General features: G+C 40.5%; 1 protein-coding gene, 1 non-coding gene and 2 pseudogenes across 2 annotated transcripts; 2 read left to right on the forward strand and 2 right to left on the reverse strand.

Moving 5' to 3' along the window:
- Positions 1–9,608: 9,608 nt before the first annotated feature.
- IL23R (interleukin 23 receptor) lies at positions 9,609–100,869 on the forward strand. The gene is made up of 11 exons (XM_010347887.3): positions 9,609–9,736; positions 11,281–11,379; positions 12,849–13,145; positions 21,950–22,073; positions 43,759–43,919; positions 50,353–50,498; positions 61,618–61,774; positions 79,382–79,471; positions 83,185–83,287; positions 93,860–93,950; positions 96,717–100,869. The coding sequence occupies exons 2-11, from the start codon at positions 11,310–11,312 to the stop codon at positions 97,368–97,370; spliced, it is 1,893 nt and encodes a 630-aa protein (XP_010346189.1). The 5' UTR covers positions 9,609–9,736; positions 11,281–11,309; the 3' UTR covers positions 97,371–100,869.
- A 5,219-nt stretch (positions 100,870–106,088) lies between these two features.
- LOC101053676 (dnaJ homolog subfamily B member 6-like) lies at positions 106,089–118,104 on the forward strand (annotated as a pseudogene).
- LOC120366244 (U4atac minor spliceosomal RNA) lies at positions 106,279–106,403 on the reverse strand. Its single transcript, XR_005580978.1, has one exon. It is a non-coding gene; the product is annotated as a U4atac minor spliceosomal RNA (small nuclear RNA).
- A 3,000-nt stretch (positions 118,105–121,104) lies between the features above and the next one.
- Positions 121,105–121,490, reverse strand: LOC120366042 (small ribosomal subunit protein uS10-like; annotated as a pseudogene).
- Positions 121,491–122,239: the final 749 nt, after the last annotated feature.

Here is a 122,239-nt window from a genome sequence, read left to right on the forward strand (position 1 = left end):
TTTACCTATCTCAGTTAATGGCCACTTTACTCAACCTTTCTAGTTACTTTTGCCAGAATCTGTAGAATTAAATTGTTGTCACTTCTTGGCTTAAAACCCTCCAACAGCTTCCCATCTCAGCCATCAAAAGAGCTGCCCTACATAGCTGTCCGTATTCTTCACTGCAGTTGTGTCTCTGACCCTCATTTCCTTCTTTTTTCATCTGCTGCTGTTCTCCTCTTGCTGAAGCTGCTCTTCCCACACTGGCCTCCTTACTGATCCTCAGATGTGCCCCCAGAACTCTTCTTACTCTTTCCACCCCCTACTGTCTGTCTGAAATGCTTTTGTCCAAATTAACTCCGTGGCCTGCTTCCTTGCTTCTATTAAATCTTTGCTCAAATATTATATTTCAGAGTGACCTCTGACCATATTAAACTTGCTGTCTGCCTTTCCCACTTGATTTTTCTCCAAATGCTTATCACCCCCTAATACTATATTTTACTTTCTGTCTGTCTCCTCAAACTAGGATGAAAACTCCATGGGGACCACACTTTGGTCTGTTTCATTTACCCCTTTATCCTCAGTGCTAGAATAATTATTGGAGCATAGCACACACTCAAGAAATATTTTTTGAGGCTGAGTGCAGGGGCTCATGAGTAATCCCAGCACTTTGGGAGACTAAGGTGGGTGGGTCACTTGATTGAGGTCAGGAGTTCGAGACCAGCCTGGCCAACATGATGAAACCCCAACTCTATTAAAAATACAAAAATTGGCCAGGCACGGTGGCTCAAGCCTGTAATCCCAGCACTTTGGGAGGCCGAGGCGGGTGGATCACGAAGTCAAGAGATCAAGACCATCCTGGTCAACATGGTGAAACCCCATCTCTACTAAAAATACAAAAAAACATTAGCTGGGCATGGTGGCACGTGCCTGTCATTCCAGCTACTCAGGAGGTTGAGGCAGGAGAATTGCCTGAACCCAGGAGACGGAGGTTGCAGTGAGCCGAGATCGTGCCATTGCACTCCAGCCTGGGTAACAAGAGCAAAACTCTGTCTCAAAAAAAAAAAATACAAAAAATACAAAAAAAAAAAAAAAAAACGAAAATTAGCTGGGCATGATGGCAGGTACCTGTAATCTCAAATACCTGGGAGGATGAGACAAGAGAAATGCTTTAACCCAGGAGGCAGAGATTGCAGTGAGCCGAGATCGTGCCGCTGCCCTCCATCCTGGGTGACAGAGCAAGACTCTGTCTCAAAAAAATTAACAAAAAGAAATATTTTGTGAATTAATGAATGTTGTAACAGTGAGGTAAGACAGATGAGCCCCAAAACTGGAACTTAACTCAGGAGACTTCTTGGCTTCACCCAGGAAAGAATTCGAGGGTAAGCTGGTGGTGTTCGCTAGACACTTGTATTGAAGCAGCAGTGTACAGCAGCAGCAGAGATACTGCTCCTTGTGCAGCAGGGCTACTATCTCTTAAAAAAAAAAAAGAGGGGGGAAAAGAATAGATTTCACAGGATCAAGGTGCACACCGTCATTCAGTTTTGCTGATCTTCTCATTCACTTGGTCTTCACATATAATGTAAGTGTGATTGTAAGTGATTTTAAGTTGTCCAAATTAACAAAGATATCAATGATAGTCTAGTTTACAAATCTTTTCATAGGAATAATTCTAAAAATTGAGGATTTTCTCCAGAAAGATTTAGTATGCCATCTATTCAAATGAAAGAATGAGGTCCTATCTGCATGGAAGCCAATGATCTTCAGTGATTTTTACAATTCAATTGGCAAATTGAGAAGTACCACCTAAACACTTCTCTCCAAACTTCAAGTGCATTCTCAGGCCTTTTTTTTTTTTTTTTTTTTTTTGCTGGTGCATACAGCAGTGACTAGATTGTGATTTCAGGGCAACCATTTTAATACTTTAGTACTTAATTGTCAGCTTCTTAAAGTCATATTTCAATTTGGTGCTGAAAATAATGTAGGAATGAGCTTGAAAATTGAGGACATAAAAACGTATCAGGCTGGGTGCGGTGGCTCACACCTGTAATCCCAACACTTTTGGAAGTCAAGGAGGGTGGATTGCTTGAGTCCAGGAATTTGAGATCAGCCTGGGCAACATGTTAAAACTTCATTTGTATTTTTAAAAAATAAATAAATATTAAAAATTAAGAAACATAGTCGTGAATAGCATCATCCAAGTTATATATTCTTATGAACAGTTACAGGAGAAAATTCAGTCCCTGAAGGTTTACAACAAACATAGGCAGGCCTGAGTCCTCCCCTGTAATTAATGTGTTGTGCAGATTACTGAAGCTCTACCTGCTTTAGCCTCATCCTAAGGAGTCACATCCAGCAAGGAGTCTTGCTGTGTCACCTAGGCTGGAGTGCAGTGCCATGATCATAGCTCACTGCAGCCTCTATCTCCTGGATTCAAGCAATCCTCCTGCCTCAGCCCCCTGAGTAGCTAAGACTGCATGGTGTGCCACCATGACCAGCTAGCGAAGATCTAGTTTTTATCTGAAAAATTCTCTAAAAGTATTTAGGACATTATGAAAGACTTCACAAGATATTTTTCCTTATCGATTGGCAACAGTGAGTGAACCAATAAAATCTCATTTACCTTATCATCAGCTATTGTTTATAGCAACTAATACAAACTTTTTATCCCAACGAACAATAATAATAATAAATAATAATAATGTGTTATTGTCAACAATAATTATTGTTATTGCATTTCTGATATGGGCTTTTTATTCTTAGAGTCACTGAGGATCTAGGTCTATTTTGAAGCAGACAGAAAAGGGAAGGGGGAAGTTAATGAGATAAAATTTTTCTCTTCCCTTTCACTTCTACTTGAATTTGCCTAAGTAAAATCTATACGTAAGTAGGCCAGTCAATAATTCCCTGCAGCTGTCTCATATTCTAGATGTGACTACGAAGAATCCTCCATTTATGTTCCTTTCCTTAAAGTTTTTCTTTTCTTTAATGTGTTTAGTATTTTTTAAAAATTTACAAATTATTACATATAATACACTCATCCTAAAAAATAGGAAGTTATAGGAAAGCAAAAGGAAGAAAAAAAAATCATAATTCCATAATCCAAAGAAAGCCACTATTGATAGTTTGGTGTATTTTTTTCCACATATAGTATTTGTTTTGGTTTGGTTTATAAAGTTGAGCTTCAGTGCATTAGTCTTTCAAATATTTTTCTTGAGTCTTCTTAAAAGAAGATTTTAAAATTATGTGCTTCCTTGCATGTTTTACAATTAAAATGCAAAATATATATACATATATTTTTAAATTATTATTATTATTTTTTTGACATGGAGTTTCGCTCTTGTTACTCAGGCTGGAGTGCAATGGCGCAATCTCGGTTCACCGCAACCTCCGCCTCCTGGATTCAGGCAATTCTCCTGCCTCAGCCTCCTGAGTAGCTGGGATTACAGGCACGCGCCACCATGCCCAGCTAATTTTTTTTGTATTTTTAGTAGAGACGGGGTTTCACCATATTGACCAGGATGGTCTCGATCTCTTGACCTTGTGATCCACCGGCCTCGGCCTCCCAAAGTGCTGGGATTACAGGCTTGAGCCACCGCACCCGGCCGCAAAATATTTTTAAATCTCTAAATAAACTTACTTTCTTTTAAATATAATAAAGTGATTGAACATTTAAAAGATGAAAAAACTGAGATGAGGCTGTACAGAAACAGATATGCCATGATAATGTTTGATAAAATAGCCTTTTACTATCTTATTGAATAAAGTAAACCAAGGCTGGACGCTGTGGCTCATGCCTGCAATCCCAGCTCTTAGGGAGGCAGAGACAGGAGGATAGCTTGAGCCCAGGAGTTTGAGACCTGCCTGGGCAATAAAGTGAGACCTCATCCTTCACAAAAAGGAAAAAAACAAAAACAAAAAGACAAAAATAAATAAATAAATAAAGCAAACCAAATCTGAAAGAAATCAAGTAAAATTTTACATGTAAATTTTATCTAAGGTCTGAAAAACATAATGGTTCATCAAACATCTCATTTATGTTTAATAGGATAACCATAAGTCTCCCATATTGCTTCTGATATCCTAGATTCAGACTTTCAAAAGGGGCCCAAATATCCCTGAATTGGCTAAAATTCAGAGTATCCCAGCATGGGCTGAGATAGAAGTATTTTAGTAAGCTTCATATGTATACATATATATATATATATATATATATATATATATATACACACACACACACACACATATATATGCTTCATATATATATGCTTCATATATATATATATATATATATATATGACAGGAAAAAGCTTAAAGTCTTGTATGTTTAAAATGCCTTGATTAATTATCCAAGGAGGCCTCCCTAAGACCAGTATTTCCATTTATCCATTTGCTTGATATTCTGGAGCTATTTACACCCAAGGCAATGCACTATATGAAATTTGAGGTGGAGGGATACTATTCACTCTAATCTAGAGAATGACTACTGTGAACCCAGGTTCATTTTCAGAGAAATCAAATTTAGGAAAGAGCACATATAGAAGTTGAGACTCTGGAAACTAACCTCCTTAAAGGTGTGCATGCAGTCTCCAAGAGCTAGAGCTGTATGTTGAAGGTTTTGAATTGATCTTCACTTACTGGTTTTGTAAAGTCTCTAATAAGCTCTTAGCAAATAAGTCAACATTGGCTTTTAACGCACACCTCACGGGAAGTGGCGATGGTTCAATCCATAGCACTCTTTTCTCCCACAAAGTTGAATAAGCCACGAGGTGCTTGACACTGCAAAGAACAGAGAAGCTGCTGCAGGTATCATCCTTTGGATGAGTCAAAAGATGTATGTGGCCAGTGACTCACACTTGTAATCTCAGCACTTTGGGAGGTCAAAGTGAGTAGATCACTTGAGGTCAGGAGTTTGAGACAAGGCTGGCCAATATGGTGAAACCCCGTCTGTACTAAATATACAAAAATTAGCCGGACCTGGTGGCGGGTGCCTATAGTCCCAGCTACTCAGGAGGCAGAGGCAGGAAGACCACTTGAACCCAGGAGGCGGAGGTTGCATTGAGCCAAGATCATGCCTCTGCACTCTAGCCTGGGCCACAGAGCAAGACCCTGTCTCAAAAAAAAGCAGAAGCAGAAGCAGAAGGAGAAGGAGAAAGGTAATCCCCAGGGCTGGAGGTTGGGCCTAGTGGGAGGTGTTTGGATCATGGAGGTGGGTCCTGCATGAATGGCTTAGTGCATCCTCTTGGTGATGAGTGAGTTCTCATTCAGACTCCAGGTGAGATCTGGTTGTTTAAAAGTGTGTGGCACCTCTCCTTGGTCCGCTTGCTTCTGCTCTCTCCATGTGATGCGCCTGCTCCTGCTTTACCTTCTGCCATAATTGTAACCTTCCAGAGGCCTGCAGACACCAAGCAGATGTTGGTGCCATGCTTGGACAGCCTGCAGAACTTTGAGCCAATTCAGCCTCTTTTCTTTATAAATTACCAAGTCCCAGTTACTCCTGTAAGGTAACACAAGAGTGGTCTAATACACTCCTAGAATAAAACATAGGGAAAAACCTCTTTGACATTGGTCTAGGTAAAAAATTTTTTTAGACATGACACCAAAAACACAAGCAAACAAAAGCAACAATAAATAAGCAAAACAAAAACACAAGCAACAAAAGCAAAAATAAATAAGTGAGACTATATCAAACTAAAAAGCTCAGCAAAGGAAACAACCAAGAAAATAAAAAGCCTACAGAAGGGAAAAAATATTTGCAAATCATTTATCTGATAAAGGGTTAAGAGTTTTGAAACTCAGGCCGGGCGCGGTGGCTCAAGCCTGTAATCCCAGCACTTTGGGAGGCCGAGGTGGGTGGATCACGAGGTCAAGAGATCGAGACCATCCTGGTCAACATGGTGAAACCCCGTCTCTACTAAAAATACTAAAAATTAGCTGGGCATGGTGGCGTGTGCCTGTAATCCCAGCTACTCAGGAGGCTGAGGCAGGAGAATTGCCTGAACCCAGGAGGCGGAGGTTGCGGTGAGCCGAGATCATGCCATTGCACTCCAGCCTGGGCAACAAGAGCAAAACTCCGTCTCAAAAAAAAAAAAAAAAAAAAAAAAAAAGAGTTTTGAAACTCCATCTCAAAAAAAAACCCACCAGACCAGCGCGGTGTCTCACACCTGTAATCCTAGCACTTTGGGAGGCCGACACAGGTGAATCACCTGAGGTCAGGAGTTCGAGACCAGCCTGACCATCCAAAATACCTAAGGAACTCAAATGACTCAATAACAAAAATGCCCAGATAATCTGATTTAAAAATCAGCTCTTGGGCCAAGCACAGTGGCTCATACCTGTAATCCTAGCACTTTGGGAGGCCAAGGTGAGCAGATCACTTGAGGTCAGGAGTTTGAGACCAGCCTGGCCAACATGGTGAAACCCCATCTTCACTAAAAATACAAACAACAACAACAACAACAAAAAACAAACCCTTGGCCGGCGCGGTGGCTCAAGCCTGTAATCCCAGCACTTTGGGAGGCCGAGGTGGGTGGATCACAAGGTCAAGAGATCGAGACCATCCTGATCAACATGGTGAAACCCCGTCTCTACTAAAAATACAAAAAAAAAAAAAAATTAGCTGGGCATGGCGGCACGTGCCTGTAATCCCAGCTACTCAGGAGGCTGAGGCAGGAGAATTGCTTGAACCCAGGAGGCAGAGGTTGCGGTGAGCCGAGATCGCGCCATTGCACTCCAGCCTGGGTAACAAGAGCGAAACTCCGTCTCAAAAAAACAAACAAACAAACAAACAAACCCACCAGACCAGCGCGGTGTCTCACACCTGTAATCTTAGCACTTTGGGAGGCCGACGCAGGTGGATCACCTGAGGTCAGGAGTTCGAGACCAGCCTGACCATGTTGGTGAAACCCTGTCTTTACTAAATACAAAAAGAATTAGCTGGGGTGGTGGCACATGCCTTTAGTCTCAGCTACTCAGGAGACCAAGGTTGGAGAATTGCTTGAACCCAGGAGGCAGAGGTTGCAGTGAGCAGAGATTGAGTCACTGAACTCCAGCCTGGGCAACAGAGCAAAACTCCGTCTGAAAACAAAATAAAATATGTAAAATAAAATAAAAATTGGCTCTTGATTTTCAATAGCCTCCTAACTGGGCTCTTCATCTTCAATCAGTTCTCCACAGTGTTGGAGTCATGTGTTGCTTAATGACTGGGATATATTATATGTATCAGGCAATAAAATGTGTCATCAGGCAATTCAGGACCTGAGTAGATTTTTTTTTTTTCAAGGAAGACAGACGAATGGCCAATAAGTATGAAAAAGTACTCAACATTACTAATCATCCAAGAAATACAAATCAAAACTACAATGAGTTGGGCATGGTGGCTCATGCCTGTAATTCCAGCACTTTGAGATGCCAAGATGGACAGATTGCTTGAGTTTAAGAGTTCGAGACTTGCTTGGGCAACATGGCAAGAACCCATCTCTACCAAAAATACAAAAAATCAGCCAGGTGTGATGGCACATGCCTGTGGTGCCAGCTACTTAGGAAGCTGAGGTGGGAGGATCAACTGAGCCCAGAAGGCGAAAGGTACAGTGAGCTGTAATCATGCCATTGCACTCTAGCCTGGGTAACAGAGCAAGACGCTGTCTCAAATATTTATGCAGCCAACAAGCATATGAAAAAAAGCTCATCATCACTGGTTATTAGAGAAATGCAAATCAAAACTACACTGAGATACCATCTCACACCAGTTAGAATGGAGATCACCAAAAAGTCAGGCAACTACAGATGCTGGAGAGGATGTTGAGAAATAGGAATGCTTTTACACTGTTGGTGGGAGTGTAAATTAGTTCAACCATTGTGGAAGACAATGTGGTGATTTCTCAAGGATATTCAACTAGAAATACCATTTGACCTAGCAATCCCATTACTGGGTATATACCCAAAGGATTATAAATCATTCTGCTATAAAGATATATGCACATGTATGTTTATTGCAGCACTGTTCACAATAGCAAAGGCTTGGAATCAACCCAAATGCCCAACAGTGATAGACTGGATAAAGAAAATGTGGCACATATACACCATGGAATACTATGCAGCCATAAAAAGGATGAGTTCATGTCCTTTGCAGGGACATGGATGAAGCTGAAAACCCTCATGCTCAGCAAACTAACACAGGAACAGAAAACCAAACACCGCATGTTCTCACTCATAAGTGGGAGTTGAACAATGATAACACTAGGGCACATGGAGGGGAACATCATACATCAGAGCCTGTCGAGGTATGGGGGACTAGGGGAGGGACAGCATTAGGAGAAATACCTAATTTAGATAACAGGTTGACAGGTGCAGCAAACCACCATGGCACATGTATATCTATGTAACAAACCTGCACTTTCTGCACCTGTACCCCAGAACTTAAAGTATAATAAAAACCAAAACAAAATAAACAAAACCAGAAAACAAAACTACAGTGAGATATCACTTCCCACCTTTTGGGGTGGTTATTATCAAAAAGAAAATATGTAAGTATTGGTGAGGGTATAGAGAAAGGGCAGCTTTGTACACTGCTGCTGGGAATGTAAATTGATACAGTTATCATGGAAAATAGTGTGAAATAAAAACAATTTTATTTAAAAAATTAAAATAGACCTATCCTAGGATCGAGCAACCCCTCTTCTGGATCTGTATCCTCAAATGAAATCAGCACCATGAGAGATCTCTGCATTCCTATGTTCACAAAGCATTGGTCAAAATAGCCAAAACATGGAAATAATCAAAGTGCCTGTCAACGGATTAATAGCTAAAGAAATTGTGGGACATGCAGGAATATTATGCAGCCGCAAAAAAGAAGGAAATTCTTAAGTAAGTTCAGTCAGACTTATTTTAGTGTGAGTGAATAAGTCAGACAGAGAAAGACAAATGCTGTGTGATCTCATTTACATGTGGAATCTAAAATAGTTGAACCCCTAGAAACAGATGATAGAATGGTTGTTATCGGGGGTAGAGAGTTGGGGAGAAAAGGAAGCTATTGGTCAAAGGTATAAACTTGCAGTTATAAGATGAATAAGTTCAGGAGATCTAATATACAGCATGGTGACCATAGTTAATAATACTGAATTATACAATATACTTGAAATTTGCTTAAATGTTCTCTCTGAAAAATCAAGAGTAACTAAATAAGGTGAGAGATGTGTTAACTAACTTGATTGCATAACAATTTCACAAAATACGTGTGTATCAAATAATCACATTGTATACCATCAAATTGTAGAATTTTATTCATCAGTTATACTTGAACAAACTGGAAAACTAAAAAACAAACAAACAAACAAAAAAAAACCAGGTGTGTAAGTATTAACAATGCTGGTTGTAAATTAAAACTAAGCATCATATTTTTGGTGTCAAAATGTTAGACATTTATCAGAAAACATGTATAAGTGTTCTGCCTCTTGGATGAGACCATTTTAAATTAAGCTGTAAAAAAAAAAGTACTGACAGTACAGTTCACTTTCAGTAATCTGGGTTTTCCCAAATAGTGACATGAAAGCCAGTCATTTTGAATCAGACAGTTTGAGTTTCTCTTCAAGAATCTGAAATGTAGGTCAGGGCTCTGCTGACATTTCCATTGATCTCAGAGCTGAAAACCTGAAGCGATCGCTGACAGGCAGGCACTGGGGTAAGAAGACATGACACAGCCAGCAAGAGTAGCACCCTGGCTCTGAAGTGGAATCATGTGCTTCACACAGGTTGAAAGGTAAATAGGCAGTGATCATCCAGATATTTAAAGACAGCTTGTATTTTCTTTTGGAAAAACATGGGCCAAGTCGTTTTCTCTTGCAGGTTCTCATGATACTCCCTGCAGTGGTTACTGATGAAAAGGGAATATATACTATTGTTCGGCACCATATCACTTTAAATAATAATTATTGCATATTTCTATCAGTTAACTTCTAGCTAGGAACATTTTTAGGGCTTATGTTGCTTCTTATGAAGAGAAGATTTACTATTGCTAACAAATTATGAAAGGGATCCCTATCTTTCTGAGCCGGGGGGACCCCAGTTTTTTTAAATGTTACTAGATATTTTATGCAATTTGATGAGCCATGCATTGCGTTCTCTTGTTGTTTTATAGAAAAAGCTGAAGTTTTATTAAACAGATGAAATAACTGAATAATGTTGATTGTTGGGTAAATGCGTTAATTAATGTAACTGATTAATTGAATTGTGTAACTCTAGTTGTAAACTAAAAACAGTATTATTAGGAATTTCTATAATGTGTTTACTTTGAGTTCTTTACAGATGAAAGGCTTTTTCCTCTTTTTTGGGGGTGGGGGGAAGGGGGACAAGGTCTCACTCTGTCGCCCAGGCTGAAGTGCAATGGCGTGATCATGGTTCACTGCAACTTTCACCTTCTGAGTAGCTGGGATGACAGACACATGCCACCACACTGGGCTGATTTTTATATTTTTAGTAGAGACAGGGTTTTACCATGTTGCCCAGCCTGGTCTTGAACTCTTAGGCTCAGGTGATCTGCCCGTCTCTGCCTCCCAAAGCGCTGATATTACAGACACAAGCCACCATGCCCAGCCCAGACAGAAGGCTTTTTACAATCTAACTGGTGATAGCACATATTGCTTAATCTCACTTCACTTTTCTTCATTTTGAATCCATTTTCTCTGGGAGTTCCGAAATTTTTGGCTCTTCCCAAATTTCGCTCATCAAAGACTAATATTTCTGGAGTGTGAGAGGTACATAACTTTGGCAGGGAGAATAATTCATCATCAGAAGTTAGCTCAGCCCAGGAACCGTGGTTCACGCCTGTAATAGCACTTTGGGAGGCTGAGTTGGAAGGACCACTTGAGCCCAGGAGTTTGAAATTATAGTGAATTATGATGATGCCATTGCACTCCAGCCTGGGCTACAGAGCAAGTCCTTGTCTCTAAAAAAATTTAAAAGAATAAAAAAGAAGTTAGCTCAGAGGAGGAGGTATCTGATGAGAAAGGCTAAATTAGAAGGAATTGTATTTTAATGGGTCAAATGCCCCACTGAGATAATTCATAGTGACTTTTGAAGAGTATAAAGTTCTATTTGTTTGCTTTACTTCTCCATCTCTTATTATATCTCCTAAAAATACCAGTAACGTTTATTTGTTCCCCTCCCTGCCTCCTTCCGTCCCTCTCTTCCTTCCTTCCTTCTCAAAGGTTTCCATCAAATATAATAACTCTTAGGGGAAAAAGTAATGCTTTTAATTATTTTACTAAAGTATTACAATTTAAACATTTTCGTATTTTTTTCCAGAAGGAAACAATCTTTTCCTGCTTCCAGACATGAATCAGGTCACCATTCAATGGGATGTGGTAATAGCTCTTTACATACTCTTCAGTTGGTGTCATGGAGGTATGGTGTTTTATGTAGCGATTACTATCTTTCATTCAACAAACAGAATATTGAGTGATTATTATTTTCACAGTGTTATGTTAGAATTTCTGAAGAATACAAATATTATTAGACTGGAAAAATGTGTGCATAAAAATTATACAGAAAGAAATCAAAAAGGGTCCAATCTCCTTCCAAATGAAGGATTTCTGTCTCAAATTTCCCTTATGGACAGCCCTCTCACTCACATGCGAATGTTTCCACAAAGGAGCTTATTAGTTTGAATTTGCATGTTCTATCTTTAAACTGCTCTAACTGTTATATAATAACCTGTCAAACATTTGAATGTAATTCTATCTTGCAAACCACTTACTGCTTGGCACGTAGTAACTATGTGAGCCATTGGCAAGAGTATGGTTTTATGCATTATATTCATACTTTGCTTAAAAAAAAAGGTAGCCTTTATCTAAAAAAAAAAAAAAAAAAATCGAAAGATTGGTTGAGTAGCTAGAGAATGCAGTTCAGATTCTGCAGTGCCCAGTGTTATTTCTAATCTTACCTTGGAAAAATATGGTAGTTTCATAATCTCTCAGTTCTCTAAAGTAGAAGAGCTAATTATATTTGTTCTTCAGACACTCAGAGAAGCTTCCAGGCTGACTCCAGTCTTATGTCATGCTGCTGAACATCAATAAAAGCATAACAGAAGCTGGGCACGGTGGCTCATGCCTGTGATCTCAGCACTTTGGGAGGCCAAGACTGGTGAATCACCTGAGGTCAGGAGTTGGAGACCAGCCTGGCCAACATGGTGAAACCCCGTCTTTACTAAAAATACAAAAATTAGGGGCTGGGCACGGTGGCTGTAATCCCAGCACTTTGGGAGGCCGAGGCGGGTGGATCACGAGGTTGAGAGATCGAGACCATCCTGGTCAACGTGGTGAAACCCCGTCTCTACTAAAAATGCAAAAAATTATCTGGGCATGGTGGCACGTGCCTGTAATCCCAGCTACTTAGGAGGCTGAGGCAGGAGAATTGCCTGAGCCCAGGAGGTGGAGGTTGCGGTGAGCTGAGATCGTGCCATTGCACTCCAGCCTGGGTAACAAGAGCGAAACTCCGTCTCAAAAAAAAAAAAAAAAAAAAAAAATTAGCTGGGCATGGTGGCACACACCTGCAATCCCAGCTATTTGGGAGGCTGAGGTGGGAGAATACCTTGAATCAGGGAAGTGGAGGTTGCGGTGAGCCAAGATTGCGCCACTGTACTCCAGCCTGGGCGTCAGAGTGAGACTCCGTCTCAAAAAAAAAAAAAAAAGGGGCCTAACAGAAACACGGTGTAATAGGTTAGTTTATGAAAAGATACATTTAGTCCTAAAACCATTTTCAAAAGAATCATTTAATTAATAGAAATAATAAATTTAAAATGCAATAGCATACTCTTCTGAATCTCTTGTTGTAATGTTTTACATGTAATTTATTATTTTTCTATTTATTTCTAGGAATTACAAATATAAACTGCTCTGGCCACATCTGGGTAGAACCAGCCACAGTTTTTAAGATGGGTATGAATATCTCTATATATTGCAAAGCAGCGATTAAGAACTGCCAACCAAGGAAACTTCATTTTTATAAAAACGGCATCAGAGAAAGATCTCAAATCACAAGGATGAACAAAACAACAGCTCGGCTTTGGTATAAAAACTTTCTGGAACCACGTGCTTCCATGTACTGCACTGCTGAATGTACCCAACATTTTCAAGAGACACTGATATGTGGAAAAGACATTTCTTCTGGATGTAAGTGTTGGGGCACATTGGAAATGCAAACAAAAGCTAGTCTAACAATTAACTGGTCGTTACCACACTAGTCTAAAAACAGGGGCAAAATGATATAGCTCAGTTTTTAGATGAGTTCAGTACAGGAGCTGCAAACTCACATGTCTCCAGGGCCAGGTTGGTGAACTGTATGAATTGTAGCAGCTAATGGGAACTATGCAGAGAAGAAAGTGCATAGGTGGTCTCCTGGGGGGAGCCACCACCCAGACCCAGCATTCACAGGGGCCCAGTGTTCCTACATCTTTTGGCTCTTCAAAGGAAGACAGAAATATAAAATTTTAATGTGTACTCTTAAATTTTAAAATGTTGCCAATACATTCAAACTATGATTTTTCACCTCTACCCTGAACAAACACTGCATATGTGAAGGCCAGAACCCTTAGATTTAAAATGTTGCTCTTTTAATCTTCTTTGTTTTGTTTTGTTCCATTTTTCTTTTCTTTTTTTTTTTTTTTTGAGATGGAGTTTCGCTCTTGTTACCCAGGCTGGAGTGCAATGGCGCAATCTCGGCTCACCGCAACCTCTGCCTCCTGGGTTCAGGCAATTCTCCTGCCTCAGCCTCCTGAGTAGCTGGGATTACAGGCACGCGCCACCATGCCCAGCTAATTTTTTGTAGTTTTAGTAGAGACGGAGTTTCACCATGTTGACCAGGATGATCTCGATCTCTTGACCTCGTGATCCACCCGCCTCGGCCTCCCAAAGTGCTGGGATTACAGGCTTGAGCCACCGCGCCCGGCCGTTGTGTTCCATTTTTCTAAATTAATATTATTTACCTTGAAGCAGATCCCATTGAGAAATTTTGAGGCCAAAATTTAGGGAGAGTTGTAAAACTCGTTTTGTGTTCCCACTGCACTCCCAGGTTTGTGATCTTGGGTAAGTTGCTTAAGCCTTGATTCTTTGCCGGTAAAAGGAGGCTAATTATACAGGCTGTGTTAAGCACTTAATTTCAATAATTTATTTGGGAACATATGATAAAGTTTAGAGTAAATCAGTACCCAAATCCTTAAAAATGCATCCTTTTGATAAAACATAGGGAGATTCTTCTACAATCCTCTGTTCCCAATCTCACTTTTCCGGTTGAGAATCACTCAGTTTGTTATTGTAATTACAATTTTTTTTTCTTTTTCTTGTTTTTCTTTGTCTTAAAATCCACCTTGAAGGGACTAATTATTAATTTATTTAAAAGCTTAGTCATGTTAATCTTAAAAATATATGCTAAATTCAATTTGTGTCCTGAGTGTCCTGGAGATACTGAAGTTACTATACTGATACGGGCTGGCTTGTATAATTACATACTTAGCTTTGGTTCTACTATTATGAAGGGTAGATCGATAAGTTTAGCACTGTTTTAACTCAGATATTCATTCTCTATGGCACTTGAACCCATTTTCAGTAAAAAATAAAGAGATTTGTGTCTTTGCCATGTTCCCTTCCTCCATACTTTTGAGAATCAAACCTCATTTCTTGCTTCTTCACCTTTAGAACTTAGCTGGGGGCAGAACCATGTCACCACTACCACCTGACCCTGTTGTGACTGCTTGGGAAGTAAGAGGTTTCTTTGCTCTGTAATGAAGCCATTGTCCTACTTAACTCTGAGCAACTGATCTTGCATGCTTTTCAGGAGAGGGAACTACAGAAAGTCGTAGAGTTGAGTTGAGGAAGGAAAGTCATAGGTTTTGGAGTCAAAGAATAAACCTACCTTAAACTAATGCCTTAAAACTGCTAAACTTTGACCTAAATTGTGGAAATTAAACCACCGGCAGACATCTTATCTGATGTATGAAATCTCCTTAGCTTGTCCACATCCTCAGGAAACATGACCAAACCTCAATGCTTAAATACTTTACTATTTATCCTTTGCGGGTGGGAGTTGGGTAGAGAGACTATACAATTTCTTTAGAGGGCAAATAAGCAACTTTCACAGTTACAGGAAAAGGTTAGTCGTTAATTTAAGCCAAAGGAAAAAAGGAAGCAAAATAAACATTGTCTCTGTTAAAAAACAAAATTTCAGCAAATTTAGTTTTTAGATCTGATACGTTTTTATTTGTGATTCATGAATCTGCAGCATCTTGTTCTGTAAAACAGATATGTTCTCTAAGTGTCCTGGAGGTGTTTAAGTTACTATAGTGATATGCGCTGGCTTGTATCATTATATGTTTAGTTTTGGTTTTGCTATTATAACAGAACAGTTGGTTTTATAAGGTGGGAACAAGAAATGAAATTTAAAAAAAAAAAAAAAACCAGATTGATTAACATTGTTACTTCAGGTTATTTTCCCTGTAGTTGTTAAAGCAGAGGGAGTTTCCTTACCATTCCTGGTCAGGTTGACTGGGCTCTTTCTACATGATTGCTGTGAATTTCCTGTTTTCAGGAAAAACTAGTCTGTGTGGGGTTTTACCTGCTTCCTTAAAGTTTCAGCTTCATTATATGTCACTTAACAGGAGTGACTTCATTTTGGTTTGGCATGTGGGGGCCTAGTGCAGGAGCTCAGTTCGAAACAACGGCCTCCTATGCCTATTTAACACAGCCTTCCCTGTATTGCAGTTTGTATAACTGATTACTCCCAAGACCCCTCGAAGTGTTAGCTGAGGGGCCTCTGTCCCCAAACCCAACACCAGGCAATGTATAAGGTCAGAGAACAGCCTTTGTTCCCCTTCCAGAACGGCCTAATAGAAATACATTCACTGCTGATGGCTGCTTAGAAAGAACATCACTTTTTCCACTTACTTAACTTGTGAGTTATAACTCCTTACATAGGCCTCTGGTTATGAGTGTAAAAATGTAACTGCCAGGTGAGAATTTACTCAAACCCCTGGATTCAAGCTGAATGGCTTCTTGGGCTCTACATTCTTAGCAAACAAAACTTCCTATTTAAGTAGGTCAAAAAAAGGTTTTTGAGGGTTTTGTGGCATTCTAGAAATCACATTGCTTTCACTGGACCACTTTGATCGCAGGATATTTGTCATGTGAGCTTTACTATGTCAACTTATCATCACTGCTCTGAACAAAATGATTATATGTATTTTTTTGGACTGGAGACAAATTGTAAAAGCCAAGATAAATGAGTCATTGCTTTCCTTGAAAAGCTATCCAAATATATTTAAAAGTGCTGTGCTTTAATGTATAATTTGTGAAATATAAATCGTATTATCACAATTTCCATTTTTACCCATGATTTTAAACATTTCTTAGACTCTTGTCTAAGATTAAATGCACACATATTATGGGAAATTTGTTCTAATTGGACCACACCAATCATGGGATAAAATACGAAATGTCTTTATTCATTAAAAAATGCCAAATTAAAGCCAGGCGCGGTGGCTCAAGCCTGTAATCCCAGCACTTTGGGAGGCTGAGGCAGGTGGATCACAAGGTCAAGAGATCGAGACCAACCTGGTCAACATGGTGAAACCCCGTCTCTACCAAAAATACAAAAAATTAGCTGGGCATGGTGGCGCGTGCCTATAATCCCAGCTACTCAGGAGGCTGAGGCAGGAGAATTGCCTGAACCCAGGAGGTGGAGGTTGCGGTGAGCCGAGATCGCGCCATTGCACTCCAGCCTGGGTAACAAGGGCGAAACTCCGTCTCAAAAAAAAAAAAAAAAAAAAAAAAAAAAAAAAAAAAAAAAAGCCAAATTAAACCATACACAAACAGTCATGTTTCTACTTACTCATTTGCTTAAAATTTTAAGCATCTTTGACTTTTTTAATTTTAAACTTCTTTGGCCTTTATTTACAATGATGAAAGCACATTTGTTGTTCAATAAAAACCCCTGAATATTTGTTTCTAACATTTCTATTAAATATGATTATGGAACAATTAGGTTGGCCTGTGCCCTGCTTGGGTAAGAAACTGTAGAGTCATCTGGCCAGGTGCAGTGGCTGTAATCTCAGCACTTTGGAAGGCCAAAGTGTATGGATCAAGAGATCGAGACCATCCTGGACAACATGGCGAAACCCCATCGCTACTAAAAATGCAAAAAAACTAGCTGGGTGTGGTGGCACCTGCCTGTAGTCTCAGCTACTTGAGAGGGTAAGGCAGGAGAATCTCTTGAACCTGGGAGGTGGAGGTTGCAGTAAGCCTAGATGGTGCCACTGCACTCCAACCTGGCAACAGAGTGAGACTCTGTCTCAAGAAAAAAAGAAAAAAGTAAAAAGATAAAAAGAAATCGTAGAGTGATCTTCTTTGCCAGAATTATTGTGCCTCTCTTCCTTTTAACTCTTGTTATTATCTTAATCAAGCCAATCAATTCATGGAATAAACTTTATTGAGTGGTTACTACGCACCAAAAATGTGTTAAATGCTAGAAATACAAAGAAGTCTGCTTTCTTTTTTCTTTTTTTTTTTTTTTTTGAGATGGAGTTTCGCTCTTGTTGCCCAGGCTGGAGTGCAATGGCGCGATCTCGGCTCACCGCAACCTCTGCCTCCTGGGTTCAGGCAATTCTCCTGCCTCAGCCTCCTGTGTAGCTGGGATTACAGGCACGCACCACCATGCCCAGCTAATTTTTTTGTATTTTTAGTAGAGACGGGGTTTCACCATGTTGACCAGGATGGTCTCGATCTCTTGACCTCGTGATCCACCCACCTCAGCCTCCCAAAGTGCTGGGATTACAGGCTTGAGCCACCGCGCCCGGCTAGAAGTCTGCTTTCAACAATCTCTCAGTAGAAAAGGATCCTTGGCTAGACTTTGAATTAACCAGAAACCTGGCCTGTGATTAGGGAGTGTCCCAATAATAGGGGAGGGGTGGAATTGGCAGGGAAGAGCAAAATCGTAAGCCTCCTTTTGTATATTTCAGGTATTCTCTAGTATCCAGTTGTATAGCCAGGTTTTGTTCTCGGATATTGAATAACCTGGCAATGAAACCTAACAACAATTTGATGTTATTATCATAATCATACTCACATGCTCATCTTTACATTGCTTCATATTAACAAATACTTATTTGCATGAGTGTGTATAGTCATCTTTTTGATCTTTTGCAAAGTTAATTAACCACCAGACTTCTATAACCCTGAGAATTCACTTCACATAGGATGCTGTGGAGTAACACAGCTCAAACCATCGGCAGTTATCTTTTCTGATGGCCAGATCAATGACACACTCTATCTGAAACCAGAGGAAAAAATAACTTCAGCACAAATCATTGTAATCAATGAGGGACAACAATTCAGTCTCCAAAATGATTTAAATTTATGTTTCCACACCTACTTCATTTAAGGCTCAATTAAAACAAAGATATATTTTACCCTACTTGGAGCCCCATTTCTCTCCATTGTAACTCAATGCTACAAGTCACCAAAATGTACTTTTTAATGTGTTCTTATGGTTTGAAAACAGGTTTTTTGAAAAGGATATTAGACCTTTGATATATAAAAATAGTATTTTAGGGTGGGCGCGGTGGTTCATGTCTGTAATCCCAATACTTTGGGTGGCTGAGGTGGGCAGGTTACCTGAGGCTGGGAGTTCGAGATCAGCCTGGTCAATATGGAGAAACTCCGTCTCTACTAAAAATACAAAATCAGCCAAGTGTGGTGGTGCATGCCTGTAATTCCAGCTACTCAGGAGGCTGAGGCAGGAGAATCACTTGAACCTGGGAGGCAGAGATTGCAGTGAGCTGAGATCACACCATTGCACTCCAACCTGGGCAACAAGAGTGAAACTCTGTCTCAAAAAAAAAAAAAAATAGTTTTTTAATTGTAAAATCAAATTGCATTCAATATAGAAAGTTTTTAAAATGTAGACCAGCAAAAAAGAAATATCTATCATTCCCATAATCCCATAACTTTACTAGTAACCATAATCCCTCTTTTTTTTTTTTTTTTTTTTTTTTTGAGGCGGAGTTTCGCTCTTGTTACCCAGGCTGGAGTGCAATGGTGCGATCTCGGCTCACCGCAACCTCCACCTCCTGGGTTCAGGCAATTCTCCTGCCTCAGCCTCCTGAGTAGCTGGGACTACAGGCACGCACCACCACGCCCAGCTAATTTTTTGTATTTTTAGTAGAGATGGGATTTCACCATGTTGACCAGGTTGGTCTTGATCTCTCGACCTCATGATCCACCCGCCTCGGCCTCCCAAAGTGCTGGGATTACAGGCTTGAGCCACCGCGCCCGGCCCATAATCCCTCTTTAATAATTCAGAATATGTCTTTGAAGTTTTGGACCCTCTCTTTCTCAATCTCTTACTTAAATGAAACCACTAATTGAACCATTTTACAGCCTGTTTTTTTCACTTTGCCATATGATCATTACTTCATTAAATTTAATTCCTTCCAAAGGCCAAGTACTTAAATTGTCTTCTATATCATTGCTTTTGGATGTGTTTAGGACTGTATTAGAGTTTATTTAACCTTGTTTTGGAAAATTGAGACTGTTTACAATTTTTTTCATTATTATGAACAATAAGGGCACATCCTTTAAGCCAAATACTTTTACGTATCTATGAACAATTCATTAAGGATGCATTCTTAGTATAATTGTGGGTCACAAATATTACACCTGCTTTTACAGATTGTGATATGTAAAGTGCTCTCCACAAAGGCTGTGTCAATTTGTTTTTCCACCAGAAGCATGTTACAGGATTTCCATGAGTTCACTCTAACACTGTGTACTACTATTTTTCAAAATCCTAGCTAATTTGATAGGTTTAAATGACATCTAGTACTGCTTTGATTTGCAGTGACGATACAATTTTAATATATTTGTTTACTATTTTACAAGTAATATTTTTGGTAGGCAACTTGCAGGTGAAGTGAAAGCATATATGTACTTAAAATAAATCTTTAGATGTAACTTCAGATGCATACATGTCTGTATTTTCATTCTGTATGAGCCCCTATCCTTCCATTTGTCTCGTCCTTCTCTGAGTAGTCAAGTGTCCTGGCAGTATTTCACATGTAGAGATGAACTAAGAGAGCCACACCTGAAAAGTGAATATTTAATAAACAGTCAGTATTTTTATACTTTAAAAAATCTTCATCTTATTCACAATTGAACGATATAACTGAAAATTCTAGGTGTCGTTCTATAGTTCTTGGGGTTTCATAGGCTTTAAAGGCCCCCAAAACTCAATGTCATCAGAATTCTCTCATCTTTTCCTGTCTATTAGGTATTGTTCTCCCCTGGCTTGGCTTCATTCTTAAATAGACTAAAGACTTCGAAGAAGCTTGTTTTACAATGACAGCAAGATGGTTACCAGCAACTTACAGCTCACATGCTATTCGAGACAGCAGTTTCGGGGGGAAAGAGTGTGATTCTTTTACAATGGTTTCAGAAAAAGTCCCTTGGAGAATTCTGACTGGTTCATCTTGAATCGTGTGCTCATTCCCAAGGGAAATTCTCCAATTAGTCAGCCTACATCAAAGGCACACTTCTGTGGAGAGCCTCTTGATTGACAGGCCTTGGGGTTGGGGTGGGGATAAGATTGGGGTGAGGGACCGGGGTAGGGGGAATGTCAGTTCTCAAGAGGAAAAGATGCTAGCCAACAAAAAATAAAAACGTTCCCCATGACATGGGCACCTGGAGAAAGGGCGGGGCAGGAATGGGGGTGGGAGGAGTTGAGTTGGGTGAGGGGAAGAGAGTCTTGAAACAGAATTGCGTGAATACCAAACTTTTAAAAAATCTTGCTGTGGTGGTAAAATACATAACATAAAATGTACTGTTTTTACTATGGTTAAGTGTACAGTTCAGTGGCACTAAGTACATTTACACTGTTGTACAACCATCACCACCATTTATCTCCAGAACCCTCTTATTGCAAACTGAAACTCTGTATCTGTTAAACAAGTATCCATTTCCTTCTCCTCCAAGCCCCAGCAACTGCCATTCTATTTTCTACCAGTTTGACTATTCCAGATACCTTGTGTAAGGGGAATCATGCAGTATTCGTCCTTTCAGGTCTGGTTTCGCTTAATAAAATGTCTTTAAGTTTCATCCACATTCTAGCATGTATTAAAGTTACCTTCCTTTTTAAGGCTGAATAATATTTTATTGCATATATGACCAAACTTTTAAAATGAGTAGTGAAAAACATCCTAGAGAGGAAGATAGTCTGCCAGAGAAGTAGAAGAAAACTACAAAGAACCCATTTGCCAGAGCCAAAAGCAGAGAGATTTCTTTTCTTTTCTTCTTTTTGAGACAAGGTCTCACTGTGTCTCCCAGGCTGGAGTGCAGTGTCTTGATCATAGCTCATTGCAGCCTCAAACTCCTAGGCTCCAGGGATCCTCCAACCTCAGCTTCCCAAATAGCTGGGACTCCAGATGTGAGCCACCATGCCCAGCTTTAAAACAGAGAGCTTGCAAGGAGGGAGTGAGCAAAATATTGAATGCTATAGAGATGAAACTCAATGACAAATGACAAAAGACGGGGTCTGTTGAAGAGAAAGTCATTAATGATCTTACCAACAATGGTTTTGGTGAAATTATGGAGGCTGAATCCTGATTGTTTTGGGTTCAAAAGTATATGGGAAATGAAGAATAATAAAGACTCTTTAGAAGTGTCTAGCTGTTAAGACGAAGACAAAGATGCAGTGGTAGCTAGGGGGAGACTAAATTTAGGATAATATAGTCAAGTATAAGAAGAAGAGAAGTGGATATTTGATGGTAAAGCGGGTTGCAAGGTAAAGTAGTAGGGATGGAAGGAGGAGCAGGGAGGTGCTGAGTGCTGACTGGCCTGATTTCTCAAATAAAATGGTCTGTTTCTCAGCTGACTACTTTACAGAGAACTTCATATTTCTTATGGCAGCTCCTAAGTGATATGTTTTGTTGCAGATCCGCCAGATGTTCCTGATGAGGTAACCTGTGTCATTTATGAATATTCAGGCAACATGACTTGCACCTGGAATGCTGGGAAGCTCACCTACATAGACACAAAATACGTGGTACATGTGAAGAGGTAGGTCCCTTCTTCACGGCTTCATATAAGCAGTTCCACCCCAGTTCAGCCAGTGCTCTGCCTCCAGCAGAGATCTAAGAAATCAGCCTCAAACGTTAAATATATACCCTGATTTATCCCTAATTTCCTACTTATGATCAGTGAAACTACCAATGCCCTTTTCGGGCCAGTAATATTTTCACTCTGGAAGGCAAAGTGTTCTACAATCTTTCTGTCCTTTTTATTCATTAAAAGGTAACTGGTAGCAGGGGCCTAGTTTTAAACCATTGCCTAGGCCGGGCACAGTGACTCACACCTGTAATCCCAGCACTTTGGGAGATAAAGGTGGGCTGATCACCTGAGGTCAGGAGTTTGAGACCAGGCTTGCCTATGTGGTAAAACCCTGTCTCTACTAAAAACACAAAAAATAGTTGGGCATGGTGGCAGGCACCTGTAATCCCAGCTACTTGGGAGGCTGAGGCAGGAGAATCTCTTGAATCTGAGAGGTGGAAGTTGCAGTGAGCCGAGATTGCACCATTGCACTCCAGCCTGGGTTATAGAACAAGACTCTATCTCAATAAAATAAAATAACATACAAATAAAAAAAATAGCCGGGCGTGGTGGCTCAAGCCTGTAATCCCAGCACTTTGGGAGCCCGAGGCAGGTGGATCACAAGCTCAAGAGATCGAGACCATCCTGGTCAACATGGTGAAACCCTGTCTCTACTAAAAATACAAAACATTAGCTGGGCATGGTGGCTCGTGCCTGTAATCCCAGCTACTCAGGAGGCTGAGGCAGGAGAATTGCCTGAACCCAGGAGGCGGAGGTTGCAGTGAGCCGAGATCGCACCATTGCACTCCAGCCTGGGTAACAAGAGCGAAACTCCGTCTCAAAAAATAAATAAATAAATAAATAAATAAATTGTTGCTTAAATCCTCGCTCTATTCTTCTGGGGTTTCAACAACGTAATTTCTCTGAATTGCTATTAGTTTAAATCTTTAAATGAGCCTGAAAATAAAACCTAAAGCACAGGTTTGTTCTAATTCATTATGTGGAATTTGGCTTTTAAAGTCTGTATAATCATGCTAGGTTACCATTAAATTCATTGAAGCTATTAATTGTTCATAATGACCCTCGAATCTTAAATTTGGTGTCTATATAGGCTCATCAGCTTTCCTGTTTGCCTCATGCTAAGTGGCTTTGCAGGACAAAGGATTTTCAGTTTTAAAAAGCTGGAAAGTTGTAGGCGAACTAGGACAAGTTGATCACCTTATCCGTGTTTTTTGTTTTGTTTAGTTTATTAAAAAATAAAATTCAGCCAGGCACAGTGGCTCACTGCCTGTAATCACAGCACTTTGGGAGGCCGAGGCGGGCAGATCACGAGGTCAAGAGATCGAGTCCGTACTGGCCAACATGGTGAAACCCCATCTCTACCAAAAAAAAAAAAAAAAAAAATACAAAAATTAGCTGGGTGTGGTGGCACATGCCTGTAGTCCCAGCTACTCGGGAGGCTGAGGCAGGAGAATTGCTTGAACCTGAGAGGTGGAGGTTGCAGTGAGCCGAGATCAGCCACTGCACCACAGCCTGGCTCCTGGTGACAGAGTGAGACTCTGTCTCAAAAATAAATAAATAAATAAAATAAAATAAAATAAAATAAAATAAAATAAAATAAAATAAAATAAAATTCTAGGCCAAGGGCAGTGGCTCGAACCTGTAATGCCAGCATTTTGGGAGGCTGAGGCTGGCGGATCACCTCAGATCAAGAGCTTGAGATCAGCCTGGCCAACATGGTGAAATCCCATCTCTACTGAAAATACGAAAATTAGCTGAGTGTGGTGGTGGACACCTGTAAGCCCAGCAACTAGAGAGGCTGAAGCAGGGAGGACTGCTTGAACCCAGGAGGCGGAGCTTGCAGTGAGCTAAGATCCCGTCACTGCACTCCAGCCTGGGCCACAGAGCAAGATTCCATCTCAAAGAAAAGTACTAAAAGGCTGGGCGTGGTGGCTCACACCTGTAATCCAAGCACTTTGGAGGCCAAGGTGGGCGGATCACCTGAGGTCGGGAGTTCAAGACCAGCCTGACCAACATGGTGAAACCCAGTCTTATTTTAAAAAAAAGAAGAAGATGATGATGATGAAATACTAAAAATAAAATAATAAAATAAAGTGCCAATGGGGCACAGTGGCTCATACCTATAATCCCAGCACTTTGGGAGGCCTAGATGAGTGGATCACCTGAGATCAGGAGTTCGAGATCAGCCTGGCCAATATGGTGAAATCCCGCCTCTACTAAAAACACAAAAATTAGCTGGGCATGGTGATGCGTGCCTGTAATCCCAGCTACTGGGGAGAGAGGCAGGCAAATTGCTTGAACCCTAGAGGCAGGCAAATTGCTTGAACCCTGGAGGCAGAGTTTGCGATGAGCCAAGGTCACGCCATTGCACTCCAGCCCGGGCAACAAGAGCGAAACTCCATCTCAAAAATAATGACTAAAATAAAATAAAATAAAATGCCTTCTGTAGTGTTTTTGAAATACACTTTTTTTTTTCTGTCAGTAATTCTTAAAAATTTCACGAACAATTTTTTAAAGCATTTATTAGATCCTTACTGTTTGCCAAGCACTGAGCCAAGAGCTTTATAAATGTTGCCTCATTTAATATCCTACACAACCAATGTGAGGCACTGGATGATTCAAATACTTTTGTCCTAAAACTCATATGTTGAAACCAGTCCCCAATGCAATAGTATTAAGAGTTGGGGCCTTTGAAGTGAGATTAGGTCATGAGGGTGAAGCTGTCATGGATGGAAGTATTGCCCTTCTCTAAGAGGCCTGGAAGAGAGCTCGTTTGCCCATCTACCCTGTGAGGACACAGATAGAAGGTGCTATCTATAAAGCAGAGAGTGAGCCCTCACCAGACACTGAGTTTGCTGATGCCTTGATCTAAGACTTTCAAGCCTCCAGAACTATAAACACTAAATTTCTGTTGTTTATAAATTACCTAGTCTAAGTTATTGGTATAGCAGCACAAACAGACTAAGACAGATGCATACAATTATTTTTCCCATTTACATAGACAAGTGAACTGAGGCTTAGAAAGGTCAGGTGATGTATCCAGGACCACACAGCTGCAAGAAGGAGAGGTGGAATTTATTTTTTGTTTTTTCCTTTGGTGCCGTGACTCAGTGGAATTTGAACATAGGTTGCCTGTCTTCTTATTTTCTGTTGAAGGGCTGTAGAGGACCATATCGGAGGGCATATTTAAGATATTTTATTCTGTTCTCATCATTATGGAAGAGAATAACCTTCTTTTTTTTTTTTTTAGTTATCTTTTTATTTATTTATTTATTTATTTATTTTTGAGACGGCGTTTTCGCTCTTGCTACCCAGGCTGGAGTACAATGGCACGATCTCGGCTCACTGCAACCTCCGCCTCCTGGATTCAAGCAATTCTCCTGCCTCAGCCTCCGGAGTAACTGGGATTACAGGCATGCGCCACCGTACTCGGCTAATTTTTTTGTATGTTTAGTAGAGGCGGGGTTTCACCATGTTGACCAGGATGGTCTCGATCTCTTGACCTCGTGATCCACCCGCCTCGGCCTCCCAAAGTGCTGGAATTACAGGCTTGAGCTACCGCGCCTGGCATTTTATCTTTTTATTTATTTAATTTAATTAATTTATTTATTTAGCCGGAGTCTCACTCTGTCACCCAGGCTGGAGTGCAGTGGCGCGATCTCAGCTCACTGCAGCCTCCACCTCCTGGGTTCAAGCAATTCTCCCAGCCACCGAGCCTGGTCTCTAAGGAAGAGAATAACCTAATCTTGCTCTCTTTCTCCACCTGTTGGATACTCAAAATAATTTTGATTAAGTGAAACATAAAAAGAAACACCTCTTCATTCAAGAAAGTCCGTGTAGAAACTAGACAGATTTTATGAATACATCGCCAGGCCTGGAGTTACCAGCTGCATGCCGTGGGCAAGAAGCATACACCTTTCATTCTGAGCAGGAGTTAAGCAGAGGAATATTCCAGTACCAAAGAGATGATGAAAACTCTGATATCAGGGATGGATAGAATTGATGGATGATATGCAATGTGCTAAGCACTGTGCTCTGTATTTCATGTGCGTGATGTCTTAAACTCTGAACTTATCCTTGTGAGGGAACTATTGTCATTGTTCCTGTTTTATAGATGGCTTGGGGAACTCACATTACCTCTCCAAAGTCATTTGACTAAGAATAAAGGAGAAAGGATTCTAACAGGAGTCTCTCTGGCTACACCATTAGAGACTAAACCTCTACCCCTTGCCTATAGGGTAAAATAGAAAAAAGCCTACAAGAGCAAGACAATTAGAGTCTCATTGCTAAGTCAACTTTAGGAATGTGAAGGTGAGGGCCATATGGGAGCAAACTTTGCACTTCGAGCTCACAGAAAAAAACAGGCAGTGCCAGATTGACAGAGCCTAGTGACCTGAGGATCTTCACTATCTCCCAGAAGCTGGAAGGATCTCCTGAACTCCTGATCTTGGTTGTTGGGTTAATTCATTCTTTCCTTTGTTTTTTATATAAACTTTATTAAGTATAATTCACCTACCATGCAATTCTCCTTGTTTAAAGTATATCATTCCTTGAGTTTTAGCACTTATCACTACAATTAAGATTGAAGATTTTCATCATGACAAAAAAAATCACATCCATTAGCAATCACTTCCTATTTCCCCTCAATCCTCCCAGTCCTTGACAACCACTATCTGCTTTTTGTCTCTGTGGATTTGCCTACTCTGGACACTTCATATAAAAGGAATCATATAATATGTGGTCTTTTGTGGCTGGCTTCTTTCATTCAGTATAATGTTTTCAAGGTTATCTGTGGTGCAACATGTATCAGTACTTTATTCTTTTTTAGGCAAATAATATTCCATTATGTGGAACACGTTTTATGTATTTATTCCTTGGTTGATAAACATTTTGGTTGTTTGCACTTTTCAGCTATTATGAATTATGCTTCTATTAATATTTGTATACAAGTTTTGTGTATACATATGTTTTTATTTCTCTTGGGCATATATTTAGGGATAGAATTCCTGGGTCTCAGGCTAACTTTACGTTTAACCTTTTGTGCAACTGCCATAATGTTTTCCAAAGCAGCCACATCATTTTACATTCCCACTGACAGTGCATAAGGGTTCCAGTATCTTCATATTCTCTTGCCAACCTTTGTTTATATGGTGGCTCTTGCCATCCTAGCAGGTGTGGGGTAATTCTTTTTTTTTTTTTTTTTTTTTTTTGAGACGGAGTTTCGCTCTTGTTACCCAGGCTGGAGTGCAATGGCACGATCTCGGCTCACCGCAACCTCCGCCTCCCGCGTTCAGGCAATTCTCCTGCCTCAGCCTCCTGAGTAGCTGGGATTACAGGCACGTGCCACCATGCCCACCTAATTTTTTTTTTTGTATTTTTAGTAGAGACGGGGTTTCACCATGTCGACCAAGTTGGTCTCGATCTCCCGACCTTGTGATCCACCCGCCTCGGCCTCCCAAAGTGCTGGGATTACAGGCTTGAGCCACCGCGCCCGGCCATGGTGTGGGGTAATTCTTTTAAGCCTGACTTACCTGCCTTCTGAGGTTCCTGATAGTAAAACTGCATTGTAAGTTCCAGACAGATGAATCATAATTTGAAAAAATATTCATTGGATACGATTTTAAACTAGCTAATCCCCACCTAATTTCTTATTTAGTATCATAAAAATATTTTCTGAATATTTTATGACTATATATTATACATTTCTTTTAAAATCTTTTAATGCATTTGAAATTATGTATGTTTAAATTATTTGCACATGACTTTTGAGGAACATATCCACTTTATAAAGTAAGGAATACTTTTAGTAGTTAGAAGTACTAAGATTGCTCTCAGTACTCAAAAAATCACTCTGAAAATATTAAGAATGAGTTTACTAAAGAGAATGCTTTCAGAAATATTCATTGTGAAGAGCAAGGGCTTTAGAGTTTTAGATTTAATTTCCAGTTCTGAAACTTATCAGTCAGGTGTCTTTTATGATGCAAATATCAAAAAACTCAAGTGCAGGTCAGGCGCAGTGGCTTATGCTTGTTATCCCAGCACTTTGGGAGGCCAAGGCAGGTGGATCACCTGAGGTCAAGAGTTCAAGATAAGCCCAGCCAATATGGTGAAACACCATCTCTACTAAAAATACAAAAATTAGCCGGGCATGGTGGCACACACCTGTAATCCCAGCTACTTGGGAGGCTGAGGCAGGAGAATTGACTGAACCTGGAAGTGAAGGATGCAGCTAGTAGAGTTCATGCCATTGCACTCCAGCCTGGGCAACAGAGCAAGACTCCATCTCAAAAACAAAACAAAACAAAACAAAACAAAACTTAAGTGCAGTCACTTAAATAGACAGGGCCTTGTTTTTATCAGGTCACAATTATATGTAGTACACAAGTGGCATGATAATTCAGTAACACCCCAGGAATCTAGGCTCTTTTCAGTTTTCTCTTCAGCGATCGTTAGTGTGTTGACCTTAATCTTCAGATGCTGTATCTTCAGGCTTCTCATCCAAGTTCCAGGCAGGAAAAGTGCTAAAGAGCAAAGGAGTCCTCCTGTGGACTTCCACCTACACTGAGTTGGCCACCACAGCGTCACATGTCTACTCTGCCTGGATGGCAACCTGGCAGAAGGGCATTGTAAATGGAGTTGGGTACTGTCATCCAACAGTATCTGCCATAGTCGCTAGCTGTGTAATCTTAGAAAAGTTATTTGGCCCCAGTGAGCCTCAGCCTCCTGTGAAATGAGGATAATTAATACCACAAAGCTTATAAAAAAAGCGAATTATAGGAAATGACTTGCACATAGAAAATGATTAGAATTGAGTACAACACAAAATGGTGCCAGTCCATTCAAGCTGCTGCAGCAAAATACCTTAGACTGGGTCATTTGTAAAGAACAGAAATGTATTGCTCACAGTTCTGGAGGCTGGGAAGTCCCAGATCAAGTGTTAACAGATTTGGTGTCTGGTGAGGGTCTGTTCCTCATAGATGGTGACTTTTATATGTTATCACATAGTAGAAGGGGTCAGGCAGCTCCCTTCAACCTCTTTTACAGGAGCACTAAATTTATTCATGAGGGTGGAGCCCTCCTGACTTAATCATATTCTAAAGGCCCCGCCTTTTAATACTATTACATTGGGGTTTAAGTTCAACATGTGAATTTTGAGGGGGACATTAATATTCAGGCTATAGCAAAGGATATTCGAATATTATGGCCTAAGGGAAATCTGACTGATTTGGTTGAGGAAAATATTAACGTAAAGCCATAAAAATGGCTAGGACTTATAGGATATTGTAAATAATTTATAGGATAAATTATTATTTATTTATAGGATATTATAAATAATTTTATTAATTAATTTATAAGAAATATGATTGTTTATATTATATATTATAATTTATAATATAGATTATGTTATATATTATAATTTATAATATATCATAATTTATAACATAAATTATAATATAATTTATAATATATTATGATTTATAATATAATTTATGATATATTATGATTTATAATATAACAATTTATAAAAAATTATAATTTATAATTTATTATTATTTATTTATTTATTTATTTATTTTTCTTTTTTGAGACAGAGTTTTGCTCTTGTTACACAGGCTGGAGTGCAATGGCACAATCTCGGCTCACCGCAACCTCCATCTCCTAGGTTCAGGCAATTCTCCTGCCTCAGCCTCCTGAGTAGCTGGGATTACAAGCACGCACCGCCATGCCCAGCTAATTTTTTTTTTTGGTATTTTTAGTAGAGATGGGGTTTCACCATGTTGACCAGGATGGTCTCAATCTCTTGACCTCATGATCCGCCTGCCTCGGCCTCCCAAAGTGCTGGGATTATAGGCTTGAGCTACCACGCCCGGCCTATTATAATTTATAATATAAATTATATATAAAATAAAATTATATATATATAATTTTTATAGGATATTATAGGATGTTTATAGGATATATATATTTATAGGATATTATACATAATTTTATTTATTTATAATAAAATATATTATTATAGAATATTATAGTAGGATATTTATAGAATATTATAAATATTTTTATAGATTTTTAAGTAATAATTTTGGAAAAATCTAGAAAGAGCATGTGCTCTAATAAGAAAGACTTTCATTTTGTTATTATTATTATACTTTAAGTTCTAAGATACACGTATAGAACATGCAGGTTTGTTACGTAGGTATACACATGCCATGGTGGTTTGTTACACCCTTAAACCCACCATCTACATTAGGTATTTCTCCTAATGCTATCCCTCCCCTAGTCCCCCACCTGCTGCTATCCCTCCCCTAGTACCCCACCCCCTACAGGCCCTGGTGATATTCCCCTCCCTGTGTCCATGTGTTCTCATTGTTCAACTCCCACTTATGAGTGAGAACGTGCAGTGTTTGGTTTTCTGTTCTTGTGTTAGTTTGCTGACAATGATGGTTCCCAGCTTCATCCATGTCCCTTCAAAGGATGTGAACTCATCTTTTTTATGGATGCATAGTATCCCATGGTATATATGTACCACATTGTCTTTACCCAGTCTATTATTGATGGACATTTGGGTTGATTCAAAGTCTTTACTATTGTAAACAGTGCTATAATAAACATACCTGTGCATGTGTCTTTATAGTAGAATGATTTATAATCCTTTGAGTATATACCCGGTAATGGAATTGCCAGGTCAAATGGTATTTCTAGTTGTAGATCCTTGAGGAATCACCACACTGTCTTCCACAATGGTCGAAGTAATTTACACTCCCACCAATAGTGTGAAAGTGTTCCTACTTCTCAACATCCTTTCCAGCATCTGTTATTTTCTGACTTTTTAATGATTGCCATTCTAACTGGCATGAGATGGTATCTCTTTGTGGTTTTGATTTGCATTTCTCTAATGACCAGTGATGATGAGCTTTTTTTCATATGTTTGTTGGCCACATAAATGTCTTCTTTTGAGTAATGTCTGTTTATATCCTTCATCCAGTTTTTGATGGTGTTGTTTGTTTTTTCTTGTAAATTTGTCTAAGTTCTTTGTAAATTCTGGATATTAGCCCTTTGTCAGGTGGATAAATTGCAGAAATTTTCTCCCATTCTGTAGGTTGCCTGTTCACTCCGATGATGGTTTCTTTTATTTTTTATTATGTATTATTTTTATTTTTTATTTTATTTTTTTTTAAGACAGGGTTTCACCATGTTGGTCAGGCTGGTCTTGAACTCCCGACCTCAGGTGATCCGCCTTCGCAGCACCTTGGCCTCCAAAGTGCTTGGATTACAGGCGTGAGCCACCATGCCCAGCCCTAATGATAGCTTCTTTTGCTGTGCAGAAGCTCTTTAGTTTAATTAGGTCCCATTTGTCAATTTTGGCTTTTGTTGCCATTGCTTTTGGTGTTTTAGTCATGAAGTCTTTGCCCATGCCTATGTCCTGAATGGTATTGCCAAGGCTTTTTTATTTTTTATATGTCAGTAGTACATTTATTTATTCAAACTGGAATGTAAGCTTAGTGTGGGCAAGGATTTTTGTTTGATTTGTTCATCACTATATTGATTAAGCCTAGAATGGGGCCTGACACATAGTAAATACTCAATAAATATTTGTTGAGTAATTATTCTAGTGGATAACCAGAAATAGGCATTTCCTGCATCTCTCTTTTACTGCCTAGTTAAATAATAATATAAGGTCACATATATTTTAAAAATTATTTTTCCCATCGTCTTTCCTAAAAATCCAATAATAAATTATAGCCAAACTCTGATAAACCTAACCATGTTCTGAATTGATGGAGGCCAGATTAATGGGATTTTATTAAATTTTGAAGAGGAAATGAAAGATATAAATATTAGCATAAAAATGAATGTTCTCCTCTTCTATAAATACAGACACGTCAGAAAAGGAAACAAACACCTATTTATCTAATGATGAATTACAGACAAACTAATGAGTTGAAAAAAATTAGAGAAGAGGGTTGGGCACAGTGGTTCAGGCCTGTAATCCAAGCACTTTGGGAGGCTGAGGCAGGTGGATCACTTGAACTCAGGAGTTCAAGACCAGCCTGGGCAACATGGTAAAAAATACAAAAATTTCTACAAAAAAACACAAAAATTAGCTGGGCATGGTGGCGGGTGCCGGGAGTCCCAGCTCCTTGGGAGGATGGCTTAAGTCCAGGAGGCAGAGGTTGCAGTGAGCCACTGTACTCCACCCTGGGAGACTTAGCCAGACCCTGTCTTAAAAAAACAAGAAAGAAAAAAGAAAAGAGCAAGTCAATTTCTCTGACTACCAAAAGGATCTTTTCCTCCAGGAGAAAGCTGACTTATAATGAATGTTGCAGTTGAGGTAGTATGAGGTTTGAAGGAGCTCTTCTAAATCTTCAGTTATTAGGGTATTTTCCACGTTGGCAACTGGATAGAGATCAGCATGTGCAAGGTTTCACTTCTAATTCACGTGGTGGTTTTCCAGTAAAATCACACGTACAGAGAAGCTTTTTACCTGAGGCCACCTACCCGTTTCCCCAGTTGCAGAAAGGCAGCGTTTCCTCTATGGCAGCGTAGGTGCTGTTCGGGGCCTCCTCGTGTCGGGGTGAAGTTGTAAAGTAGAATTTTGTCTGTTTTGCTTCAACAACTTTCTTTCTTCCCTGCTCCTTTGTGATGACCTCACCAGGCAGAGCCTCGTGGCTGTTCACATACCTTCTTTTACCTCCTTTATTTTGCTGTTTCAAAGGGTAATGATAGAAAAAAACCAAAAGAACAAAAGTCTGTGCTAATAAGCGTCTGCGTACTGTAGTCCCACTATCTTCAGCAATTTCATGTAAATGTATTTTTTCTTTATCTTGGAAACACTGGTAATGTCTGGATCAGTGCAGTCTACTCCATAAATATTTGTGGAATAAAAATGCATGAATGATGGCCCTGCATTCTGTTCCATTCAAGTCATTTTAGCAAATATTTATTTAGCATTTCGTGGCTTCCTGGGATTGTGTTAAACTCTAGATTAAAAAAAAAAAAAAAAAAAGACACCCTCTCTGTGCATGACAAGCTGATAAACATTTTAGAATAACACCAATGTCGGGATTTTCAGGCACCGTGGAAGACCAATAAGGCAAATGTTCTTAGATGCAGTATCATTTTAGAGCCCTTAAATTCAGCGGCCTACTCTGCCAATTCATGTGGTTGTTTTTGCCACGTCTCCTTCTCCACATGCGTATTTTTAATAACCAGAAAGAGTTCTTAGGTGTGATTTCAAATACTATTTTTAAGGCTATGTTAGGTTTCAGTAATTCCTTTAGGACTCAAAAGGCAGTTTATATTTTCGAATTCATTTCCTCACTGATCACGAGCCCAGAGAGCTAACTGTGGCTGGAGACGAACATAACCTTGCTGACTGATATTGCTTTATATCCATGACCACGAACCTCAACTGCGCCCAGAAAGCCACACAGTAATCTTACTATATTTCACTAGCCAACTCACTACCTTGCTAAGCCAGGTCATTGCTTCATTGTTCTCTCATCTCTCCTCTTTAGTATCTTCCCTTCCTCACTCTCTATTGATGACCTGCTTCCTACTTTTCCTGAGAAAATAGAAGCCGTGAGAAATACCACAGCCTCCCTCATGGATTAATGCATTGAGATCTGTACCCATATACTTCATCCTTCCTGCTATTGCTGTGGATGAATTACCGTTGATCTAAGGTCAACTCTCCGCTTAGGTACTAGATCTTACCCCGCCTGCCCACTGGAGGACATTGCTCCAAAACTTTCCTCTCTTCCTTCTGCAATGTCAATGTCTTTGTCTTGACCGAATCATTCCCATCAGCTTTCAAGCACACTGTAGCCTCTGCCCTTTTGAAAAATATGACCCTCCCTTGGTCCCTGTCCTCTACCACCCAACTTCTCTGTTCCTTCTTATGAAAAAAATCAAAAGAGTTGTCTGTACTGTCTGTCTCTATTTTCCCTCTTCTCTCTTTTATCTCATCTAGTCACGTTTTATATCCCCATCACATTGAAACAGCTCTTATCAAAGTTACTGCTGATTTCCTCATTGCCAAATTTAATGGTTCTTCTCAGGCTTTATCTTACTTAACAGAACATCTATTATCTGAGCATTTAATGTAGCTCTTCACTTTGTTCTTTTAGCTTCCAGGTCAGGACTCCCTTTTGCTTCTCTTCCCACCTTCCTGGAAGCTTTATCTCAGTCTCTTTTGCTGATTCCTCTTCATTTCCAGTAAATTCATAGTGACATTATATCCAAATATGTTGGGTTTACTTGAGAATATAAATAAGCATTATAATACAAAATGCATGACATGGCAAGCCACCAGTGCATTTGGTGAGGGAAAGGGTAAAGGGAAGCTTTTATTATCAAAAAGAGGTATACATGAGCTGCTTAGGAACAGAGTTCATTGGTTCCAGAGGCTGAAAGCCAGAGTGATTGTCAATTCATTAGTGGAGATCTGTTACTGGGCAAGTGGTCTTTCAAGGCAATCTTATTTGGATTACTACAGTCATAAAGAATGTCTAGTGATAAACCTTATCAAAGCAGGGGATGAATGAAAGGTTTTTAGAAAGTCCTTGGAAAACGGTTCTATTTTTTTTTTTTTTAAGATGGGGGTTTCACCATGATGGCCAGGCTGGTCTTGAACTCCTGACCTCAGGTGATCCACCCACCCCAGCCTCCCAAAGTGCTAGGATTACAGGCGTGAGCCACTGCGCCCGGCTCGGAAAACAGTTCTTATCTCAGACATGTGAGCATGGGCCTCCTCTCCTTCAGGTCTTTGCTCTCCTATTTTGTCTGGGTCTGGCAAAAGTGATTTCATCCTGGCATGTGTGACTTTCACATCTAGGACCTCTTATTGTCTCTATCTACCATTATTACCTAAAGGATATCCTTCAAATTTATGGTGTAAAAAACTCTCCAATGTCTATCTCTGTCTAAATATCTCCACTGAATACAGCTGCCATGTTTCTAACCTGTCATTCAAGGTATCTAGAAGTTAACATTTTTAAAACCAAACACCCAGTCTCCTCTCCCCAGACTTGCATTTCCCATTTCAGTAAATGGCAACTCTATCCTTTGCATTATTCAGGTCAAAATCATGTAGATCTTCTTGGATTCCTTTCTTTTATGCCCTTCATCTAATTGATCAGCAAAACCTTCTGGCTCTATCTTTAAAAATGACCTCACTACCTTCACTGCAATCCAAGCCACATTATCTCTCTCTTGGATTAGAACTTTCTAACTGTTCCACTCACTTCTTACAGAGTTTTCAGAATAATCCTTTTCACATGCACCTCAGGCCAAGTCACCCTTCTGTTCACTCAGAGATCAAAGCCAGAGTCCCTCAAGGACTCTATGTGACCTTACAAGTCTTCTGAACTTTCCCCCCTTCCAAAACTCTCTGATTTCATCTTTAATCCCTTTCCTAGTAAAACCTCAGTGAACCCTTTGCTGCTCTTTGAATAGGGTAAGCAAGGTCGTACCTCAGGGCCTTTGCAGGTTACCTAGAATGCCCTTCCCCCAGAGAGCCACAGGGCTTGTTTCTTTATTGCCCTAATGTCACCTTCTCGGATAAGACTTCCCTCATCTCTCTAAAAAACAAAAACCAAAAATCCACCCCTACTCCCAGGACTGCCTAACATTTTTACTCTGCTTTATTTTTCTTCCGAACATTTCTCACCATGCATAGAACATATTCTGTGTGTATTTGTTTCCACCAGATGTGTGCTCCATGACAGTTGGAACTTTATTTATTTTGTACATCGTAGCCTCAAAATGTAAAAATGTACTTGAAATACAGTCAGTGTTAAATAAATACTTATTGAATGAGTGATTAAATAAGTGAAAGACACTATTTACTATTATCAACATAAATCTGCAGTGTTTATTGAAAATCTATTAACTACAGCTACACATGGGTACTCAGGGAACATCAGAAAAAGATGAATTATACTAACTCCCTTCAACGAATCATTGGTCATGTATTAGCCCATTAAAAAAAAAAAGAAATAGAAATGAGATATTAAAAAACTTTGTAATATACAGTTCTGTAAATGATACAGGAAAAAACCAAAGTATTTTTCTCCTTTCTACTTTCAACAACACTTCTGACACCAGATGTGGGAAGATTTTCCCCACTCGCCAATCAGTTCTCCTGCAGACATCAGCTAGATGTCCTCTAATTTAATTCAATTCTGACACTGTCTACCTGTAGATAGCATCAGATCCCACAGGATAAAGGCTCAGTCCCACTGAAGAGGGAGGTCCAGGCATCTCAGATCAACTTCCCCTTTTCATTCCTAAGACTGTAAACTTCCCCTATTCATTCCTAAAACTGTAAACCGAAGCCCTTTTCATATGTAATTCCTGAGACTGTAAACTGAAACCCTTTTCATATGTAATCCCTAAGACTGTAAACAGAGACCCTTTTCATATGTTAAGCTATAAACCTAATATTCTTCCAAGTGTAACATCTAAAGTATAAGCCTATATAAAGAAGGAACCTTCCTTTGTTAGGCGAGCTTGGCTATTAGGCAAATATGCCACCTCGTTCCTGGCCGAATAAACTCCTTCCTCCTGTATTCGGTGTACTAGAGATCCATTTCCCGCGGCCGCTCCTGCTTACACCACAAGACTCAACCGTATCTTAGATGCCAATCACAAGCCCCAGGTCACGACCTGTAGTTTTGACCAACTCGCTAAAAATCAGGGTTTCCACAATCCACGCCTCAGGTTTGATTAATTTGCTAGAGTGTCTCATAGAACTCAGGAAAACCCTTTACTTATATTTATCCATTTATTGTAAAGGATATTTCAAAGGCTGCAGATGAGCCAGATGGAAGAGATGCATGGGCCAGGCCTGCGGCACACCACCCTACAGGCATCCTCATGTGTTCAGATATCTGGACGTTCCCTAAACCCCGTCCTTTTGGGTTCTTATGGAGGCTTCATTACATAAGTATGATTTATCATATCATTGGCCATTGGTGATCTACTCAACATTTGGCCCTTCTCTCTTCTCAGAGATGGGCGTGGGTGAAAGGGCAAGGGGGTTGGGGGACTGAAAGTTTCAATCTTCTTGTCACATTATCGGTTCTCCTGGCAACCAGTCCCTACCCTGAGCCTATTCAGGAGCCCCCAGCCTTCAGTCATCTCATTAGCACTTTGGAGATTCCAAGGGTTTTAGGAGCAGTGTGCCGGGAACCAGACAGAGACCAAATATATATTTGTCATTATGTCATAATGTCACAGTTCTTTATAAAAATAACCCTAAGGTGTAATTAGTCATTATTATTGGATTCTTCAATTAAAACAGTGCTTTGTGGTCTAGGTGCTAATGTGGGGTAGACTTTAAAAGCAGAATTAAATTACCTAGTGACTATGGTTACCGTCAGTTTGAAAATACATTTCCATTTTGACTTTGCGGTCTCAGTATGCGTGGTAAAAGAATTAGCCACAAACCAATGAAGAACGTATAATGTGGTTTTCTCTAACTGGAAAATATTCAAAGATGTCCTACTTACCACTTGCACAGAGTTGCCATTTTCTTATTTTCACATTTGAATTCTTACTTAGCATAAGGTTAACATACCTTATAACAAGTTCTCTGTTAGGTATTTATGTTTCATCTTATTTCAGAAAGAATGTAAGATAATTATGTAAACATCTCAATTTAATGGCATAGTTTAACTCAGGCGTCCCCAAACTTTTTACACAGGGGGCCAGTTCACTGTCCCTCAGACCATTGGAGGGCCGCCACATACTGTGCTCCTCTCACTGACCACCAATGAAAGAGGTGCCCCTTCCTGAAGTGTGGCGGGGTTGGGGGGGCCGGATAAATGGCCTCAGGGGTCCGCATGCGGCCCGCGGGCCGTAGTTTGGGGACGCCTGGTTTAACTTAAAATATAAGCAATATAAGAGAAATTTCACTGGTGAGAAATACAGCAATTTTAAAAGTTTCGTTTGTATTATTTAGAATGTATCAAAGTCACATATCATAAATATCTTTTTTTTTTTTTTTTTTTTTTTTAATGGAGACGTAGTCTCACTCTGTCATCCAGGCTGGGGTGCAGTGGTGCAATGTCAGCTAACTGCAGCCTCCATATCCTGGGCTCAAACAATCCTCAGCCTCCTCAGTAGCTGGGATGACAGGTGACTGCCACCACACCCAGCTAATTTTTGTATTTTTAGTAGAGACAGGGTTTCACCACATTGGCCAGGCTGGTCTCAAACTCTTGACCTCAAGTGATCTGCCCGCCTCCACCTCCCAAGGTGCTGGGATTACAGGCATGAGCCACCATGCCTGGCCTCAGTCAGTATCTTTTAATTCAAAATAATTGTTTTTTAATGATTCCTTCATTATGTGGGAAGCTATCTACTCTGTGTCTTATCTCATTTACTCATGATAAGAACAACCTTATCACTCCTACACTACGGATGAGTAAACAACCGTATAGAGCTTAAGTAACTTGCTCCAAGTCTTACAACTTATCAAGGGGCAGAGCTGGGATTTGAAGGTAAGGCTGTCTCTAAAACCCAAGCCCTGCGCTTTTAGTCATCATGACATATCTTTCTGGTCCTCTCATGGTGTTCATAGTGATCTCACTGCTGGTTTGAGAGAAGAGGCAACACAGGAAAATGCGCTGGTACTGAAAAGCCTGAGCTGAACAAGAGGAACTGCTCATACCGCCCCAGCGACTGTCAGCCTTAGATAGATTCCTTGACCACTTGCTAACGTTTTCTTGCTCTGGTAGTAGCAATGATTTATATAGTACTTTGATGCACACATGTGCTTATTGCTTGGTATTAATAGCATAAGGCTGGTTCCTTTTTTCTGTCTCAGCAAGCATGTTTCTTGGAGTCTAAAAGATGTAAGTGGTTAGCAGGTTTAATCCTGGTGGATATTTTGAGGCTGGAAAAATTTAGGAGTTGCTGAAAAGACACACAGTAGTAACAGGACTTGTTGGAGCCCTAGGGAGGAAGTGACAGTGATTTTTAAGCTCTATCTCCTCCACAAATCCAATCAAAGGCAGTCCCCTGAGACAGAAAGCAGTTGATAGTAGTAGATTAAAAAAATCAGATTAGAGTCTGCCTCAACAGCACAAATACGATAATTGGAACAGGACAAAAAGGATGGCATGACCCCTGATCAAGGACAACATACAAATTTGTGAAGTATGTCTATTTGATAAAAATAAGAATGTATATGGCTGAGCACAGTGGCTCATACTTGTAATCCTTGCATAGGAGGATCCCTTGAAGCCAAGAGTTCGAGACCAACCTGGGCAACATGGCCAGGCTGCATCTATTAAAAAAAAAATTAGCTGGGTCTGGTGGCACATGCCTGCAATCCCAGCTTCTCAGGAGGCTGAGGTGGGAGGATCACCTGAGCCCAGGAAGTCAAGGCTGTAGTGAGCTATGATTGTGCTGCTGCACTCAAACCTGGGTGACAGAGTGAGACCCTAGCTCTAAAAAATACGACAAAACAAGAATGTAAGCTACTTGGCTTTCCAGCATTGTTCAAATTTCAAGGTTATTTTCCTTCTTAAGTGGTATAGCTATATCAAGTTAAGTTTCACAATGTAATGCAATTAACTTAGGAGTCTGAAAGTAATACACCGCACAGGTAATAAAGATCTGGACCATTGCCATAGCTATCAAAACAGGGAAAAAAGATAAAATGAGAAAATAATATTTTAATGCTTAAAAAATGCTTAACCTTTTTTAGTAATTGGTTGGCTCTTAAAGGTGATGAAAAGAAAGTTGTTAAAAATGGCAAACTCAGAAAGGTGGTCAGCATGCCTTTGACAACAACGGAAAGAAGGGCAAGAAGGGCTGATATGCATGGAAAGAGAATTTAGTTGTCAATTTTCTCTGGTTCTGGTTTCAGTCAGACATCCGAATGAAGCTACAGTGAGGGCACAGATACGTGGGAGACACACATGTGAAACAGCAGTTGAAGCTGGGAAGGGAGAGAGCCCCGGAAAGGGGGTCAGGGAAAAGGCAAGTGCCAGGGCTGACCTTCAATGTGAGTGGACTCAGAGAGTAGGGAGAGAAACCCAGGTGGGAGGCTGGAGGGGGACAGATGTCACTAAGCAGGTGTGAGAGAGGCAGGCCCTCTAACCCAGAAGACAGGCTTTGGGTAGCAAGGGAAGTAAGAATTATAGGCAATCAAGAGGGATAAACGCTTACATGGGGACTCAGAGGACTTGACCTCTCAATGGACACCATTTTCGAAGAACAATAAAAGGACCAAAGACAAATGGAAATAAGTTGGATGTCATTACCAAGGAGGTAGAAAATCTGAGAAGCTTAAGAACATGAAATAATGGAGTAGGTAGCTCAAAGGCTCACAAAATGGAAATGGAGGAAAGCCCAGTGAAAATACTTCCATGTTGCAAATAAATCTGGTTATAGATTATGCTGTGTTTTGGAGTCTACGGGGACCCCTATTCATTTCTGCAGAAGAATGAGTGAATAAGGGGTGGGACAAGAGGCTAGGAGATTTGGGGACACTCTTGTGTTAATCCATTCTTGCCTTGCTATAAAAAATATCTAGACCAGGTGTGATCTGCAGTCTCAGAACTTTGGGAAGCCAAGGCAAGAGGATCACTTGAGCTCAGAGTTTGAGACCAGCCTCGGCAATGTGGCGAAACCCTGTCCCTGCAAAAAATTAGCTGGGAGTGGTGTTGCGTGCCTGTAGTCCCAGCTACTCAGGAGGCTGAGGTGGGAGGATCTCCTGAGCCCGGGAGGTCAACGCCGCAGTGAACTGTGGTCACATCACCCCACTCCAGCCTGGGTGACACAGTAAGACCCTGTCTCTAAAAGAAAAAAAAAAAAAGAAAGAAAGAAAAGAAAAAAAGAAATATCTGAGGCTGGGTTTATAAAGAAGAGAGTTTTACTTCAGCTCATGGTTATGCAGGCTGTACGGGAAGATGGTTAACGAGATAGAGGAAGCAGGGAGGTGCCACACTCTTTAAAATAACCAGATCTGCATGAACTCAGAGCAAGAGCCCACTCACTACAGCTAGGAGGGCAGCAAGCCACTCATGAAGGGTCTGCTGCCCCCACGACCCGATCGCCTCCCCCGAGGCCTCACCTCCAACACTGGCGATTACATTTCAACATGAGATTTGGAGAGGACGAGTGTGGAAACCATATCGAATCTCTTCACAGAAATCAGAGGAGCAAAGAAGCACTCTCCAGCACTCCCTTCATCACAGCCTCCAACCCTCGTCTACTGAAAACACTGTGTGATTGTTTGGGAGTAGGGATTTTAAAACAGAGGCTCAGACTTTCTGTCCAAAGCCAATGCCAATGAATACGATTTGAATTTTTGGCATTAACAGATATCATTTGGAATTCTACCAAGTTTATTGGGCTTGTTGGAAATTCTCATTCAATTATAAAAACTTAGATGAATATACTTTGAAATGATACTGAATAGCCCTCTCTATTCCCCTGTTCTAAGCCAGATCTTTCTTCTTTATCTTTTCCATTCTCTTCCACAAATGGCTCCCTTTCCCCTCATCAAATCTGTCATTAGATCCACTCAGTTCTATGCCCAAAATCCTTCACGGACTGGGCAAGGTGGTGCATGCCTGTAATCTCAGCATTTTGGGAGGCCAAAGCAGGCAGATTGCTTGAGTTCAAGAGTTGGAGACTAGCCTGGGCCTCATGGCAAAACCCCATCTCTACATAAAATACAAAAATTAGTTGTGCGTGGTAGTACATGCCTGTGGTACCGGCTACTCAGGAGGCTGGGGTGGGAGAATTACATCAGCCCAGGAGATCAATGTTTCAGTGAGCTGAGATGGCACCTTTGCATGCCAGCCTGGGTGACAGAGCCAGACCCTGTCTCAAAATCTTTTATATCCACCCCCATTGGCTTCCACTTATTTCAGACTAATAATCCAATTCTGGATTACTGTATAGCCTTTTGCTTTTTCTACTACCACCACTTTCATTTCCCATCAGTCCTCCGTAAAGGTGCCAAACAGCCCCAGAGACCCTCAAAATAGTGTGAATCTCACTGTCTGCACTCTCTTTCCATCACTTACATGATGCAGTCCTGATCCATCAGTAGCTCATGGAAGGTCTTCTGACATGGCCTGCTCCGCTACAAGTTTTCAGGATCCAGGCTACCGCACTTGTTGAACCTTCTCAGAAATGTCGTGTCATTTCATGTATTTGAAATGACATGCTGGTTGTCTCTGTCCAGGAGGCTGGCTTTCCCCACCCCATCGCAATCTCTCACCCCATCCTGACTTCTCCCCACCACTCCGTCCTCACCCCTTTCACCCTATATCCTGATACAAATCTCTGACTTCACAGTCCTTGCACTGAACCAAAATGCAGTGCTCCTTTCTAAAGGCAGCTATTCTGGCTATTACAAGCTATGTCCGGTGCCAACTTCACTAATAGGCAGAGTAGGCATGGTGGCTAGGGCCCACAATACTTTTTTTTAAAGACAGAGTCTCACTCTGTCACCAGGCGCTAGACTAGAGTGCAGTGGGCACGATCTCGGCTCACTGCAACCTCCGCCTCCCAGGTTCAGGCAATTCTCCTGCCTCATCTTCCTGAGTAGCTGGGACTACAGGCACACCCCACCACACCCAGCTAATTTTTGTATTTTTAAATAGAGACGGGGTTTCACCATCATGGTCAGGATGTTCTCAATCTCTTGACCTCGTGATCCACCTGCCTCGGCCTCCCAAAGTGCTGGGATTACAGGCGTGAGCCACCGTGCCTGGCCCACGATACTTTTAGGAGTTCATGAAAATGTTTAATTTTACTTAAAATCAGAAGAGAAAAATAACTGTTACATTCATGTATATGCATGTATATGGAATGCATGTGTACACATATATGTATGTGTGTGTACATTTATATGTGTATTTTAAATATTTATATAATATATAGACACTCTATTTTTATTTTAATGGAGGAAAGGGTCCATGAAGGCAGAAGTGTTCAGGGCCCACTGAAGTCATACTGTGGCCCTTGTCAGATTTGAATTTATTTTTAAAATTTTGAAAATAAAATCAATTTTGATATATTTTTCAGTAAAAGGGTGCATGTTTGAAAGCAGGCTTAAAAAGTTAGCATTTTGTCCTAACACAGTGGCTCATGCCTGTAATTCTAGCACTTTGGAAGGCCGAGATGCGTGGATGGCTTGAGCCCAGGAGTTCAAGACCAGCCTGAGCAACATGGCAAGACCCTGTCTCTATTGTTTAGAAAATTAAATTTTAATTTTTTAACAAAGGTAGCATTTTAAAACTCTGGAATAATTAATTCAAACTTTTTTTGTTTTTGAGACTGAGTCTTGCTCTGTCATCCAGGCTGGAGTGTAATGCCGTGATCTTGGCTCACTGCAGCCTCCATCTACCAGGTTCCAGTGATTCTCCTGCCTCAGCCTCCTAAATAGCTAAGATTACAGGCACATGCCACCAGCTTTATATTTTTTAAGTAGAGGCAGGGTTTCACCATGTTGCCCAGGCTGGTCTTGAACTTCTGACATCAAGTGATCCACCCACCTTGGCCTCCTGAACTGCTAGGATTACAAGTGTGAGCCACCATGCCTTGCCAATTAATTCAACTTAAATACAATATATGATTACCTTTTTTTTTTTTTTTTTTTTAGTTTAGAGACAGAAGAAGAGCAACAATATCTCACCTCAAGCTATGTTAACATCTCCACTGATTCATTACAAGGTGGTAAGAAGTATTTGGTTTGGGTCCAAGCAGCAAACGCACTAGGCATGGAGGAGTCAAAACAGCTGCAAATTCACCTGGATGATATAGGTAAAGAATAAGAACTTCTGTAATGTCTTTAATAATAACCAATTTGTGCTACCCTAATCAAATGAGCTCTAGATGTGAAAGAAGTTCCCATAAAATTCCTGCAGAGCATCATAAAGGAAACAGAAATCACCCATAATTCTACCTGCCCAAGACAGCTTAGAGATGAGTAGTGCTGCTGCCATGTTGTTGCATATCCGTCCAGTCTCATTTCTAAATTGGTGTATGTGGTGGGGTATGGTGGTTCATGCCTGTAATCCCAGCATTTTGGGAGGTTGAGACAGGCAGATAACTTGAGGTCAGGAATTCAAAACCAGCCTGGCCAACATGGTGAAACCCTGTCTCTACTAAAAATACAAAAAAAAATTAGCTGGGCATGGTGGTGGGCACCTGTAGTCCCAGCTACTTGGGAGGCTAAAGCAGGAGAGTTGCTTGAACCCAGGGAGGCAGAGGTTGCAATGAGCTGAGATTGCACCACTGCACTCCTGCCTGGGTGACAGAGCAAAACCCATCTCAAAAAAAAAAAAAAAAAAAAAAATTGTTCAATGTGTTTTTTACAAATATTTATTGGAAACTTCTTTTTTTCCAGCATTGTTCTAAAGGCTACAGTGAATAACATAGGCAAGGTACCTTCCCTGAAATAACTTGCAATCTTTTAAGGAAGGCAAAAACTAACAAACAAAAAAAAAACCAAAACAATGATCATGATAAAGTGTGTTGAGTCTTATGTTGTGAGAAGTACAGCATGCTAAAGTCTTATACTTTATATACTTCTTGGGGACTTATGTAGGGGTTTTTTTGTTTGTTTTTATTTTGAAAAGTTTTACGAAATACATAGAAAATTGCAGCGAATTATGTAGATCTCTCTATGTTCACCAGCCAGATTTAACAATTAATAGTTTTTGTTTCAGATATTTTTAGACCCTGCATTTTTATACCTATATATTAACAATAAACATTTATTAATTTAATCTGTAGTTTTATTTTTTATGTTTTCTGAATACATTGCAGTTTAATCCCTATTGTTGGAGATTTACAGTATTTTCAGTTTTCAACCATATAAACTATATTGCTATGAACAACTTGTGACTAAATTGCAGCATAGTTTTTGGTTGTTTCCTTAAGATAAATTCCAAAAAGTAATTACCCCTGGGCTTTGTACAACTATGTCCAAGTCCTAAAACCAGAATTCAGACAAATGACACCAAGTGTGACTCAACCTCTCTTTGGAGATCCTAGTACCAATGATTCCTGTTGTTATAATTACAGATTATTTCAATAAGCTAAGATTTCTTGAGCAGTTTCTTATGTGCTAACTACTTTTTCTTTTTCTTTTTTTTGAAGCAGAGTCTCACTCTGTCACCCAGGCTGGAGTGCAATTGCACGATCTTGGCTCACTGCAACCTCTGCCTCCCAGCTTGAAGCAACTCTCCCTCCTCTGCCTCCCGAATAGCTGGGACTACAGGTGTGTGCCACCACACCTGGCTGATTTTTGCATTTTTAGTAGAGACAGTGTTTTGCCATGTTGGCCAGGCTGGTCTCAAACTCCTGAGCTCAGGCAATCCACCACCTCAGCCTCCCAAAGTGCTAAGATTACAGGCCTGAGCCACTGCAACCAGCCAGCTAACTACTTTTTACATACATTATTTAACCCTCATAACAACCCTATTTTGTAGATAAGATTATAATTTATATCTGAGAAAACTGAGGTTTGATGGCATTAAAAAAATTTGCGATCATGAAGGTAGGGAACATCTAATTCCAATATCTTTGACTCCTATCTTCAGTCTTCATGAAAAAAATAAAAGCACATTGCACTGTAACTGACAACTTTTCTGCTAATTAATGTTCTGGGGGCTATGAAGCCTTCGCTATGGTGCCCCTTTGGGATCACTGAAGTCTCCTATTGCAACTAATTATGTCTACTTTTCAACTAACCTCAACTATCTCAACTAATGGCATTGGTGTAAAAATCTGTCCTTATGCTCTGAATATATATATATATATATATATAATTTTTTTTTTTTTTTTTTTTGAGAAAGAGAGAGAAAGGGGGTCTCACTCTGTCACCCAGGCTGGAATGCAGTAACATGATCACAGCCCACTGCAACCTTGAACTCCTGTATTCAGGGGATCCTCCTGCCTCAGCCTCTCAGGTACCTGGGACTATAGGCCACATGCCACAGTGCCTGGCTAATTTTCTTAAATCTCTTTTAGAGACAGGGTCTCATTTTGTTGGCCCAGGCTCGTCTTGAGCTCTCTGGCTCAAGCAGTCTTCCTGCTTTGGCCTCACAAAGTACTAGGATTTCAGGTCTGAGCCACCATGCCTGGTCTGAATATTGGATTTGACAGCACATCTGTTGAATATGATGATGGACAATTACTCCATTTTATCGTATATCCTTGGAGTTACAGTTGTCTTGACTATGCTCTATGCATTTTTGTAAATTTACATTTTAAGGTAGAAGGCAGTAATATACCCTTTTCTTATAATAGGTTCCTCTCAGTGAATTAATGATGTTTAAAGGCTATCATGTCCAGTATCATTTTAGCAGTACAATTTTTAGGAACTAAATATAATAATAATATTTTTGTTATTACCATTGTGATGTTGATATCATTGCATCCATTTATTTAGCACTTCTTGTGTTCCAGACACCTAACATGCACATCACATTTCATTCTGGAAAACAACCACACATGCTGCTACTATCCCCATTTTACAGATGAAGAAAGTGATAAATATGCTCAAAGTCACTTCGCTAGTAATGAGGAAAGCCAGATTTCATCCCAAATCTGCTGACTTGACATAGTTTACCACGACCCCATCTCCCGCCAACGAAAAAAAATCTCATCTGGCCTCTACCTCCAAACCGACTTCTCACACTGGGAACTAGGAGTTTGGAGTTCTTCCTTTTCCTTCTCCTTCTTTCTCTTTCCCTCCTCCACCTCCTCCTCTTCTACCACCTCCTCCCTCCATTTCATCTCTATTCTCTTCCTTGCCTTTTCATTATTCCAAAATGTACTAAAAAATTCAGGTTGTAAAATACACATTAATTGCATAAAAGGCCCAGCCAACAAAACCACCAGATTATTAACAGATGAGCCGTCTCCATGAGTGACACTTTAAGAATGAGACATTGCAAATTAGATAAATGAACTGTTCGATGCCTGAGAACAGAAGACTCTCCTGAGAACAATTTCCACATAACGGCTATGGGTTGGGCTTTAATTACGTTAGGGAAGTTATGCTGAATGGCTGGACAAGTTTGTAGCACCATAACACTTGCCAAAAAAGCATATGAGAGGAATGCTTTTAACTTCTCTCGTAGGGAAATAAATTCCCGTACAGAAAGTGCTGTGCTTTCTGCTTGCTATTTTGAACATTAATTCTCTCCATTACATAAATACGGGTAAATATGTATTGGAAAGATGCCAAAATGCTATAATCTGGCTTTTTATTTTTATTTTTTCTTTTATCTTTTTTGTAAACCCTTGCGTCAAGGGCTGATTTTCAATGGATCGCAGCAAGGGAGCTGCTCTGCTGCATACGAAACCCCAACCCAGAAGCAGGCCGTCTACGAATGGTTTAACGCCAGTTTCCCCACAAACGTGCTTTGCCTGATGGGCAAGGGGGTGGCTGCCTTTTGGGCCACATCCCGTTTCCCAGGATGAGGGGCACTCCGCACCAGACCCCAGTCTCATTTTAATACAAGTAGAATTTAAACATATGACATCTATAATGGAATTGATAACTTTTTTAAAATGTAAGATCTGGTGGAAATGTTTGAAACGTATTAGTAAGAGTAAAAATTCAACATCTGAGTCTTGTATAATAAACGAAGTATTCAAGTATGTATTATGTAATAAATGCCAGTTTGCAAAAATGTGAACTTACTGAGACCTAAAGACTTAAATCTGGATTGCCCTAACCTGCTTTATGCTGACTCTTACTGTGCTATCAGCACATAGGACTAAACAGATTTCTCATAAGACTAAACAGATTTTTGCTTCCTCCTCAGAATATTTATTTTCATAAAAGTATCCTTCAATGCTTGTGCTGCTGTAACAGTGGCCAAGCCAAACTCAGAGGCGGGAGACAGGTGGAAGTGGGTGACAGGCAAAGATGGGAAATTTATGGCCTGAGGATGCCAAAATGGTCCTAAGCAATCTCAGAGCCCCAAGGATCCACTGCTTTGACTCTCGAATCTCTGAATACCGATTCTTTTTTTTTTTTTTTTTTTGCGGGGTTGGGGGTTGGGCAGTCTTGCTCTGTCGCCCAGGCTGGAGTGCAGTGGTGTGATCTCCGCTCACCGCAACCTCTGCTTCTTGGATTCTAGTGATTTTGGTGCTTCAGCTTCCCAAGTAGCTGGGATTACAGGCATCTGCCACCATGCATGGCTAATTTTTCTATTTTTGGTAGAAATGGGGGTTTCACTTTGTTGGCCAGGCTGGTCTCAAACTCCTGACCTCAAGTGATCCGCCCGCCTTGGCCTCCCCAAAGTGTCGGGATTACAGGTGTGAGCCACTGTGCCCAGCCTGAATACTGATTCTTATTACAAGAAGCTTACTCTAGCAAAAGGAAATCAGCTATGAAATTCAGATGAGAAAAGTTGAGTACGGTAAGCTTGGTAACTAAATTAAAGCTGCTACTACTTCCATGCCAGGTTTAGCTCCAAAATTTTATTATAGGATTGTGCTACTAGACAGCAAATCGTTAATTTTTATTTTTCTCTGTAAATTATCTATCTTTGCACAGAATTTTAGATAATAGTCATTATAATAAAAAGATAATTTTCCTGAAGAATGCTTTATAAACTTAGAATACATGAAAATAAACTAATTCATAAAAAATGTTAACCTGTAATAGTGGTCTCTAAAATCATACCTACAGGCCCTTGAGTTCTTTGCTAAATAATACCGCTAGCAGGTTTTCATTGTTCCTTAGGGGAGAAATGGAAAGTGTTAATGATTCTATTCTGTTCAGACAAAACAAAGTTGCAAGTATTTACACAGTTTAGAAACAGAGATTCCAACTATATTAACCTCCTACTATAACAAAACAGCTAGTAACATAACCAATCAGAATTTCAGTTTCCCCTTTGAGGGTTATTATAATAGAACATGGCAACAATTTACAAAGCTTTAGAGTCTTACAGATCTGCTTTCTTCAAATCAAAGTTTCAAGGAAGGACAAATTTATTTTAATGGAGAACAAAACAAGTTAGCAATAGATACATATATTCATATGTTTCCCTAGTATACAAGAGAAGAAGAAGATTATTGTGATGAAAGATCTCAATTCAACGTCCCTTCCTTCCTTTCTTCCTTCCTTCCTTCCTTCATTCCTTCCTTCCTTCCTTCCCTCCCTCCCTCCCTCCTTTCTTTCTTTCTCTTTCATTTCTTTCTTTCTCTTTCTCTCCCTTTCTTTCTTTTTCTTTCTTCTTACTTTCTATCTTTTCTCTCTCTTTCTTTCTTTCCTCTCTCTCTCTCTCTTTCTTTTTTTTTGAGACAGAGTCTCATGCTGTTGCCCAGGCTGGAGTACAATGGCATGAACTCAACTCACTGTAATCTCTGCCTCCTGGGTTCAAGCAATCCTCCTGCCTCAACCTCCTGAGTAGCTGGGATTACAGGCATGCACCCCCATGCCTGGCTAATTTTTTCTATTTTTAGTAGAGTTGGGGTTTTGCCATGATGGCCAGGCTGGTCTCAAACTCCTGAACTTAAGTGATCTACCCACCTTGGCCTCCCAAAGTGCTGGGATTATAGACATGAGCCACCACACCCAGCCTTTTTGTCTTTCTTTTCTTTTCTTTTCTTTTTTTTTGTGAGACAAGCTCTCATTCTGTCCTCCAGGGTGGAGTACAGTGGCACCATCATGGGTCACTGCAACCTTGAACTCCTGGGCTCAAGTGATCCTCCCACCTCAGCCTCCTGAGTAGTTGGAATTACAGGCACATACCACTACACCTGGCTCAATTTAACATCTTATCAAATCTCATCATCTGAACTAAATTAGATGCAGTATCATCTCTCCCTGAGCAGATGCAGGGAGGAGAGAATAGCTACTTTATCTCATTTTTATATTCTCTTGTTCATTTTTATACTCTCTTGTTAATAAGGCTAGGCTGTGGAATTTTATTAGTTAGGATTACAAGGGCGTAGAAGGTGAGGGAAAGACAGGACTATTAGAGTTCAGTTTTTTTTAAGTGGGGAAGGGGCTAAATAGAACTTTCCTTAACAGCAGTTTTCTTCTATATAACAGATTAGCAAATAAGAAAATGTTCATTAATTGTTCATTAGATCATGAATTTTTAAAAAATTTTTAATTTTTTTACTATGAGCTTTCACAGGTCTATATATTGATGAAAAGATGCCAGTTTCTCCGTAGGTAAGTTTTAAACAGCCAGGTCTTTTTTTTTTTTTTTCTTTCTAGTGATACCTTCTGCATCCATCATTTCCAAGGCTGAGACTATAAATGCTACAGTGCCCAAGACCATAATTTACTGGTATAGTCAAACAACAATTGAAAAGGTTTCCTGTGAAATGAGATTCAAGGCTACAACAAACCAAACTTGGAATGTAAGGTCAACTTTCATTATTCTTTAGCATGTGAGTGAATGATTTAAAAGAAAAGCCAACCATCAGTGGCTACAGTGGACTTACTATGTCTATTTTACATGTTTTAAATCTGATTGTTTGCATGATTTTCAAGTCACTTTAGTTTTTGTTTTATATAGTAGTTTTCAACATTTATTTTAGATTCAGGGGCACATGTGCAAGTTTGTTACCTAGGTATATCTCGTGATGCTGAGGTTTGGGGTATGGCTGATCCTGTCACCCGGGTGCTGAGCACAGTTACCAATAACTGGTTTTTCAGCCCTTGATATCCTCCCATTCTCCTCTCTCTAGTAGTCCCCAGTGTCTGTTGTTACCCTCTTTTTTTTTTTTTTGAGACGGAGTTTCGATCTTGTTACCCAGGCTGGAGTGCAATGGCGCGATCTCGGCTCACCGCAACCTCCGCCTCCTGGGTTCAGGCAATTCTCCTGCCTCAGCCTCCTGAGTAGCTGGGATTACAGGCACACGCCACCATGCCCAGCTAATTTTTTGTATTTTTAGTAGAGACGGGGTTTCACCATGTTGACCAGGATGGTCTCGATCTCTTGACCTTGTGATCCACCTGCCTCGGCCTCCCAAAGTGCTGGGATTACAGGCTTGAGCCACTGCGCCTGGCCTGTTGTTACCCTCTTTAAGTCCATGAGTACTTGATATGGTTTAGCTGTGTCCCCACCGAATCTCAGCTTGATGGTATCTCCCAGAATTCCCACGTGTTGTGGGAGGGACCCAGGGGGAGGTAATTGAATCGGGAGGCCAGTCTTCCCCATCCTATTCTCGTGATAGTAAGTCTCATGAGATTTGATGGGTTTATCAGGGGTTTCTGCTTTTGCTTCTTCCTTATTTCTCTTGTCGCCACCATTTAATAAGTGCCTTTCGCCTCCCACCATGATTCCGAGGCTTCCCCAGCCATATGGAACTGTAAGTCCAGTTGAACCTCTTTTTCTTCCTAGTCTCCAGTATGTCTTTATCGGCAGCGTGAAACACACGAATACAGTACCCAGTGTTTAGCTCCCACTCATAAGTGAGAACTATGTGGTATCTGAGTTTTTGTTCTTGTGTTATTTCGCTTAGGAAAACCACTCGAGCTTTAATAATGATTATTGTATGCTTCCAAACAGAGAGCTGTTTCCGGAAAAGATTCACTTGCCTTTTGTAAGTTGCTAAATAGACAGATCTCCAAATAAGAGGAATCCAGTTAGCTATTTGTAATTCAGTGTCTCCTAGGGTGAAATTTATATCAATGATCATGGGTAAAAAAACTTAACTATTCTATGCTAAAATTTGGCAAGCATCCAGCGAAATAAAAATTGTTCAGAAGGGAGAACTAAGATTTATGAATTTTTTTTTAAGTGAAAAGTATACAATTCAGAGTGTAATATTACCAGTATAGACCTGAGTTTTAGGTGAGCTCGAAGATGATAATCTGAGTAAAGATGAGTTTTAAAAAGTGACGGTCTAGAGAAACAAACTAATCATCCTTAAATGCCAGGGGTAAATTATCTAATTTCTTAGAAAAGGCATAGCTGCAAGGTTCGTTAAAGTCACATCACATAACAGCACCTGGGAACAATATAATAAAAACTCAGTAATTTTAACTGTGGAGGAATACTAATCTGATTTAGGAAGAAGTTCCAAATTTGACGTATTTGAAAAGAAATGCCATTTTATTATTTTTAAGTATAATAAACTGCCAGTTAGTTCAAATAATTAAGAAATAGGGTTTCTGGCCTTTTTTTCTTTTTTAGAGATAGGCTCTCACTTCATCACCCAGGCTGCAGTTCATTGGTGCAATCACAGCTCACTGCAGCCGTGCACTCCTGGGCTCAAACGATCCTCCTACCTTAGCCTCTCAAGTAGCTGGAACTATAAGCATTCACCACTATGCCTGGCTAATTTATTTTTATTTTTTGTAGGGTCTTGCCGTGTTGCCCAGGCTGGTCTTGAACTAGCCTCATGCATCCTCCCACAAGCTTTCTCATCAGCCAAAGTGCAAAGATTATAGGCAAGAGCCACAGTATCTGACCTGGCTTTTCCTAATGAACAGTTATGCATCAGCTATGAAATTACCAGTTTTCAGAGAGTTAAATGATATATATTTAATACTGAAACATACATTAAACGTAACTTAATTTGTCTTCGGTGCTAAGCATGATTCCAAATCCTTCTACTGTTTAAGATTTATTCTGAGTTATCAATTTTGCTATAGAGTAATATATCTTAAAAGTATCAAAAATATACTAATTTTATTATATACCCTAAAAGTTACTCGTTAAAAATAAATTCCTAGGCCGGGCGCGGTGGCTCAAGCCTGTAATCCCAGCACTTTGGGAGGCCGAGGCGGGTGGATCACGAGGTCAAGAGATCGAGACCATCCTGGTCAACATGGTGAAACCCCGTCTCTACTAAAAATACAAAAAATTATCTGGGCATGGTGGCGCGTGCCTGTAATCCCAGCTGCTCAGGAGGCTGAGGCAGGAGAATTGCTTGAACCCAGGAGGCGGAGGTTGCGGTGAGCCGAGATCGTGCCATTGCACTCCAGCCTGGGTAACAAGAGTGAAACTCCGTCTCAAAAAATAAATAAATAAATAAATAAATAAATAAATTCCTTATGTCAACTTGTTTACCTTTGTACACTCAAATCATAAATGTGAACTTTACAGTCGTTTGCATTACACTTAAATGGGATCCATGTTTTGCATTATTTGATCGATATACAGGTGAAGATTCTGCTGAATTCCTTTTGCATATGCAGACTTTAGATACATTTCAAAACAACACAAATAAAATTCTCAATTTTTAGATCCTGAATTAATGGAGTTTTATTCTAATAAGATCCCTGGGGTCCTTTGTATAGTATCACAGTCATAGAATGATATTAAAGAATACTGAGTTCCTTAACCTGGGTGCAGTGGCTCATGCCTGTAATCTCAGCACTTTGGGAGGCTGAGGAGGGAGGAACACCTGAGTTCAGGGGTTCAAGACCAGCCTGGCCAACATGGTGAAACCCTGTCTCTACTGAAAATACAACAACCTTAGCTGAGTGTGGTGTGTGCACCTGTAATCCCAGCTACTCAGGAGGCTGAGGCAGGAGAATTGCTTGAACCTGGGAAGCGGAGGTTGCAGCGAGCCAAGATCGCACCACTGCATTCCAGCCTGGGTGACAGAGCGAGACTTTGTCTCCCCCAACCCAACCGCCCCCAAAAAAACTCTCTTACTTCATGTAAATAGGAATATGTAATAGACTAGAAAAATATTTACAAAATAGAAAGTAACTGTATTATCAGTGTCTCTCAAGAAGTTTTCAGAAGCCAACTGTTTTCTGGGTGAAACTCTTGTTCTCTGCTCCCCCTGGTGGTGCTACATAGGCCATCTTGGTAACAGGTACCTTTGAGTTCACTTTTCAAAACCTTCCCTTTATCAGAAGTGGCAAATAGAGCTGAAAGCATAGTTATCTCATACAATCATTCTGACAATCCTTTGTGATAGGTAGTATTAGCTCCATTATATAAATAGGGAAATAGAGTTTGAAAGAGGTCAGGCCAGATTTTTTTTGAACTTACACTATCAGTAGCTTAAGTGCCTCTCACAGACTCTACATCACTTTAAAGACCAGATAAATATTTAGAAAATGAAAAGACAGATTTCAATCCAAAGCCAGGTTCTGTCTCCTCCACGATGGTTTTTTTAAATGTTTTTTTAAACTCATGACTCCCTCAGTCAATCTACCATGCTTTTTTTAAACCCAACCACTAACACAGAAAAGGTGAATTACCATTTCTATCCAAATTACTCAAGCCAAGTCACTATAGCCAGAATGAAGCTTTGTTTACATTTGCTGCTGTCGATTTCGTCTGGGTCATACATGAAGTGTTGTCTTTGCCTCTCTGTGGGAAGGCAGGACTTCCTAGTCAGAGTCAAGAGGAGTGGGAGGATACCAAAGATTACAGATCTCTTCTTCCACTTCAGCTCCGTGGTGGCACTGCCTCCATCAGATATTGCTGGAGGTGGGGGGTTTACTTCAAAGTGTCAGGGAAGCCTTGTGACTAAGAGTACAGGCTCTAGAGTTCAAAGCCTGGCTCTGCTACTTTCTAGTCATGCAATCTTTTTTATCTTTTTCTTTTTTTTTTCTTCTGAGATAAGGTCTTGCTCTGCCACCCAGGCTGGAATGCAGTGGTGCCATCTCAGCTCACTTGCAGCCTTGATCTCCTGGACACAAGCAATCCTCCTGCTTCAGGTTCCAAGTAGCTGGGACCATAGGAAAGTGCCACCATGCCCAGCTAAAGTTTTAAAAAAATTTGGCGAGATAGGGTGCCATGTTTCCCAGGCTGGTCTCAAGGTCTCAAACTCCTGAGCTCAAGCAGCTGTCCCTCCTCAGCCTCCCAAAATGCTCAAAGTGCCGGTATTACAGGCATGAGCCACTGCTCCTGGTCAAGTCATGCAATGTTGTTTTTGTTTGTTTGTTTTTTAAGACAGAGTCTCAGTGTGTCACCCAGGCTGGAGTGCAATGGCGTGATCTCAGCTCACTGCAACCTCCTCTTACCAGGTTAAAGCGATTCTCATGACTCAGCCTCCCTAATAGCTGGGATTACCGGTGCCCACCACCAGGCCTGGCTAATTTTTGTATTTTTAATAGAGATGGGGTCTCACCATGTTGGCCAGGCTGATTTCAAGCTTCTGACCGCAGGTGATCTGCTTGCCTCAGTCTCCCAAAAGTGCTGGGATTACAGGCGTGAGCCACTGCACCCAGCCTAGTCGTGCAATGTTGAACAAGTTTCGTTTCTTCTCTGTCCCTCATTATTCCCTTATATAACATGGGGATAGGATAAGCACTTACCTCATATAGTTGCTGGGGAAAGGGGATCCAGTGATGTAAGAAGTTAACTAGGAACCTGGAATAGAGTAATTGTTCACTAAATGCTAGCTAGTAATGTTACTCTCTAGCCTCTAGGGGAGCCATGCAGCAGGGATAGTAGAGCAAAGGAATTCACCTGAACCTCACAGCCTTGAGGGTGCTTTTCAGCCCCTTTAGCTAAGGTATACACAGACTGTGAGGTACCTAAGGGAATCGGGCTGATGAGGCAAGGAGAATATCTGCCACACAGCGGTCCCTGTTTCAGGCATGAGGGATGGCATATGTGATGGTGGTCCCGTAAGGTTATCATGCAGCTGACAAATTTCTATCACCTAGTGATGTATATTACAATCACCTGTAGGATTCACTACAGTAACATGCTTTATAGGTTTGTAGCCTAGAAGCAATAGGCCACACCATATAGCCTAGGTGTGTAGTAGGCTATACCACCTAGGTTTGTGTAATTACAATCTGTGATGTTCATACAATGATGCAATCGCTTAACGGTGCATTTCTCATAATGTATCCCTTCCATTAAGTGACATATGACTGTATTTATCTCTTGAAAGATGGTTCCAGGTCAAAGCTTCAGATTTTGTCTCTGAAGATAAAACGGCCTCTTGGAGAACATTCACAAACATGCTTCCACCTCATTTACCTCTCTCTCCCTTCTGAATTCCCTAGCAGTCTAGCTTAGACCAGGTTGGAATATATAAAGATTTTAGTAAAGGCTCAGAGACAGCAAGAAGAAAATAAATCTCAGCTGGGAGTGGTGGCACAAGCCTGTATTCAACTACCTGAGAGACTGAGGCATGAAGGTCACTTGAGCCGGGGGTTTGAGGCTGTAGTGCCCTATGGTCGCATGTGGGAATAGCCACTGCATGGCAGCCTGGACAATACAGGGAGAACCCCATCTCTCTAAAAAGAAAGAAAGAAGATCAGCATCTCAGAGAAAAACCACCTACTATATAATCTTGATTACAAATTATAACTAGCTTTTCAAAATTGGGTTGAAACCTGTCATTTCATTTTCTAAATATCTATTGAGTCCCTAACGTGATGTAGGGTCTGTGAGAGGCACTTCGTTACGACGGTGTAAGTTCAGAAAAATCCGGCCTGACCTCTTTCACCTCTATTTCCCTATCTATATAATGGAGCTAATGCTACCTATCACAAAGGATTGTTATGAAGACTATATGAGATAAAAAATATGCTTTCAGCTCCATTTGCCACTTCTGATAAAGGGAAAGTTTTGAAAAGTGAGCTCAAAGGTACCTGTTACCAAGATGGTCTATGTAGCACCATCAGGGAGAGCAGAGAACAAGAGTTTCACCCAGAAAACAGCTGGCTTCTGAAAACTTCTCCAGAGACACTGGTAATAGAATTCCTTTCCATTTTCTAAACATTTTTCTAATCTGTTGCATACTCCTATTTACATGAAATAAGAGGGATTGGTATATCGGCTATCAACTGCTACAATAATGTATAACAAACTGCCACAAACCCTGGAGTGACATTCAGCAATAAACATTTATTTCTCACTGTCAGTGGGTCCAACTGGTCTAGGCTGAGCTTAGCTGGGATTGGGCATATGTTTGCAGCTCAGCTGGCTCGCTCCTATGTCTTTGCATGAGCTCTTCTCTACACGTCTCCAGGTCCTCTTTCTGCCATCAGCAGGCTAGCCTGGGTATGTTCTTATGCTGATGGCAGATGGCAAGAGCACCTAAGCCCAATCTCTCCAGCGTCTTGAAATCCTCTGCTTATATCGGGCTCACTGATATCTGTTGCCGCAAAGCAAGCCACATGGACAGACCAGAGCCAGAACGGGAGGATATTCAAAGCTACATTGTAAAGGGCAAGGACATAGGACAGGGAAATGACCTGAGCATTATTGCAATCCACTTCAAAATGTAATGAAGGCTCTCTCCCTCTGCTGGAACCAGTTCGTGGGAGGAGAGGAAGATGGTAGCATCTTTCCAAACAACAAAGGCCGAGAGCCTTGGCCATCTTCATCCTACCCTAGCATTTGACGCTGTTGACCACCTTGTCCTGAAAATGTCTCTCCTCTCGGTTTTCCCATTTCAAGAATTTCTTTTTTTTTTTTTTTTTTTTTGAGACGGAGTTTCGCTCTTGTTACCCAGGCTGGAGTGCAATGGCACGATCTCGGCTCACCACAACCTCCGCCTCCTGGGCTCAGGCAATTCTCCTGCCTCAGCCTCCTAAGTAGCTGGGATTACAGGCATGCACCACCACGCCCAGCTAGTTTTTTGTATTTTTAGTAGAGATGGGGTTTCACCATGTTGACCAGGATGGTCTCGATCTCTCGACCTCGTGATCCACCCACCTCGGCCTCCCAGAGTGCTGGGATTACAGGCTTGAGCCACCGCGCCCGGCCTCAAGAATTTCTTAGTCTTCTATCAGTATTTCTGGCTGCCCTTTCCTCTATAAATTATTTTTTCTGCCAATTCCCTGAACACTGACATTCCCTTCATACCTACCACCTTACTCCCCTCTCTTTCTTACTCCTTTCACCTACTCCCAAGGCCTCAGCTACACCTGGATGTAGGCTAGAACTTGGAGCCCTCCCAACTCCCATGAAAGTCAGACCTACATTTCTAGCATTTGCTGGTATCTTTATGGACTCTCCCAGGTCCCTCAAATGCATGTCAAAAATTGAGCTCCCAGTTGCCAACAGCAATCCACACCTACTTCCTATACTCTGTTTCAGGGGTATTTGCCACATTGTATATACTTGCCTATTTACACTTCTATTTCTCTGCCCTTTAACTATAAAATGGAAGGCAAGGATGTGCCATGGTTTTTTGCATCTCCATTGATTTTTTATAATGTCAAGTTCACGTAGACAATATTTGGAAACATTAGCTATTACTATGATTATTTGTCTTTAATGGTGTCCAACTTTAGTGACAGAGGCAGGGAAATCTTAGCTATGTGTTCAAGTAAGTGGATTATTCGTGACTCATTTCTTTAATTACCTAGCCCAGGGTCTCAGCAAACTTTTTATTCAAGGGACAAATGGTAAACATTTTAGGCTTTGCAGAACATAAGATTTCTGTCTCAACGACTCAACTCTGTGTGTGTAGCATGAAAGCAGCCATAGACAATTATGGAAATGAATGGGCATAGTCTGTTCCAATAAAATTTCATTTTTGGACACTGAAATTTGAATTTCACATAATTTCCATGCATCATGAAGTCATCTTTAAAAATTTTTCTTTCACCATTTAAAAATGCGAAAACCATTTTTAGGCTGCACAAACCCAAGTATTTATTCTTTTCCTGGAAGGGCTGTCAGAATGGCATACAGATAGCAAAGACAAATCCTTGGCTTTGGCATTCCAAGTCTGAGGGTTGGTATACGACAGAAAATTGGAAGAATGTTTGATTAGTCACAGATAAGTTTCCCAGTCACCACCTCATTTCCATCCTCTACCAAACGCTGGATGAAAATTACTTGGGCAGAAAGAGGGGGAGATTGCAGGGTAGGGTAAAGTGAGAAACCGAGGATTTAGACACTGGTGGGTTACCGAGGACCCTCTCATCCTGCACCATGTCCCAGATTGATGGTTAGGGAAGGTAGGAATTACAGAACTCTAACTAGGTTGGAGATTCTTCTTCCCTCCACCTAAAGATGCTCCCAGGAACTTACATTTAGCCTAAGAAAAGAGAGATCTCAAACTGCTGAACATGAAGTTTCAATGACCCCAACTTTCAGAATTGAGGCTCTAAGCAGAATGGACTTATTTCAAAATTTCTTGCACTCTTGAAATTATATTCTTTACAGAGGCACTCAATTAAGTCCATCTCTGTCCATATTCATTTTAGCCTCTGAAGATATCATCCTGAGGCATCAGCTTGTACTTGCAGAGCCATCAGCAGTCACCTGGTCTGCCTCATGGTTTAAACAGCTGATAACAGTTCCATAACATTCTTCTTACTGTTTCTGAATTCTGACTATACTTCAGAGTATTTCTTTCCTTCAAGAGGACTTATCTATAAATGTAATGGTAAGAAACATGTTGGAGAATAACAGCTTCCTTACAAGAGACACTAATATGAAGCAGAGTGCATTTGAAAGTCAAATCTTTGGCACAGTACGTAAAATTTCTCTAGATCCCGGGAGACCTCAGACACCCACCAGTTATATTAACATTGTGGAAAATTTCCAGGGCCATGACTAGAGACATGGCTTATGGAAATTCTGAATGATACCTTTCATTCAGAGTTTGAAAACTATCATTCAGAGTTTCCATAAGCCGTGTCTCAACAGACAAAACTATTCTAGGGCAGATGACATCCCCCGAACAAGTATTTTCAGTGCATTGCAAGTTTTAAAGATTGATGTTAAGATTGGGTTTTAAATGGAAGTATCTCTGAATGAGGTTGATACCTTGTTCTTTTTCTTTTTTAATCTCAATCATTCTAACTTTCTCTTTCATGAGTACCTGATAACTGTTTTCACCTAGTTGTTGCATAAATGCGTTTCTAAACATATTGACGTATTTTATGTCGGCCTTTCAATCATGCTTCACTTTTTCCAGTAAATCGCTTACTAGAACATACTAAAGATGCTGTACAAATGCCGTGGTTTCTTTCTGCCAACAGAAACAGCTTGTTTGGAGCTCATTTTTCATTATGTTTTATAGCAGGGTACAATGCTCCAGAGAAAAAAGATTTTTGTCTTTATTCCTCAGCTATTTTCTTTATCCTCCATTGAATTTCTCAGTTCAACATTCTTTTTTTTTTTTTTTTTTGAGACAGAGTTTCGCTCTTGTTACCCAGGCTGGAGTGCAATGGCGTGATCTCGGCTCACCGCAACCTCCGCCTCCCGGGTTCAGGCAATTCTCCTGCCTCAGCCTCCTGAGTAGCTGGGATTACAGGCACGTGCCACCATGCCCAGCTAATTTTTTGTATTTTTAGTAGAGATGGGGTTTCACCATGTTGACCAGGATGGTCTCGATCTCTCGACCTCGTGATCCACCCGCCTCTGCCTCCCAAAGTGCTGGGATTACAGGCTTGAGCCACCGCGCCCGGCCTCAACATTCTTAATATTTTAATTTTTCTCTGATACATACACACAGATATATTATTGGGCCTTTTAGAATCTGCAAAACCTGCAATGAGGACAAATTTACAGCTTAGCTTATCGGTATTTTTTTCTAAAAGTCATTAGCGAGTAAAATTATTTCATCATTCAGGGAGAATTATTGATCTAAATATCCAGCTGCAGGGTAGAGGGGAATTTAAACAGTTGCTATCAGGTCTCCCATTTCCCCACTCCATTAAAAGAATATATTCCAAAATTAAGAATATGTTCCCAAATTAAGGCTGGCTATGGTGGTTTATGCCTGTAATCCCAACGCTTTGGGACACCAAGGTAGAAGGATCACTTGAGCCCAGGAGACTAGCCTGTGCAATATAATGAGACCCTGTCTCTACAAAAAAATTTAAAAATTATCCAAGCTTGGTTGTACATGCCTGTAGTCCCAGCTACTTGGGAGGCTGATGTTGGAGGATCGCTTGAGCCCAAGAGGAGGTGAAGGTTGCAGTAAGCCGTGATCAAGCCACTGCACTCAAGCTTGGGCAACAGAGTGGGACCCTATCTAAAATACAGACACACACACACATGCATAAATAAATATACACACATATAAATATATATACATAATATTACATTTGGACTTTCTTGAGATTTGAGACAGTTGTCAAACATAAAGCAGTGTGGACTGGGCATGGTGGCTCATGCCTATAATTCCAGCACTTTGGGAGGCTGAGGCAGGCTGATCGCTTGAAGTCAAACATTCAGGACCAGCCTGGCCAACATGGTGAAACCCGTCTTTACTAAAAATACAAAAAATTAGCTGGGTGTGGTGGTAACACATCTGTAATCCCAGTTAGTCAGGAGGATAAGGCAGGAGAATCACTTGAACCTTGGGAGGTGGAGGTTTCAGTGAGCCAGGATAGCACCATCGCACTCCAGTGTGGGGGACAAAGTGAGACTCTGTCTCAAAAAAAGCAGTCTGTATTTCACTTCTAATGTTTGAGACAGTATTTGATTATGTACAGCCATTTTTAACATAAAGTACACTTTGTTTTCCTAGGGTCTAGAAGAGAGCTTGAAACATAATAGGTGCTCCATACATTTCTGCTAAATAAAATAATTGTTTTAAAAGCACACCATATTTTATTATTGTTATCCATCGATTTTAGGTTAAAGAATTTGACACCAATTTTACATATGTGCAGCAGTCAGAATTCTACTTGGAGCCAAACATTAAGTACGTATTTCAAGTGAGATGTCAAGAAACAGGCAAAAGGTACTGGCAGTCTTGGAGTTCTCCATTCTTTCATAAAACACCTGAAACAGGTGAGTGTATTTTTATATTTTATTCTCTTGGTCTTATATATCTTTTCTTCTGAGCACAGTGGCTCGCACCTATAATCCCAACACTTTGGGAGGCCAAGGCAAGAAGATTGCCTTAGCCCAGGAGTTTGAGACCAGCCTAGGCAACATAGTGAGACCCTAGTCTGTATAAAAACAACAATAATAATAATAATTAGCCTGGGTGGAATGCAGGCTAATTATTTATTCATTTGTAGTCCCAGCTACTTGGGAAGCTGAGAATCACTTGAGCCGAGGAGTTTGATGCTGCAGTGAGCTATGATCATCCCACTGCTTTCTAGCCTGGAGGACAGAGCAAGACCCTGTCTTCTAAAAAGTTTAAAACAACCAGGTGTGGTGGCTCATACCTGTAATCCTGGCACTTTGAGAGGCCGAGGTGGATGGGTCACCTTAGGTCAGGAGTTTGAGACCTCCTTGACTGACATGGTGAAACCCTGTCTCTACTAAAAATACAAAAATTAGCTGGGTGTGTTGGTAGGCGCCTCGAATTCCAGCTACTCTGGAGGCTGAGGCAGGAGAATCACTGGAACCTGAAAAGCAGAGGTTGCAATGAACTGAGACTGCACCACTGCACTCCAGCCTGGGCAAGAGAGCAAGACTTGGTCTCAAAATAAATAATAAGTAAGTTGAAACCAAATATAAAATAAAGCTACAAAAATTTTTTTTCGCTTTAACTTCCACCAAAATTGACAAAACTATGCTGGGGCAGGTGATGACATTTAAATTATCATTTTGCTTTGATTTTCTTAAGGCTTGCTATAATTTACATAATGTTTCTCAAACATTCCTGGGCATAAAAACCACCTGGGAGGCTGGGTGTTGTGGCTTACACCTGTAATCCCAGCACTTTGGGAGGCCAAGGCAGGAAGATTGGTTGAGCCCAGGAGTTTGAAACCAGACTGGGCAAGATAGGGAGACCTCATCTCTGCAAAAAATACAATGTAAATTATTAGCCAGGCTTGGTGGCCCATGCCCATAATCCCAGCTACTCAGGGACTACAGGAAGAATTATTGATCTAAACAGGCTTCAATCATAGCTCACTGAAGCCTCTAACTCCCGGGCTCAAACAATCCTCCTGCCTCAGCCTCCCAAGTGGCTGAGACTACAGATGCGCTCCACCATGCTAGCTGAGGCAGGAGGATCACTTGAACCTGGGAGGTTGAGACTGAAGTAAACCATGTTCACGCCATTGAACTTCAGCCTGGGTGACATCCTGGGCAGTTGCGAGGTATACAATAAGCTAAGAACTTGTTTTGAAAAATATTATCTGGATGTGGTGGCTCAAACCTGTAATCTCAACACTTTGGAAGGTGGAAGTGGTTGGCTCACTTGAGCCCATGGGTTCGAGACCAGCCTGGCCAACATGGTGAAATCCCATCTTTACTGAAAATACCAAAATTAGTTAGGCATGGTGGCACATGCCTGTAATCCCAGCTATTCAGGAGGCTGAGGCAGGAGAATGGCTTGAACCCAGAAGATGGAGGTTGCAGTGAGCTGAGATCTCACCACTGTGCTCCAGCCTGGACAACAAGTAAAACCTCATCTCTGAAAATATTTTTAAGAATTACATTACATTCTTTAGAACACCATAATGAAACATATTCCCCTAAAAGAGACACAAATCAAATCATATCAATAAACGTTAACTACACAAAGCAATCAGAAAGTTAAAACTCTTCTACACAAAGCAATCAGAAAATTAAAACACAGAATTAATTCTCTTCTTATCAACAGGATTTAGCTGATCTATTGTTTATCTTTAGATATTTTCCTACTTCTAATATTATTGGTTTAATTTTATATTCATTTACTTATGTCATTCAATAACATCTTAGCCAAATAGACTTCAGTTGAAACAAATAATAAAATGCATCTATTCTAATTATAATACTCCTAATGGCCCCATTAACCTAAAGATGTCTCCCTACTGCCCGTAGTTTATACGCTAGATTTAACATTTTCTTTTCAGAACTGAAGGACTTTATTATATTCACAGTATGAATAGCATCATTATTATAACATTGTGGCATTGTGTTTTATGTTTTCAAAGCACTTTGATATATATTATAAATATTGGTGGTTGCCAAATTAGTAGAGGAGCAAAGAGCGTGACTAGCTGCAAAGCTCTTTGGTACCTCCTACTGCCCAAATCTTAGAAATATTTCAGCCAGGTGCAGCGGCTCATGCCTGTAATCCCAGCACATTGAGAAATGGAGGCAGGTGGATTGTTTGAGCTTAGGAGTTCAAACCCAGTCTGGGCAATATAGTGAGACTCTGCTTCTATATTTTTTACAAATATAGAAATTAAATTTAAAAACATAAAAATAAACAATGTATTAGGGAATCATTTTCTTCTTCTTCTTTTTTCTTTCTATCTTTTTTCTTTTTTTTTTTTTTTCCGTGAGACAGTCTCGCTCTTTCTCCCAGCCTGGAATGCAGTGGCGTGATCCTGGCTCACTGCAATCTTCACCTCCCGGGTTCAGGAGATTCTCCTGCCTCAGCCTCCTGAGTAGCTGGGATTACAGGTGCCCACCACCATGCCTGGCTAATTTTTGTATTTTTAATAGAAATGAGGTTTCACTATATTGGCCAGGCTGGAGACCTCAGGTGATCCAACTGCCTTGGCATCCCAAAGTGTGGGATTACAGGTGTGAGCCACCGTGCCCAGCCAGGGAATTATTTTCAGTACTCAGTATCAGTTCTGTTTTTTAAAAGTTAGTTTTTAATTTAAGGTGTTCTGTCAAATTGATACTGTTAACAATTCTTAGGACTTCGGATGCCATTTTATAATAGTCAGAATTTAGCTGATAACCAAATTATTTTTAATGAAGTCTATAATTGCCTAGCAAGATTATACAAATTGATAACTACCATTTATCATTTACAAAGTACTACTATGTATAAGCTTGCTTGACTTGACGTCAACCACATTTGATAGTGTAATTAGCACTACTTTGCAAATGCAGAACCTGGGCATGACTTGCTAAATAGCACAGTGCTAGTGGGTAATGGCACCTAATCTACAATAAAAGTTTTCTTATTCAAAATATTGAACTGCCTGGCTAGCTCAGTTGGTAGAGTATGAGACTCTCAATCTCAGGGTCAAAATACTGTATATTTCCCCACCACCCCTCAGCAATTTCATTCTTTAATTTCAGCAAAGTGGAGGAACAGCTTACCTAAGTATTCTAAGTATAAGACTACAAATGTTCTTCTTCTTTTTTTTTTTTTTTTTTTTTTTTTGAGACGGAGTTTCGCTCTTGTTACCCAGGCTGGAGTGCAATGGCGCGATCTCGGCTCACCGCAACCTCCGCCTCCTGGGTTCAGGCAATTCTCCTGCCTCAGCCTCCTGAGTAGCTGGGATTACAGGCACGCACCACCATGCCCAGCTAATTTTTTGTATTTTTAGTAGAGACGGGGTTTCACCATGTTGACCAGGATGGTCTCGATCTCTCAACCTCGTGATCCACCCGCCTCGGCCTCCCAAAGTGCTGGGATTACAGGCTTGAGCCACCGCGCCCGGCCTCAAATGTTCTTCTTTAAAGATAAAAGTCTTGGCTGGGTGCAGTGGCTCACACCTGTAATCCCAGCACTTTGGGAGGCCAAGGCAGGCTGATCACCTGAGTTCAGGAGTTCGAGACCACCCTGGCCAACACGGTGAAACCCTGTCTCTACTAAAATTACAAAAATTAGCTGGGCATGGTGGTGGGTGCCTGTAGTCCCAGCTACTCAGGAGACTGAGGCAGGAGAATCTCTTGAACTCGAGAGGCAGAGGTTGCAGTGAGCCAAGATTGTGCCACTGCACTCCAGCCTGGGCAGCAGAGTGACTTCATCTCAAATAATAATTAATTAATTAATTAATTAAAGATGAAAGTCTTAAGCTTCAGTTAGAAAGGAATAGGAACACCACTGCTACCCTTTAACAGTTTAAATTTAAAGTCTGTTTCCTACGAAGAAAAATCACTTCAGGGACAAAAATGCCCATTAAAATTAACTATCCCTGAAAACTTGAATTTATTGAAGTTTAATATGTTAGTTAAGAGAAACCACAGACTGTTCTCTTAGTACAAATTCCTTTCTAAGATACGTTAAATGAGAAACAGTAAAACTGTGTTAGGAAAAGTGTTAATATTAAATCTCTTTGAAAATGTGTATTTTGTGTGTATGTGTAAAAGCAATGTAAGTTATTGGAGTATGAACCTAAAAATACCCACTATTTGCACTTATTTACTTTAATACTAGTTTTTTCCTGTGCATTTTTTTAAATGATTGGGGCTATAGTGTATATACTATTTTATATCCTGATTTTCTTGCTTAATCTACCTTGTTGAAGTTTTAAAAACCTATTTCATGGCTGCACACCATTCTCGTTTATGTGTGTACTATAATTTATTTAGGCCTTTCCCTACCTAAATAACATCTAGGTTATTTCCATTTTATCCATTATCAATAAACTTCTTTGCACAGCTTTGTATATAAATGCCCTTTATTTCTTTAGTTCTAAAGAAGAATTATTACATCAAGAGTGCAGCACATTTTAGGATGCTGATGTATGCTGCCAAACTGCTTTTTAGCAAATCTTTAGTATTGATTGCTTTTTTAAAAGGTACCTATGAAAAGACAGTCATTCACAAAATGCTCATTTAGCCTCTACCATGTGGCAGGCATTTTTAGATGCCTGCAGAACCTCAATGAACAAAGGAGACAAAAGTCCCTGCCTTGGAGAAATTTCATTCTAGAAAAGACACACAGTAAAAATCAAGCATGATAATTCTATAAACTACATTGCATCATACATAAAGATGTAAATAAAAGCAGTAAGAATCAGATTTCACAGCCGAAGCGTGAATTGCCTCACAATAAAATGACATAGTTTCTGTAATTCTTTATTTAAACAACTTGTTTGATAATGAGGTTTTTTTGGCCAGCCAAACTTTCCCAGTACTCAAAGGTTTATTTATGAAGAAACAGAGCCCAGGCAATAATGCCTCTTCCAAGCAGAACTTTCCTGAGTTATTCTCTAAAATTCTGACATGTTTATTACTGAATGGATTCATCTCAATATAATGTGTTTGCAAAATTCTGCCCAGCTAAGACCAGAGGGCAAATCCTAAAATGGGTATGGCTTGTCCTGCAGCCTCAGCATTCTTATTCTTTTCTATTGCTCTCCCTCTGAATAGTGCCTTGCTTGGCCATTAAAAACCTGGTCTTAAAAACGAATCAAACCAATTCACTTACAATAAAGTTTAAGTGACCTATTCTGTTTTTCTTACTTAGAGTATTTAGACTTTAATAGAATAAAGAAAGCCTTATATTGAGAAAGAAAATCAGTCCTCCAGAATACCCATTTATTTATTCTATCTGGTATAATAGCAAGAGGCCAATTAACAGACTGAATCCCAGGGTGACTTCAGGATAATAAATAATAATAGCCAAGATTTATTGGATGCTTACTAGGTGCTGGGCATTTTGATAAGCATTTTACATATGAATTATTCTTTATTTATCTCTGCAGCTCTATAAAAGGAGTATAATTATTACCCCAATTGCACAGATGAAGGCCATATAGCCCAAGCAGTTTTGCCCAACATTACAAGGCTGGTAAATGGTAGAGCCAGAGTCTAACTCAGGCTGTGGGATTCCAGCATCCATGTTATTTATAGCTCTGCTAGTCTCCTTCCTAAGAGACCTAGAAGGGTCCTGCATCGGCCCTCCAAACAAAATCATTCTCTACACATTAGCTAGTAATAAAACTATGCCAACAGAGCTAATTTCTTTCTTTCTTTTTTTTTTTTTGAGACGGAGTTTCGCTCTTGTTACCCAGGCTGGAGTGCAATGGCGCGATCTCGGCTCACCGCAACCTCCGCCTCCTGGGTTCAGGCAATTCTCCTGCCTCAGCCTCCTGAGTAGTTCGGATTACAGGCACGTGCCACCATGCCCAGCTACTTTTTTTTGTATTTTTAGTAGAGACGGGGTTTCACCATATTGACCAGGATGGTCTTGATCTCTTGACCTGGTGATCCACCCGCCTTGGCCTCCCAAAGTGCTGGGATTACAGGCTTGAGCCACCGCGCCCGGCCAGAGCTAATTTCTAATGCAGTGTTTGTTATGGAAATGCAAACACGTGAGAATAGAACCAGGAGATGCTATTGACTATTTCTACTTTGGCATGAATACAAGATGTGGAAGCAAATTTAGGGTAGGTGATGAGAATGAAACTATAGTACTACAGGAGGTTTCGGGTAAGATAGGCAGTCTGAGATGAGGATAAAGAGTAGGTTAAAAAGAAAAAGGTGACCTTGGCCAAGACAGGACCATCATGGGCAATCCATCATGTGTTTTACCAGCTAGTTCTGGACTGTCTATAAAGCACTGTTTCTCTTAGTACAGTCTGTGGACAATCTACGTTAAGAATACTTGGGTACTTTTATTTTTTTTGAGACGGCCTTGCTCTGTCCCAGGCTGGAGTGCAGTGTACCATCTCAGCTCACTGCAACCTCTGCCTCCTGGGTTCAAGAGATTCTACTGCCTTAACCTCTTGAGTAGCTGGGACTATAGACACAAGCCACCACGCCTGGCTTTTTTTTTTTTTTTCTTTTCTTTTCTTTTTTTTTTTTTTTGTATTTTTAGTAGAGACAGGATTTCATCATGTTGGCCAGGCTGGTCTCGAACTCCTGACCTCAAGTGATCCCTTCTCATTGGCCTCCCAAAGTGCTGGGATTATAAGTATGAGCCACTGTGCCTGGCCTGAATGCTTAGGCACTTCTTAAAGTATAGATTCCTGAGCCCTTTGCCAAGTGATACTTCTACAGTGAAGTGTAACCATTGCTGGAGAGGTTAGACACACTCTTTAAGAGGGTGAAGTATCGGCCTGGCGCGGTGGCTCACACCTGTAATCCCAGCACTTTGGGAGGCCGAGGCGGGTGGATCATGAGGTCAAGAGATCGAGACCATCCTGGTCAACATGGTGAAACCCCGTCTCTACTAAAAATACAAAAAAATCAGCTGAGCATGGTGGCGCGTGCCTGTAATCCCAGCTACTGAGGAGGCTGAGGCAGGAGAATTGCCTGAACCCAGGAGATGGAGGTTGCGGTGAGCCGAGATCACGCCATTGCACTCCAGCCTGGGTGACAAGAGCGAAACTCCGTCTCAGAAAAAAAAAAAAAAAAAAAAAAAAAGGAGGGTGAAGTATCATCACAAAAGACAACATAGGGAATGGGCAGAAAATGTGGACAGAAAGGCAGTGTGGATCTGATTGCCCAAGCCATTGAAATGATAGTTCCCTGACTCGTATGACATGTGACAGGGGTGAGGCTCATCTATTCCACAAAGACACCGTCTCAAAACCCCTTATGGGAGGGGACGCATGTAGACGGGCAGGTGCAGGAGCTGGGGTAAGCACCGTGGGACTCTGGCCCCATGGTAGCATCTAGGGGTGAATGCCTGCAACTCCCAGAGCCCAAGTGGGAGTGTGTGTTACAGTGAGTTACTCGAGCTTTGCTGTCCACAGACAGCTTAAGTGTTAATCAGCTCAGTGCCTTCTTGGTACCCAGGTCCTTGTCTGGTGTCCAGGAAGCATCAGATTGCACATGGATTTGAAAGATGGATTGCAGGGGTTTTGTTGAGTGGTGGAGGTGGCTTTCAGTGGGATGGATAGGGAGCTGGAAGGGGGATGAGTGGGAAAATGATCTTCCCCTGGAGTTTGGCCATCCAGTAGCCGATTTCCTCTCCAATTGTCCCTAGCCAAACTTCTCTCAACGTTCAGATGCTCCTTTTCTTCTCTCCTTCTCTACCAAGCTATCCTGCCATTCTTCTGCTCTTCTGTTCATCTCCTTGTCTGCTTGTAGAGCCTGGGGTCTGGGACTTATGTGGGTGCAGGATAGCAGGGCATAGCGGCGAAAAGACAACTTTTGGGTACGAAAACAAGAATGTCTGCCTCTATTTAAGGCTGTGGGTTTCCAGGCTTGAGGGTGGGACCTTTGCCGGCGAGCCAGCCTTGTCTACTCAGTATTTCCCTGTCTCCTGTCTGTATCACCATCTCCTTAGTTGTAGCGGTTTGAGGGACAGAAAAGGGTAGGCATGTGAGACTCTTAGGCCATTATCTCTAGTACTATCTAGTCACCTCTCTGCCTCCTATTTCTCCCCAGTCATTGATCACTCCAGCCCACCTGAGAACCACAGGAACCCCCAGAAGCACAGGATACAGGCTGTTGTCCTAATTAACCATCACATCACACATGACCCTCTTCTGCCTAGAATCCACTTCGTCTCTGGATGTGAGGTTTCAGCTGAGATTATGAGAACCCCTGAGAGCTGCTGAAGTTAGCGCTTCTGACTCACCAACCTTGATAGCCATTGTCATTCTGGGGTTTTCAGCTGTGCGGAGAGTCCTAAAGGGAAAGAGACTATTTGTCAGTGTAGAAAACCAGCCATGAAAATGTGTAAGTCAGTTCTCTAAATTTGCTACTGCTGACTTAAAAACAGTAAAACAACAATGGCTAGCCAGGAGTCTTTTTCAATTCCGCACTGTAATACAGATGCCTTTTTAATAAAGAAAAGATGCAGTTATATAATCCCTTTAATACCAAGTTAAGAGGCCTGAGGGAAGGGGAGTCACATTTCATGATGACAAACTTGCTTGAATTGCTACTTGCCATGGAAAACTTTCCCAGAGAAATCATATTATTATTTTTTTGACAATTTTCCAGAGGAAGGCAAGTATGAGCAAGCCATTAAACAACATTTTGCTTTCTCACAAAACAGTGTTGGTTGTTGTACTACCAATGACTCCTTTACGATGCTCATTAATTTTTCAGGTTTTTAAGTGACTAAAGGAGAAAAAGCAAATGTTATGTCAATGGAACTAAATTTAGGTGCTATTAGATATAATGCAAATTAGATGATGCCACACAGAGTGTATTTTTCAAAAATTTTATTATTTGTAATTAGAGATTTTGTGAATCGTCCACATAGAGACGGGTTCTGAACTTGTAGACTCGTGGTTACTAACCCGTGTTAACAGACGCAGTATTTCTTGAAATACTGATCACTTTAGACTTTTCATTTGGGTTCATTGAATCTTCTTCAGGTCCTTCCTCTATTAAACCACCAAGTTTCTGCAGAATAGAAAATAATTCAGAAGAGTTCCATAATCTCCCTGAGGTTTGCAATCTATTAGTACAGAACAAAGATTGTCCTCTTTCCTTCTTCCTGCTTTCCTTCCTTCCTTCCTTCTCTTTTTTCCTTTTCATTCTCTTCCCTCCCTCCTCCCTCCCTCCCTCTTTTTCTTTCTTTCTCTCTCTCTCTTTTTTTCTTCCTCTCTCTCTCTCTCTCTCCTCTCTCCTCTCCTCTCTCTCTCTCTCTCTCTCACCCAGGCTGGAGTGCAGTGGTGTGATCTCATGGCAGCCTCAACTTTCTGGGGTCAAACAATTCTCTCACCTTGGCATCCCAAGTAGCTGGAACTACAGGCATACACCACCACACCTGGATAATTTTTGTATTATTATTATTATTATTGTAGGTATGGGGTTTCACCATGTTTGTCAAGTTGACCTTGAACTCTTGGACTCAAGCAATCTGCCCACCTTGGCCTCCCAAAGTGTTGGGCATTAGCCACTGCACGCAGCCTAAATTAATGCTTTTCCATGAAGTCATCATCTTCTGTATTAGTTTCCTATTACTACTGTCACAAATCGTCACAAACTTGACAGCTTAAAACAATACAAATTTATTATCTTACAGTTCTGGAGGTAAGCAATCCAAAATCACAATCACTGGGTTGAAACCAAGGTGTCAACAGGGTTATGTTCCTTCTGGAGGCTCCAGGACAGAATCCGTTTCATTGCCTTTTCTGGATTCCAGAGGCTGCCTGCCTTCCTCAGCTCATGGCTCCATCCTCCATTTTCTTTTTTTTTTTTTTTTTTTTTTTTTTTTGAGACGGAGTTTCGCTCTTGTTACCCAGGCTGGAGTGCAATGGCGCGATCTCGGCTCACCGCAACCTCCGCCTCCTGGGTTCAGGCAATTCTCCTGCCTCAGCCTCCTGAGTAGCTGGGATTACAGGCACACACCACCATGCCCAGCTAATTTTTTTTTTGTATTTTTAGTAGAGATGGGGTTTCACCATGTTGACCAGGTTGGTCTCGATCTCTCGACCTTGTGATCCACCCGCCTCGGCCTCCCAAAGTGCTGGGATTACAGGCTTGAGCCACCGCGCCCGGCCCATCCTCCATTTTCAAAGCCAGAAGCACAGTGTCTTCCGATCTCTTTCTCTGACTCCCACCCTCCTCCCTTCTGCTTATAAGAACTTCTGTGATTTTACTGGGTCCACTCGTATAATCTAGGATAGCCGCTCCCTCTCAATTCCCTGAGTAGAAAGAAGGAACTCAATTTCTCCTGCTATAATATTTTCACAACACAGGTCACTTCTGTGAGCTCTGGTTACCAACATGTGTGTGAGGATTTCTCCCCCTCAGCAACGAATTCTCTGGAAGATTCTTTGGGGGACACCAACTGGGTGTCCTCTAATTCAATTCATTCTGGCACTATCTGCCTACACACAGTGCCAGATCTTGCAACTCCTGCCTCAGGTGCCAGTCTCAAGTACAGGTGGTTACCTATCCTTCCATCTGATATAAACTGAGATTTCCATGACCTTTTGTTAGGTTTGATCAATTTGCTAGGATGCCCCACAGAACTTGGGGAAACGCTTATGATTCCTGATTTATGATAAACAGCATTACGAAGAATACAGACAAACAGCCAGATGGAAGAGATGCAGAGAGCAAGGCATGGGAAGGGGCATGGAGCTTCCATGTGTTTTCCAGGTGTGTCACCTTCTACCTCCATGTGTTCAGCCATCCAGAAGCTCCTAGAATTTAGGCCGATACTGTGATCACTGCCACTGCCTGCTCTGGTGCCGCTGTCACTGGACCCTGGATACAGCTACTGTGCCCACATTGGATTCAAAGTGGTTTCCTGAAGCCCTGTGTCGCCCCATCTACATTCACAGCCTGAGTGTTAGGGGAGGGGGCATCTGATTGCTGAGGCTGAGGCCTTTTGCTTGTAGCCCTACTTGTCTCTTGGGTTTTTGAGGATGCCCACAAAGAAGTATATCCTAGTGCTGGGCAACTAAAACATGACAAATTTCCATTCAACTATTCAGACTGGGACATGCTATACTTGGAGAGCAAGGTCATTTTTTTTTTTTTTTTTTTTTTTTTTTTTTTTTTTTTTTTGTGAGACAAAGTCTCATTCTGTCACTCAGGCTGGTGTACAATGGCATGATCTCAGCTCACTGCAACCTCCGCCTTCTGGGTTCAAGCAGTTCTCTACCACAGCCTCCTGGGTAGCTGGGATCACAGGCATATGCCACCACACCCAGCTAATTTTTTTTTTTTTTTGTATTTTTAAGTAGAGGGGTTTTCACTATTTTGGCCAGGCTGGTCTTGAACTCCTGACCTCGTGATCCACCCACCTTGGCCTCCCAAAATGCTGGGATTACAGGCATAAGACACTGCTCCTGGCCACAAGGTTGTACTTCTGAGAAATCTTTTGACCACTATGCAGACTTGGAAGCTGCCCATTCTTGCATATAGAGTTTTGCTACACTTTAACTTCAGGCCATCTCTGTATGGTCCTTGTCACTTAGGAAAATTTCCTGGGTGGCTACTGCTTTTTGACTTTTCCTCCTGTTAGTCTTTCTTGTTAATAATTTAATTGCCATTGGTAGATTTCTTACCTTATTCTCCCTATGTAGCAAGTACCTACAGCCTAGGAATATAAGAGGGAAGATAATCCCTTGAATATGTCTGTATGCACCCTGCTACCCTTATATGCACTGCTGACACTGTAATCCACTGAATGATTCATCGCTTGACTTGTTTTTTGAGGTGTGGTAATGAGTTTGTTCTGACACAGGGTTTGCTCCGCCCTGGGCTTCTGGTGCCTATTTGATATGTGTGGCCTTGTTTTTGCCCTGCTAATTGACATAGTCAACTCTTTACCCTTGGCTTGATAATGTTGAATTCTGACCACAGAGCTTAACTGGCCTGGAACTTAAATGCTGTGAAACAGCTGAATTATTAAAAGGAGATTAGAAAGAGAGAAACGAAAAGGAGGTATTTGTGATTTAAGAAAAATAGGAGGGAGGGCGGGGGAAAATCTCCAATGATTTTTAAAAAACCACATTCTTTGTTTTCTTTAATATGACTTCTCTTTCTTGAATATCTAGAACCTTCTGAAAAAGAGGTCCAGAAAAGTCCATGTGTCTGCTCTGATCAAAGCCTTTATGAGGCAGGCCTTGGTTAGTGTGGCTTTGACACCAAGACTGGCCAGTGCAAAGTAAATAAAGAAACCTTAGCGATATCTATACCCTTTGGTTCAGTAATTCCTCTTGTAGTGATCTGGCCTTAAGAAATAATCAGAGATATGGAAAGGAAATTTATGTACAATGATATACATCCAAAACCTAATTATAAAGTAAGAATTTGGAACCAGTCTAAAATTTGAACAACAGCAATAACTAATACTTATTAAGGTTTTATTTGTGTAAAACATGGTACTAAGTGCTTGATATGAACTATCGCATCAAACTTCATGACCTCACTGCTTTTATCTGATTTTACAAATGAAGAAACTAAGTCATTGAGAGGTTAAGCAACTTGCCCAGGGCCATGGAACTCCATCTAGAAGAGGCAGGACTTGGACTGAGTTTTGTTTGAGTCTACAGTTGGTGTTTGAAACCACCAAGCTATACAGTTTCTCAATAGGGGTATGATTGAATAAATACAGTAAAACATGATGAAATATTAACTAGCCGTAGCATGATGTTTCGAACAATTTTTAATAAAATGAGGAAATTTGTATTAAATAATATTGTATAAGGCTGGGTGTGGTGGCTCACACCTGTCATTCCAGCACTTTGGGAGGCTGAGAAAGGCAAATTACTTGAGGTCAGGAGTTCCAGACCAGCCTGGTCAACACGGCAAGACTTTTTGTCTACTAAAAACACAAAAATTAGCTTGGTGTGGTAGCATGCACCTGTAATTCTTGCTACTCAGGAGGCTGAGGCTGGAGGATAGCTTGAGCCCAGGAGGCAGAGGTTACAGTGAGCCAAGATCACACCATTGCACTCTAGCCTGGGTGATGAAGTGAGACTGTTTCAAAAAATATATTTTTTAATAAGAAAGATAAGACAAAACATTTACTAAAGAATATAATCTCCTCTAGGCTACTGACATACACAAAAGACTGCTAACATATTTTTAAAAGTAATCATTTCGAGTTTATGAGCAAATACAAAGTTGTATTCTCTTCTCCATACCCTTCTATACTTTTCAAGTATCCTATAACTAGCATATATTACTTGTGTAGTAAAGGAAAGTAGTTGGTTTTAAGAAGAAAATAACTATGCCAGAAGATTCAAAGCATCAGTGCTAAATGGGTCAGCACTGTAGGGCTTGTGGGGTCCAGAGTCCCACACAGCCAGGCAGCCCCAATACACCATGGCGAGCCCTCAGTGGAGCGATGCTAAGTCTCATCCTGGGAGAGGCTGTTTGCAGGGCTGACTCTGCTGCCCACCCTGAGCCATCCTGCTGTGGATGTGAGGTGATTAATGAGATCAGTGACCAGCACAAATGACATGTCGGAACTGGATGGGAATTTCTACTCTTTCTTTCTACTCCTTCACCCTCTACCTAGGTAACTTTGAGCAAGTTATTTTTGTTTTTTCCTTGTCCGTATAATGAGGACAGTAATATTGTCTGAATGATTGGGTTGTTGTGAGGATTAAATGAGAGGAAACTTGTAAAGTTTAGCATGTTACCTGCGACATAATACTCATTACATGGTCACTTTAAAAGAATGACAAAACATACTTTGCTCCATGGTCAATGATGTGGTTTGTCTGTGTCTCCACCCAAATCTCCTCTTGAATTGTAGTTCCCATAATCCCCATGAGTCATGGGAGGTGATTGAATCATGGGGACAGTTACACCCATGCTGTTCTTGTGATAGTAAGTTCTCATGAGATACAATGGCTTTATAAGGGGCTTTTCCCCCTTTGCTCAGCACTCCTCTGGCCTGTCATCATGTAAAACATGCCTGTTTCCCCATCTGTCATGATGGTAAATTTCTTGAGACCTCTCCAGACATGCGGAACTGTGAGTCAATTAAACCTCTTTTCTTTACCAATTTCCCAGTTTTGGCCAGGTGTGTGGTGGCTCACACCTGTAATCCCAGCACTTTGGGAGGCCAAGGCAGGTGGATCACCTGAGGTCAGGAGTTTGAGACCAGCTTGACCAATATAGTGAAACCCCATCTCTACGAAAAATACAAAAAAAAAAATTAGCCAGGTGTGATGGCATGTGCCTGTAGTCCCAGCTACTTGGGAGGCTGAGACAGGAGAATTGCTAGAACCCAGGAGGCAGAGGTTGCAGTGAGCCAAGATCATGCCACTGCACTCCAGCCTGGGCAACAGAGGGAGATTCTGTCTCAAAAAAACAAAAAAAACAAAAAAACAAAAAACTTCCCAGTTATGATTATGTCTTCCTAGCAGCGTAAAAATGGACCAATACAGTCGATACAGCGAGAAGAGCTGAGGTGATGATTTGGCATCATCCTTAAAATACAGATGGAATACATTATTGCTTAAACCAGGTCCTTTCGAGTGGATTTGATTACACTAGCCTGGTGTTTTGGTAGGCCATAAAATATGGTTGTTATGCTTTAAATTTGGTCCAAGAATAAAAAAGTGTATTTCTTGTTTGAAATCACTCTAAATTCCCACAAGCACATTGTTTTCTTGTAAGACTACAGTTCGATGTCAGTGTGTATAAGTTATGTAAAAATGCTTCCCAAATTAAAGATAATTTGAATTTTTAAAGTATATTCAGGTATATCCTGTGAGATTAATAGGCATAAGTTAACATTCTGTTGCAAGGACAGAACTGTCTTATTGTGGACGTAACACTGCAAACACTAAATAAAATATTATGAGTTTTTTCCTAGCAACTTAGGCAATACACTGATGACAGAACTGGTATAAAAAACAGTTTCCTGTCATAAAGGCTGCATCTTTGTGTGTACGTGTGCATATGTGTGTGAGATTCTGGGCTTGTGAATGCTTTTGTATGGTAAAATACTTGCAAATACCATAAAACACTAATAGCAGGTGGATTTAAACGATGGGATTAGGGGTGGTTCTTTTTTCTCCTTTTTATTTCTCCTGTTGAAAATTTTTCCGTACTCTAATTATTGCTTTCCAATGAAAGACATTAAGTATAATTTTAAAAGAAATAACCTAGCCACGTGGTGGCAGTATACCATGAAGAATATAATCTACATAGCTTCGTTTCAGTCCCGTGCCTAACATTGGCTTGATTTCTTCTCTGACAATTTTGTTTATAAATTGTATTATTTTAGATATCTGATTCTTTGTGAAATTTCCCTCTGAGAATTAGGCACCTCTAATAAATGACTTTAATTCAATGCACCTGGTTGATTTGAAACTGTGATAACTAATAGACTCTAGAGGAAGATTGAAGTATTCCCTGTTAGAGCTAATGAAACCCTAGTGGGATATGAATATTGTTTTATATAATACAAATTAATAACTGAAGTTTCATTGCCAAATAACCACCTGTAGTTTATACAACAGAATTATATTAACCTGTATTAAAAGCCAACAGCACCATACATTACTTTTAAATTAAAAATGCTAATTTTAAAATAATAAAAGTAAAAACAAAAATACTATAGCAACATATGTTATAAGCCCATGATTTTGCCAAATTGAAAATTGTGTTACCTTTTAATGTTATGTTTTTATTCTTAAAATTTCTTCTTTCTTTTTTTTTTTTTTTTTTTTTTTTGAGATGGAGTCTTACTCTGTCACCCAGGCTGGAGTGCAATGACGCAGTCTCTGCTCACTGCAACTTTTGCCTCCCAGGTTCAAGTGATTCTCCTGCCTCAGCCTCCTGTGTAGCTGGGATTACAGGCTAATATAGATGCAGAGTCCTGTGTGAGCTCCCTGCAAATGAAGGTGGCCTATAAAGATACCGCTTTAGATGAATAAACCTCACTATGGGCCATCAGGGCATAACCTTGTTCCCTCAGAGTTTGATGCAAACATATACCCAAAAAAAGACTTTGCTGGTCTCAGCTCCTGGCCTTAAATGATCCCCTTGCCTCAGCCTCCCAAGTGCTGGGATTACAGGTGTGAGCCACCGTGCCTGGCCAGACTAGACTTTTTCAAAACTTTCTAAAGCCCCATAGGAACCTTTTCATTGGAAATATGGGATTCTTTTCTCAAAGACAGTCACATGGCCACATTGCTCATTATACAAGTCTGTGATATCTCAGTGACAGTTAAGGACGTCTCAAGTTGTGATTTCTCCCTGCCCCCAAAGTAATTTTTTTAAAAGAATAATTTGAGCACTGAAATCAGAATGACGGAATACATGGGGCTTGAAACACTCTCAGGGATCCAAGGCTTAGAACCATCTTCAGAAATGTCTTCTGCCATTTGGGAGAATTGTGTCCCTGAAGTCACTTCTGTCAGCCTTTAATTGTCAGGAAGGAAGAGACCAGCAAGGCTGCACCAGGACACCTTTGAGTTCAGACTGAAAGTTAAGTGCCAAGGTTGCTCACCCCTCCCTGGTGAGAAGCATTCATTAGCAGTGTCCTGACAGCCTTTATAACTAGACCAGGCTGCCAGGATCATTGCCAGCAGGAAAAGAGCAGAGAGAAGTCATTGGTGACATCCCACCCCTGTGTTACAACACCAAAGTGTCTGCTAACCAAAATTAGGTTTCTTATGAGGAGATGAACAGCATCCCAAAGATTGTGCAAAGGCAAAAGTAACACATCTTGGAGACCCTCAAGGAAATCTGAACCTCAATGCACCATCAATCGCAAGGAATCAGAGATCAGTTATGCATTTTTCTCACTCAGTGAAATAAAGCTCCTTGGTATTTGCCACCTAGAAGCCTCATGAAATTAGTGGACACATCTTGAAGTTTTACAATCTAGGAAGTTTTTTGTTTGTTTGTTTTTGAGACGGAGTTTCGCTCTTGTTACCCAGGCTGGAGTGCAATGGCGTGATCTCGGCTCACTGCAACCTCCGCCTCCTGGGTTCAGGCAGTTCTCCTGCCTCAGCCTCCTGAGTAGCTGGGATTACAGGCACGCACCACTATGCCCAGCTAATTTTTTGTATTTTTAGTAGAGACGGGGTTTCACCATGTTGACCAGGATGGTCTCGATCTCTTGACCTTGTGATCCACCTGCCTCAGCCTCCCAAAGTGCTGGGATTACAGGCTTGAGCCACCGTGCCCGGCCAATCTAGGAAGTTTTTAATTGCCCCTGCAGTGTTTCCTTCTTTGAGATTCATCCAATTAAATAAAAAGAAGAAAAGACACACACTCGAAGGCTATTGCTTTTATTCCACCCTTCAAGCCCATTAAAGTCATTGGTTTGCTTTAGTCATCTCTAAACAAGGGAAGAAACTCTGTTGGGAAATTTGGCAAGCTGAGTACAAAATGTAAGAAATTGACGATCTTTCCTTTTGGTTTAAGTTCCTCAGGTCACACCAAAATCACTTCGACATGACACATGGAATTCTGGACTTCCAGTTTCTTCCATTTCTACAAGACGCCTTACTTCTGGTAAGAAAATACCACCTAGGTTTTTGAGTAGTCTTTTAGTAATTGCCCATTTTACCTCTCATACTGAACAAATCAGGTGTTAAGTTCCTGGGTAATAAGATACGCCTTATGCCTTCCATAGGAAAATAATAGACAAACTACAAAGATCTGCTTAAAACTGAAGTTAAGAGGTAGCTTAGATGGATTTTTCCAGCTTTTGCAATAGGTTGTATACATTTTAAAAATATTTATTTGTCTATTTATTTATCGATTGATGGAGACTCGCTCTGTCGCCCAGGCTGGATGGAGTGCAATGGCGTGTTCTCGGCCTACTGGTTCTCAGGTTCAAGTGATTCTCCCGCCTCAGCCTCTTGAGTAGCTAGGATTACAGGCACCTGCCATCATGCCCGGTTAATTTTTGTATTTTTGTAGGGATGAGGTTGCACCTGTTAGCCAGGGTGGTCTTGAACTTCTGACCTCAGGTGATCCCTTGCCTGGGCCTCCCAAACTGCTGGGATTACAGGCATGAGCCACTGCACCAAGTCACATTTTTATTTTAATAGCTTCTAGGCTCAAGACCCCCAAAATTCTTTCAAAACACAATATTTACCTATCATGTGCTAGTAGTTTTCTAGACATCTTCAATTTTCAAAGCAGCCCATGAAATAAGTGTTATGCATCTATTTTGTAATGAGGAAACTGAAACTTAGAGTGGTTGAGAAATCTTTTCAAGGTCACAGAGCTGCTAAGTGACAGACTAGACTTCAAATCCTTTTCTCTCAATATCCTGGAGTCTCTGCTCTTTCTTTCATACAAACCAGCTCCCATTGGTTGTTAGCATGACTGTTATTGTATTGATGAGCTTGCCTAAATGTTTTAGTTTTAAAAAATTGAGATCTGATTGTACAATGGGTGAGCATAACTCTAAATAGAAATTTCAAGTTAAAAACTTTTAGGAATGACTATTTCACCATTGGCCACTGACAGACAATTTCTCTCCTTGCACAGAAATAAGCGGGAATAGTATAAGAACTTTTGTAGGTGGTATTGATATTCTTTGCACCTTCATTTATTTAATATTCATTAAGCAACTCCTGTATGCGAGGCACTGTTCTGAATGCGGGGGAATCAGCAGTAAAAACCATGAGCAAAGCCCCTGTCTTCGTGGAGCTTCCATTCTAGAGATACCGGGCAGAAAAACAGCAAATAAAATAACAAGAAATGTCAGGTGGTGGTGAAGTGTCATAAAGAAACATGAAGTGGCTAGGCATAGTGGCTCACACCTTATAATCCCAGCATTTTAGGAGGGCAAGGCAAGCAGATTGTTTGAGTCCAGGAATTCGACACCAGCCTGCACAACAAGCCAAAACCCTGTTTCTACAAAAAATACAAAAATTAGATGGGTGTGGTGGTGTGCACCTGTAGTCCCAGCTACTCAGGGGGCTGAGGCGGGAGGATCAATGGAGCACGGGAGATAGAGGCTGCCACGAGCTCCACTGCACTGCTGCCTGTGCAACAGAGCAAGACCCTGTCTCAAAAAGACAACCAAAAACAACAGCAACAAAATAATAAAGAACAGAAGAATATGAAAAAGAAACATGAAGCAAGGCAAGGGCACTCTGAATCTGAATTTGTAGATATGAATCAATTATGAGCCAAGTGCTTAGGTTCAGTATGGTTCCCTAATTATAGATGCCTACACAGACCTACCTACACCTTGATATTTCTGTGGGAACAGCGGAGGCTAGGAACTCATGGCAGCTCTGTTAGATAAGTATTATTATCTCTATTTTACAAAAGAGAAAACCTGAGACTCAGCAAGTTCATAATTATGCCCCAAGGTCATAGAGCTGATAAGAGGCAGCATTTAATTCAAACCCAGGTATCTCAGGCCATGCTCTTGGTCATTCTGCTCTACTGCTTAGACCCCTTCGCCAAGCACTGTGTGAACCTGAGGGCTGTCTATCCTTTTCCTGGCACTAATTAATGCCCAAGGGTGTGTGGCAGCCAGTACCCCCCATTAGTTGCTTGAAATAGTCAGCAATAGCTCTTTAGCCCTAGGAAAACATTAATTCCTTATCCATCAAGATTTTGCAGTGAGCTACAGTTACTCAGACCCTTGCCTGCTGATTGGCTTTAAAAGAGGACCAGGCAGCCTGGAGACCCCTGTATGTGAAATAACTAGGGTCGGGTAAATGCAATGTCTGCCACGTGGTAAGTACCCAGTAAACAGTTACTGAAAGGAGGGTGGGAGTGAGGAAGGAGGATGGAAGGAAAGCCAATACCCAGCATGGCCCTAGAACAGATTCCAGTGTGATAAGTAATGTCTCAACTATTTTCTATATTTGAAAATGGGGCTTTTTCATGTATCAGGGAGAGAACACGGTAAGCCTGGTGGGTAATATAGGTTGAATAAATTATAATAATTATTTAAACCTTTCAGGATATTAATTCAGTTTCAAAATGCAAGAAAAACATTGTTTTTGTTTTTGTTTTGTTTTGTTTGAGACAAAAGTCTGGCTCTGTCACCTAGGCTGGAGGGTAGTGGCACAATTTTGGCTCACCGCAACCTTGGCCTCCCAGGCTCAAGCCGTCCTCCTACCTCACCCTCCCTAGTAGTGGGAACTACAGGCACATGCTACCACACCTGGCTAAGTTTTGTAATTTTTGTAGAGACAAGGTTCTCGATTTGTTGCCCAGGCTGGTTTCGAACTTCTGAGCTCAAATGATCCTCCTACCTTGGCCTCTCAAAGTGCTAGGATTATAGGCATGAGCCACCACACCCAGCCGGCATTTTTTCTTTCTTTTTTTTTAAAAAAACAAAAACAAAAACAAGAACAAAAAAACAAAGTCTTGCTCTGTTATCCAGGCTGGAGTACAGTGGTGCTATCTCAGCTCACTGCAACCTTCACCCGCCAGGTTCAAGCAATTCTCCCACCTCAGCTTCCTGAGTAGTTGGGATTACAGGTACACACCACCACACCCAGCTAATTTTTGTATTTTTAGTAGAGATGGGGTCTCACCATGTTGATCAGGCTGGTCTCAAACTCCTGACCTTGTTATCTGCCTGCCTTGGCCTCCCAAAGTGCTGGGATTACAGGCATGAGCCACTGCGCCTGGTTGCATTGTTTTTTAAATAAGTGTGAGTGCAATATTTATAACAATTTTGATTTCTTTCTTTTTCTATTTTTTATTTTTACCTTCCCAGTGTATGATTTCTTTCTTATCACATATATTGTTCTAAGTAAAGTGGATGTCCTTTCTCAGCAGGAAAAAATTCATGAATAGATTTTGAAGAATGATGACAAATTGCACACATTCTATCTCACACAAAACATTTAAAAATATTTAATGTGATTGTGACCAGCTTTAGACATTGTTACAGCAATTGGGAATTCTCACGTGTGTCAAACAACCCAAATGAGATTCACCACTAATAATTTATGTAAAATGTACATATACAAGCTGACCACATTTGCCAGAGATGCACTTCTAAAAACCCACTGACATCAGATACACGTAGCCCAACTTTCTCAAGCTAAAAGTTGTTTCCTGGAGCAGTTGTGAACTCTGGTAAAGCAGCCACTTTATGGCCCAAGGTAAAGGTTAATTTTGCTTCCCTCTGCCCTTTCTACTTTGAGAACTTTGCTTTGAGCAGAGTAGAGAGAATGGTAATTCTGGTATCACATGAGCACTAATGCTTAGTTAAAATTATTTTTCTTTCCTTTCATTAGACAACAGAGATGACATTGGACTTTTATGGGGAATGATCGTCTTTGCTGTTACATTGTCAATTCTTTCTTTGATTGGGATACTTAACAGATCACTCAGAACTGGGTAGGTTTTTGCAGAATTTCTGTTTTCTGATTTAGACTACATGTACATGTATTGCCAAAATTTAGTCATTTCAGTTGTTTACTAGAAAAATCTGTTAACATTTTTATTCAGATAAAGGAAAATAAAAGGAATAATGTTTAATAAGCACTTACCCATGCCAAGCTCTTTACAAATGTCTTACCTTTAATCCTCAAAATGACCCTGCCAGAAAAGCTTCCTGGCCTATTTTACAGATGACTTAAAGGAGGCTTAGAGAGACTGAGTGTTCAGCCCAGGATCACTGAGCACTAAGCCCTGGGTCCGAACACGTTGATATCAAAGCCCGTTTCTCTCCTTTACTACATGGCCTTTTCTTTTGTGCCTCAAATTTACTTACAGTGCCTGGATGCTTGAGAGTGCTGAAGCCACAAATTGCCTTGTGTTAAAAGAAAAACTTCAGCCAAATTAAATTTAAAGGAGCTTAATTAAGCAACAGACGTGCGAATTGGGCAGCCCCCAGAATCACAGCAGATTCAGAGAGACTCTAGGGTTACATTGTGGTCAGAGCAAATGTATAGACCAAAAAAAAAAAAAAAAAAAAAAAGAAAAGAAAAAAGTGACATACAGAAATTGGCAGTGGGGTACAGAAACAGCTGGATAGTTTACAGGTTGGCATTTGCCTTACTTGAACACAGTTTGAACACTTAGCAGTCTATAAGTGGTTGAAATGTGGCTGCTGGATTGGCCAAGACTCAGCTAGTGCTACAGGCACATACTCCTAAGTTAGGTTTTCAATTTTGTCTGCCTATTACGCTAGGTTACAGTTTATCCACAAGGACTTGAATATAGAAGTATTGAGTCCTGCTCATACCATATTTAGTTTACTTTAATAATTCCCCCCTTTTGGCTATTTTCTAAATTTTGAGAAATTGACCAAAACTTTAGTCATTGATGTCACCGTCACTATCGTAAATGTACTTATATGATCTTGAAATCTATCGGGAAATAGTAGAACAGTGGATTCTGTAAGATGGGAACAAGGACTGAGTAGAGGAAACCTCCTTATGCTGGCATATCCTGTTGATAGGAGAAAAACAAAACCCGGTCTGTTCAAGGATCTATGTGTTTCCCTAAAGTCTTAGTTTGATTATGTCACATTTAGCATGAGCAGCTCCATTTTGGTTTGGTTTGGTCTGCTGGGGTCTAGTGCGTGAGCTCAGTCCAAAACAATGGCCTCCCATAATTTTGTTTAAAAAAAAAAAATCCCTCTTTTTGGTCAGGTTCTCACTTAGGTGAGAGTGTGACCAGTGCCACTCTTAGTTATCATCATTTTAGGTTTCTGGTCTCAGCATGTTATTCATAGGTTATGGTGTCCTGATGGTCGCACATTTCTTTCAGCTCTTGTTATTCCAGTTGAAGAGTAATCATTTGACATTCCGGAGATGGCTGCTTGCAAACATTTAAAACCTTTGAGAGAATACAGCATACCAGGCAGATTACTATTAGGACTATCAGGAGAGTAATACCAAGAGTTTAGAGTATGTTCCTTACCCAGGGCTCTCATAAACCAAACCATCTAAAATCAAAATAGATCAAATAATGAGCTAGATTAAGAGTCTATTCACTTAACTAAGTAGTTTTTTCATTAATCCCCTACAACTGAATCACTATAATACCTGATGTTTTCTCCATAGGCCATAAGTGCCACCAGCTACACAGATAGATACTTTTCTGTTTAACCAATTCTATTATTTAGTACAATTTTCATAAGAGAATTTAAAGTCTATTGTGTACCATAGCCTTTGCATTAGAATCTGCTATGGAGCCTATCATAAGGGATACAGTTCTAATCATTGCCTCTTTTGCTTTAAACCATGGAAAAAAGGACCTAACAAATGATGCCCTTCTAGAAGAGTAAGGGCCTCCTGGCAATATTCTCTTTAACCCATGATGTGGGTCAAGAGGAATGCATCAATGTTCTGTTTCTGACTAATTATGAGGCACCATATGAACCATTACAATTTCTCACCGGCATTGGGCCTTCCTTTTTTATTTATCAGAGTATAACATTATCCATGTATAAGACTGTCTGCAAATCCTTTGCAAAGAAACATACACCCTGTAATACACACATAACAGATCCCCTTTTCATTTTTATTGTTCATAGAGGCATAAGCAAGAAAAAAATATTAAAAGTCTTGATAGTAGAGAAGTCTTAATCCATGATTTTGGGAAAAGCTGTTAACATTAAGGATGCCATCTTCTTCTGGGGAGAAACTGTTCTGGTTAGCTTTACCTTAAGGGTTCCAATGGGCATGGAGAGACCCTTCTCAGTTGTGAGATTATGAAAGTTGTGGGACCTATGAAATCCAAAGTTCAAGGTCCCAAAGTTTGCTGTAGTGTGGATGCCAAGGATAGTCTTTCTCTCATTTTCTCAAAATATCCATTCTTTGAGTTCTAGATTGTGCAGGTGTTGATTGTCCTTAGTGAATCATAAAAAGCTTTTTTTCCCATGTAAAAATATACTGTAGCATAATAACCTACTATTCTAACATTAGTCCTCTTACATGGGAAAGCTTTCATGCAAGCAGAAAACATGCATTGAAAATGCAAATTGAATGAAATCCCCTATAAATGTTTAATGGCTCATCAGGTAGCCAAATGTACCTGAAGCTTTGATTGTTTTCCTAGGAATATGGGTTTGACAAACCAAACACTGGTTATAACTATTTTCGTAGTTTATAAGTCACCACACAAACATATTTAATTTGGATAATTGTATCTTCCATTACAAGTCATGGAATGCAGAACTTTTAATAATAAAAGCTTTAAAGACTCTGGAAAAACAAGGTGGCTGTCCTGGTTCTTCATGAGACCATGCTTAACAATGGACTTATGTCCTCCTGAATACCAGTTGTTTCTCCATGTAGGTGCATAGCACTGATAACTGATGGATTATCATAGGTAATTTGACTTAGACCATGGCGCTCATTCAAATTGTATATATAAACAATTTTTAGTATTGGCTGATTTAGCCTGCTGATTTTTCTTGCTGATTTAGCATGAAAATCTGGTAGAGTCTTTTCTTGGTATTTAATTAATTTTTGTTCTACTTGGGTTAACAGTTTTATAAACCAGTCAGTCTTTTTATTAAAGTTTTAGGGATTTCTACCCAGTCTAAATAATCTGAAATTTAAAGTTATTAGAAACTGATATTCAAGAGTCCTTTTTAGGGTCCTTTTTATCCTTTCCTGAACTTTCTAAAAGATAACATATTCTCGGATTTTGTGTGTTTGTGAAGCTTTTGGAAATTGCATTAGCATTAAGTTAACTTAATGTAATGACTTTAAACAGTGATAGTTAAAAAAAACAATTAACAAGGAAATTTGGTTATCTCTGTGGTCTATGATAACATAATCATCTTAATTATGAATGAAATCATATACTCAGACATTAGAATTTTAGAAATCATATACAATTTTGGAACACATTAATATTATTCATTAAAATATAACCTGAAGAAGATTAAATATTTTTATGTTGATAATCACATGTAACTAAACATGTCAGATAATCCAGTTTACCTCTCTTTTGGATGCTCCAAGGACCCTCTGTAGCATCTGCAAGTTAGGGGTTAGAAAGAAAATTTGGAGCTGAAATTTCATATTGGGAAGCCTATCAAATATGCTAAAAGTAAAATACTTGATATTATGCTTAACCAGTTTGACCATGAGATGAGATTCTTATAAATATTTTATAAAACTTTACAAATTTTTGTTAAAAAGCAGATCAGTGCTCTAAGAAAAACCAGTTATGCTTTTATTCCAATTTTAACACACAGAAAAACTTAAAAATACCCCTTTAACTTTAGCCAACATTTGCAGAGAATTTCTTTTTACAAGATTTTTTTTTTTTGAGACAGAGTTTCACTCTTGTTACCCAGGCTGGAGTGCAATGGCGCGATCTCGGCTCACCGCAACCTCCGCCTCCTGGGTTCAAGCAATTCTCCTGCCTCAGCCTCCTGAGTAGCTGGGATTACAGGCATGTGCCACCATGCCCAGCTAATTTTTTGTATTTTTAGTAGAGACGGGGTTTCACCATGTTGACCAGGATGGTCTCGATCTCTCGACCTCGTGAGCCACCCGCCTTGGCCTCCCAAAGTGCTGGGATTACAGGCTTGAGCCACCGGGCCTGGCCCTTTTTACAAGATTTTTTACAAACCTTCTACAATGTGTTCAAACATTTTGCTTTATTTTAATCTAATTTAAAACAATCCTTTAACCCTCTAACCTAGACAAAAATGTACCTTACTGTACCTCCTTATAACCTTTCACTAAAAATGCATTTTACTTTCCATACATACCTTGCATGTAAATGTATTTTCAGTAGCCTTGATTACTTGGTTTAATGGTAACTCTTAGCAACTTTAACTTTTGGTGCATAAATTTCCTTTTATGAATCCTTTTGTGACTTACACAAACCATCTATGACATGCATATATTTTCTTACTTTTCCTAATCATCCCTCTTTTTAAACAACCAGTTATTTTACTTTAGGACAAGAATTTTCTGACAACATCCTTTCTTATATAAAATCTCTTTTCTTTATAACCTTTTTTTTTTTTTTTTTACATAGCTAAGGGAGCATGACTAATACCAGATGTCCCCAGGCCTTATCAAGAATCTGATGTCTCCAAAGTAGGCAAATTGAACAATTTTCAAAACTCAAAGCAGTTTATGATCGTAAAGCATTAGTAAACCTAATCTCTGACCTGTCTAATTTATACCAAATGTCTTTATTTTACCAATAATCTTTAAAGCTGTTTTTATTTCCCAAAGATTACTAAAGTTACATGAACTAAAAGACATTACAGTTTTTCTTTTTTCTTCCAAAATGTTTGATCTAAGCACTTATTTTTCTTTAAGCCAATTACTTGGAGCTCTTTTTTATAAACATCACACAGACAACACGTATGTAACTACACAGAGAACAAGATCCAGTAGTTGTAGGATTTTTCATTTGCCAGTTTCTTCATTGGATTACTGACCTTGGGGTGGAGCCCTTTGAGAAATGGCTAGGAAAACATGCAGTTTATAGGGCCTATTAAGCAGGCACAGATGGAAGGCAAAACAGATTTGGGGAGAGATCTATCTGCTTTTAATTCTTGGGGTTCTATTAGGAAAACAGAGGTTTTTTTTTTGTTTTTTTTTTTTTTTTTTTTTTTTTTTCTGAAACAGAATCAGTGGTGCCTTCTTTATTTTTCCCATGGAGTCCCAGGCTATTAGAAGTTATCTTAGGGCCTCTCATGTGTGCATTGAGAGTGACAAGACAAAATGGAGAAAAATAATTCAGTTGACTGAGAAGAAAAAGCCTCTTTCAGTGAAGCAAGGTCCACAAAAAGAAAAGACATAAAGACTTTTTAAATATACCTATAGCTTGGATATACCTATAGCTTTTAATTAAGCTGACTCTTAACTATAGTGCTCTTTAAAAAATCCTTTTTTTTTTTTTTTTTTTTTTTTTTTTTTTTCTCGAGACGGAGTTTCGCTCTTGTTACCCAGGCTGGAGTGCAATGGCGCGATCTCGCCTCACCGCAACCTCCGCCTCCTGGGTTCAGGCAATTCTCCTGCCTCAGCCTCCTGAGTAGCTGGGATTACAGGCACGCGCCACCATGCCCAGCTAATTTTTTGTATTTTTTTTAGTAGAGACGGGGTTTCACCATGTTGACCAGGATGGTCTCGATCTCTCGACCTCGTGATCCACCCGCCTCGGCCTCCCAAAGTGCTGGGATTACAGGCTTGAGCCACCGCGCCCGGCCTTAAAAAATCCTTTTAAATCTCTTGTTACCCAACTTTAGCCATGCCAAGTGGCCAATATTTCTGGCTTTTGAACTTTACCTCCCAGGTGCTCAGAGAAAGAAAAATTTAAGACAATTCATGGAAGGGAGGAGAATTGACAAATGGTAAAGTTTACACAGGTATCGAACCAGAAAGGACTCATTCCTTAACCCAGGAATCAAACCCAGGCCACCACTGTGAAAGTACAAAACTTAGCTACTGAGCTGCAGTATTGGGCAGTCTCCATTGTGCTTCCCAGAAGGACCCTAGAGTACTTAAGTTTGAGTTTGCAAAAGCTTTTAACTAGTTTAACTACTCAAGATAATTTTTAGAGCTAATTGTTACATGAACCCTAAAATTTCTGTTCCCTGGAGGGCAGAAACCAACAGAAAGTACCACTAAATATTTACAAAGTCAAGCTCCCAAGGATGTAAAACAAGATGGAGACCTCATCCAATTTTTTTTTTAATGCACCTCAGTGTGTTGTTGTTCATTTGGAACATTAAACTGTAAGTTATCTTTAGTAAGATTTTGCTATTTCTGTAAGACTTTGATGTCTTCCAAGCCTAATGTAGAAACCAGAAGGAACTCTGCTTTGCAGAAAGTGAGGATCTCATTTTTACCTAAAATATTGACTTCACTTTCAGGTTTCCTTGATGAGCTTAGCGAATGATTTTTCCTACCTAAGTGTGCAAGAAAAATGAAACAAAGGGGTAGAAAATAAAAATCCCTGTGAATTTCTAAATGCCAAATTGTACAACCCTTGCAGTACTACCATTTACTACCAGTTTCTTTCCGACCTAGTCAAGTTTAAGAGGCCTCTAACTGGATCCAGGGCCTCTAACTGGATTATATCCCATCCTGGACCCAGTCCAGTTTCTGTCGTGACTTCCAAACCCTGTTTGGAACAGAAATTTGCTCAAAAAAACTTGGAGAGTTCACAACACAAATCCATGGAGTGTTGAAATCTGAGCGAGAACTTACCGTGATCCCAGCCACTTTGAGATATCAAAGGACACAAATGGGTCCAACAGGTACCTTGCTTGTTACAGGTTGGCATTTGCCTTATTTGAACACACTTTGAACACTTAACAGTCTATGAGTGGTTGAAGTATGGCCTCTGGGATTGGCCAAGACTCAGTTATTGTTATAGACACATACTGCTAAGTCAGGTTTTCACTCTTGTCTGCCTGTTAAGCTAGGTTACAGTTCATCCACAGGGACTCAAATATAGAAGTATGAAGTCCTCAGGCCATATTTAGTTTGCTTTAACCCTTAAATCCCACCCAAACAAATCAGCTTGAATCAGTGTGAAGAGAAGTGTGACAACTTTTAAACTTATCAGTTTGTTTCCAATTGTGTTGGTGTTTTAGCATTCAGCCCTAAAGCCCCTTACTCTTGGCCTCCTTCAGTTTTTTCCCCTCCCATGGTGGTATCAGAAAAGATCTACACTTAGTTATTTAAAATGAAACTTTGAGAAAAGCAAGACCCCTGGTTTTCTAAATTTTACTGATGCATTGAGTATTTCTAAGCTGCTGATAGACTAGAGTTGTTTGGTGTAGTGGTTCACCAGTATGTCCAATTGCTCACAAATTTTGACTCAAATGTTCTTTGCCAAATTGGCTTTGAGTTTCTCCTTTTTGCCATCATTTGCTTCATTAAATAATCTTTCTTTCTTTTAAATTTATAATCAAATGCAGTAGAAAAATTTTAAATGAGCTATTCTTTTTTTTTTTTTTTTTGAGACGGAGTTTCGCTCTTGTTACCCAGGCTGGAGTGCAATGGCGCGATCTCGGCTCACCGCAACCTCCGCCTCCTGGGTTCAGGCAATTCTCCTGCCTCCGCCTCCTGAGTAGCTGGGATTACAGGCACGCGCCACCACGCCCAGCTAGTTTTTTGTATTTTTAGTAGAGACGGGGTTTCACTATGTTGACCAAGATGGTCTCGATCTCTCGACCTCGTGATCCACCCGCCTCGGCCTCCCAAAGTGCTGGGATTACAGGCTTGAGCCACTGCGCCCGGCTTAAATGAGCTATTCTAAATAAAGTCTATCAATGATTTCTTATCTACATAGGTTTTTCCCTCAGAACTTAATATTTCAAAACTTAAATTACACATTAATAAACATATCTAATATCCTTGTGAGAAGGGCAAACTAATATGGAATTTGATTTGAATAAAGTCCCTTGAAATATCTTAATGTTCAAATTAATACTCCATAAAAAATCAATATTTATCTTATCTGAACATGTCTTAGAGTTAAAGTTTAAATAACACTAAGATTGTAACTAAGAATAACCTAAAAACTAATTTTCAGGTCGTAACAACAAAGGAGGAAATAGGACAATTCTTTGCTCATTAAATCATTTAAATAAGAACTCTTTTCAAACAAGATAAAACAAGAGATAATTCCAATATATTTATTTTACATTTGAACAGATACTTTTATTTAATACAACTATTCATTATCTATAAAAGCCTTAGTTCAGAAACAGAAGTGAGCAACAGAAGGCAAAACATTTTATTTGTTTATTTATTTATTTATTTATTTATTTATTTTATTTTTGTTATTGTTATTCTGAGACAGAGTCTCGCTGTGTCCTCCATGCTTGAATGCAGTGGTGCAGTCTTGGCTCACCGTAACCTCTACCTCCTGGATTCAAGTGATTCTTGTGTCTCAGCCTTCCCAGTAGCTGGGAATACAGGTGCACACCCCCGCACCCAACTAATTTTTGTATTTTTTGGCAAAGATGGGATTTCACCATGTTGACCAGGCTGGTCTTGAACTCCTGTCCTCAAGTGATCTGCTCGCCTTGGCCTCCCAAAGTGCTGGGATTACAGGTGTGAGCCAATGTGCCCGGCCCAAAACATTTTAAATATAATAAAACCAAGAGGGGGTAAATATATACACACACACACACACACACACACACACACGTGTAAATATATATACACACACACACACACACACACACACACACACGCACACACACACATATTCTCACTGTATCAGCGTGCTGTATAAAAACTTTACTCCAATAGCATGAACTTACTAATTTGGTCTAATTTTAAATATAGAAAGAGAGTGTGAATTAATAAACAAAACAAAACAAAACAAACGGAATCATAAAGCATTGTATAAAAATGAGTAAAGAAGTAATTTTTACCCTGAAGTCCAAGGTCAAATTGGGCTAGCGAAGTTCGCTCGGCCATTTTGGTTATTTAGTACAGGTCCTTAGAGAACCTGTTTAAACAAATAAGTCTGATCTGTTGCTAACAGGTCCATTGTTAATAGGTAAAAAGGTGTCTGTGATCAATTTAGTCTCTTCTAACTTCTTAGTACAACCTTTTCTCCCAACCCAATTTGTACCCTCAATGCAGAGAGTGCTTTTAAACGCAATGGCAATGCTAACAGATAGCTTGGGGGAAGAAGTGGGATGTTTATGGCTTCTCCCTTTTCTTTCCAAACCCCCGCCCCACTGATCCTTAATAAACACACTGTCGGCCGGGCGCGGTGTCTCAAGCCTGTAATCCCAGCACTTTGGGAGGCCGAGGCGGGTGGATCACGAGGTCGAGAGATCGAGACCAACCTGGTCAACATGGTGAAACCCCGTCTCTACTAAAAATACAAAAAATTAGCTGGGCATGGTGGCACGTGCCTGTAATCCCAGCTACTCGGAGGCTGAGGCAGGAGAATTGCCTGAACCCAGGAGGCGGAGGTTGCGGTGAGCCGAGATTGCGCCATTGCACTCCAGCCTGGGTAACAAGAGCGAAACTCCGTCTCAAAAAAAAAATAAAAATAAAAATAAAAAAATAAACACACTGTCTAGGTAGAAACCACTTCTCACTATGCCACACAACTGCAAGACACATTCCCCAGCCTCCTTCTCCATTCATGTAAAGAAAGTTTGGAGCTGCCACCATCATTACAACCCTATTTGAAATAATTACAAAATCTAGAATTAGAAGAGTTTACATTTTAGGGCTCTATTATGTAACATTCTCTTTTTAAATATTCAGTAGTTATGGTCACCTTGGAAAGTTCTGCAAAATATCCCTTAAGTTTTTCAAACTTTCCCACATGGATATCTTCTGGTTATTAATAGTTTGCTCCATTTAATATGTACACAGTTTCACTGCCAGGGTGGTGCTTCTACTTATCTTGAATATTGTGAGTGTTTTGAAATGTTTCTGCTCATTGAAAAAGGAAGCCAAGAAATAGAGATGAGAGGAAAATCTGAAAAGATAATGACACAATTTCCCACTTAATTTTCATCAGATAAGCAATGAAAACTTTAGCTTCTGCATCAGAAAGTTTGCTTTTTTTTAAATTAATTTTCTTTTTTTTTTTTTTTTTTTAGTCAGGATCTCACTCTGTCACCCAGAGTGAGTGCAGTGGCATCATCACAGCTCACTGCAGCCTTGATCTCCCAGGCTCAAGTGATCTTTCCACCTCAGTCTCCCAAGTAGCTGGGACAACAGACATGCACCACCACACCCAGCTAATTTTTTAATATTCTGTAGAGACAGGGTCTTGCTATGTTGCCCAGGCTAGTCTCGAACTCCTGAACTCAAGTGGTCCTCCCACCTTGGCCTCCCAAAGTGCTGGGATTAGAGGTGTGAGCCACTGTGCCCGACCTAGAAAATTTGATTTTTTAATATACATGAAGTCAACTAGAATAAAATGTATATGTTATTCTGTAATTAGAATTATTCTATTGCCTGCTTCTTCTAATGTGTCAATTTTGTTTTTTAGAATTAAAAGACGAATCTTATTTTTAATACCAAAGTGGCTTTATGAAGATATTCCTAATATGAAAAACAGCAATGTTGTGAAAATGCTACAGGTAACCTAACATCATCCAACAAAAACTGGGTGGCCACTGAGACCAAGAGTGCAGTCTAATTAGAATAGAATTTCCATTCAAATAAATAAATGTGTATACATATTAACATAAGCATATATACATAAGTAAAAACAAAATTGTACATATTTTAAACCCTACTTAAAAGAGATGAGATGATAGAGTTGGGGAAAGAAAACAGAGAAGAAATAAAGAAACAAAGCTGTTCGAAAAGGGAAAAGTGAAGTGGAAGATTGTGGGCCTGGTGCACAAGTCACCTGGTGACCATGCAATTGGTAGATATCTTCAGGAACAGAGGGAGTAGGGAAGAAAAGCTGAATGAGGTAAGCCTTGAAGACTCAAAGGGCTTCTCTTTCACATGAGATAGAGAACCAGGTGGAGCCCAAGAAGGGCATCGTTTTACTCGTTAGACCCAATGGGATTTCAGAAAAGCAGTGTGGGAGAACTGTGAGCAATAGTGTCACAGGGGTGGGCTAGGTTTCCATTCTGGCAAAGAGAAGGCCACACACCAGGAAAACTCTAAGGATACAGGGACTTCACTGGCTATAAAGGAGGGAAGGAACAGCTGTGTGTGTTTCTGATACCCGCCGCCCCCGCCAAGAGGCTCAAAACACAGTCCAAGGGACAAACACATCATCCAAGCCTCGCAATGCAGTGATATAACTGCGATGATAGAAATGAGCCCAAACGTGATGGGAGCGGAGAAGAAACACTGAAAGATGAGGAGCTGCTCAGGAGAAACAGAGGGAATTCAAAGTCAGGAGGACCCCTGGGGGTTAGAGTAGCATGTTGGGTAAGGAGATGAAGTGTTTGTAAAACAAATAGAAGTAGCTCTGTTTCAAGCTCTGGTGAGCCTATTAGCTAACTCCCCAACCTCATGTCATTTGAACAAAGGGTTTCTAGGATAAAAATAAAATACGTTTTAAAAGTTCAGAAACAACTGGTCAACAGAATGGAGTCTGAATTCTGTAATGTAAGACTTCTGTGATCTGATCCACTCACCATTCCGGCATTACTCCAGCCACTTCTCACATCAAGCTTCTCAATGAAGCAACACCCAGTGTACTATTCTTACCAAAACCTGGCAAACTCCCTAAGAAGGCTGGGCCTGAGGAAAATTGGAATGACACTTCATGTCTCGTTATTCAAGATTTCCCTCTTTGCTAAACTCCCTTCCTATTCTGGGCTCCTGGAATTAGAGGTAAACCTTAGGGTTTCCCTCAGATAAGGTGTTCTTTTCTGCCTAAGGGACTAAGGAATGGTGTCTTAGTCTGCTTGGGTGGCTTAAACAACAAACATGTATTTGTCACAGTGCTGGAGGCTGGAAAGTCCATGATCAAGGAACCAGTCAATTCACTTGCTAGTGAGGGCTGTCTTGTGGACAGCTGCCTTCACACATTGGCAGAGAGATCGTCTCTCTCCTGTCTCTTCTTCACAAATCCCATTCATGAGAGCTCCACCCTGGTGACCTAATTACCATCCAAAGGCTCAACTTTCAAATATCATCACATTGGCTTCACCATGAGTGGGGCTGAGAAGAGGGCACATAAACATTCAGTCCATAACAGGGGGCTCTAATTTTATAATTGCGTTGGGTGACAGTTTGGCCAGGAAGGCCAGCCATCTGCTGGAAGGCCTCAAGTCCATTTATTGCCCAGAAGATTTATCAGGCTAAAACCTTCACTCACCCTCTTGATCATCACAGTCATGTCTGAATTGTGAGTAGCTATACACCTTTATTTGTTTGTTGTTTTTTGTTTTGAGACAGAGTCTTGCTTTGTCACCCAGGCTGGAGTGCAGTGGCGCGATCTCTGCTTACATAACCTCTGCCTCCCGGGATCAAGCAATTCTCCTGCTTCAGCCTCCTGAGTAGTTGGGGGACTCCAGGCTTGTGCTACCATGCCTGGCTAATTTTTGTATTTTTAGTAGAGATGGGGTTTCACCATGTTGGCCAGGCTGGTCTTGAACTCCTGGTCTCAAGTGATCTGCCTGCCTTGGCCTAAAAATGCTGGTATTGCAGGCCTGAGCCACTGTTCCCAGCCACTATACACCTCTAGAACCTCAGCGGCAAGCATTTGTCACACGCTCATTCTCAGTATATAAGGAAAACAGGATTCTTCCCAACCTGTTTTTAATTTAAGCAACAAAGTATTTTCTTGTAATAAGAAATAATATTCTTTGAATGTTAAGAAATATTATAACATGTTTCTAAGATCAGCTTTTTTTTTTTTTTTTTTTTTTTTTTGAGACAGTGTCATTTTGAGAAAAGCAATTTGAGAATAGCAATGTGAGAGGACTGTGAAAGACAGTGTCACGGGGCGGGCGAGGTGGACCAGGCTGGAGTGCAGTGGCGCAATCTCAGCTCAGTGCAGCCTTCACCTCCCAGGTTCAAGCGATTCTCCTGCCTCAGAAGACCAACTTTTAAAAGGCTCTAACATTCAGTAATAAGCTAATATATAAGACTCAACTTTCCTCTTTAAAACTTTTAAACCGAGACGTGTGCTTAAGAAGTGGATTATTTTTATTATTCCTTTTCTTCAGTCTCCTCCTGCAGAATTTAATAAAGATTTGGAAGCAAGTAGGCCAACAGAAGACAAAAGGAGGAAATCATATGGGAAAATAAACAATATGAGAAAAGGGAGGGAGAAAGGAAAGTGGAAAGAAAACAAAATTCCAGTTCTCATTCGATGATCCAGTTGGTTCTTTTAAATGTCTTTTGTAAAATAAAACAATGTCTTTCTTTCCTAGGAAAAAAGTGAACTTATGAATAATAATTCCAGCGAACAGGTCCTGTATGTTGATCCCATGATTACAGAGATAAGCGAAATCTTTATCCCACAACACAGGCCTGCAGACTACAAGAAGGAAAAGAATACAGGACCCCTGGAGACAAGAGACTACCTCCAAAACTCGCTATTCGACAATACTACAGTTGTGTATATTCCTGATCTCAACACTGGATATAAACCCCAAATTTCAAATTTTCTGCCTGGAGGAAACCTTCTCAGCAGTAATGATGAAATCACTTCCTTAACACTTAAACCACCATTTGATTCCTTAGACTTAGGAAATAATCCCAGGTTAAAAAAGCATCCTAATTTTGCTTTTTCTGTCTCAAGTGTGAATTCACTGAGCCACACACTATTTCTTGAAGAATTAAGCCTCATATTAAATCAAGGAGAATGCAGTCCTCCTGACATACAAAACTCAATAGAGGAGGAACCCACCACGCTTTTGGAAAATGATTCACCCAATGAAACTATTCCAGAACAGACCCTGCTTCCTGATGAATTTGTCTCCTGTTTGGGGATCCTGAATGAGGAGTTGCCATCTACTAATTCTTATTTTCCACAAAACATTTTGGAAAGCCACTTCAGCAGGATTTCACTCTTGGAAAAGTAGAGCTGTAAGGTCAAAATCAATATGACAAAGCTGCTTTGAAATCTGAACTCAAGTTTTTCCTGCAATAGAAATGGAATTCAGCCTGTTTTTGAAAAGATTTATCCACATACAAATCTTCATGTGGACACATGTTTTCATTTCCCTTGGATGAATACCTAGGTCGGGGGTTGCTGGGCCTTATGATAAGCATATGTTTCAGTTCTACCAATCTCGTTTCCAGAACAGTGACATTCTGTGCTCCTACCATCAACATGTGAAAATGCCAGGAGCTCCACAGCCTTTTATTTTTAGCCATTCTTCTGCCTCATTTCTTTTTTCTTTTTTTTTTTTTCCTATTGCAAAGCTACTGAAAATCAAACTGCCTCATTTCTTAAAATTAGAGAATTAAGATCTGAAGTTGGAGCATACTTCATGGTCACACAGACACAAAAGCAGCGTTATTTGGATACCTCCTATATTTTTTATAAAGCATCACCTATTTCCTCTTTATTTTCCCTCACTGAAAGATGCAAAACAGTTTTCTATTGTATAAAGAAAGGATAAATCATGCACAGTATCTGGTAGTAAAATACATCCTTAAAATTGTCCTTTAAAATAGAATTAGGCTGGGCGTGGTGGCTCATGCCTTTAATCCCAGCACTTTGGGAGGCTGAGATGGGTGGATCAACTGATTTCAGGAATTCAAGACCAGCCTGGACAACATGCTGAAACCTTATCTCTACCAAAAATACAAAAATTATTGGGGGCATCGTGTTGGGGCACTTGTAATCCCAGCTACTCGGGAGGCTGAGGCTGGAGAATCACTTGAACCAGAAAGGCGGAGGTTGCAGTGAGCTAAGATTGCACTACTGCAGTCCAGCCTAGGCAGCAAGAGCAAAACTCCATCTAAAATTTAAAAATATATATATATTTGCTTGCAAAGAAAGAGGCAAGTTTAGTTTTCATTTTATCACTTAAAATTCTCTTGAGTGTATAAAAAATATAGCCCCAAATGACAAAATAAATGAAGACTAGAAACAGAAGAGAAGTTAATTAGCCATTTGCTGTATTATTTTTCCCCCTACTTTCCATTCAGGTATTAGGGATTTGATCTTACTGTGATTTGTTAAGAGTGATGGCCTTGTTTTCCTGTGGCATAGTTGGGATATTATTTACACTGTGATAGAGCCTATGAGAGGTAACAGATGCAGGATCACCAAGGTGTAATTTTTTTGTTACATACTAGATATATGTTAGAAAATTGTTGTTAAAACAGGTATTTGTGCCGGGCGCGGTGGCTCAAGCCTGTAATCCTAGCACTTTGGGAGGCCGAGGCGGGTGGATCACAAGGTCGAGAGATCGAGACCAACCTGGTCAACATGGTGAAACCCCGTCTCTACTAAAAATACAAAAAATTAGCTGGGCATGGTGGCGCATGCCTGTAATCCCAGCTACTCAGGAGGCTGAGGCAGGAAAATTGCCTGAACCCAGGAGGCGGAGGTTGCGGTGAGCCGAGATCGTGCCATTGCACTCCAGCCTGGGTAACAAGAGCGAAACTCCGTCTCAAAAAAAAAAAAAAAAACAGGTATTTGTTCAGTACCTGTTTTGATGGCAAATACCTGCTCAACCTACCATTGTCTTATATTCTATGTCTCCTGCAGATATCACTAGCCAGTCAGAACAGCCCTTTCTGCTGAGCTGTACCGCGCCGCAGAAGCCTCCCAAGCAGTGCTCCTCATGGCCACAGTCTATAAGAACTGGGGTGGGAGATGAGATCTATCTTGAGGTCAATATGGAAAGGTGATTAAATGTATTGTAAGCTGAGAAATGTTACCCAGAAAATTTTCCTATTGCGATTAACATTTATGGGCAAGGGCAACTTTTTTGAATAAGTGGAACAATTTAAAACAGGGTAGAGCAGGGCATGTAAATTCATGCCTGCAGTCCTAGCTACTCAGGAGGCTGAGGCAGAAGGAACACTTGAGCCCAGGAGTGACACTGCAGTGCGCTGTGACGGATGATGGTGTGCCAGGGCGGCAAAGCCAGACCCCGTCTCTAAAACGTAAATAAAAACTCAGACATTCGTTAAAATAGGTAGATTACCCACTGAATTTCTTTTTCTCTAGCAGTTGCCAATTCCTACTCATATTTAATCATTTAATTTTATGAAAAATCAAGCAGTTAATTTAAAAAAGACTCGTTGCTTACTGTGTCTTTAGCACATAAGGCTATTTTTGGGTTTTTGTTCGTTTGTTTGTTTTGTTTTGTTTTTACAAAAATCCGAAAGCAGTTCTATGGTCATTAAGTATCCCTAAAATGAGGTTGACCGTGTATCACAGTTTGCCCTGGTTTTTGTCCATTGTCGCAGTGTTAATTATGACCAGTAACCACCTTCATTCACTCTCAGAAGCATCCTTTATTTGGATAATAAATCATATGGTCACTCAAGACTAATGTCCGGTGTATAAGTAAATTGATCAGAATTTGTCTTTTTTTGCACTGACGATCCTCTTTATTTTACCTCTTATCATTTACTAAGGCCATTTTGCTCTAAAAGAATATTCATAGCGTTAAAAAAATGTATCCCCTGATATGAAACTCTATTCTGTTTATCTTAAAATATGTATATGTTTGTTATACTTTGCATATTCTAAAAGCAATGTATTTTAAATCACTAACGAAATGCTAATCTTAAATATCTTGACTTGTAAATTGTCATATGCCTTTGATGGATTCTTCTGCAAATGGAGAATCATAAAGAAGCAGGTAGCTTTGGAGATCAAAATAACAGAAGATTAAATCTTTGATGTTTGCCGGCCTGATGAAGGCATCTGGTGACGTGAAGAATATTTTTATAGCATGTTTCACCATAATTGTCATCTATCACACATGAAAAAAAGCTTTTATCAAGCTTAAAGGATTACAGCATTATTTGATCTTCTGCAAATGCTTCCATTACAGCCAGTGCCACCTCCTCACCCCCTGTAGTGGAAAGGATGCTGCTTTCTCATTCAGTGATGACTTAACCCACATCACTGTTCAGCACAGAGGAGACACTTCTGATTCTGTCTTTGCCATTAGCCCTTGTCAGTCCCAATGGACTAGAAATTGAGACTATACCTGCAATGAGAGCAATGTACCTGCCTTTGTCCCAACTCGGGAAAATTTTAAGCTGCTTTATCACAACGCAACCTTTGCAGAGGGAGAAAGGGTTTCTTTCTATAATTCTTTTATTCAAGAAGTATTCATTGAACTATTGAATGCCCTTACTAGTATACATGCAAGGCACTTTGAAGGATATGGATGTTAACAAAACCAGTCAATCCCTGCAGCCTTGGGGCTTATATTCTAGGGAAAAGGGACAGACAGTAAATTAGGACAAGTCATTTCCCCCAAGGAGCTTACATTTTAGTACGGAAGAGGCCAGAGGTAGGGGATGGAGAGAGACAGAAAAAACTTCAGGAAAATGTCAGATAGTAAGTGCTGTATAGAGAGGTAAAATGGGATAATGTGGTAGAGAGCAACTCACTGGCCACTTGGCACTGGTTGGTCAGGAAAGATCACTCCCAGGAAGTGATGTTCATCTGAGTCTCAGGTGAGAGCCAGCTTGCCACTGACAAATTCCTTCTATAAAGTCTTGAGTGGCTAATGTCTTTACTCCTTTCCCTCCCGTACACCTTGCCCCTAGTTACCTCCCAGCCTGACCACACCCCACCTCCCATCTTTACTAGAATTTTCTGCAGATTCTGAGGACAATTGCATGTCTTTTCATCTTTCTATCTAGCTCTTGGGCCTATTATTAACTTTCCTTCTCTGAGTCTCACAATCTTTTAAGTTGCTGATTCCTGAAGGGGCATGTCCTGCTTCTTGGTATGGGGAAAGGGGAGGAAAGGAGAGAGAAAAAGAGAGGAAAAGCCTCTCAAGGTATGAATCAGAGGGAGGAAAGGAATAGAAATACAAAGAAAGAGGGCAAGTTCATCCTCAGGAATGCCGAAGCCAAATGGAGTGCCATAGTTCTGGAAGCCACTAATAATGAAGGAATATTGTTTCCTCCTGTTCAAGTATCTTTCTCTCTACCTCTCTTTTCGTGCATAAAACCATAGGAGGAGGTGCAAGTGAAGTACAGTTTTGGGGGTTCGCTTGGCACCTGTGCAGGTGTGTGTGTGTTTAATTAGAATTGCTTTAAAAAAAAATTGCTCTGTCACTCAGGCTGGAGTGGAGTGGCACAATTGTGGCTCACTGCAGCCTCAACCTCTGAGGCCCGAGCGATTCTCCTATCCCAGCCTCCTGAGTAGCAAGTGCACACCACCCTACCCAGCTGTATTGTAAATTTTCTGTGGAAACAGTCTTACCATTTTTCTCAGGCCTGGTCTCAAACTCCTGGGCTTAAGCAATCCTCCCGCCTTGATGACTCAAAGTACTGGGAATTACAGGCATGAACCACGGCATCCAGCCTAAAATTACGATTTCTTTTTTGTTATAAATAGTATTGAAGAGAGGCTTATGAGTTTTTAAGATGTGGTTCTCAGGTAATGTGGATTGCTGTTTGGCCTTCTGATACGTTCCCTTGAGTGGCTAATTCTTATATTTTTAGTCATCCTCCCTTTGACATAGAGACAGCACATGACTATGGCATTGAGCAAAGGTTTTTAAAAATAAATTTTAGCAGTTGATTCCCTTTCTCCAAATGCAATCTGTTGACTAGGTGCAGTACTTCATGCCTGTAATCCCAGCACTTTGGAAGGCTGAGGCGAGCAGATCATTTGAGGTCAGGAGTTCGAGACCAGCCTGGCCAACATGATGAAACCCAATCTCTACTAAAAATACAAAAATTAGCCGGGCATGGCAGTGCCTGCCCATGATCCAAGCTACTCAGGAGGCTGAGGCAGGAGAATTGCTTGAACCTGGGAGGCGAAGGTTGCAGTGAGCCAAGATCCTGCCACTACACTCCAACCTGGGTGGCAGAGTGAGACTCGTCTCAAAAAAAAGAAAAGAAAAGAAAAAATGCAATCTGTTGCAGAATCCTCAAATGTAACACAGATGAATGCAAATCTGTTGAAACAGACGCTGGAGGTCATATCTGTGCCCTCTGCCCCTCCCTCTCTCTTCTCCACACTTGCCTCTGAAGCAACATTGAAAAGCTGAGGCTGGGGGCTCCACTCTTCTATACTTAGGAGACCGGGGTCCTGGACAGCCCTTGAGAAGCCTGTACTTGAGGACTGAACCTCACTCTGCACTTCAGCACAGGCTGTCAACACAGCTCAGGGGACCAGAACCAAACCCTCCTCAAACTATATTCAGATTTATGACTGCAAAAAGGGCTTTCTGTCAGAGGCTGCTAATAGAGGCAGTACTACAGGCAATAATTAACTTGCTTCTCCCAATTACTTTACCATAAATGTCTGGACTTTGTTCAAGTTTATGTTCTTTTTAAGATCACTAAGAATAAAATATTGTGTTGTGAACATAATTAGATTTTATAAACCCAAAGACTGTGGAATTATGCTGTGGTTTATCTCTTTATGAAGTAATTATACCAATTATAGGAGGCGATGTTTTAATGGGAAATGTTACCCATTTGGCAGGCACTATTGGTTTAAAATGAAGTGATTAAAAATAATTTATGAATCTCTCTTGGGTAAAGAATGAAAACAATATAAAATAATTGGATTCTGATTCATTAATTGTACAGAACTTTCTCAGATGCTATAGTTAAGGCAAAATTACAGGGAACTCTAACAAAAGTTTGATAGAATGTTATGATGTGTCTTTCCCACTGCTAAGATTACATCATTAAACCCTAATTAATGTTTTATGTTAGGGCTTTCTTAGCTATTTTGCTAATTTCACTTTTCAACTTAAGATAGCCACACTGCACCTTTTATATACGGAATTCCCATCAATTTCCTAAAGATGAATTCCCATTATGCTTATATTGAGGAATATAAGTTATTACCTAGTTCTCATAATTAGCATTTAGCAGCAAACTAAGAACTTATTCTTAAGTGGTCCATTTTTGTCTGGGGTAGTAAAAGCATTCTAGGTTATTTTTATGAGAGGGGAAAAACCCCTAAACAACAGTGTTACAGAAGTGTAGCTCTTTTTTGAGATTGTTGCTTTAAAAACTGAAGCAAAACAAAATGCTTTTTCTAACCATACAGGCATACCTAAAATTAGAGACTGTCAGAGCACAGGAAGGAAATCATAAATAGTCAAACACTGGAACCCAAGTGTGAGATACGGAAGTCAATAAACGTTACTGTTTTCTTTCTGTTCACATCCTGCCTGAGAATTTTATTAGAGGAGAGTACGAGAGAAAGAATACAATAGTAAAATAAAGGGAAAGCATTTTTATTTCTAAACTTCACTGTAATTCATGAAAACACATTTTTTAAAAATCAAGGTAATACCAGTGTAAATGGAGTGAAAAGTGACTGTTCCTATTCACCCCCTTTTTCCCACTTCCCACCTCATCATCATAGGTAATGAAAATATGATATTGTTCTTTGACATACTATTTTTCACCTAACAATATGTCTCAGAAATCTTCACGTGTCATTATATGTAGCTTTACCTTATTTTTTTAAACAATTGCCTAATAATCTATAGCAGGCGTCCCCAAACTTTTTACACAGGGGGCCAGTTCACTGTCCCTCAGACCATTGGAGGGCCGCCACATACTGTGCTCCTCCCACTGACCACCAATGAAAGAGGTGCCCCTTCCTGAAGTGCAGCGGGGAGCCGGATAAATGGCCTCAGGGGGCTGCATTCGGCCTGCGGGCCGTAGTTTGGGGATGCCTGATCTATAGAATAAATTTAGACAATATAGTTACCTAATTTATTAATGTACATTTAGGTTATTTCCAGTTTTTCACTAGTACACCTATTCCTTTAATAATTCCTCTTGCACATATGTTTATACACATATAAAAATTTTGTGTGTTAGGTTGTGCGGGACAGATATCTAAATGTGGAATTGCTGGGTCAGGAGAAAGAATAAAGTCATTTACATTTTGCAGCCAGGTGAGGTGGTGTTCTCCCGTGGTCCCAGCTATGTGAGAGGCTGAAGTGGGAGGATTGCATGAGCCCAGGAGTCCAAGACCAGGTTGGGCAACATACCAAGACCCTGTCTCAAAAAAAAAAAAAAAAAAAAAAGATTTCAATAAATATTCCCAATTATTTGTCTAAAAAGGCTTTGCCAATATTATCAGTATGTAAAATGTTTGCCAACCTGATGGGTATCTTGTTTGCATTGTTTTTTTCATGAGGTTGAATATTTTATTTGTTTGTTGCTCTTCTGTATTTCTTATTTTTTGGTTCACCTTTGTTATATTCTTTGGTCATTTTTCTACCGAGTTGTTGGTTATAGTCTTAGTCATTTCCAGGAGTGCTTTATATAAATCTTTTCTGTTACATGTTCTAAATACGCTTTTCCAGTCTGTATGTTATTTTTTTATCCTCATGTTTTCTTTTGCCAAACCAAAGTTTTAAAGTTGTATGTAGTTGATCTGTTGCCATTTTTCTTTTTTCTTTTTTTTCACTATGAAGGAAATTCTTCTTTTTATTTGATTTATGTATTTATCCAGACTGGGTATCATATTTAGTGTCAAAAGACAAAATTACAACAAATTTAGTTTAAAGATCTTAATTGGGGCTGGGCACAGTGGTTCACACCTGTAATCCCAGCACTTTGGGAGGCGGAGGCAGGTGGACCACCTGAGGTTGAGAGTTCAAGACCAGCCTGGCCAACATGCTGATACCCATCTCTACTAAAAATATAAAAATTAGTCAACCATGGTGGCACACACTTGTAATCCTAGCTACTCAGGAGGCTGAGGCAGGAGAATCGCTTGAATCTGGGAGGCAGAGGTTTCTGTGAGCCAAGATGGTGCCATTGCACTTCAGCTTGGGCGACAGAGTGAGACTCCACCTCAAAAAATATATATATCTTAATTGAGGCCAGACATGGTGGTTTATGCCTCTAATTCCAAAACTTTGGGAGGCTGAAGTGGGAGGATTGCTTGAGCTTGGGAGTTCAAGACCAGCCTGGGCAATATAGTGACACCCCATCTCTAATTAAAAAAATAATTAAAAAAATTTTTTTAAAAAATTGGCTTTTATTTGCGATTCTAAAATTGGACAACGCCTCATACTATAAAACGGAATGAGTGTTGTGATGAGCTGAGCAGAGGAAGTTGATGTTATAAACAGAAGTTCCTTTTCTTGTAAAGGTTAAAGCAGAAGGAATTTTCTTATCGTGCTGGCAAAATCTGGCCTGTTTAGGGATTTGGCTGTTATCTCTGAGTCTTGATTTGTTGAAAGGTTAGATAAAGATCCTAGTTTCAGCTGGTTGGTGTGAAACTTCAGCATGCCTTACTCCACTTTGGTTTTGTCTGTTGGGCCTAGTGCAGGGACTCAGTCCAAACCAATGATCTATTATACATCCTATTTAACATTAGCAAATATATATTTATGCTAGAATATGTAGTGATATCATATAGTCTGAACGTTGTCCCCACCAAATCTCATGTTGAATTGTAATCCCCAGTATTGGAGGTGGGACTAGGTGTGAGGTGAGTGGATCACGGGCAGATCTCTCAGGAATGACTTAGCACCATCTCCTTGGTAGTGAGTTCCCAAGAGAGCTGGTTGTTTGAAAGTGTGTGGCCCCTTTCCCTTCTCTCTCTCTTGCTTCTGCTCTCCCTGCATGAGATGCCTGCTCCTGCTTCATCTTCCACCATGATTGTAAGCAGCCCAAAGCTTCACCAGAAGCAAAGCAGCTACCAGTGCCATGCTTCATGTACAGCCTGCGGAACTGTGAGCCAGTTAAACCTCCTTTCTTTGTAAATTACCCAGCCTCAGATATTTCTTTCTTTTTTCTTTTTAAAAACATTTGTTTTTTCAATTTCATGGAAAAGAGGTTTTTCATTTTTCCAAAAATTGTACCAAGGTAAAGCAAAGTTCCAGTTGATGCAGTGCGATCTATAGGCATTAGCAGTACTGACCTCATTGTGCACTCATTACACAGTAGTGTGACCCCAAGGAAAGCATGGTTGGGTAGTTCTTTATAGCAATGCAAGAACAGCCTAACACATGGTGGTATTAAGCAATGAGCATTAGAACAGCAGCCATTAGAAGAAACAGATCAGATCAGAATCTACCTTTCTGGCTGGATGCAGTAGCTCACATCTGTAATCCCAGCCCTTTGGGAGGCTGAGGCAGGCGGATCACCTGAGGTAAGAAGTTCGAGAGCAGTCTGGCCAACATGGTAAAACCCTGTCTCTACTAAAAGTACAAAAAATTAGCTGGGCATGGTGGTGCATGCCTGTAATCCCAGCTACTCAGGAGGCTGAGGCAGGAGAATCGCTTGAACCTGGGAGGTGGTTGTTGCAGTGAGCCAAGATCGCACCATTGCACTCCAGCCTGGGTGACAAAGCAAAACTCCATCTCAAAAAAATGAATGAATAAATAAAAAGAATCCACCTTTCTCAGATCCTGGCTCTGTGGTTTCCAGCAAACCCTGAACCAAGAGGATTCAGTTTCTTTTTCCTTAAAAAAGATCCTATTAATATCTTCCTCTGGCCATTTGTTGAGAAGATTAAATAACATTTGGAAACACTGGCAGGCTGGTCACGGTGGCTCACACCTGTAATCCCAGTACTGTGGGAAGCTGAGGCCAGCAGATCACTTGAGCCCAGTATTTTGAGACCAGCCTGGGCAACATGACAAAACTCAATTTTTACAAAAAGTTAGCCGGCTGTGGTGGTATATACCTATACTTCCAGCTACTCAGGAGGCTGAGGTGGGAGGACTGCTTCAGTTTGGAAGGCAGCGCTTTCAGTGGGCTGAGATTGGGCCACTGCACTCCAGCCTGGGCAACAGAGCAAGACACTATGTCAAAAAAAGAGTAAGAATAAGAAGAAGAAAGAGGAAGAAATAAGAAGGAAGAAGAAGAGGAGGCAGAGGAGGAGGAGGAGGGGAGGAAGAAAAGGGGGGGAGGGAGAGGAGGGGGAGGAGGGGAAGAGGAGCAGGGAGGAGGAGGAGGAGGAGCAGCAGGGGAAGGAGCAGGAGGAGGGGAAGAGAAGGAGGGGGAGGAGGAGGAGGCAAAAATACTAGGTACCTGAGAGGAGAGGCAGAAAGTGTCAGTGGACTAAGTGGAGTGACAAAGAGGTGAAGAAACAGGACTAGAAAACTCTAAGAGCATGCACACTTAAGTAGTGCAGTACTGTTCCTGTCCAGCTATTAAATAGCACAACTCTAAATTCCTGTCATGTTCCTGATCTTTTGTTTTAGTGTTCAGGATCTCATAGTAAATATGCAAAATTTGATAATCGTTTGATATTGGTTGCTGCAATACTTCTTGCAAATCTCTTCTTATCTAGAATTAATTTTTTTTTTTTTTTTTTGAGACGGAGTTTCGCTCTTGTTACCCAGGCTGGAGTGCAATGGCGCGATCTCGGCTCACCGCAACCTCCGCCTCCTGGGTTCAGGCAATTCTCCTGCCTCAGCCTCCTGAGTAGCTGGGATTACAGGCACGCACCACCATGCCCAGCTAATTTTTTGTATTTTTAGTAGAGATGAGGGTTCACCATGTTGACCAGGATGGTCTTGATCTCTTGACCTTGTGATCCACCCGCCTCAGCCTCCCAAAGTGCTGGGATGACAGGCGTGAGCCACTGCACCCAGCTAGAATTAAAATGTATATATATTTTTAGATGGGGTTTCGCCATGTTACCCAGGTTGGTCTCAAACTCTTAGACTCAAGACATCCACTTCGGTCTCCCAAAGTGCTGAGATTACAGGCATGAGCCGCTGCATCCAGTCTTATCTACATTTAAACAAAGTTTAGCATTTATTTTACTTTGCAGTTCCATACAGAAGATTTATTTTAACTTAGTTGCTAAAATTGGAAATCACTTGTATCTCACTAAATGAAGAAATTAGGATTTTAAGAAACTGCCAGCTGCCAAGTATTTGAATATTCATTCTTTTTTTAGTATTCATTGCACATCCCATTCAATGTGTTACTTTGGAGATTCCATTTGATTGAATAGAGGCAGCCTATGCAGAACCCTGTGAAGAACAGGAGGGCAGCTGCTGAAGCCCAGAGCAATGCAGAAATGCAGAAAAACAATTCTAATGCAAGCAAAACAAAGAACAAAAAAACTGAAGCACTTTGCAAACACAATAAATGATATTAGCAGATTCAACCTATATTCATCACTTTCATGAAATTATCATTTTTGAGGCACTTACTAAAACTCTTACATTGTCTTTTCCATCTTGTTGCTTTTGTTTTACGGAGAAATAGAAATCTTCAATTAGAAAACAAATCCGAAAAGCATGTAGAACTTCAAATGTAACTGATATTGCAAATAGGTAGATTAAACTTTATTTTTTTCCTTTTAAAAGCTTGGATTAAGTTCAACCAATCAGAATTTTTTTGGTTAGCTTTTTGCTTGTTTGTTTTAGAGACAGGGTCTTGCTCTGTTACCCAGGCTGGAGTGCAGTGGTGCAATCATGGCTCATTGCATCCTTGAATTCTTGGGCTCAGTGATCTTGCCTCAGCCTCCTGAATAACTAGGACTACAGGTGCACCCATCATGCCTGGCTAACTTTTTGGTTTTATGTAGAGATGTTATCTCACTATCTTGTCCAGGCTGGTCTTGACCTTCTAGCCTCAAGCAATCCTCCTGCCTTGGCCTCCCAAAATGCTGGGATTACAGGTGTCAGGTACCATGCTTAACCACAGTCTGAGCTTTTGAATTTCATATTGACTACATGCCAAGTATGTGATGTTGGGCGGTGACTGGAGCTTCATGTTCTCTCCTTGTCCTACTTTCTGGGACAGGGATACTGATCTTGGTGTACCTGGCTTGAGAAAATTTGACTGAGTTGATTCTCTTCTCCCTGAAACACTTCTTTCTCCGAGGACACCACACACCTATGATCCCGTACTCTGACTGCTCATTCTCAGTCTACTTCTCTGGTTTCTCCTAGTCTCTTTGCCACCTAAATGTTGCAGGCCACACATTGAAGGTCTTGGTTTCTCCCTTGGTGATCTTGTTCATTCTTGTGACTTTAAACATGACCTACATGTTATAAGAATAGGCTAACCCAACATCGACCTTGAACTCGAGACTCGACTCCAGATCCAGCTGTCTACTTAGCATCTTAATTTATCTATCATCAAGGTACTTAAGACTCAAGACTTCTCTTCTCACAGGTGTCCCCATCTCAGTAAATAGTGTTGCCATTTTTCTAGTTGCCAAAAAAATCTTGGTGCCATCCTTGGCTTTTTTCTTTCATTCCTCCCATGTACTTCATCAGGAAAACCTATCCATCCTACCTTCAATATATTCAGAAATTGAATCACTTCTTACCATATCAACTCAACTGCCTAGCTCAAACTACAGTCATCTCTTGCCTGAGTTATTACAAAAGCCTCCCAAAGATCTGTCTTCGCTAGAGTAGCCAGATGATCCTGCTACAACTATACTTGTCGGCGCTAAACCTGCCAGTGGCTTCCCATCCCACACACGACAGGAGTCTGAGTCACTATAATGACCTAGGAGGCCCCACCTGGTTTACCTCTTTCTGTCCTAGTATCCTCCCCTGTAACCACTCAGCTCCAGACGCTGGCAATCTTGTAAGCACCCCAGGGTCTTTGCTCCTGCTGTTCCCTTCTAAATTGTTCACTAGCACGCTACCTCTCAGAATTCCTGTTGCCTCCTATTCAGCCTTCCCCAGCCATTCCACGGAAATGACAAACCTCCTCCACCCCAATGCATCCTAGTCTTCTCTGTTTCACCTTTCTTCACTGCACACACCACCATCTAAAATTGAACATACCATACATTTTACTCATTAATCTTATTCATTGTCTGTCAGTCACTACAATATAAGATCCAGGACGACAGGAATTGTGTCTACTCTGTTCCCTGTAAAGCTTTAATGCTTTGAACAGTGCTTGGCACATAGTAGGTGCTCAATAAATATTTGTTGACTGACTGACTGAATGAATAATAGATAATGGTCCAATCTATTCCATCTGCTTCTCATGAGACAGAAAACAATGTTTCATGAAGGCAAAGAGCTTTCAGACGTCAATGTGTTTTCTGAGGCTCTTCCTCAACACTCCATTATTTTATCACCACCATTATGTTTTTCCCCGAACTGTCACTCTATAATTGGCGAGAAAACAATGACATAATGTAAAATTATGTGTTTCTCTTTTCATCTATGCAGCTTTGCTTTGTTTTCTAGGACCACTCCAACAGACATTGGAGTCATTGAAATGACAGTCATTTTCAACAATTTTTATTTGCTTTTGACTGAAACCCTTTTTTCAAATAGATTCATGTGGTAGATAGAGTTAATAACATTAACTCTGAACCATTATCAGTGAGCAAACACTATCCTTCATTTCTCTGGGGGGAAATCAGTTTAGCCACCACACTAATTAGATAGCTCTCTGGCTGATGATGGGGCAGACAAAAGGTGTAGCACAGGTGTCCCCAAACTTTTTACACCGGGGGCCAGTTCACTGTCCCTCAGACCGTTGGAGGGCCGCCACATACTGTGCTCCTCTCACTGACCACCAATGAAACCAATGAAAGAGGTGCCCCTTCCTGAAGTGCGGCGGGGGTGGAGGGGCCAGATAAATGGCCTCAGGGGGCTGCATGCGGCCCGTGGGCCGTAGTTTGGGGACGCCTGGTGTAGCATGTTAAAGAAAATGAGCAAACAGGTGCAATCAACTTACAGAACATAAATTAATTATTTTTTTATTTTTTATTTTTTATTTTTTTTTGAGATAGGGACTCACTCTGCTGTCCGGGCTGGAGTGCAGTGGCACGATCTCGGCTCACTGCAGCCTTGACTTCCTCCACTTTCCAAGCTCAGGTAATCCTCCTGCCTCAGAATCTCATGAGCAGCTGGGACTACAGGCACACACCACCATGCCTGGCTAATTTTTTGTAGAGATGGGGTTTCAACATGTCCAGACTCATCTTGAACTCCAGGGCTCAAATGATCAGCCCACCTTGGCCCATAAAGTGCTAGGATTACAGGCATGAGCCACCATGCCCAGCCAAATGTCTTAACAGAAATAATAGTAATAATAATAATAAACTGTTGATAGGAAGTTTGGTGTAATGTGTCACTTCAATTATAAATCACAGATGATTTTACTTGATACAGTCAACTAGAGATAATCCACAGAGGGTAGTTTTATTTATTATTGTTTTAAATGCTATCAAATTTTGTTTTGATCTAGCCTGTCAATTTTCTGAATGAAGCTGTAGTTGGCATTTGATTGGTTTGGGTATGTTCCCACACAAATCTCACCTTGAATTCTCACATGTTGTGGGAGGACCCCAGCAGGAGGTAATTGAATCATGGGGGCAGGTCTTTCCCATGGGGTTCTTGTAATAATAAGTCTCACAGGATCTGATGGTTTTAAAAATGGGAGTTTCCCTGCACAAGCTCTGTCTCTTTCCCTAGTGCCATCCACGTAAAATGTGACTCGCTCCTCCTTGCCGCCCACCATGATTGTGAGGTTGCCCCAGCCATGTGGAACTATAACTCCATTAAACCTTTCTTTTGTAAATTGCTCAGTCTTGGGTATGTCTTTATGAGCAGCATGAAAATGGACTAATACAGCATTTACCACCGTGTCTGGCTGATAGTAACTGTGGCAGAGCCTGCTAATTGTCTGTTCAACATCCATTCTCAAATTCTTACTTCCTAGTAGCACCCCTATGTCATTGATGACGGCAATTCACCCAGTAAAAAGATACATTTTTAGCCTCCCTTGCAGCCAGGTGTGGTCATGTGACTAAATTCTGTCCAATGAAATAAACAGAGAAACTGTTAGAGGGATCTCCAAGCTGTCTTATTAAAGACTTGGTTCAGACACATGGGGAATCTTTTCCTCCCCCTTCCTCCTTCCTGCTGACTGGGAAGTGAGCATGACATCTGGGCTCCAGCCCCTATCTGAGATCAGAAGGTGGCCTGGAAGACAGAAGTTATGCAGTGAGTATGGTGAGCAGAAAACAGAAGAGCCCACATCTCTGATGATTTTGAGGAGCTGCCTTGGATCACTTTCCTCAACTTCTTTTATGTGAGACTGATGTTCTAATATCACTGTTCTTGCAGGTTTTGTTATTTGTATTTGAATTTATTCTAATGGATATAATAGGTAAACAGAAATTATTTTTTCAGAGAATGAATGGAGTACATGCCTATGGTGGTTATAGTAGTCTGCTCAGGCTGCCATAATAAAATGCCACAGACTGGGTGGCTTAAACAATATAAATTAATTTTCTCACAGTTTTGGAGGCTAGGAGTCTAAGATTAAGGTGCTGGCAGGGTTGGTGTCTGGTGAGGCCTCTCTTTCTGACTTGTAGTTGATCATCTTCTTGCCATGGATTCACATAGCCTTACTTTAGGCTCATGCAGACAGGAGAGAGAAATATTTCTGCTGTCTCATTCTCTTTGTATAAGGACATTGATCCTACCAAGTTAGGTCCCCACCCTTATAAGCTCACTCCATCTTAGTTACCTCTCTCAAGGCCCTATCACCAATACAGTCACACTGGGACTTAAGGCTTCAACATACAGATTTTGGGGAAGACAGTCTGTCCATAACAGTGGTCATCTGTTGTCTCACCAGTTCCCTTCTTCTAGGACCTGCTCTTTTCCTCCTGTCCACATGTTCCTTCAGTATCACTCTGATTAGCTAACAGCAGTTGATTGGTGTGAAGTATACACCTGATCCAAGCTGGACCAATCAAAGCTTTTCACTAGGAATTTTGCAATTAGGCCTGAAAAAGAGACAGACTCCCTCCGGTGACAGAATGTTAGGTGGCAAGTTCAGAAGCTGTCAGTCTTGATTTTCTCCATATGGCTAGAATAAAAGGAAGATGGCCCATAGACACAGAATAAGATGAATAATAAACAGATCCACAGAAAAGGGCAGAGGAGAGATGAAATAAGAACCCTAAATGCATCAGAATCCCCTGCTTTAATTGTTAATAAAGTTCAATCACATTCATGACTTATGGTCCATGAGAAACTTCATAATACAGCCTTCTTTCTTCCTTAGCTACTTAGAGTTGGGCTTCTATTATTTACAATTGAGAGCCATAACTGATACAACTCTCCAAAATTAAAAAAAGAAAAAAAGCCCTGCATTTTTAGGCTCTTAGAACTTACATTATTTTCTTTTAATAATGATTAGCAATAACTAATAGTGTTTGTTTCATCTTGTATGCTAAGTTATCTGAAATTGAATAGATACTACAGTGCAAATCAATATTTCATGTTATTTTCAGTAAATTGTTACTGGAGTCAAACCTCATGCTATCCTGACAGTTCCTCCCTACATCAGCCTCTTTGCAACTGCAGATGGAAGAACTGGCAATAAATGCAATTCAGCTCTTGAAGAAAACACAATAAATATTAGAAACCTGTGAGAAACCACTGGATGGTCTCTCAACTTACTGTGTGTCCTATTTGGAAGTATAGAATAGAACTAAAATTCTAATACTTTTACTTGCATAAATGTTCATAATTGTCATCTCTCCATCTCAGCAATTATTCCTGGATAAATATACTGCAAATCGTCTTAGAAAAGAAAATCCCCTCTGAATTATATGACTGAGTTTCAGAATGTGAGTAAAGTACAGCTAACCAAAATGTTCAAGCAAACTGATGCAAATTTCCTTTTCTATGACTGTGTAAGCAAAAATCTTTTGCACGATACGAAGTTTGATGTGGTGTAGCATGTAAAAGAGAAAGCACCTTTAACTGTGTCTGCGTGGAAACCAGGTAACCTTGTCATAAACGGGGAAGAAATGACTTAAGTGTCAGCCTTCACATCTCCTGCTGTGAACAGTCTTAAGGGTTATTAGGTGTCATAACCGCTAACACACAAACCCGACAGAAACTAAATCTCAGTACACAAATGGAAGAAAACATATCTGCTATGAATTTATATTGGCCTCTTCCCACACATTATTTAATTTTACAAACAACCTGTGAGGTAGGTATTATCACCATTTTATACTGAGGAAATGGAGTCAGAGAGATGCTTTTTCTTGCCCAGCACAACTTAGGTTGTAAGTGGTGGAGTTGGTTTTGAATGTATTCACCTCACTCGCACCCCATGGATCTGTGCTGTACTATGAATTCCTCGAGGGATGGGGACTGCTATTAAAGTTGTTTCTTTAAATTTCATGCAAGACTGGAGGCTTCTTCTTGGTAGTAAGTAACAATGTGTTCAATGCCAAGAATATAGCAGTTGTACCCAAGAGTATAGTGAGGTCAGCAGGTGTGTGCAATAGAGGAATTACAAAAGACACATCTGTGGAACATGCTCAGATTCAGCAGTAATAAATTATTTAAAAACTAGACTTCAGAAAATGATAAGAGCTATTTATGACAAACCCATAGCCAATATCATAATGAATGGGCAAAAGCTGGAAGCATTCCCTTTGGAAATTGGCACAAGATAAAGATGCCCTCTCTCACCACTCCTATTCAACATAGTATTAGAAGTTCTAGCCAGGGCAATCAGACAAGAAAAATAATAAAGATATTCAAATAAAAACAGAGGAAGTCAAATGGTCTCTGTTTGCAGATGACATGATTGTATATTTAGAAAACCCCATTGTCTAAGTCCAAACACTCCTCACACTGATAAGCAACTTCAGCAAACTCTCAGGTTACAAGATTAATGTGTAAACATCACAAGCATTTAAACACCAACAATAGACAAGCAGAGCCAAATCGTGAGTAAACTCCCATTCACAATTGCTACAAAGACAATAAAACACCTGGGGATACAGCTAACAAGGGATATGAAGGACCTCTTCAAGAACTATAAACCACTGCTCAAGGAAATAAGAGAGCACACAAACAAATGGAAAAACATTTCATGCTCCTGGATAGGAAGAATCAATATCATGAAAATGGCCATACTGCCCCAAGTAATTTATAGACCCAATGCTATTTCCATCAAGCTACCAGTGACTTTCTTCACAGAATTAGAAAAAGCTACTTTAAATTTCATGTGTAACCAAAAAGTCCATATAACCAAGACAATCCTAAGCAAAAAGAACAAAGCTGGAGGCATCACGCTACTGAATTCAAACTATACTACAAGGCTACAGTAATTAAAACACCATGGTACTGCTACCAGACATATAGACCAATGGAACAGAAAAGAGACCTCAGAAATAATACCACACATCTACAACCATCTGATCTGGGACAAATGTGACAAAAACAAGCAATGGGGAAAGGATTCCCTATTTAATAAATGTTTCTGGGAAAACTGGCTAGTCGTATGCAGAAAACTGAAACTTGACCCCTTCCTTACACCTTATACAAAAATTAAGATGGACTAAAGACTTAAAATTTAAAACCCCAAATCATAAAAACCCTAGAAGAAAACCTAGGCAATACCATTCAGGACATAGGCATGTGCAAAGACTTCATGACTAAAACACCAAAGCAATGGCAACAAAAGCCAAAATTGACAAATAGAATCTAGTCAAACTAAAGAGCTTCTGCACAGCAAAAGAAACAATCATCAGAGTGAACAGGCAACCTACAGAACGGGAGAAAATTTTTGCAAGCTTCCCATCTAACAAAGATCTAATACCCAGAACCTACAAGGAATTTAAACAAGCTTACGAGAAAAAAACAATCCAGTCAAAAAGTGGGCAAAGGATATGAACAGACATTTCTCAAAAGAAGACATTTATGGAGCCAACAAACATGAAAAACAGCCACCATCACTAGTCATTAGAGAAATGCAAATGAAAACCATAATGAGATACCATCTCATGCCGGTTAGAATGGTAATTATCAAAAAGTCGGGAAACAACAGATGCTGGCAAGGCTGTGGAGAAATAGGAATGCTTTTACACCATTGGTGAGAGGGTATATTAGTTCAACCATTGTAGAAGACAGTGTGGTGATTCCTCAAGGATCTACAACTAGAAATACCATTTGACCCAGCAATTTCATTACTGGGTATATACCCAAATGATTATAAGTCATTCTAGTATAAAGACACATGCACACATATGTTTATTGCAGCCCTATTTACAATAGCAAAGGCTTGGAACCAACCCAAATACCCATCAGTGATAGACTAGATAAAGAAAAGGTGGCACGTATACACCATGGTATACTCTGGAGCCATTAAAAAGAATGAGTTCATTTCCTTTGCAGGGACATTGATGAAGCTGGAAGCCGTCATTCTCATCAAACTAACACAAGAACAGAAAACCAAATACCACATGTTCTCACAAATAAGTGGGAGTTGAACAATGAGAACGCATAGACACAGGGAGGGGAACATCACACACTGGGGCCTGTCAGGGGGTCAGGGGCAAGGAGAGGGAGAGCACAGATTGTGACAGGTGCAGCAAATCACCATGGCACATGTATACCTACGTAACGAACCTGCACATTCTGCACATGTATTCCAGAACTTAAAGTAAAATTAAGGGGGGGGGGGGGCGGAAACAACAACTAGGCAAAAGCCTAGAGGAAAGCATGAGTAGTCACCACCACCAGTGCAGCAGTACCGGAGCTGAGAGGAAATCCTGGCCACTGCCCCTGCCTTCAGCCACTTCTGTCTTTGGACTTGTTCCAGCCATCTCTTAAAGCGTGGTGGGTTAGACTGGACATGGTGGTTCACGCCTGTAATCCCAGTACTTTGGGAGGCCAAGGCAGGTGGATCACCTGAGGTCAGGAGTTCGAGACCAGCCTGGCCAATGTACTGAAACTCCATCTCTACTAAAAATATCAAAATTAGCCAGGCATAGTGGCCCATGCCTATAATCCCTGCTGCTCAGGGGGTTGAGATGCGAGAATGTCTTGAACCCTGGAGGTAGAGGTTGCAGTGAGTTGAGATGGTGTCACTGCACTCCAGCCTAGGTGACAGAATGAGACTCTATCTGCAACAAACAAACAAAATCATGGTGGATTACTAAAGTTCCAGGTGTGCAGTGACAGGCCTCTCCCAAAGATATTAAAAAGGTATACCAGAATCCGGCTCTCAAGTGGCACCCAGATGAAAATCCAGAGAATAAACAAGAAGCAGAGAGAAAATTCAAACAAGTAGTTGAAGGGTGTGAGGTGTTGTCAGATGCTAAAAAAATGGGACATCTATGACAAATATGGCAAAGAAGGATTAAATGGTGGAGGAGGAGGTGGAAGTCATTTTGACAGTCTGTCTGAGTTTGGCTTCACATTCTGTAACCCAGATGATGTCTTCAGGGAATTTTTTGGTGGACAGGACCCATTTTCATTTGACTACATCGAAGACTCTTTTGAGGACTTGTTTCAGAATCGAAGGGGTCCCCGTGGAAGCAGAAGCCAAGGGTCAGGGTAGCTTTTCTCCACATTCGGTGGATTTCCATCTTTTGGAAGTGGATTTTCTTCTTTTGATACAGGGTTTATCAATACTTCATTTGGGTCACTAGGTCATGGGGGCCTCACTTCATTTTCTTCCACATCATTTGGTGGTAGTGTGATGGGCAACTTCAAACTGATGTCAGCTTCTACTAAAATGGTTAATGGGAGAAAAATCACTACAAAGGAATTGTCAAGAAATGATCAAGAAAGAAAAGTTGAAGAAGACCAGTTAATGCCTTTAACAATACAAGGTAAAGAGCAGCTGCTGCACTTGGATAACAAGTAATTCAAGGCACGCACTTAACAGAAATGTTAAACTATAACAAGCACTATTTGAGGATTAACAGGAATTTTTTTTTTTAAGATTTCAAGGGAATTCAACTTTCAGTATAATGTACCTGAAATGTTTATAAACAGCTCACTCAAACCTCTATTTGTCATAGACTTTTGAATTTATTGTTGGGACCTATAATAGGACCATTTATTTTTTGTCTTTAAAATTATTGTAGGCTGGGTGCGATGGCTCACACTTGTAATCCCACCACTTTGGGAGGTTAAGGTGGGTGAATCAAGTGAGGTCAGGAGTTCAAGACCAGCCTGACCAATGTGGCAAAACCCCATATCTACTAAAAATACAAAAAAATTAGCCAAGCTTGGTGGCAGGCACCTGTAGTTCCAGCTACTTGGGAGGCTGAGGCAGAAGAATTGCCTGCACCCAGCAGGCAGAGGTTGTAGTGAGCCAAGATGGCACCATTGCGCTCCAGCCTGGGCAACAGAGTAAGACTTTGTCTCAAAAAAATTTAAAAATTATTGTAAATATCTTTTTGCACAGATATTATAAATATCTTTTTTTATTAAATGTACTCCAAGGTGAGTCTTGACTCTAGTATAGGACAAGATTGTGCACTAACACCAGCAAGGATCTGCTTTTCCATTTTGTCTGAAATGTGAGCCATGTCGTGTAAGCCTGCTTTGAGGTTAACATTGCCAGGATGAATTTTCTACAGAACCAAATGCATTTTTTTTTCAGTATTTAGTAGTAAAAGATATTAATGCATTAATGGTAATACATTTCTGGTTTAATCAAATTAAGGATGTTTTCTAATTGTGCCTGAATGCTGGCAGTTCAGTAAGTTTTGACAATTGTTTAAATATGTGATGTTAAGCTTAGGTTTAAAAGAGTAAAGCTGGTAAACTGGGTCTTTGTCATTTGCTTTTTTAAAAAAATATATAAGTGCTAATGTGTTTGGTGCAAATAACTAAGTAAATAAAAACTGAGTTTGACCGCTGAATGCAATGTGTAATCCAGGACTGACTCCTAGGCTGAGGATGAATGTGATGGGAGATTCTCTCTCAGGAATACTATTGAGCCATTCAACAAAATTTTAATATGGACTATAGATTATAAAAAGAAATTCTGTATCAATGTTAAATTTTCTGCATTTGCTATCTCTGCTGTGGATATTTTGAAGCATATTTTTAATAATATGAAAACACACTGAGGTATTACAGCAAAAGGGCCATAAAAAATTCAAGGAACCTCTTTTGGATGGTTTAGGGGGAAAAATTATATCTCATTGTGGTGGCTTATGCCTGTAATCCCAGCACTTTGGGAGGCCAAGATGGGAGGATCGCTTGAGGACAGGAGTTCGAGACCATAGCAAGACCTTGTCACTATTTAAAAGAAAAGAAAATGTGGAAAAACGTTTTTTTAAAAAAATAGGTAATCTGGTAAAACGTATAGGAGAATTCTTTGTATGTATTGTTTTCACAGTTTTTCTGGACGTTTAAATTATTACAAAAGACAAGGTTCTTTAGAAAGACCACTAGGCTTAGACTCAGGAGTTCTGGTTTCAGGTTCGGATTTCCCATTATCCGAGTGACATTTGTCATTTCACATTAACTTCTCTGGACCATGCCCATCTTCTGTAAAATACAGAAGTTATTTAAGTGTGGATTGGCATTCCATTATAGAAACAAATAGCTCACTCATTCCCCTACACCAGGCGTCCCCAAACTTTTTTTTTTTTTTTTTTTTTGAGACGGAGTTTCGCTCTTGTTACCCAGGCTGGAGTGCAATGGCGCGATCTCGGCTCACCGCAACCTCCGCCTCCTGGGCTCAGGCAATTCTCCTGCCTCAGCCTCCTGAGTAGCTGGGATTACAGGCACGCGCCACTATGCCCAGCTAATTTTTTGTATTTTTAGTAGAGACGGGGTTTCACCATGTTGACCAGGATGGTCTCGATCTCTTGACCTCGTGATCCACCCACCTCGGCCTCCCAAAGTGCTGGGATTACAGGCTTGAGCCACCACGCCCGGCCTTCCAAACTTTTTACACTGGGGGCCCGTTCACTGTCCCTCAGACGTTGGAGGGCCGCCACATACTGTGCTCCTCTCACTGACCACCAATGAAAGAGGTGCCCCTTCCTGAAGTGCGGCGGGGGGCCGGATAAATGGCCTCAGGGGGCCGCATGCAGGCCACGGGCTGCAGTTTGGGGACGCCTGCCCTACACTGAGTGGTTTCTACTTCTTCCCGGTTATGAACAGTGCTGCAGTGAATGGCTGTATTCATGGTTCCCTGTGCTCATGTGCAGGTGTGTCCTAGGGCACAGCATGTTGATCCATGTGGATAAACTGAAAAACCTAACATCAAGTGAAAACAAGTACACTGAAAATACATTTAACATGATTCCATTTATGTAAATTTTCAGACACTAGCATACATCGTGAAAGTACAAAAGCAGACATCAGATTGATATATTCTAGCGTCACCATAGAGCTTACCTTTGGGCAGAAAGGGAGGAAGAAGGCAGGAGTAGAGTGGGCTGTAGTTACATCTATGTTTTATCTCCTTGAGAGAGTGAGGGTTTCATCTGCAGTAAGGGTGGGTTCGGCTAACGATTCTGTCTGTCTTCCAGCTCTAATGATTTATAATCAAGTTAGATTTGTAATCTTAAAATTCTTTTTTTTTTTTTTAACAACTGGTAATCAATTTATTAAAATAGGCCGGGCGCGGTGGCTCAAGCCTGTAATCCCAGCACTTTGGGAGGCCGAGGCGGGTGGATCACGAGGTCGAGAGATCGAGACCAACCTGGTCAACATGGTGAAACCCCGTCTCTACTAAAAAAAAAAAAATACAAAAAATTAGCTGGGCATGGTGGTGCACGCCTATAATCCCAGCTACTCAGGAGGCTGAGGCAGGAGAATTGCCTGAACCCAGGAGGCGGAGGTTGCGGTGAGCTGAGATCGCGCCATTGCACTCCAGCCTGGGTAACAAGAGCGAAACTCCGTCTCAAAAAAAAAAAAAAAAAAAAAAAAAATTATTAAAATAACGGACTTAAGCATCTGCAGTGGTGACTTCCACCTCAACTCCTGGCTCAATACTGATGGAAGTAATCTGCTTAACAATCTCAGAAGGACTGTGGAGGTCAATGAGTCGCTTGTGGATTCTCATCTGGAAACAATACCATGTTTTAGAACCTTCACCATAAGGTGTTTTTCTTGTAGTGATTCTCAAAGTCTTCGTAGGCATTCGCACTGGTCCTTTCACTTTCAGATTCTTTTCCTTTGCCCCTCTGATCAAGTCAGCACACACCTCCAGCTACTTTACGTTGCGGCTGGTTAGAGTGATTCGAATCCGGTGAATTGCCACCTCTCGCTCCACGGGTGTTTTCCGGTATCCTTAAAAGCCATGGCTGCTGCGCGGCTTCCTGACCGACTTGTTTTTCAGAAAGAGCGAACAGCGGTGAGTCAGGAGCAGGAGCTTGCGGACTAAAGATCCGCAGCAGCTACGACCGCGTCTTCCTCCAATTCTTTATCCCCTTTACCCTGCTTGTGAGTGTGTATAGATTTAACAGAATTCAACACGCATGTACTGAGAAAATTATCTGCCCAGGGCATTGAGCTACCTTCAGTGTAGTCAGAGAGAAATAAAACATGGTTTGGAATGCTTTAAAGGAAAGAGGACTCTGATGTGGTATTAAAGAAAAGCTTGGTTAATCATTTCCTTGAGATAATGGCACAAAAGCTACAATCAAAGGAGGAAATGGACATGGGAGGGAGGGAGGACTGTGTTAGAGCTATGCTTTTAGGCACGTATTCCTTATGCAAACATTCAGTCTTAGCATTGTTGGCTCAGTGAACTGCCGAAGAAAATTACATTCCAGAAGGAAACATGTTATTGCAATGGGAATTGATTGGTCCTCCATGAGTACCTACAATTGAATTCTATGTATTAAAATGGCAGAAAAACACATACACATAGAAAATATTTTTAATCAAGGACAGTATCATTCAAAGCAAAACACAGTGGAAATTCGGTAATTATCCTGTGAATTTCTGCAACTTAATAACCAAACTGGATAATTCGAGCAAGGAGTTCATCTATTGATGTGCACACACTCTTATTAGCAAAACCTATCTCTCTACCTCTGCGAGTCAACTTGGGTAAATGTGAA

Source organism: Saimiri boliviensis, chromosome 11 (genome assembly GCF_048565385.1).
Source record: "Saimiri boliviensis isolate mSaiBol1 chromosome 11, mSaiBol1.pri, whole genome shotgun sequence".
In the NCBI taxonomy this organism is placed as follows: domain Eukaryota; kingdom Metazoa; phylum Chordata; class Mammalia; order Primates; family Cebidae; genus Saimiri; species Saimiri boliviensis.

Coding starts and splice junctions, on each gene's coding strand:
- IL23R (XM_010347887.3), top strand. CDS start 11,310: ATGAATCAGGTCACCATTCAATGGGATGTGGTAATAGCTCTTTACATA. Junction 43,920..50,352: donor AATTCACCTGGATGATATAG/GTAAAGAATAAG, acceptor TTTTCTTTCTAG/TGATACCTTCTGCATCCATC. Junction 61,775..79,381: donor TCATAAAACACCTGAAACAG/GTGAGTGTATTT, acceptor TTTTGGTTTAAG/TTCCTCAGGTCACACCAAAA.